This window comes from Palaemon carinicauda, chromosome 25 (genome assembly GCF_036898095.1).
Source record: "Palaemon carinicauda isolate YSFRI2023 chromosome 25, ASM3689809v2, whole genome shotgun sequence".
Classification (NCBI taxonomy): domain Eukaryota; kingdom Metazoa; phylum Arthropoda; class Malacostraca; order Decapoda; family Palaemonidae; genus Palaemon; species Palaemon carinicauda.
This window is the reverse complement of record NC_090749.1, coordinates 100,485,143-100,617,642: the sequence shown is the minus strand read 5'-3', so window position 1 is coordinate 100,617,642 and position 132,500 is coordinate 100,485,143. Positions and strand designations below refer to the sequence as shown.

Below are 132,500 nucleotides of genomic sequence, written 5' to 3'. Positions count from 1 at the left end.
AAAATAAAAGAAAAAAAAAAAAAAAAAAAAATAAAAAAAAAAAAAAAAAAAAAAAAAAAAAAAAATGTATATGTATATATATTTTTCCACTTTTGATTTGAAAAGGATATTTTTTAAAAGGAACATAAGTTGTGTTAAGTTCAATTTCGGTTTATTTTGTGAGGAAAAAGAGACCCAGACAAGTTTTTCAAGACCAGAACTTCAAGGACGCTTGGATGGACGGCCCAGCTTGAGGAATGCAATGCCTAACTCTCCAGCTTGGACGATGCTTGGAATAATCTGGTGGACTGGTGCTGCTGATGGAAGAAATCTGGCTGATTTCAGAATGCTCTGTACCTTGATGGGGTGTACAGGACCTTTGTCAAGTGTACAAATGGTCGGATATCTAGATCTATTCTTTTGGATACCAACCTTCGGGTGGTTCTGGGGGAATAATCTAGAAGACCGGCTCTGCAGAAAGATGAAGCTGGGTTTCTTCTATTATGCAGTCTTGTCGTTATAGGTTGGCCCAGGATAGTTCCGCTAGGGAAGGAAGCTGCGTCTCTGGTGAGGTGCTCATCCGATGGCTGCTGATGGAGGACTGGGAGCAGAGTAAGTTCTGGTTCTGAGGATGCTTGACTTAATTGTTCGGTTTCATGTTTCTTTGATTAAAGGCTTGGCTTCATTGCCTGGTCTAATAAAGCTTGGCTTAAATGTCTGGCTTCATGCTTTTTAAATTTAAGGCTTGGCTTCATTGCCTGGCCCCAAAGAAGCTCGGCTTCATCGCCCGGCTTCCTGCTGCTTGGATTTTTTTTGAAGGCTTGGCTTCATCGCCTGGCCCCAAAGAAGCTCGGCTTCATCGCCCGGCTTCCTGCTGCTTGGACTTGATTTTGAAGGCTTGGCTTCATCGCCTGGCCCCCAAAGAATCTCGGCTTCATCGCCCGGCTTCCTGCTGCTTGGACTTGATTTTGAAGGCTTGGCTTCATCGCCTGGCCCCCAAAGAAGCTCGGCTTCATCGCCCGGCTTCCTGCTGCTTGGACTTGATTTTGAAGGCTTGGCTTCATCACCAGGCCCCCAAAGAAGCTCGGCTTCATCGCCCGGCTTCCTGCTGCTTGGACTTGATTTTGAAGGCTTGGCTTCATCGCCTGGCCCCCAAAGAATCTCGGCTTCATCGCCCGGCTTCCTGCTGCTTGGACTTGATTTTGAAGGCTTGGCTTCATCGCCTGGCCCCCAAAGAATCTCGGCTTCATCGCCCGGCTTCCTGCTGCTTGGACTTGATTTTGAAGGCTTGGCTTCATCGCCTGGCCCCCAAAGAAGCTCGGCTTCATCGCCCGGCTTCCTGCTGCTTGGACTTGATTTTGAAGGCTTGGCTTCATCACCAGGCCCCCAAAGAAGCTCGGCTTCATCGCCCGGCTTCCTGCTGCTTGGACTTGATTTTGAAGGCTTGGCTTCATCGCCTGGCCCCCAAAGAAGCTCGGCTTCATCGCCCGGCTTCCTGCTGCTTGGACTTGATTTTGAAGGCTTGGCTTCATCGCCTGGCCCCCAAAGAAGCTCGGCTTCATCGCCCGGCTTCCTGCTGCTTGGACTTGATTTTGAAGGCTTGGCTTCATCGCCTGGCCCCCAAAGAAGCTCGGCTTCATCGCCCGGCTTCCTGCTGCTTGGACTTGATTTTGAAGGCTTGGCTTCATCGCCTGGCCCCCAAAGAAGCTCGGCTTCATCGCCCGGCTTCCTGCTGCTTGGACTTGATTTTGAAGGCTTGGCTTCATCGCCTGGCCCCCAAAGAAGCTCGGCTTCATCGCCCGGCTTCCTGCTGCTTGGACTTGATTTTGAAGGCTTGGCTTCATCGCCTGGCCCCCAAAGAAGCTCGGCTTCATCGCCCGGCTTCCTGCTGCTTGGACTTGATTTTGAAGGCTTGGCTTCATCGCCTGGCCCCCAAAGAAGCTCGGCTTCATCGCCCGGCTTCCTGCTGCTTGGACTTGATTTTGAAGGCTTGGCTTCATCGCCTGGCCCCCAAAGAAGCTCGGCTTCATCGCCCGGCTTCGTGCTGCTTGGACTTGATTTTGAAGGCTTGGCTTCATCGCCTGGCCCCCAAAGAAGCTCGGCTTCATCGCCCGGCTTCCTGCTGCTTGGACTTTTTTCAAGGCTTGGCTTCATCGCCTGGCCCCCAAAGAAGCTCGGCTTCATCGCCCGGCTTCCTGCTGCTTGGACTTTTTTCAAGGCTTGGCTTCATCGCCTGGCCCCCAAAGAAGCTCGGCTTCATCGCCCGGCTTCGTGCTGCTTGGATTTTTTTCAAGGCTTGGCTTCATCGCCTGGCCCCAAAGAAGCTCGGCTTCATCGCCCGGCTTCCTGCTGCTTGGATTTTTTTCAAGGCTTGGCTTCATCGCCTGGCCCCAAAGAAGCTCGGCTTCATCGCCCGGCTTCGTGCTGCTTGGATTTTATTCAAGGCTTGGCTTCATCGCCTGGCCCCCAAAGAAGCTCGGCTTCATCGCCCGGCTTCCTGCTGCTTGGACTTGATTAAAGGCTTGGCTTCATCGCCTGGCCCCAAAGAAGCTCGGCTTCATCGCCCGGCTTCCTGCTGCTTGGACTTGATTAAAGGCTTGGCTTCATCGCCTGGCCCCAAAGAAGCTCGGCTTCATCGCCCGGCTTCGTGCTGCTTGGATGATTTTGAAGGCTTGGCTTCATCGCCTGGCCCCAAAGAAGCTCGGCTTCATCGCCCGGCTTCCTGCTGCTTGGACTTGATTAAAGGCTTGGCTTCATCGCCTAGCCCCAAAGAAGCTCGGCTTCATCGCCCGGCTTCGTGCTGCTTGGATGATTTTGAAGGCTTGGCTTCATTGCCTGGCCCCCAAAGAAGCTCGGCTTCATCGCCCGGCTTACTGCTGCTTGGACTTTTTTAAAGGCTTGGCTTCATTGCCTGGCCCCAAAAAAGCTCGGCTTCATCGCCCGGCTTCCTGCTGCTTGGACTTGATTAAAGGCTTGGCTTCATCGCCTGGCCCCAAAGAAGCTCGGCTTCATCGCCCGGCTTCCTGCTGCTTGGACTTTATTGAAGGCTTGGCTTCATCGCCTGGCCCCAAAGAAGCTCGGCTTCATCGCCCGGCTTCCTGCTGCTTGGACTTTCTTAAAGGCTTGGCTTCATTGCCTGGCCCCAAAGAAGCTCGGCTTCATCGCCCGGCTTCGTGCTGCTTGGATGATTTTGAAGGCTTGGCTTCATTGCCTGGCCCCCAAAGAAGCTCGGCTTCATCGCCCGGCTTCCTGCTGCTTGGATTTTTTTGAAGGCTTGGCTTCATCGCCTGGCCCCAAGAAGCTCGGCTTCATCGCCCGGCTTCCTGCTGCTTGGATTTTTTTTGAAGGCTTGGCTTCATCGCCTGGCCCCAAAGAAGCTCGGCTTCATCGCCCGGCTTCCTGCTGCTTGGATTTTTTTCAAGGCTTGGCTTCATCGCCTGGCCCCAAAGAAGCTCGGCTTCATCGCCCGGCTTCCTGCTGCTTGGACTTTTTTGAAGGCTTGGCTTCATCGCCTGGCCCCAAAGAAGCTCGGCTTCATCGCCCCGCTTCCTGCTGCTTGGACTTTCTTAAAGGCTTGGCTTCATTGCCTGGCCCCAAAGAAGCTCGGCTTCATCGCCCGGCTTCATTCTGCTTGGATGATTTTGAAGGCTTGGCTTCATTGCCTGGCCCCCAAAGAAGCTCGGCTTCATCGCCCGGCTTCGTGCTGCTTGGATGATTTTGAAGGCTTGGCTTCATCGCCTGGCCCCAAAGAAGCTCGGCTTCATCGCCTGGCCCCAAAGAAGCTCGGCTTCATCGCCCGGCTTCCTGCTGCTTGGATTTTTTTAAAGGCTTGGCTTCATCGCCTGGCCCCAAAGAAGCTCGGCTTCATCGCCCGGCTTCCTGCTGCTTGGATTTTTTTCAATGCTTGGCTTCATCGCCTGGCCCCAAAGAAGCTCGGCTTCATCGCCCGGCTTCGTGCTGCTTGGATGATTTTGAAGGCTTGGCTTCATTGCCTGGCCCCCAAAGAAGCTCGGCTTCATCGCCCGGCTTCCTGCTGCTTGGACTTTTTTGAAGGCTTGGCTTCATCGCCTGGCCCCAAAGAAGCTCGGCTTCATCGCCCGGCTTCCTGCTGCTTGGACTTTCTTAAAGGCTTGGCTTCATTGCCTGGCCCCAAAGAAGCTCGGCTTCATCGCCTGGCTTCGTGCTGCTTGGATGATTTTGAAGGCTTGGCTTCATTGCCTGGCCCCCAAAGAAGCTCGGCTTCATCGCCAGGCTTCGTGCTGCTTGGATGATTTTGAAGGCTTGGCTTCATCGCCTGGCCCCAAAGAAGCTCGGCTTCATCGCCCGGCTTCCTGCTGCTTGGATTTTTTTAAAGGCTTGGCTTCATCGCCTGGCCCCAAAGAAGCTCGGCTTCATCGCCCGGCTTCCTGCGGCTTGGATTTTTTAAAGGCTTGGCTTCATCGCCTGGCCCCAAAGAAGCTCGGCTTCATCGCCCGGCTTCCTGCTGCTTGGATTTTTTTAAAGGCTTGGCTTCATTACCTGGCCCCAAAGAAGCTCGGCTTCATCGCCCGGCTTCCTGCGGCTTGGACTTGATTAAAGGCTTGGCTTCATCGCCTGGCCCCAAAAGAAGCTCGGCTTCATCGCCCGGCTTCCTGCTGCTTGGACTTGATTTTGAAGGCTTGGCTTCATTGCTTGGCCCCCAAAGAAGCTCGGCTTCATCGCCCGGCTTCGTGCTGCTTGGATGATTTTGAAGGCTTGGCTTCATCGCCTGGCCCCCAAAGAAGCTCGGCTTCATCGGCCGTCTTCCTGCTGCTTGGACTTTTTTAAAGGCTTGGCTTCATTGCCTGGCCCAAAGAAGCTCGGCTTCATCGCCTGGCTTCCTGCGGCTTGGACTTGATTAAAGGCTTGGCTTCATCGCCTGGCCCCAAAAGAAGCTCGGCTTCATCGCCCGGCTTCCTGCTGCTTGGATTTTTTTAAAGGCTTGGCTTCATCGCCTGGCCCCAAAGAAGCTCGGCTTCATCGCCCGGCTTCCTGCTGCTTGGACTTGATTAAAGGCTTGGCTTCATCGCCTGGCCCCCAAAGAAGCTCGGCTTCATCGCCCGGCTTCCTGCTGCTTGGATTTTTTTAAAGGCTTGGCTTCATCGCCTAGCCCCAAAGAAGCTCGGCTTCATCGCCCGGCTTCGTGCTGCTTGGACTTGATTAAAGGCTTGGCTTCATCGCCTGGCCCCCAAAGAAGCTCGGCTTCATCGCCCGGCTTCGTGCTGCTTGGACTTTTTTGAAGGCTTGGCTTCATCGCCTGGCCCCAAAGAAGCTCGGCTTCATTGCCCGGCTTCCTGCTGCTTGGATTTTTTTAAAGGCTTGGCTTCATCGCCTGGCCCCAAAGAAGCTCAGCTTCATCGCCCGGCTTCCTGCTGCTTGGACTTGATTAAAGGCTTGGCTTCATCGCCTGGCCCCCAAAGAAGCTCGGCTTCATCGCCCGGCTTCGTGCTGCTTGGACTCTTTTGAAGGCTTGGCTTCATCGCCTGGCCCCAAAGAAGCTCAGCTTCATCGCCCGGCTTCCTGCTGCTTGGACTTGATTAAAGGCTTGGCTTCATCGCCTGGCCCCCAAAGAAGCTCGGCTTCATCGCCCGGCTTCCTGCTGCTTGGACTTTTTTGAAGGCTTGGCTTCATTGCCTGGCCCCAAAGAAGCTCAGCTTCATCGCCCGGCTTCCTGCTGCTTGGACTTGATTAAAGGCTTGGCTTCATCGCCTGGCCCCCAAAGAAGCTCGGCTTCATCGCCCGGCTTCGTGCTGCTTGGACTTTTTTGAAGGCTTGGCTTCATCGCCTGGCCCCAAAGAAGCTCGGCTTCATCGCCCGGCTTCCTACTGCTTGGGTTTTTTTAAAGGCTTGGCTTCATCGCCTGGCCCCAAAGAAGCTCGGCTTCATCGCCCGGCTTCCTGCTGCTTGGACTTGATTAAAGGCTTGGCTTCATCGCCTGGCCCCCAATAAAGCTCGGCTTCATCGCCCGGCTTCGTGCTGCTTGGACTTTTTTGAAGGCTTGGCTTCATCGCCTGGCCCCAAAGAAGCTCGGCTTCCTCGCCCGGCTTCCTGCTGCTTGGACTTGATTTTAAAGGCTTGGCTTCATCGCCTGGCCCCCAAAGAAGCTCGGCTTCATCGCCCGGCTTCCTGCTGCTTGGATTTTTTTGAAGGCTTGGCTTCATCGCCTGGCCCCAAAGAAGCTCGGCTTCATCGCCCGGCTTCCTGCTGCTTGGATTTTTTTGAAGGCTTGGCTTCATCGCCTGGCCCCAAAGAAGCTCGGCTTCATCGCCCGGCTTCCTGCTGCTTGGACTTGATTTTGAAGGCTTGGCTTCATCGCCTGGCCCCCAAAGAAGCTCGGCTTCATCGCCCGGCTTCCTGCTGCTTGGACTTTTTTGAAGGCTTGGCTTCATCGCCTGGCCCCAAAGAAGCTCGGCTTCATCGCCCGGCTTCCTGCTGCTTGGATTTTTTTAAAGGCTTGGCTTCATTGCCTGGCCCCCAAAGAAGCTCGGCTTCATCGCCCGGCTTCCTGCTGCTTGGATTTTTTTAAAGGCTTGGCTTCATCGCCTGTCCCCAAAGAAGCTCGGCTTCATCGCCCGGCTTCCTGCTGCTTGGATTTTTTTAAAGGCTTGGCTTCATTGCCTGGCCCCAAAGAAGCTCGGCTTCATCGCCCGGCTTCCTGCTGCTTGGATGTTTTTAAAGGCTTGGCTTCATCGCCTGTCCCCAAAGAAGCTCGGCTTCATCGCCCGGCTTCCTGCTGCTTGGATTTTTTTAAAGGCTTGGCTTCATTGCCTGGCCCCAAAGAAGCTCGGCTTCATCGCCCGGCTTCCTGCTGCTTGGATTTTATGAAAGGCTTGGCTTCATTGCCTGGCCCCAAAGAAGCTCGGCTTCATCGCCCGGCTTCCTGCTGCTTGGATTTTATGAAAGGCTTGGCTTCATTGTCTGGCCCCAAAGAAGCTCGGCTTCATCGCCCGGCTTCGTGCTGCTTGGATTTTATTCAAGGCTTGGCTTCATTGCCTGGCCCCAAAGAAGCTCGGCTTCATCGCCCGGCTTCGTTCTGCTTGGATTTTGAAGGCTTGGCTTCATTGCCTGGCCTAAAGAAACTTGACTTCATTGTCTGGCTTCCTGCTTTTTGGATCAAAGGCTTGGCTTCATTGCCTGGCCTAAAGAAGCTGGGCTTAATTGCCTGGCTTCATGCTGCTTGGATTAAATGAGGTAGTGGTGAGGAGGGTCGTGGGAACCTTGCTGGCTTCTATCTTTCCCAAAAGTGGAAGTTGGCTGAACCCGCCTGATGAGCCCTTTGGTAAGGGCGAAACCCTTATATGGTGTGTTTTAAAAATATATACTCTATATATATATATATATATATATATATATATATATATATATATATATATATATATATATATATATATATATATATATATATATATATATATATATACCACAATGACATTCAATACCGAATTCTACCTTTGGGAGTGCATATCCTATGGAAATTCACTTATGATAAATGCTTCTGTCTGAACAAGGATTCGAACCTATGCCATGAGCTGAAACAATGTCTGTTGGGATGACTTTACCAATCGTAAAGCTGTCCATTGCATTGTTTCGGCTCAGGCCATAGGTTCGAATCCTTGCTCATCCAGGAGCATTTATCATAAATGAATTTCCATAGGATATACACTGCCAAAGGTAGAATTCGGTATTGAATATCATTGTGGTTGATTATTATTATTATTATTATTATTATTATTATTATTATTATTATTATTATTACTAGCTAAGCTACATCACTAGTTGGTAAAGCAAGATGCTATAAGCCCAGGGGATATTTTTTATATTCGTAATAAAATCATTAGAATAATCTTGTCTTTTCTCTTTCAACAGAAAACCTACAAATGGAAGTTATAAACTGCACTAAATTGAACAAACATGATGATCATATATTGGTCAAGAAATTTCAAAGCTTGTGATTTGGAATTGAAGAAATTAGCATAAATAGTGTCTATGTAAATATTTAATCTGTTATAAAAACAATTCATATTAAATTGATAGATGATAAATAACTTGTTCAAGAAGAAACTGAAACTTTATTATTCTCTAAGTGTTACAGTAATGTGGGTTTGACAATAAACACCAGTTTTGCAGTTTGATATGCAACATTATTATTATTATTATTATTATTATTATTATGATGGTAGGAGACCCTCTTTTAGGCAGGTTGAGTTAAAAGTAATGGCTGCATCGGCAGAGTTTATTTTCTTATCCAATTTTTCTATTTTCCGGATAATTCTCTTCTCTAGAGCGCTGCAATCAGCCAGAAGACTTGAAAAATTCATCAATCAGGGGAATGAAAAAATCGGGAAGACTTTTCAAGTATATTCTCACAAAATACAAGTAAAACTTTTGGTACAAAATAGTAAAAACTACGACGCGTTTCGAGGATAAGTCCTTCCTCTTTTTCAGGTAGAGAGTGAGGTGGATGCTGCAGTCGGGTGGTATTTATACCTAGGATCAGGATTACAAGTGAAAGGGCTGGAATTTTCATTGGTTTTCATTGGTTGATCGGAGCTGATATGGTATGGTGTCTGGTGTACGGCGATCTCGGCCGGGAATACCAGTTTGTGACGTCATCGGGGGACCTGAATTTTGATTGGCTGAGGCGCGCTCTGAGCCAGCCAGGCTGCTCTCCCGCTCAGAAAAGTGTCCCATGTGGCTGAGATCATTTCCTACTTCGGCGTCAAAATTCGGGGTATTTTTGTGGTTGGTAGTGTCTTCATTAGGTCCTCCTTGATGGGGGTTTCTTGATGTATCAATACAGCGAGATAAACCCACCCTTAATACGACCCAAGAGATGTTTTTGTTACCATCAAGCCGTCGTATTGATACATCAAGAAACCCCCATCAAGGAGGACTTAATGAAGACACTACCAACCACGAAAATACCCCGAATTTTGACGCCGAAGTAGGAAATGATCTCAGCCACGTGGGACACTTTTCTGAGCGGGAGAGCAGCCTGGCTGGCTCAGAGCGTGCCTCAGCCAATCAAAATTCAGGTCCCCCGATGACGTCACAAACTGGTATTCCCGGCCGAGATCGTCGTACACCAGACACCATACCATATCAGCTACGATCAACCAATGAAAACCAATGAAAATTCCAGCCCTTTCACTTGTAATCCTGATCTTGGGTATAAATACCACCCGACTGCAGCATTCACCTCACTCTCTACCTGAAGAAGAGGAAGGACTTATCCTCGAAACGCGTCGTAGTTTTTACTATTTTGTACCAAAAGTTTTACTTGTATTTTGTGAGAATATACTTGAAAAGTCTTCCCGATTTTGTCATTCACCTGATTGATGAATTTTTCAAGTCTGCTGGCTGATTGCAGCGCTCTAGAGAAGAGAATTATCCGGAAAATAGAAAAATTGGATAAGAAAATAAACTCTGCCGATGCAGCCATTATTATTATTATGATTATTATTATTATTATTATTATTATTATTATTATTATTATCATTATTATCATTATTATTATGATTATTATAATTATTATTATTATTATCATTATTATTACTATTATTATTATTATTATTATTATTATCATTATTACTCGCTAAGCTACAACACTAGTTGGAAAAGCAGGATGCTATAAGCCCAGGGGCTCCAACAGGGAAAATAGCCCAGTGAGGAAAGTAAAACAGGAAAATAAAATATTTTAAGATGAGTAACAGCATTGGAATAAATATCTCCTCTATAAACTATAAAAACTTTAACAAAACAAGAGGAAGAGAAATACGATAAAGGAGTGTGCTCGAGTATACCCTCAAGCAAGAGAACTCTAACCCAAGACAGTGGAAGACCATGGTACAGAGGTTATAGCACTACCCAGGACTAGAGAATAATGGTTTGATTTTGGAGTGTCCTTCTCCTAGAAGAGCTGCTTACCATGGCTAAAGAGTCTCTTCTACCCTTACCAAGAGGAAAGTGGCCACTGAACAATTACACTGCAATAGTTAACCCCTTGGGTGAAGAAGAATTGTTTGGTATATATATATATATATATATATATATATATATATATATATATATATATATATATATATGTATATATATATATATATATATATATATATATATATTAGTCCACATAATGAAAATTAAAAGACCTCTTCTTGGAGCGTTTATTATTATTATTATTATTATTATTATTATTATTATTATTATTATTATTATTATTATTATTATTATTATTATTATTATTATTATTATTATTTCTTTTTTTTACGATAAACGCTCCAGTGGCGGACGAAACTATAGAGCATTTCTACATATGGTCATCTTTCAATTTTCCTTATGTGGACTACCATATATTAAGTAATCTCCGTGCTAAGGAAGATTACATCTCTCTCTCTCTCTCTCTCTCTCTCTCTCTCTCTCTCTCTCTCTCTCTCTCTCTCTCTCTCTATATATATATATATATACTCGTATATATATATAAATTTAATTATTGCCTTTGCCAAAATTGAAGATTTTGCTTATTTGTGAGAAACTTTACACAAAAACTACTGTACCGATTCTGGCCAAACTTGGGAGTCATGTTGGGTATGACCCAAGGATGAATCTGTAACATTCTGGATAAGATGCATCTAAGTACATATTATGAACAGGAGTCCTTTGAAAATGATCGTATGTTAATTTTTGAGCGAATAAGTTACGCAAAAACTACTGAACCAATTTTAACCAAACTTGGTGGGCATGTGGGGTATGACCCAAGGTTAAATCCATAAGATTTTGAAGAAAATACATTGAAATACAAAGGCGCAATGGAGTCAAGAGCGAAATAAGACTGCTTGGCGAAGGTATGCCGTCTACTGAGTGCCCCTTTGGGTATATCTGAAATGTCTACTGCCGTTATGTAAAAAACATCTTCTGGTACTAACTACATAACTACATACAAGATCATAGCAATGTACATAATCAGACAGAATATTATAAGAATATCAGGATGCTATAAGCCCAAGGGCTCCAACAGGGAAAATAGCCCAGTGAGGAAAAGAAATAGGGAAATAAGTATAATATTTTAAGAACATTGGTATCATAATATTAAATAAATATTTCATAAAGAGGATAAAAAAATAAAAAATAAATAAATAAGAAAGAATAGTGTGCCTAAGTGCACCCTCAAGCTAAAGGACTCTACCCCACCCAAGACAGTGGAAGGCTATGGTACTACCCAAGATTGGAGATCAATGGTTTGATTTTGAAGTGTCCTTCTCCTAGAAGATCTGCTTACCATAGCTAAAGTCTCTTCTACCCTTACCAAGAGGAAAGTAGCCACTGAACAATTACAGTGAGATTAGGCGATGTTATATCCTCCCCTAAACCAGTAGAATTTGGAGTTCCACAGGGATCTATCTTGGGGCCAATACTTTTCCTAATTTATATAAATGATATGGCTACTGCTTTGCGAGACTGCATCTTGGTTCAATTCGCATATGACAGTCAACTCATAATGACTGGAACTATAAATGAACTAAATAACTTGATAGTAAGAGCAGAGAGAATATTAGAAATGGCGAGATGTTATTTTCAAATTAATGGATTAAATATTAATAAGTCTAAAACTAAATGTATATTCATTGGCTCTAAGCAGTTCATATCCTAAATTCCTGAAGACACAAAAATAAATTTCAATGGATTTGCAATTGAGAAAAGCATTAAAGTAAAAAAATCTTGGGGTATATTTTGACCATTATATGCTATTTGACGGTCATATTGATAAAGTTTGTAAGAAGGTAAACGGTACTTTAATATACTTGAATAGAATTAAGGACCGATTTGATAGTGAAATGCGGGGAATGGTCGTTCGGTCTCTTGCCGTGAGCATTCTTGACTACTGTTTAAAGATCTGGGGCTCAACAACTAAGCATACAGAGGCTTCAAAACTTTGCAGCAAAAGTAATTGATGGGAAAGCCAAGAAGTATGATCATGCAACTCCAATTTTAAATAACTTGCAATGGCTGACAATCAAACAAAAGATTGATTTTGATTTATGTGTCGTGATCTTTAAAATTTTACATAATCTAATTCCACCATAGCTTTTTAATCTAATAAGAGTTGGAGATAGACGTAACAGACAAACTAGATTTGATGATGACCTTTTTGTTTCAAGAACCAACACTGATCTAGGAAGCAGAGCATTTGTTGTGCGGGGTCCATCAGTGTGGAACAAACTGCCAAACCAACTATAAGCATTAACTAATATTAATTCTTTTAAACTGAATTTGAAAAAGTATCTATTGTCCAAATAATTTTATAGTAAAACTTTAAAGATATTTTGATTGAGCTCTTTTAAACTTTTACTCCATTTTAGCAGACTATTTATGAATTTTAGATTCTATTTTAAGATAAGTGTTCATAACTTTAGTTTTACAAGTACCTGTGTTTCATAAGCAATTTTGAAATCGAAATGTTATAATCATACTAAAGATAATTTTGATATCATAGAGAGATATGCTGTAACTTTTATAGCAAATATTTTATCAAGGTAAGAATTTTATTGAGCCTCAATTACTATTATAAAAAGATTCATATTTTATATAAAAAATTTTCAATGCTTAAATACTTTTATGATGTCACAATTTCTTTATTGTTCTTAAAGTCGTATAAAGTAAATCTATATTTTTATGTCTTTTAATGATGCAAATTTTTATGAAGGCACATGTCAATATCTAATTTTTAAATGTAAACTACAATGTAATTTGTATTTATTGTAATAGCCAATGTAATTTATTGGAATAAAGCTTATTATTATTATTATTATTATTATTATTATTATTATTATTATTATTATTATTATTATTATACTCTCTCTCTCTCTCTCTCTCTCTCTCTCTCTCTCTCTCTCTCTCTCTCCTCTCTCTCTCTCTCTCTCTCTCTCTCTCTATCGAAGTCTGCCATGAAACGTTTTCTTTGAAAAAACGCCGAATCAAAACATTAGAATTTCACTGTCAGACGTACGACCAAAGTATTAACTTTTAAAATTCTTATTAACATTATATTAGATTCTAAAGATAAGATGAAATGAATACAGCTATGTATAGTTTACATTTTAAACCTATATAGATACAGTCTAAATGTAGTTTTACATAGATATTCGAATACCAAATGTGAATCTGTACGACATTTTTCCCATACCTAAGCAATGTCATTCATCGAAATGTCCACTATGGTTTAATTACTTTATGATGATATCTTACATTAAAGCAATTTTGCTTTTATTTCCAACTAAAGTAAGTTTATATCAACAATGAATCTGTGCTTTATTGTTTATATTTAAATGTATTTTTGAATATAGGGGTGAATGTAGTTAGAAAGAGCGTGATATATCCTATTATCAAATAAACTCATTAGGGGAACAATTTCTGACTGAAATAAGATAATATAAAGCCAGTTTTACAATATACTAATTATAATTCAGTATTAAAAAGCAGGAAAATGCAGCACCTTCTACTCCTCTTCTAGTAGTGTGCCCACAATCACAGTGCTGTGGAGAGAGCAACGAGGAATTTCAGTGTTGTGGAGAGAGCAACGAGGAAATAAAGCGGTGCCAATGTAGTCAGACGAGGTAGTACACAAAGTACCTGAATTTGCTGAATACAATTCAGTATTACCTTGCCAGGAGTGAATGCAGTTGGGAAGAAAGCACAGAGTTGAGACTTTGTCTTAGGGTAGGCTAAAGTTACGGCAGTGTAATGGGGTCTACCCCCCTCTCCCCCGTGGTAGGGAAGGATACAGCTCCTTTGTTAGGTTAGCTGATGTCCTTATTTTTGTTTCCCTTTTTAAAATATCTTTTTTAAATATTAGAGCCTTTTCATATTAGCGGCTAGTTCCCCCCCCCCCCCAGCATGCATTAAAAATGAACACTAACTAACGTGAACTTCCTCACCCCTAACCTAACCTACAAGCCGTGTCCTTACCTACTTACCTTATGTTAGCCCTCCTTTGACACCACCCCCTAACAGTAGTTCCCTATTCTTAGTCGGCTGTCATCATGCATACAGTTGGCCGCTATCATACATACACCCCGAAATATTACTCGCAGTCTGTCCCAACTTACTACAAAGGCTCCTGCCTTAGCCTAATGTAGGCTATGTCCACCTAACCTAACATACAGCTGATACCTACTTCGTATACAGTACAGTATAGCCGTTCAGTACAGAATACATCCTGGCCAATGCCCGTCCTTTGTAGCAAATGTTATAATTGACAGACTCACAAATTGTTGTCATAAAAATCTATTTTCCAAATTGCTGTTAACCTTGACAGTTGTTTGATAGGTCAGAAATAAGATGAATTAACGACCTGTCTGCAAATCTACATTAGACCCCATTATTATTATTATTATTATTATTATTATTATTGTTATTATTATTATTATTACATGCTAAGCTATAGCCCTTGTTGGAAAAGCAGGATGCTATAAGCTCAGGGGCTCCAACAGGGAAAAATAGCGCAGTGAAGAAAGGAAATTAGGAAATAATCTACAAGAAAAGAAATGAACAATGAAAATAATATATTAAGAACAGTAGCAACCTTAGAATAGCTCATTTATATATAAATTATGAGAATAGCCCATAGAGGAAAGGAAATACATTACTGTAAATATACTACAAGAGAAGTAATGAACAATTAGAATAACATTTGTTCCGTACTTGGAATACAAACCTACGCTATTTATTAGGGGTATTACTTTCGGCGAAGCTGAAAGGACGAACCATTAAATTTTAGCGAGGGTTAACTACCCATTTGTTCCATAACTGGAATACAAACCACGCTATTTAATAGGGATATTACTTTTGGCGTAGCTGAAATGACGAGCCATTAATTTTTAACGAGGGTTTACTACCCACACCGCTAGTTAGCAGGGGTAGGGGAGGGTAGCTTGCTACCCCCCTCTCACACACCTGTGCTTGAGCTCACTTTGCTCTCGGCTTGGATGGTGGTCGGACGTGTCCGCTCTCATCCTCGCCGTCATATTGGCACCAATTTAATTGCTTTTGTTCTTTTCTTTTACTAGTTCTGTACATGTGAAGTTGGCCTCTGCGATCATGCGCACCTGCCCGACCGCCCCTGTGGAACATTCATGTCGGTGGTTGAGACTGATCCTCACGCCCTTTGTCCTTCTTGTAAGGGCCAACGGTGTGATAGTAACTACAAGTGTAGTGAGTAGTAGGGAGTGGTCTGCCTCCCAGTGGGAGAGGTTTTCGCGACGGCGGAAGAAGAAGTCCAAACGGGACATTTCTCCTTCAAAGGTTGCTTCAAAAGGGAAAAAAAACCCAAAGGCCTCTTCTTCTGTTACCCAAACCTCCTCCGAAGCTCCCACTCGGTCGGTGTCTTCCGTTTTGGCAAGTTCTGACTCTAATGAGGGCTCTCGACGGGTTTTCCGACCCTGAGATCCCTCCTCAAGAGGGCAAGGACACGGTCTTAGACCGTGTCTTTGGTACTCAAAGACAGAGCTCTCCTACATGCCAGTGCCATCTATCCAGCACTCCAGCGTTTTCTTGCGTGCCGGCACTCTCCTGCGCGCCCGCGTTCTCTAGTACACAAGAGCTTGCCAGCGCCCTCCAGCGCGCTAGCAGTCTTTGTTGCGCCAGCACTATCCAGCTTGCCAACGACCTCCTTCGTGCCATTGTTCTCCTGCGCACCAGCGCTCTCCAGCACGTCCATGCTCTCCAGTGCATCAGCATATGCCAGCTTGCCAGCGCTTGCCAGGCCGACAGCACTCTACTGCGCCCCAGCGCTCTTCCGCTCGGTAGAGCTCTTCACTGCGCTAGCCTTTTCCTGCGAGGCAGCGCTCTTCAGTGCGCTAGCCCTCTCTTGCACACTAGCGCTCTCCACCGCATCAGCATATGCCAGCGCTTGCCAAGGTGCCAGTACTCTATTGCGCACCATCCTTCTCCCACTCGGCAGTGCTGTCCTGCCAGCGCTCTCCTTCCCACCAGTGCTCCCTTGCGCGCTAGCACTTTCCAGCTCTCCTCAGCGCCAGCGTCTCCGGGTAGCTAGTACTCTCCTGTGGGCCAGCGCTGTCCAGGCTGTCAGCGCTCTCCAGTGCCTCAGCACTCCCCAGCGCTTCCACACACCACAGCGCATCATGGTTTGTCACCTCGCCAGCGCGGTACCACTCACCAGCACGTCAGCGCTCTCCAGCCCTTCAGGGCTCTGCAGCGCATCAATGTTCTCCAGAGCATCAGCGCACCCATGATTTCCAGCGCATCAGCGTTTGCCAGCACGAACGCACTCACAAGCACATCAGCGTTTTCCAGCTCACCAGCGCTCTCCTGCGAACCAGCGCTGTCCAGTTTGCCAGTGCTCTCAATCTTGCCAGTGCCCCAGTGCAATCCAGCTCGCCAGTACTCTCCTGCAACGCTAGCTCTCTCCGGCTTGGCAGAGCTCTCCAACTCGCCAGTACTCTCCTTCGCGCCACCACTCGCCAGCTGGCCAGAGCTCTCCTGTGGGCCAGTGCTCTCCAGCTCTCAAGCGTGCTAATACTCTCCAGTGTGCCAGCGCTCTCCAGTGCGTCATCGCTCCCCAGCATGTCCACAATCTCCAGCACCTCAGCGTTTGACAGCTCGCTGGCACATCAGCGTTCTCTAACTCACTATCACTCTCCAACTTACCAGTGCTCTGTAGCTCCCCAGCAATCTCCAGCATTTCAGCGCTCCTCAGCGCTTCCACGCTCTCCAGCATATCAGCGTTTGCCAGCAAGACAGCAATCACCAGAACGTCATCGCTCTCTTTCTCGCCAGCGATTTCCTGCGAGACAACTCTGTCCAGCGCACCAGCACTTTTCTGCGTGGCAGCGGTCTCCAGCTCGCCAATGCTTTCCTGCTCATCAGCGTCTCCGGCTTGCCAGCACTCTTGCACCCCAGGACCAATCGGATCGGCAGTGCTCTCCAATGCATTAGCACTCTACAGCGTGTCAGCAGTCTCCTGTGCATCCACGGTCTCCACCACATCAGTGTTAGCCAGCACCACAACACTCACCAACACGTCAGGGCTCTCCAGCTCGCCTGTGTTCTCCTGTGTGCCAGCGCTCTTCTGCACACCAGTGCCATCTATCTACCGCCCCAGCGCTCTCCAGTACACAAGAGCTTGCCAGCGCCCTCCAGCGCACTAGCGCTCTTTATTGGGCCAGCACTCTCCAGCTTGCCAGCGACCTCCTTCACGCCAGTGTTCTCCTGCGCACCAGCGCTCTCCAGCGCGTCAATGCTCACCAGTGCATCAGCATATGCCAGCTTGCCAGCACTCGCCAGGATGACAGCACTCTACTGCGCCCCAGCGATCTCCCGCTCGGCAGAAGAGCTCTTCAGTGCACTAGCCCTCTCCTTTACGCTAGTGCTGTCCACCGCATCAGCATATGCCAGCGCTCACCAGGGTGCCAGTACTCGCTTGCGCGGCAGCACACTATTGTGCGTCATCCCTATCCCACTCGGCAGTGCTGTCCTGCCTGCCAGCGCTCTCCTTCCCACCAGTGCTCTCTTGCACGCCAGCATTTTCCAGCTCTCCTCAGCACTAGTGTCTCCAGGTAGCCAGCACTCTCCATCGTGTCAGTGCTCCACAGCGCGTCCATGATTCCCAGAGCATCAGCGTATTCCAGCATGCCAGCACGAACGCGCTCACAAGCACATCAGCGCTTTTCAGCTTGCCAGTGCTCTTTTGTGTGCCAGCGCTCTCCTGCAAACCATTGCTGTCCAGCTTGCCAGCACTCTCTTGCCCGCCAGTGCTCTCAATATCGCCAGCGTGTCAGTGCAATCCAGCTCACCAGTACTCTCCTGCAACTCTAGCGCTCTCCAACTCGCCAGTACTCTCCTTCGTGCCAGCACTCACCAGCTGGCCAGTGCTCTCCAGCTCTCAAGCTTGCTAATACTCTCCAGTGTGCCAGCGCTCTCCAGCGCGTCAGCACTCTTCACTGCGTCATCGCTCCCCAGCGCGTCCATGCTCTCCAGCGCCTCAGCGTTTGCCAGCTCGCTGGCACGTCAGCGTTCTCTAAATCACTACAGTGAACCCTCGCTACTTCGCGGTTCGACCATCGCGGATTCACCACTTCGCGGATTTTTTTCATAACCCATGTATATACATATATCGCGGATTTTCCAGAAATATCGAAAATACCGCGATGTGACCGATGGTGCGAGATTGGAGAAAGTAAGGAAAATTGAATCGTGATTGATTTTCAATATAAATGAAACTTTGAGGAGCAACAAAGATATCATTTGTTAGAGAGATAGAGAGAGGTAAGGAATGGGAGGTAGTGAAAAGTAGCCCACAGAGGTAGAGAGAGAGAGAGAGAGAGAGAGAGAGGGGGGGGGTTTAAATGTAATAAACAAAAATATTTGATAGGTTATAACACATTGGTGCTTATGTAATATCAACTGTATACTGTAGACGGTTTGAATAAGTTAAGAAATGGTATAAATGATACTTTGTTAGTGTATTCGTACACACTCAAGAGCGGCAGCTAGATGACAGCTGATCTAATCACAGCCAAAAGTAAAAAAAAAAGAAGTCAACAATACTCGATTTTTAAAACAAACCCGAAATTTAAAAACAAAAGTACACGCTTTCTTAATGTGCAATTAACTATTTAAAGAGTGGCAATTTTCTAGAATAAAATGATATTTCCCAAAAATAGTGGTTTGCTGATGAAATCGGATGCCGTATTTTTAGCTATGATTGAAATGGATGTAGACTCGGCCTAATTATTTCGTTTCGTATTTAATTGACACTAAGAAAACTAATTTTAGTTTCTTCATCTAAATGTAAGTATTGTATAACACGAAGAGAGAGAGAGAGAGAGAGAGAGAGAGAGAGAGAGAGAGAGAGAGAGAGAGAGAATCAGCTGTTGTACTCAAATGGCGTGTTTTTGTTTCGTGAGAATTTCATCGCCACGACTTTTACAACAACATACTGTACTGAACTTTACAGTATTATACAGACTACTGTAATATGATAAAGTAAAATATTTGTAATCTATTTTATATGAAATGGGGCTATTTTTTTTTTTGTTTAAAATTTACATTTACGTATGTAAAACAACTCTCTCTCTCTCTCTCTCTCTCTCTCTCTCTCTCTCTCTCTCTCTCTCTCTCTCTCTCTCGTAGATTGTTTTCCTGCTTTGCTACGTATGTATGATTTTATATAGATACGGTAAATAATATTTGTAATAACATATTTTATTAAAGCTTTTACTGTAATATCATTATTTATCACTTTCATCATGAGCGTTAAATTCCTTAGTTTGTTTACTGAGCGTACTTTATGACGCCGTCGTTTCAGGCGGCGTCATAAAGAAAAATATTTCATTTGAAAGTCCTAAGAAAAATTAAGTAAAACATTAGTAATAACCAAATCAACATACTGTACTGAATAATCAATATAATCGATGCAGATACTAACCTATACACAGATGTGTAAATGCGTTTGTTTCTTCATTATAATCAGAGATAAACGTAAACAAAACATTGGTTGCCATTTTTTATCGTGCTTTTTGGCGTGTTTAGGAAACGCATGATACAAAATCACCCTTAATATTTGTGCCTGTTTTAGTTTAGGGTACGTTAGTACATGCATTAAGTGTTCTGTACATTAAAGGGTATTTTGTTAACAGTACTACGTACAAGGGAAGGTTTTAAAAGTCTGAATATACATGTTAAATAAATAGGTAAATATGGTGTCACTACTTCGCGGATTTTCAGTTATCGCGGCCGGGTCTGGAACCTATCTACCGCGATAAACGAGGGTTCACTGTAGCGCCCTCCAACTTGCCAGTGCTCTCCGGCTCCCCAGCACTCTCCAGCATGTCAGTGCTTCTACGCTCTCCAGCGCATCAGCGTTTACCAGCACGCCAGCGCACCCCAGTACGACAGCAATCACCAGAACGTCAGCGCTCTCTAGCTCGCCAGCGAATTCCTGCGGGCCAGCTTTGCCCAGCCCGCTAGCACTTTTCTGCGTGCCAGCGGTTTCCTACCCACTAGCTCTCTCCAGCTCGCCAGCGCTCTGCAACGCGCCAGTGGTCTCCAGCGCTCTGCAACGTGCCAGTGGTCTCCAGCGCTCTGCAACGTGCCAGTGGTCTCCAGCGCTCTGCAACGTGCCAGTGGTCTCCAGCGCTCCAGCACTTTCCTGCGTGTCAGTGCTTTACAGCGCATCAGCGTTTACCAGCTTGCCAGGACGTCATCGCTCTCCAGTTCGCCAGGGGTCTTCTGCTCGCCAACACTCTCCAGTGCTTCAGCGCTCTCCGTCTCAGCAGGACTCTCTTGCTCTTCAGAGCTTTACGTCTCGGCAGGGCTCTCCTGTGCGCCAGTGCTCTCCAGCTCACCAGCACTCTCGTGCCCGCTAGTGCCCTCTGGTTTGGTAGTGCTCTCTTGCACACGAGCTCTTTCCAGCGCATCAGCACTCTCTAGGGCGTCAGTGCTTCCATGCTGGCCAGCGCATCAGCGTTTGCCAGCTCTCCAGCCTGCCAGTGCTCTCTTGCGCGCCAGCTCTCCCCGTCTCGCCAGCACTCTCCTGAGCCCAGAACCCAGTGGATCGGCAGTGCTCTCCAACCCGTTAGCGCTACCCAGCGCGTCCACGCCCTCCAGTACATCATTGTTATCCAGCTCTCCAACGCATTAGTGCTCTCCAGCGTGTCAGCAGTCCGTAGCACGTACACGCACTCCAGCACATCAGTGTTAGCCAGCTCTCCAGTTCTCGCCAGCACGTCAGGGCCCTCCAGCTCGCCTGTGTTCTCCTGCGCGCTAGTGCCATCTATCCAGCGCTCCCCAGCGCGGAAGCGTTTGTCAGCATACCAGCGCTCGCCAGCACACCAGCGTTATCCTGTTTACTAGTGCTCTCCTGTGCGCCAGCGCTTTCCAGCTCGCTAACGCTCTCCTGCGCGCCAGCACTTTCCAGCGAGTCCACGTTACCCAGAGCATGAGCTGTTGCCAGCTTGCCAGAACACAAGTGCTCGTCAGCACAACAGCACTCGCTAGCATGTTAGCGCAATCTAGCTCACCAGCGCTCTCCAGCTCACCAGCGATCTCCAGGTTTCTAGCGCTCTCGTACACGGCAGCACTATCCAGCTTGCCAGCACTCCAGCTCGGCAGTGCTTTCCAGCTTGCCAGTAATCTCCAATGTGTCAACGCTCCCCAGCATGTCCACACTCAATAGCTTATATGCGTTTTTGAGCTCGACATCATCCACTGTCATGTCAGCGCTCTCCATTTCGCCAGCGCTCTCCAGCTTGCTAGTGCACTCCTGCACGCCAGTGCTCGCCAGCACTCTCTTGTGTTCCGGCGCTCTTCGTCTCGGGAGTGCTAACCTGCGTGCCAGCCCTCTCGTGCGCTCCAGCACTCTTTATTGTGCTAGCACTCTCCAGCACATCAGCATATGCCAGCGCTCGCCAGGACGACAGCACTGTATTGCTTGCCTGCGCTCGCCAGGACGACAGCACTGTATTGCTTGCCTGCGCTCTCCTGTGTGCCAGCATTTTCCAACTCGTCAGCAATCTCTTGCTTGTCACCGCTATCCGGCTCGCTAGCACTTTCTTGAGCCCCCAGCTCTCTACCTCTCGGAAGTGGTCTCCTTCGCGCTAGCGCTTTTCTGTGCGCCAGCCCTCTTCAGCGCGGCTAGCCCTCTCCTGTGCGCCAGTGCTCGTCATTTTACCAGCGCTCTCCAGCGCATCAGCATATGCCAGCGCTCGCTAGGGTGACAGCACTCTCTTGTGCGGCAGCGCTCTCCAGCTCGCCAGCACTCTATTATACGCCATCGCTCTCCCGCTCAGCAGTGCTCTCATGCGCACCAGCGCTCTCCTTTGCACCATTTCACCAGTGCTCTCCTGCGCGCCAGAGCTATTTAGCTCTCCAGCACTCTCCTGCGTGACAGCGCTCTCTTGTGTGCCAGAACCCTTTGGATCTGCAGTGCTCTCCAACGCGTTAGCGCTCCCCATCGCATTCAGGCTCTCCAGCATATCAGTGTTAGCCAGCTCTCTAGTGCTCACCTGTACCACAGCACTTACCAGTACGTCGGCGCTCTCCAGCTTGCTTGCGCTCTCTTATGCGCCAGCGCTCTTTAGCTCTCTCCGGCTCTGCAGCGCTCTCCTGTGCGTCGGTGCTCTCTATCTCGCCAATACTCTCCTGAGCACCTGCTTTCTCCAGCTCAGCAGTACTCTCCTGCTCACTTGCTAGCTTCTATCTAGCACTCTTTTGCTCGCGAGTGCTCTCCAGTGTGCCAGTACTCTCTTGCGCACCAGCGCTCTCCAGTGTGCCAGCGCGTCAGCTCTCTCCAGCACGATAGCACTCACCAGCACGTCGGCGCTCTGTTGCTTGCTAGTGGTTTCCTGTGCGCCAACGATCTCCAGCTTGCCTGCGCTCTCCTGCTTCCCAGCACTCTCCAGCTTGCCATCATTCTCCTGCGCGCCAGCGCTCCGCAGCCCGTCCACACTCTGCAGCGCATCGACGATTGTCACGTCAGCACTCACCAGCGCGTTAGTGCTCCCCAAAGCGTCCATGATTTCCAGCACATCAGCGTTTGCCAGCACGACAGCACTCATCAGCGCATGAGGGTTTTCCAGCTTGCGTTTGCTCTCCAGTTCGCCAGCGCTCTCGATCTCGCCATCGTGCCAGTGCTATGTAGCTCGCCAGTACTCTCTTGCACGCCAGCTCTCTCCAGCTCTCTAGCATGCTAGTACTCTCCTGTGCACCAGCGCCCTCTAGTGTGTCAACACTCTAGTGTGTAATCGCTCTCCATCGCCTCAGCATTTGCTATCTCGCCAGCACGTCAGCGTTCTGTAGCTCACTAGCGCTCTCCAGTTTGCTAGTGCTCTCCAGCATAGGCCACGCTCTCCAGCGCATCAGCGTTTGCCAGCTCGCCAGCACTCATCAGAACGTCAGCACTCTCCAGCTCGCCAGTGCTTGCCAGCGCTCTCCAGCGCGTCAGCACTCTCCAGCGTGTCAGTACTCTTGCGGTGAGGCCTCTAGACTTCATGTGCACGCTGGATCTAAAGGACGCGTACTTCCAGATCCCAATCCATCCGTCTTCCAGGAAGTACTTAAGATTCAGCCTAGATGACAAGACCTACCAGTTCAAGGTGCTGTGTTTCGGTATCCACAGCACCTCAGGTGTTCACCAGAGTGTTCACCCTGATTTCATCTTGGGCCCACAGGAACGGCATCCGTCTCCTTCGTTATCTGGACGACTGGCTGATCCTAGCAGACTCGGAGTCGACCCTTCTTCGACACCGAGACAGGCTTCTGAGTCTTTGCCAGGATCTGGGGATCGTGGTAAACCTCGAGAAGTCCTCTCTGCAGCCATCCCAACGACTGGTTTATCTAGGTATGTTGTTAGACACCAATCTCCAGAAAGCCTTTCCATCAGACGACAGGATATCAAGGTTGAGGAGGGTGGCGGAACCCTTCCTCAGGCGAGAAGAGCTTCCCGCCCAATCGTGGTTGCGTCTCTTAGGTCACCTGTCCTCCCTGGCTCGTCTGGTTCCAAACGGCCGCCTCAGGATGAGATCCCTGCAGTGGCGGCTCAAGTCCCGGTGGAATCAAGGATCCGATTCCCCTGACGTACAGGTCCCGATAGGATCTTTGGAACGGACGGACCTGCGATGGTGGCTGGTCGATGGGAACCTTTGAAAGGGAGTGAATCTTCTCGTCCTCCCCCCGGAATTGACACTGTTTTCAGATGCGTCAAAAGAAGGGTGGGGGCCGCATGTTCTGAACCATAGGACCTCAGGCCTTTGGTCAGAATCAGAAAAGTACCTGCATACCAACCTGCTAGAGTTGAAGGCCGTCTTTCTGGCCCTTCAACAGTTCCCACGGACCCTGGCGGGTCACTCCGTGGTGGTGATGAGCGACAACACCACGGTAGTGGGTTTTATCAACAAGCAGGGAGGTACTTTTTCGCAGCAGCTATCCCATCTTGCAGTAGAGATTCTGAGGTGGACCGAAGTCCACTCGATAACTCTATCAGCTCGCTTCATTCCTGGCAAGAGGAATGTGCTCGTCGACAGTCTGAGCAGGGCTTTGCAGATAGTGAGTACTGAGTGGTCTTTGGATCCTCAGATAGCCAACAAAGTCTTGACTTTGTGGGGTTCCCCGACCGTGGACCTGTTCGCGACAGCGTTGAATTTCAAGCTGCCTCTGTACTGCTCCCCAGTCCCGGACCCCAAGGCTCTCTGGCAAGATGCTTTCCAGCAACGGTGGGACAACATCGACGTGTACGCCTTCCCACCGTTCTGTCTGATGAGAAGGGTGCTCAACAGGACCAGACTATCGGTCAACTGTTCGATGACTCTGATAGCTCCGCTATGGCATCACGCGGAATGGTTCCCAGACCTTCTGGAGCTCCTGACGGAGCTCCCGAGAGAACTTCCCCCACGACGCGAGCTATTCAGACAACCCCACTCCAACATCCCTCACAAGGCCGTGGCCTCGCTTCGGCTTCACGCCTGGAGACTGTCCAGCATCTCCTCACGGAGAGAGGCTTTTCGCAACAGGTTGCGGAGAGAATGTCTCGGCACCTGCGGAAGTCGTCTGAGGGAATCTACCAGGCAAAGTGGAGAGTCTTTTGTGGTTGGTGTCGTGGGAGGGGTATCTCTCCACTCGATGCCACTATTCCAGCAATAGCGGAGTTCCTCGTATATCTGCGGGAGGAAATGCGCCTTTCTGTCTTGGCAGTGAAAGGCTATCGCTCAGCCTTAAGCTTGGCTCTCAGGCTGAAAGGTGTGGACATTTTTTCCTCGCTAGAACTCTCTCTACTCATACGTAGCTATGAGCTTACCTGCCCCCAGTCGGAAGTGAGACCTCCTCCTTGGAACATGGTTCGGGTTCTCAGGGCTCTTAAGAGACTTCCCTTCGAACCATTACGCCAGGCCTCTGATCGCCACCTGTCTTGGAAGACGGCTTTCCTGCTCGCTTTGGCTTCGGCCAAGCGAGTTAGTGAACTTCATGGTCTCTCGTACGACATCGCCCATTCAAGGGGATGGGGGGAGGTAACATTCAGGTTCGTCCCTGAGTTTGTTGCCAAGACTCAGAATCCTGGAGTGCCGGATCCACGGTTCGACTCTTTCAGGATCGCGAGTCTCTGTTCTGTAACAAGCGACCCAGACCAGCTGCTACTATGTCCAGTGAGGTGTCTGAGGTATTACTTGAAGAGAACAGCTGCAGTTCGTCCCCAAGTGCGGGCATTGTTTGTAAGCACAGGCAGGACGAAGAGGAGGGTCACCAAGAATACCATCTCGACTTGGATTCGAAGGGTTATCCACCACTCCTTGAATCCAGACCCTCCTCCGTCACGTCGCCCTAGGGCACATGACGTCAGGGGCGTTGCTACGTCCCTGGCCTTCAAGAGAAACTTCTCTGTGACGCAGGTGCTTCAAGCTGGGGTCTGGAAGCGTCAAACGACCTTCACAGCCCACTACCTGCAGGACGTGACCCACAGGTGCCTCGATACGTTTTCTATCGGCCCTGTGGTGGCTGCACAACAGCTGGTCTAACCTCAGGCTCCTTTATGGACAAGTAGCAGTAGGTTGAGGGCGTTGTTACCCGGTTTTAGTCTGCGTGAACTAAAGAGTATGTCTGACCCTTACTTCTTTCCTCATTCTCCCCTCTCTTGGGGAAGCAGCATCCTGGTCTTCGCATAGCTGACCTCGACCTCTGCAGGTAACCCATGCTTCCTTGTGCTCCTAGTATTAAGTTTAATACTGTCACGTCCCCCATACCCTGACTAGGTGGTATTGGGAACGTCCTGTCCTAGATTCCTATCTAAAGGTCTCAAGGTCAACTTCATAGGACGAGTCACGCTTTCCTCCACACACAACTTATGTAGGCCACTCGTTCCTAGCGAAGCAAAGAACTTGTGAGGTGCAGGGGCTCCTTTTCTCAAGTGCTACTCACTGGGAGGCAGAGCCCCCGGGCAAAGCCAAAGGCCTTAAGGCTGGGGATTTTCCACCCCTCCTACGGGGTAAGTCACCCAATGTAAATAGCGTGGTTTGTATTTCGGTTATGGAACAAATGACAAATTCGGAGATAATTTGTATTTTTCCTAACCATGCAAACTTTAGCTATTTACACATATTTGCCCGCCAGCCCTGGCCCCCAAGTCAAGTCCTACCTCTAATTGAAGTGAAGCAAATCACCGGTGTGTGGGGGGGGGGAGGGGTAGCAAGCTACCCCTTCCCCTACCCCCGCTAACTAGCGCGGGGGTAGTTAACCCTTGTTAAAAACTATTGGCTCGTCATTTCAGCTACGCCAAAAGGTAAACCCAATGTAAATAGCTAAGGTTTGTATGGTTAGGAAAAATACAAATTATCTCCGAATTTGTCATATCATTAGGAAAAATAAGAATTATCTCTGATTTTTCCTGTCATTATTTTTACTTCCTCTCCTAATGTTCATAATGTTCGATTAACTTGAAATAAAGAAACATCCTACCAAAAAAAAAAAGAAAAAAACAGGCAGTTCCTCTTTATTTCAAATACATTACCTAGCAAATCCAAGAGAGGGACGGTAAACTTTAGAAAAGATTAGAAATTCTAAGGTTGTAGTTGGGTCCCCTTGTCCAGTATAAAATCAGGGGATGGTGCCCAGTGCCCAGTTCATTTTTGACTTACCTTTTGCCCAAATCTCTGGGTATTCCACCTTATTGTTTTTGTTTAGTGATAAGGAGGATTGTGGTCGGCATTCGGACACTAGGCAGTCTGCATGTTATGTCTCTCCGTAGTCTGCAGACCACTACAGCTGCTGCACGGGGTGGATCTTTGGACAATCTCTGTGATTCATTCAGGGTATTGCATCCCTTTCACTCAATCTCTCCCTCTATTGACTCAGAGTCCAGTTCCATTGAGCTCCAATATGAAGGGATCTATAAAGGAGCTGGCCCTCCAGGCCAAAATCCAGACTATGTCGGAGAAGGGCGCTCTCCAGGAGGTCGTCGACGTGTCCATAGGATTCTTCAGTCGACTCTTTCTTGTGAAAAAGACGTCTGGAGGGTGGGGGCCTGTCATTGATCTCTCAGCTCTGAACACGTTTGTTCTACAAACTCCGTTCAGCATAAAGACAGTCAGACAAGTGGTAAGACCTCAAGACTTCTCGTGCACACTGGATCTCAAGGATGCATGCTTTCAGATCCCAGTCCATCCACCTTCATGGAAATATCTAAGGATCTTACATGACAACAGGTAATACCAGTTCAAGGTACTGTGCTTTGGTCTTTCAACAGCACCTCATGTCTTTATGAGAGTTTTCGCCCTAGTGTCAACCTGGGCCCACAGGATCAACATCTGCCTCCTAAAATACCTGGACGACTGGCTGATACTAGCAGACTTGATGACAACTGTTGAACATCGAGACAAACCCCTTGCCTTTTGCCAAGATCTGGAGATCGAGGTAAATCTTGAGAAGTCATCCCTGCTACCCTTTCAAAGATTGGTTTACCTGGAAATGATCATCGGCACCAGCCAGCAGAAAGTCTACGTATCAGACTACAGAATCCAGAGGCTGAGGAAAGTGGTAAGCACATTCCTTCAACGAGACGCTTTACCGGTGATTACGTCTTCTAGGTCCCCTGTCATACCTGGTCTATCTAGTTGTGAACAGCCGCCTCTGGATTCGATCTCTTCAGTGGAAGCTAAAATCCAGGTGGGTTTAAGATGATGACTCCCTGGATATGCTGGTCCCCGTGGTACCCGAGCAGCTGAAGGGTAGCAGACGAGAATCTCCGCCAAGGGGTCGACCTTCTCGTTCCTCCCCCACAGTTGATGCTCTTTTCAGATGCGTCAAAAGGAGGTGGTGTCCCACATACTACACCACATGGCCTCCAGGTTCTGGTTAGAGTCCAAAAGTTACCAGCATATAAATCTCGTAGATATGAGGGCAACCTTTCTAGGCATACAGAAGTTCCATCATTTACTGGCGGGTCATTCTGTGGTGTTGATGACTGACAACACTACGGTCATGGCTCAGGTGAACAAGCAAGGCAGTACCTTTAGGCAGCACCTTTGCCATCTAGCAGTGGAGATGCTAAGATGGGCAGAAGACAACTCATTGTTCCTATCAGCCTGCTTCATTCCAGGCTAGAGGAATGTGCTTGCAGACAATCTAAGCAGAGTGACTCAGATGATGGGCTCTGAGTGGTCTTTGAATCATCTAGTAGCCAACAGTCCTAACTTTGTGAGGTTCTCCAACTGTGGATCTGTTCGCGACATCTCTGAACAATAGGCTCCCTCTCTCCTGCTCTCAAGTTCTGGTTCCTCAGGCTTTGTGGAAAAATGCATTCCAGCAACGGTGAGACAACATCGACGTTTACGCCTTTCCCCTGTTCTGTCTGATGAGAAGGGTTCTCAACAAGACCAGATCATCTAAGAACCTGTCAATGACCCTCATAGCTCCGCTATATCATCACGCCAAATGGTTCCTGGACCTTCTTCATATCCTGACGAAGGTTCCGAGAGAGCTCCCTCAACTTCACAATTTACTCAGACAACCACATATGAACATCATTCACAAAGCTGTAGTATCCCTGTGACTCCACGCCTGGAGATTATCCAGCATCTCCTCCCGCAGAGAGGCTTTTTGCAATAGGTTGTGAAAAGGATGTCTGGATACCTTCGAAGGTCGTCCGCTTCAGTCTACCAGGCCAAGTGCACTTTCTTCTGTGGTTGGTATCATGGAAAGGGGTATCTCTCCCCTTGATGCCACTATTCCAGCAATAGTAGAGTTCCTCGTTCACCTTTGGGAAGAAAAACTCCTGTCAGTCTCGGCTGTGAAAGGCTACTTCTCAGTAAGGCTGAAAGTAGTTAATATTTCCTCTTCGTTGGAATTTTCTCTCCTCATACAGAGTTTCAAGCTTATCTGCCCTCAGTCGTAAGTTATACAACCTCCATGGATTGTGGTTCTTGTCTTTTGGTCCCTGAAGTGTGCCCCCTACAAACCATTATGTCAGGCATCAGATACCCACTTGACTCTGAAGACAGTTTTCCTATTTGTATTGGCCTCGGCCAAGAGAGTTAGCGAATTTCACAGTCTTTCATACGCCGTCTCCCATTCAAGGGGATTGGGGAGGTAATGTTTGGCTTCGTCCCTGAGTTTATCGGCTACGCTACTCCCAGATTTAGGCCCTTCTGGATTGGGAGTCTTCATAACGTAACCGATGATCAAGATTAACTGTTACTTTGTCCAGTGATGAGTTTGAGGTACTCTCTCAAGAGAACAGCAGCAGCTCGCCCCCGAGCGTCAGCACGGAGATGGTCAAGAGGAAGATCACCAAAAACACCATCTCTGCTCGGATTCGCAGGGTCACTGACCTGGCCCTGAATCTCGATCCTCCTCCACAGATGAGACAACCCAGTGTTCATGACGTTAAGGGCATCAGCACGTCCCTAGCGTTCAAGAAGAACTACTCCGTGATGCAGGTCTTACAAGCGGGCTTGTGGAAGTGTCTTAAGACCTTCACCCCCACTACCTGTAAGATGTGCCCCACATGAACATGGAGACGTTCTCCATTGGCCCTGTGGTGGCTGCACAACAAGTGGTTTAGGCTAAATACCTTAGGCTCCTTGAGGAACAAGTAGCAGATGGTTAAGGGCAAAGGTTACCCAGGATTTGTCTGGGATGAATGTAAAGAATGACTGGCTCTTTGTCTCTTTCCTTTTCCCCTCTCTTGGGGAACAGCTCCTACGGTCCTCTGCAAGTTTGCCTCATCTGTCTGCAGGTTAAACCATTTCCTTGTGTAACCAAACATAGAAATAATGCTTGTTGCATCCCCATACCCCCTGGCGAGGTGGCATTGGGTAACGTCTATGATTGATTCAAAGAGTCCTATGTTTCTGAGAAATCTTACCTAGACTAGTCACACTGCTAGATTCACACAATCACACAGATTGCTCGGGCAGCTAAACAGGTTTTGCACAGATTTTAGTGAGGTATCAGGGTTTCTCCCTGTTACATGCGGAGCATGTACGGAGAAAAACCCTGGGTCAAACACCAGCCAGTTGGTTTGGACTTCCACCCTCCTAAAGGGTGATTGTTCCCTAATAAAGAGCAAAATGCTTTGTATTTAGTGTCAGAACAAATAACATTTGAAAGTAATTTGCATTTTTTCCAACGATACAAACCTTAAGCTATTTGGCCCACCATTACTTGTACCCTTGTAAGTCCTGCTTGCAATCAAAAGTGACGAGACAACACAGGTGTGTGTGAGCGGGGTAGCAGGCTAACCCTCCACCCCTGCTAACTAGTGGGGAGCTAGTTACACTTAGCTAAAAGTCTTATGGCTAGTCTTCTAGCTTCCCCGAAATTATATCCCTAATAAAGAGCTCAAGATTTGTATCGTTAGGAAAAATACAAATTACTTAAAAATTTGTCATATTTATTTTATGTCCCCTTTCTTCAAACAAGGTGGAGTCGGGCAATATCTAGATTATGTACTTATCTATTTACCTCCCATTGAAGTCTTTTATTCCTTTCAGCACTGATTGCCCAGGCTGTCATCCTACGAGGAAAACGAGGTGTCAGGCTGCCCCTTGAGGAGCTCCCATGAAGCACATGAGGTCATCCTGGGACAGTAGCCAGCCAGTTGGTTTGAGGTCTTCAACCCACCTTAAGGTGAGTCTCCTATGTAAAGAACAGAAGGTTTGTATGCTGCTCTGGAACAAATGACAATGGTTCCGTAACTGGAATACAAACCAACGCTATTTATAGAGGATTTATAGGGGTATTACTTTCGGCGAAGCTAAAAGGACGAGGCATTGGAATTTAACGAGGGTTAACCAACCATACCGTTGGCTAGCAGGGGATGGGGGTTAGTAGCTTCCTCTCTCAACTACACACCTGTGACTGTGCTTTGCTTTGCTTTTGGCTCTGATGAAGAATGGGTGTTACTGCTCTTCTTCCTCACCAATTTGGACAGCCATTACTAATCACTTTTTTGCTTTTTCTTTTCAGTTTGTGTGTGCCTTCCCTGCCAGCCATGCGTACCTGCCCTGGGTCTGAGGACCGCTCCTGCAGAGCATTTATGTCCACTGAGGATACCGATCCCCACCTTTTGTGTCTGGCTTGTAGTGGGCAATGGAGTGACATAGATAAGAAGTGTAGTGAGTGTCGGTAGTGGTCTGCCTCCCAGTGGGAAAGCTTTGGTCGACGGCGGAAGAAGTCTAAACGGGATTCTTCTCCTTTGAAGGTTTCCTCAAACAGAAGAAATACAAAGCTGCTTCTTCCACCCCCATCTTAATGAGAGTGTGCCTTGATGGAGTCATGGAGCTTCAGCACAGCATATTGTTGTGAAAAAATTAACAGTATCGTTAGGAAAAATACAAATTATTATATTTTGATGTTTGCATATTTTTTTTAATGTATTGTTATATTTTTGGTCCTACCCATTGTCTAACGACATTTTTTTATTGCAGCACGCCCTACTCCCTGTTGGGTTGGGGTCGGCATTCGGACACTACGCAGTTCGGGTGCTACCTCTGGCCACAGTCCGTAAACCACTACATAATTTTTGGTGCCCAGACCCGGGACACACCTACCTTTAGGGATGGTATCGTCATCGAGCAAACGCCGAAAGGCTAAGAAGAGCCTGAGCTGGGATTTAGAGAGTCTGGTCAGGATTGTCAGTGACCTGGCAGCTCAGGTCAAGTCCCTGACACTTCAAGTGGCGGCCCTGAAGACCGTTGAGCCGTCCCCGACGTGCCACTGCTTGGCCAAATTACAATGGTCCTGCAATCCCAGTGACTGGAGCAGAGCCACTAATTGGAGGTCTCCAGCCCCCTCCAGGGTTCACACCATTACTCACCCCTGTGCCAGGCTTCTGGGAGTCTCCTACTGCAAGTGGACTGCTGGCTTCCTCGCCTGTTCCGGCAACTGATCCCGTTAGTACACCAGAGACTGCAGCCAGTAGACTAGGGGAGCAGTTCCTGGACAACCCGGCCGAAGCCAGTAGGCCTGAAAAGGCTCCAGTAGCTACGGGTAAGGCAGTTCTTGCCATGACAGGGGCTATTCTCAAACGGAGATGCCAGGCCAAGGAAAAGGCCAGACCAGCAACACCCGAAATGACTATGTCCCAGGAGTCTACGAGTGAAGATTCTGGTAGCGAGACTTCTGATGACTCTTCCAGCTCCTATCTCAGTGTCAGCTCAGAAGACACTGTCTCCACCGACCACGTCCAGTCCCTCCAGGCAGAACGCAGTCTGTCTGATCTGCTTAAGGTCCTCGACTCCAGGAGGAACCCCTAGCCTGGAATCTTCCAGCTGGAAACTGGCCAGAGTTATGCCCGATTCCTGAGGGATTTTGAGGCGTACTGTGCGAGTAAGTGTACCGCAGGAAGCTCTGGCCGGTGGACTGTTGATCTAGGGAAATTTCTGAAGGGAGAAATCCAGGAGGCGTTTTCGGTCATGGGTGGTCCCGAGATCTCATACCTCGCCATGAAGGAACGCCTCCTCGATTGGTGCCAAGAAGCCCGAGAGAAGCGTGATGCTGGTAGAAAAGCCCGGTTCAGCAGTGCCACTTGTGGTGAGGGCGAACTGCTGAAAATATACGCCGTCCGGTTGGCCTCCCTGTACAGGTTGGCCTATCCACGCCGTTGTGCGGACCGGAGGGAGCTTAGGCGGAAGCTCCTCAGAACTGTTCTGAGCAAAGCTGGGAGTTGGCTGGAACAGTCTGTGGCCACCATTAATGTCTCTGCTGGGCGTCAGGCCACTTGGCTGGATGTTTTACACCTGTTGAGTGTTCTCGACGAGGCCTCCCGTCAGCGAAGCCAGAAGGCAGAGGATTTGGCCATCAGTTGTGTGGGACAGTTATATTACGGCACGTATGCCGACAGGGTTGCCATGGCTGCCCCCAGCCGTTCACCTGGACATGACAGAGCGTATTTACGCACTCCTCCTCGACCTGTCCCCAAACCTGCACCTGTGGAAGTGCGCCTGCCACTATCGCGTACCCCGGATAGATCTCAATTCTAGAGGAGGTACTGTGTATGGTGCCGAAAACCAGGGCACTTTATGGATGAGTGTCGCAGCCGCCTCAACCTGTGCCTACATTGTGGCTCGTCCAACCATCACGTCGCACAGTGTGGACGACAGGCGCCGCCTATAAGTAGATCACCGGTTCAGAAGGCGGCCAATGCCCGCAGCCCTGGGAGGGAGACTACCTCTGTCCAGACTCCTTCAAGGTGGGGAGCAGTACCGGTGAGTGCTACTCCGACCCCATTGTCCTATTCTGGATCGACCGGGAGACCCGAAGTGGAGCGAGTCCAGTGCTCCTTCTCGGACTGTGGGGAAGAAGAAGAGGAGCAAGAAGGCAAAGCCCAGGAAGTCAAGAACTGAGGAGTATCATAGGGTATTAAACACCAGGCCTTCGATTTAGCCTCGGAAATCTCGATTTCCAAGGTTACCCCTCAACCCGAAAAGGTCATTGCACCTCCAGTGGCTCTTTCAGGATTGCCCAGTGATAACCTGTCCTCGACACGGTCCAGAGCTTCTCCAACTGACTTCTCCAGGGAGGAAGCAGGAACTGAGGCTGTATTGAAAACCCTTTGTAGGGTTAACCTGGTGCAGTTGGCTCCTGTACCAGTCATGGTTGTCCCAGTGACCATGTCTGAGTTTCCATCAGGAGCGTTGGATGCTCTCATTGACTCCAGAGCTGAGGTCAACCTCCTGTCATCGAAAGTGGTACAGGATTACCAGCTGCAGATGGTACCCAACACCATTGGTCTGAAGGGTTTAGGGCAAACAGGACCTAAGACCTTAGGTACTGTACTGTTGACCCCTATACTGCATGGAATGACATTCGCCCCAGGTGTGTTCCATGTAGTGCCTTCAGGGACTATGGCTGAGCACGTAGTGCTTGGTTACCAGTTCTTGAGAGCAAATGGGGTGATAGTTGACGGAGCCCAAAATCGGCTGAGCGTTGGCAGTACTCCCCAAGAGCCTCTTTGGGAGTATTAGGTCCCGATACATGGAGCCTGTTGTCAGCAAGTGCTTTACGCACTTGAGGTCCACGCAGCCGATTCAATGAGGATTGCCAGTATTGAGCCAGTACTTGTTCCAGTTAGTGTTAACTTTCCTAATAGACTTGACACGTCTTTTAGGTGCCCTGCTTGTCTGACCAACTGTTGGCCGGAAATGTATTATGATGGCGACATCATAACCCCTGGTCTGTAAAGGAAAGTTACAGCAATTCCTGGCATCCTTTAACTGAAAGATGGAAAAGCCTCAGTTTTAATCAAGAGTTCATCTGAAGAAACTGCCAAGATCAAGGGTGATCTCTTGGGGAAGGTGTTCACCATGGTAATGGTGGATGCTCCTCTATCCTGCCTGATAGCACAGAAGTGTGACCTGACTCCTGAACCGAGCGTATTGGAAGAGTTAGACAATCTGTCTATCTCCGATGAACTGGACTCTTCTCAGAAGAACTAGTTTTGTCTTTCGGTCATCAGTACTGGTGATGATGATGTGGGAGAGTGCTCAAGCACACCAATACACATCCACCTGTATGACGAGACGCCCATTTATCAGAGAGTTCGACGGTTTGCCAAGCCCGTCGCTGACGCCATCGAGGAACAGTGCAAGGAGTTGCATGAACTGGGTATCATTGAACCCAGCATCTCTCCTTGGTCTTCACCCATTGTTCCAGTCTGAATAAAGGACAATAGTATAGGGTTGTGTGTGGACTACTGTAGACTGAATAAGGTGACTGTCTCTGATAAGTTCCTGATGCCTAACATGGTCGATTCTGTATTTGGACTTCAAGGTGTCAAATACTTTACAACCCTTGACCTGGTTCGTGGATACTACTAGTTACCGTTGGCAGAGGACAGTAAGGAATACACGGCTTTCTCTACCGCCTTTTGACACTGGCAATTCAGACGCTTATCGTTTGGACTGAACAATGCACCTGCAGTGTTCCAAAGCGAAATGCAGAGTATTCTCCAAGAGTTCCTGTAAGCCAAGGTGGTTGTGTACATTGATGACATCTTGATACTTGGGTCTTCTTTCGAGGAACACCTGAAACTGGTAGAACGAGTTTTGGCTACTCTCCAGAAGCACGGACTCAAGATAAAACTCGGGAAGTGTTCTTGGGTTCAAGCCGAGGTCCAGTATCTTGGTCATCTGGTTGGACGTTCTGGTATGCGTAAGCTACCAGAATACATCCAGAAAGTGGAGGACTTCCCTAAACCGACCACTGTGCGTGAGTTATGGGGATTCCTAGGACTGGTAAACTTCCAACGGAAGTTTATCCCCATGTGCTCACAGATAGCCAAACCATTATCTGCAAAGACTAGAGGACGAAAATCCCAAGGGACTAGGAAACTGAATTGGACTGCAGAAATGGACAGTGCCTTTGTGCGCTTGAAGGAACTGATCAAAGAGGACATTATGTTGTCATACCCTGACTACTCCGCAGATGCTAAACCCTTGGAGTTGTTTGTCGACGCTTCGGGTGAGGGTGCTGGTGCTTGTCTGTGCCAGGAGTCCTTGGAGCATCCTGGGGAGCGTTGGGTGATAGCGTACGACTCCATGACTTTCCTTGACTGCTAGACCCGTTACTCTACCATTGAGCATGAGTTGGCTACTCTGCGATGGGGAGTGGAAACCTTCAGGGCCTTCCTCTATGGTCAGTTCTTTGTGATCCATTCTGATCACCGTCCCCTGATGTACCTTCATGACATGAAGATGGTGGACAGTCGTCTAGCCCAGACACTGGAGGACCTGTCCGAATTTAACTTTATTGTTAATTACTGTCCAGGTGATCAGAATGCCGCAGCTGACTGGTTATCCCGCTGGCCCGCATTAACTGACTGTCTGTTTGCTACTGAACCCAGCATTCCCAAGTTGCCTACTGGACTGGTCTTGTATAAGGAGGTTATTGGTGGTCCAGATTCTCTCATAGAATCCTTGGAGCTAGTCGTGAACTGCTGGACGGAAGGGTCAGGTGTCGCACTCGACTCTCAGCTGAAGGGAGCCAAGCTCCGGGATGCCTTAGTTCAGCAGTTTCTGAAAGACTCCGGTCGACTAGGCTTCAAACTGGACAAGACCAGCAGGAACAGGATCAAGGCAATGCGATTTCCAGGTACAGTCCCAGCTCTGGAGTTGCTCTTGGCAGCATCTAAGCTATTGAACCTGGAAATCTGGGTCCATTGGGGTCCCACTTGTCCCGTAGTCTATCGTGATCCATCCGTGACTGAGCCTCAGTGTGCGCATCTTCAGTGTCTGTCTGGAGTGCATTTTAATCCTCTGATCGAGCTCCGCAATTATGTCCCTCCAACTGATGTGATTCTGGGCCATAAGGCAGAGGTAAAATCTCGTGTTCCTGACACTGAGGGCTTGGTCACAGATGATCAGGGAGCGCCGGAGGATTGTCCTGTAATCCAGTACGTGACAGAAAAGGCACCTCATCAGTCCAGTTGTACACATGTGTCTCAACACTCGGCAGTAGGTATAGTAATGATGCAGGAGACCTTATTTTGTGCTCTTGTTGATACAGGAGCACAGGTTTGTCTTGTAAGCGAGTCTGTACTGAGCCAACTTGGCATAGAGTACCAGATACTGTCAGGAGAACAGTTAGAGGGGTTGACTGGTTCCTGCACCAGTATTCTAGGCTACGTTCAGTTAGAGGGGAAGTGTCCTTCCAGGTGGAGGCTACCGCTGTTTAACTATGCGGTGGTAGCTGACAAAGACATTAACTTTTGTTTTTAATCATTAAACTTACCCGCTGGTTATATAAAAATGGCTTTAGTCCCTGATGTCCGGCAGAAATTCAAAAACTCGCGGCAATCGCAGATAGAGTTGCCAGGTGTACACTAGCGCCCTCACGGGAGATAAGCCGAACCATTCCATACTTCACCAGATCTTCCCTGCCGCATTGCTGGCAACATTGTTTGGAATTCACTCGTGATTAACCTGGATTTTAGCAGTTATCTTGGTGATGTACTCCTAAATATGGCTTGTGGCATTCACTTATTTTGTTTTTGTTTGGTATTTGATCGCTATGTTGTAGCTTAAAAGGTAGGATTAGAAGTTTTTCAATCTACTTTAATCTAACGAAAATTTTATGGCAGTAGGTAAACGCCCCGCCTTTTCTATGACGTCACGGTCATATGACGTAAACTAGAGTATGACTTGCATTTTCTTTCTTTTTCTACAAAGAATGATAAGTGAATACTTTCTCTCTAAGTATTAAGTTTCATAAGATAAAACGATTATGTTATTTAAAGGAATTTTTGTCCTTTTAGTATACTTTCTTTAGATAATCTTCAATCTGTTTTCAAAGATTAACTAAACTAGCGTTCAGTTTTATTACGCTACGCAGTTCTCAGTCAATCGTTACAGTATTACGTTTTTCTTTGTATTGTTATTTATGAAAAGTAAATTCTTCTTAAAAACCAAAGTATTTAAGTTGTATTAGATAAAAAGGAACATGTTATTTTAAAGTAATATTTGTCCTTTTAGTTTTTTTTTTTCTTTAAGCTAATATTTTTGCCAAGATTTAAGAAAATTAACGTTCAGTTAATTTTACACAACGTAGTATTCATGACAATCGATATAGTCTCATGATTTTTTGTAGCGTTGTTTACTTGTTCGTTTTTGGGATTACTAAATTTTTTCGTATATTATATATTGACGTTCCAATTGTAAAATGTGACTAATCATCTTTGATTGGAAACCCTTAAGTAATAAGGGTTGTTTACATATATATATATATATATATATATATATATATATATATATATATATATATATATATATATATATTCTTTATTCCTTTATCTATTCATTTAATATTTAATATTTTATAAAAAATATTTTGTTGCATTTTATATAGGATTCAATACCTATTGCATTCTCATTCAAGCCCTTGACTGAATAGTAAGAATGTCTGCTTTTGGTCTTATTCCAAAGAGTTTAAAAATGCAAGTTTTTTAGTGCTAAATTAGTGCAGTGAATTTATTCAATACTGTGGAGGGTGCTTCTGTTCGGACCTGTTGTTATCCTAGCCTTAGACCTCTTTCAAGCTCCCTGACCCATGGGAGAAGTAATGTCGATCGGGGAAAGGAAGCGAGAGGCATAGTCTGGCGCCGAGCGTCTTGTAAGACCCTAGCAGAAGTCCCCTCGAGCGTTTTCTGTTGACGATTCCCAGAACGCTTGCCCTCGCCGTAGGTAAGGGGTGGTAAAAGTTTTTTCTAACACCGAACGCAGAGTTGTTCCGTAACCGAAATACAAACCACGCTATTTACATTGGGTTTACCTTTCGGCGTAGCTGAAATGACGAGCCAATAGTTTTTAACGAGGGTTAACTACACCCGCGCTAGTTAGCGGGGGTAGGGGAAGGGGTAGCTTGTTACCCCTCCCCGCCCCCACACATCGGTGATTTGCTTCACTTCACTTAGAGGTAGGACTTGACTTGGGGGCCAGGGCTGTCTGTCCATCGTCCTCGTTGACAGCCTTAATCTTTTTTTGCTTTTTCTTCCAGTTTGTGTGTGTGTGTTTTGAAGTTGGCCTCACCCTTATTGTTCACTATGCGCAAGTGCCCTGGTATTGCCGGCCGCCCTTGCGGTACTTTTATGTCTGCGGTGGACACAGATCCTCACACCCTTTGCCCGCAGTGTTGAGGCCGACGGTGTGATAAAGAGAATACGTGTAGTGAGTGCAGGGAGTGGTCTACCTCCCAGTGGGAGAGGTTTGGCCGCTGGCGTAAGAAGAAGTCCAAGAGAGACCGTTCTCCTTCCGGGGTTGCCTTGAAGGAGGAAGGCTCTCGGGACTCTCCTTTCGCCGTCCAAACCTCCTCCGAAGCTCCCCCTTGTTCGGCTCCTAAGGAGAGACTGCCGAGTGGGAGCGCAGGCCCTAGTTCTGTTTCCCGACCTTGGATTGGGGGAGAGGGCGTCGCCTCCCATAGCGGGGTGGTTCCTCCTCCTCCTCCAGGGGAGGTTGTTGCTAATGAATCCTTGTCTAATGATCTTTTTCAGATTTGGGCTTCCCTGGGGCTTAAGGGCCTGCCCTCCAGGGAAGCCCTGATTGACCTTGTCCAGTTAGGGGCTGTTGTTAAGCAGTCGCCGGTGATAGCAGAGGTAGATCCTCTGTCTATCGTCGACGTCGTGGTGACAGAGGCTTCCGACGGGTCGGGTCAATCCTCTGCAGGTACTGTTGTGGATGATGGTGCTGAAGGCTCTCCTCCCCCTTCCGTACATCCTTCGAAGGGGGAAGGGAGTCCCGCGGGCTCTTCTGCTGCCAAGCCTCCCTGTAAGGGGAGTGCTTTGACTGAGACTCCCCTTCGGAGGACTGATGGTCCTGACGATCTTCCTCGTGGCTGCCTTCGCCGTAAGGCTCACCGTCCGCTGCGCCGCAAGGGCCTCCCGTCTCCCTATAGGGGTGCTAAGAGGCGCCTTTTTGAATCTTCGCCTCCTTCCTCCGAGGGGGACTCTCCTCGCCGTAAGCAGCCTGCAGCTCCAGCTTCCTTAGACCTCCCTGGGGATCGGTCTCCTACGCCTTCCAGACCTTCAGATTCTGGTGCAGATGTCCAGCAACCTGACCTCGTCACCCGACAGGCAACGGTCCCTTCGGGGCAAAGGGATTCTTCACTTGCGCGTCAGGGTTCCCCTGCGCGCCCTTCTGCAGTGTTAGCGCACAGGCGCTCTCCCGATCGTCAACGATCTCCTGTTCGCCAGGCCTCTCCTGATGATCGCCCCTCTTCTCGCCAGCGTTCTCCTGAGGACATCCTTCAGCCTGTTGTTCCTGTTGAGTGCCCAGCACGCCAGCGTTCCCCTGCGCGCCCTTCTGCAGTGTTAGCGCACAGGCGCTCTCCTGCTCGTCAGCGCTCTTCTGACCGTCAGCGCGCTTCTGATGACCATCGCCCCACTGCTCGCCAGCGCTCTCCTGAGGACTCCGAACATCCTACGGTTACTGTTGTGCGCCCTGCGCGCCATCAGTCTCCTGAGCGCTCTAGTTTGGCCAAGGACTCTTCTCCTCGCCCTCGCAATCCTGTTCGTCAGCCTGTTCCTGCGCAACATCGCTCGCTGTCTCCAGCGCGTACTTCCAAAATCCCTGTACGCCCACGCACCCACGCGCCTCCTGTTCCTGAGCCCGTTTGTGAGCGTTCGCCTCTGCGCCCCGCGCCGGCAGTTCCCTCACATGATTCCATGCGTCGCCTTCTTGCTCGCCAGCGATCACAGACGCATCAACATTCGCCTGTTCGTCAGCGATCTCTTGCGCGTCAACCCCCCACCGCGTCAGCGATCACCTGAACATCGGCGATCTCCAGACCGCCCGCGTGACCTATCGCCTGCGCGCAAGCGTTCTCCAAAGCGCCGTCGCCCAGAGGATCTGGAGGGACATGGGTCGCCTTCTGTTAGCTCGCCCTCGCGCGGTCGCTCGTCTACGCGCTATCGCTCGCCAACGCGCCACGATGCGCCAGCGCGCCATCGCTCGCCTACGCGCCAGTGTTCACCAGCGCGCCGCCGATCGCCTGCTCGCAATCGCTCTCCCACGCGCTACAGGTCTCCTGAACAACATCGTCAGCGGTCATCTAAGCGATCGCGTTCGCTCACGCGTCAACACACTCCCTCGCCGACGCGCCAATGCGCTCGTTCACCAGCTCGCCCACGCCCTCGTTCGCCTGTGCGCGCTCGCGCCCACTCACCTGCGCGCCCGCGCAACCGCTCGCCTGCGCGCGATCGCCGTTCGCGTCGGATTTTGCAGCCCGCGACAGCAGCAGGGACGCGTGTCGCCAGACTGCAATCAGGATCGCCTCCGCTGGAGCGCAGGACTCTTGTGCAGGATAGGGAAGACACTTCAGAGAGGTCAGTACAACTTTCTTCCCCCCTTCCTTTTCAGGCAGGTCCAGTGGTGTCCACTCCAAGGATCGCCCGATCCCCTTCCCTCCAGCGGGGATTTCGGACTCGTGTCCGTGGAGCAGCAGACTTGGTTTGGTCCTCTGATGCGGGCGTTAGTGAAGGCTATGAAGCCGGCACTTGCCGATCAAGGACACAAGCCAACGGCTGCCTCGCCCCCGCTGAAGAGAAGGAGAGGAGTGGACTTCGTGGTGACTTCCCCCAGGGAGAAGTTGGTTCCTAAGAGGTCTGTCAGGAAGGCTCCATCCCCTTCGCAGGCGCTTTCTCCTTCTCCCGAGGACGAGGCTTTTCCGTCCTCGGGTGAATCCAGTGAGGTGATAGTCTCCCCCTCGGCACCAAGGGGGGAGTCGTCTCTTCATGGAGGAGGATTGTCTCGTGCGGAGGGCGCTTTCCGAACCTCTTTGTTGGGGTTGTGTATCCCTCCCAGGAGGGAACCCAAGGACTCCAAGACAATCCCGAAGTCGTCTTCTAGGATTCGCCAGGAACCAGCTGCGCCCCGGGGGAACGTCCACGCATCTCCCCAGGAAAAGATTCCGGGGACGGGAGACTTAGCTGCCAGTCCGCAAGGAGGAGACCAGCAGGAGTCTGAGTATGCCTTCTGGCAGGTCCTGAGCCTGATGAGGCAACTCAACGGGTTCATGGACCCCGTGATCGCCCCACGAGAAGGCAAGGACACGGTCCTGGACCAGGTGTTCGATATTCAGAAGCCCCCTAAGACCAGTGCGGCTCTGCCCTGGTCTCGGGGGTTGAAGAGTGCCAGAGCCAGGGCCAATGCCCAACTCGTGGCTCTTGCTTCCTCCAGTCGTTCCTCTGCCGGGAATAAACTCATCCCACCTCCTCGTCTCCAGCAGAGGAGGTATTTTGAGATCTTGGGGGAGTCTAGTCTCGCTCTTCCTCTCCATCATTCCGTAGAAGAGCTTGCTAAGGGAGTTCCTCTCGAGAAGCTCTCCGCCCGGCAGGTGACGTTCTCGGCGTCGGAGATCCTGAGCCATGAGAAGGTCGCGAAGTGCGCCATGCAGGCCACTTCGTGGCTGGATATATGGCTAGGGACTCTGGGCATCCTATTGCGCTCCGAGGACTTGTCTAAGGAGACCAATAGGAAGGCCCTGGAGACCTTCTTACTCTCGGGCACCCGCTCCATCGAGTTCCTGGCACATCAGGTTACCACCCTGTGGGCCAACTTGGTATTGAAGCGGCGTGATGCGGTGACCGAGAAGTTCCACCCGAAGGTCCCCGCCGTGGATGTCTGTAGGCTCAGACATGCTTCCCTCCTTGGGGAGAATCTGTTGGAGCCCCAGGATATGGAACGAACGGCTGAGAGATGGAGGAAGTCTAGCCAGGACTCCCTCCTCCATAGGACCCTTACAGCTCGGCCCTATAAGCCTCCAGCTCCGCAGCAACAGCAGCAGCAGCCTCGCAAGACACCAAAGCAGGCACCGGCAGCTAAGAAAGTGGTGTATAAGCCCCAGCCCTTTCCAGCCAAGGTCAAGAGGGGCGGTAAGTCCTCCAGGGGAGGCAAGACTCCTAGAGGGAGCGGCCGCGGCCGCAAACACTAGGAGTGGCAGTCCCCCCGCGTGTCCACCTGTGGGGGGATGCCTTCGACGTTGCATGCACAGGTGGCAGCAACACGGGGCCGATGCTTGGACGATTTCTGTGATCGGCCAAGGCTATCGCGTCCCGTTCATAACATCTCGACCTCCCCTGACAGCGAATCCAGTGTCGTTGAGCTCCTATGCCATGGGATCGGTAAAGGGGCTAGCCCTTCGGGCAGAAGTCGAGACCATGCTCAAAAAGGATGCTCTCCAGGAGGTCGTCGACGGCTCCCCAGGCTTCTTCAGTCGACTCTTTCTTGTAAAGAAGGCGTCTGGAGGCTGGAGACCTGTCATTGACCTCTCGGCTCTGAACGGGTTTGTCAAGCAAACTCGGTTCAGCATGGAGACAGCGGACACGGTCAGACTTGCGGTGAGACCTCTAGACTTCATGTGCACACTGGATCTAAAGGACGCGTACTTCCAGATCCCAATCCATCCGTCTTCCAGGAAGTACTTGAAATTCAGCCTAGACGACAAGACCTACCAGTTCAAGGTGCTGTGTTTCGGTCTCTCCACAGCACCTCAGGTGTTCACCAGAGTGTTCACCCTGATTTCATCTTGGGCGCACAGGAACGGCATCCGTCTCCTTCGTTATCTGGACAACTGGCTGATCCTAGCAGACTCGGAGTCGACCCTTCCTCGGCACCGAGACAGGCTTCTGGGTCTTTGCCAGGATCTGGGGATCGTGGTAAACCTCGAGAAGTCCTCTCTGCAGCCGTCCCAACGACTGGTTTATCTAGGTATGTTGTTAGACATCAATCTCCACAAAGCCTTTCCATCAGACTACAGGATAGTAAGGCTGAGAAGGGTGGTGGAACCCTTCCTCAGGCGAGAAGAGCTTCCCGCCCAATCGTGGTTGCGTCTGTTAGGTCACCTGTCCTCCCTGGCTTGTCTGGTTCCAAACGGCCGCCTCAGGATGAGATCCCTGCAGTGGCGGCTCAAGTCCCGGTGGAATCAAGGATCTGATTCCCCGGACGTACAGGTCCCGATAGGATCTTTGGAACGGACAGACCTGCGGTGGTGGCTGGTCGACGAGAACCTGCGAAAGGGAGTGAATCTTCTCGTCTTCCCCCCGGAATTGACACTGTTTTCGGACGCGTCAAAAGAAGGGTGGGGGGCGCACGTTCTGAACCAGAGGACCTCAGGCCTTTGGTCAGAATCCGAAAAGTACCTGCACATCAACCTGCTGGAATTGAAGGCCGTCTTTCTGGCTCTTCAACAGTTCCAACGGACCCTGGCGGGTCACTCCGTGGTGGTGATGAGCGACAACACCACGGTAGTGGCTTATATCAACAAGCAGGGGGGTACTTTTTCGCAGCAGCTATCCCATCTTGCAGTAGAGATTCTGAGGTGGACCGAAGTCCACTCGATAACACTATTAGCTCGCTTCATTCCTGGCAAGAGGAATGTGCTCGCCGACAGTCTGAGCAGGGCTTCGCAGATAGTAAGTACCGAGTGGTCTTTGGATCCTCAGATAGCCAACAAAGTCTTGACTTTGTGGGGTTCCCTGACCGTGGACCTGTTCGCGACAGCGTTGAATTTCAAGCTGCCTCTGTACTGCTCCCCAGTCCCGGACCCCAAGGCTCTCTGGCAAGATGCTTTCCAGCAACGGTGGGACAACATCGACGTGTACGCCTTCCCACCGTTCTGTCTGATGAGAAGGGTGCTCAACAGGACCAGACTATCGGTCAACTGTTCGATGACTCTGATAGCTCCGCTATGGCATCACGCGGAATGGTTCCCAGACCTTCTGGAGCTCCTGACGGAGCTCCCGAGAGAACTTCCCCCACGACGCGAGCTATTCAGACAACCCCACTCCAACATCCCTCACAAGGCCGTGGCCTCGCTTCGGCTTCATGCCTGGAGACTGTCCAGCGTCTCCTCACGGAGAGAGGCTTTTCGCAACAGGTTGCGGAGAGAATGTCTCGGCACCTGCGAAAGTCCTCTGAGGGAGTCTACCAGGCAAAGTGGAGAGTCTTTGGTGGTTGGTGTCATGGGAGGGGTATCTCTCCACTCGATGCCACTATTCCAGCAATAGCGGAGTTCCTCGTATATCTGCGGGAGGAAATGCGCCTTTCTGTCTCGGCAGTGGAAGGCTATCGCTCAGCCTTAAGCTTGGCTTTCAGGCTGAAAGGTGTGGACATTTCTTCCTCGCTAGAACTCTCTCTACTCATACGTAGCTATGAGCTTACCTGCCCCCAGTCGGAAGTGAGACCTCCTCCTTGGAACATGGTTCGGGTTCTCAGGGCTCTTAAGAGACCTCCCTTCGAACCATTACGCCAGGCCTCTGATCGCCACCTGTCTTGGAAGACGGCTTTCCTGCTCGCTTTGGCTTCGACCAAGCGAGTTAGTGAACTTCATGGTCTCTCGTACGACATCGCCCATTCAAGGGGATGGGGGGGAGGTAACGTTCAGGTTCGTCCCTGAGTTTGTTGCCAAGACTCAGAATCCTGGAGTGCCGGATCCACGGTTCGACTCTTTCAAGATCGTGAGTCTCCGTTCTGTAACAAGCGACCCAGACCAGCTGCTACTATGTCCAGTGAGGTGTCTGGGGTATTACTTGAAGAGAACAGCTGCAGTTCGTCCCCAAGTGCGGGCATTGTTTGTGAGCACAGGCAGTACGAAGAGGAGGGTCACCAGGAAAACCATCTCCGCTTGGATTCGAAGGGTTATCTACCACGCCTTGAATCCAGACCCTCCTCCGTCACGTCGCCCTAGGGCACATGACGTCAGGGGCGTTGCTACGTCCCTGGCCTTCCAGAGAAACTTCTCTGTGACGCAGGTGCTTCAAGCTGGGGTCTGGAAGCGTCAAACGACCTTCACAGCCCACTACCTGCAGGACGTGACCCACAGGACCCTTGATACGTTTTCTATCGGCCCTGTGGTGGCTGCACAACAGCTGGTCTAACCTCAGGCTCCTTAATGGACAAGTAGCAGTAGGTTGAGGGCGTTGTTACACGGTTTTAGTCTGCGTGAATGAAAGAGTGTGTCTGACCCTTACTTCTTTCTTCATTCGCCCCTCTCTTGGGGAAGCAGCATCCTGGTCTTCGCATAGCTGACCTCGACCTCTGCAGGTAACCCATGCTTCCTTGTGCTCCTAGTATTAAGTTTAATACTGTCGCGTCCCCCATACCCTGACGAGGTGGTATTTGGAACGTCCTATCCTAGATTCCTATTTAAAGGTCTCAAGGTCAACTTCATAGGACGAGTCACGCTTTCCTCCACACACAACTTATGTAGGCCACACGTTCCTAGCGAAGCAAGGAACTTGTGAGGTGCAGGGGCTTCTTTTCTCAAATGCTACTCACTGGGAGGCGGAGCTCCCGGGCAAAGCCAAAGTCAGTAAGGCTGGGGACTTTCCACCCTTCCTAATGGGTAAGTCACCCAATGTAAATAGCATGGTTTGTATTTCGGTTACGGAACAAATGACAAATTCGGAGATAATTTGTATTTTTCCTAACCATACAAACCTTAGCTATTTACACATATTTGCCCGACAGCCCTGGCCCCCAAGTCAAGTCCTACCTCTAAGTGAAGTGAAGCAAATCACCGATGTGTGGGGGCGGGGAGGGGTAGCAAGCTACCCCTTCCCCTACCCCTGCTAACTACCGCGGGGGTAGTTAACCCTCGTTAAAAACTATTGGCTCGTCATTTCAGCTACGCCGAAAGGTAAATCCAATGTAAATAGCTAAGGTTTGTATGGTTAGGAAAAATACAAATTACCTCTGAATTTGTCATCTTTAGACATCAAGCGTCCAGCAAGGCTAGTTACTAACGCTGCTGTAAGAGTTTGACCCCATGTTTGTAACTTAGTGTAACTTCCTGGTTTCTCTTGTTCGATGATCTACCGTTCTAGACGCGATCGGCATAGTTCCGAGTATCTGAATCGCGAGCGTTTTTAATCGTGAGCGTCATTTTTCTGAAAGTCACATGGCGCCGAGCGTCAAGCTGTTGCGTGGAGTCAAGCTTCCAGCAGTTGGACTTGACGTCGATTGCTAAGCATTTAAACATGACGTCGAGCGTCAAGCAGTTGGACGTGACGCCGCGTGTCAAGCTTAGCTCCGAGCATCTGAATCGTGAACGGCATTGTTCCGAGAGTCACGTGACGCTGAACGCCAAGTAGTTGCATGGCGTCTAGCTTCCACCAGTTGATCTTGACTTCGAATGTTAGGCAGTTAGACTTTATGCCGAGTGTAGTGCAGTTCCTTGGCATCAAGCTTCCATCAGTTGGTCTTGATGTCGAGTGTCTAGCAGTTGGAGGTGACACTGAGTGTCAGACAGTTACATGGCGTCAAGAGTCCAGCAGTTTGACTGGACTTCTACTGTTGAGATCGCGAACGTCTTAGTTCCGATCGTAATGACCGTGAGCATCTAGCGTTGGAACATTGTTACGCCAGGCGCTATATTAAAAGATACAGAAATAAATATTAAGTGGAAAGATATTATTTTCTCTGACCAAGGCCCGCTTGAACTTGCTCTTGGTGTCTTGCAGAGCGAGAATTAAACCTCTAAAAGCATTGAGGCCAGAATTCAGGACCTTAAGGAGTTGACTCCTAGAAAACATGACATCTCTCCGTCGGTTAGAGACTTGTAGGAGGAAGGGATTAACGATCTCTTTTCTCCTATTTATCTTATAGTGGAATTATCTTAGGAGAAGTTACTAAGATACTTCTCACTTCAGTTGACTTTAAGAAACTCATGAGAGTTTTTTCTGAAGAGTTTACAATTTATTTTGTACCGGCTGCTCCTCGTCCTGCCTTCAAAGTTTTTTGCTGGGGAAGGCGTCGAAGGAGTCTGTTTTCTAAGATGGTGCTGGTAGGGCAGTGCAATAGCCCATCCTCAATGCAGCATAAAGAGCCTAACTGCAGATGTTGGGGCAGCAGCACGTTCAGCTGCAGCAGCAGGAAGTGCATTACTGCTTTTGTGAGAGAAGCCAGTGTTCCCTTTTTTGCTGTGTGCTTGTGGGCTTAGGTCTTTGGGGTCTTGAGTCTGATCCTCCGTCAAAACCCTGAACAACAATGAAGTTCAACCAGCTTTGTGAGAGGAGTCATTGTACATAGAAAAATTCTCTATCATCTAATGGAGCTTGAGGATGATGGGAGACTGGATGCAATGAGGAATTAAAACCTATGAAGCCAACTTCCTTATCAATGAAGCAGGATAACTTTGCTCCACCCCCCTTTTTTCTTCCTCTCTTCTCCCTCAAGAGTTGGTCAAAGACACAGGTTTTGGTGTATAAATCAGCAAGAAAGTTTCTGCATACTTTTTCTCTAAACCGCACAGACAACAGTAGAAGCCAGACTTAACTACTTCTAGCGAGCTGGGAGAGGAGAGGAGCAGACCTTTGGTCCGTGCTTTCACTAAAGGATGGATGCGAAATCTTTTTCCTAGTGAAACCTTCTTAGTTACTCCGTTAGACCTCTCTGCCTATTACAGAGAGGAGCCTAAGAGACAGGCTATGCAACATCAAGTGTCTCTCTTTTTGGAGAGGGAGGCTATTGCCCGGTCCTGGATGTCACTGCTCTCAACGCCTTCTTTCAGAAGACAAAGTTCTCCATGGAGACATCGAAATCAGTCCTTTCAGCAGTAGGAAAGGTCCACTGGATGGTCTCTTTAGATCTCCAGGATGCTTACTTCTACATCCTCATCCATCCAAACTTCAAGCAATACCGGAAGGTTCGTGTATAGGAGGAAGTTTTCCAGTTTTGGGCTCTTTGTTTCGGTGTAAGCACCACCCCTCAAATAGAGGGTGTGTCTGTTAGGACCTGTTGGTTTTCTATTCCTTAGACCTCTACCAAGGAATGTCGATTTCAAACTTCTTCCAGCTTCCTTTTCCCTGGGAGAAGAAATGTCGAACGACAAAGGAAACGGGAGGCTTTAGCTCCCGAGCAGACGCCTACTCGAGCATACCTATTGACGGCTCCCAGGACTCTCACCTTCATCATAGGAAAGGTGAGGTGAAAGTTTTTTCGTCGTCTCAAGATGACGCAGCACCCAGATGAGGCTGGCATCAACTTCCAGACCTCTGAAGAGGAAGGTGGACACGGTCAATCAGCGTCCTATCATGACACCGCAAGCTTCTGGTTGTAGTCTTTGGAGCAGACCTGAGCGTTTTTCCTTTCTACCGAAGAAAACTCTCCTACCAAACATCCTTTTAGGATGTCGGCAACTGTCAAATATCGTCCAACTCGCCCAGTTGCAGGATAGTTGTCTGAGCCTAGCATGGCATCGGTTCATGCTCCTTCTCCACCGTCAAACTGGTTATTGTCTTTTGGACGCTCTGCGTGTTTTTAAATGGTGTAGAAAGAGAGCTTGTGGTAGACGTGACGTCTCCGGTACCACAACAGTTTGCCTCTATTTTTATTACACTGCTAGATTGCAACAGAAGCTCTCTTCGCTCATGCTAGTTTATCGGCCTGCGAACATCAAGAGAGTAGCAGGCCTGGACCCTGAGTGTCGGATAACTGCACACCTGGACACCAAGCGTAGTGAGGCTTCTAGTCGAGATGTTCTTGATGACGAACGTCTTTACAACTCCCTAGTTAAATGTCGTATTTTAACCATTTTTAACCCAAGGAGTCAAGCAAACAGACATGACGTCGCACGTCCACCTAATAGGACGTCGAGCTTCCAGCGGAACAGGACGTCCTGCAGGACGTGACGTCGAGCGTCCAGTAAGACGTGACGTCGAGCGTCCAGTAAGACGTGACGTCGAGCGTCTATCGAGACGCAACGTTAACCATCTAGCACAATGCGACCCCGAGCGTCAAACAGCTCGTGACATGGACTTGTACACGTTCCCACCATTCAAAGTGCTGTTCAAGGTGTTACAAAAGTTCGTGTCTCACGAGGAAACCAGGTTGACTTTAGTGGCTCCTTTCTGGCCGTCAAGAGGTTGGTTCACAGAGGTACTGGAATGGATGGTGGGCGTTCCAAGAAGCCTGTCATTGAGAATAGATCTTCTCATAAAACCTCACTTGGCAAGAGACCATCTAAACCTTCAAGCTCTACGTCTGACTGCCTTCAGACTATCGGAAAACTCGCAAGATCTAGAGGATTTTCAAAGGAGGCAGCTAAGGCTATCGCTAGAACAAGGAGGACTTCTACCATCAAGGTTTACCAGTCCAAGTGGGAGGTTTTTTAGAGAGTGCTGTAGAGCTAAATCAGTTTCTTCATCCAGTACCTCTGTAACACAAATTGCCGATTTCTTCTTAGACCTTAGAAGAAAGCACAACGTTTCCTCCTCGACCATCAAGGGGTACAGTAGTATGCTGGCAGCTGTCTTCGGACACAGGTTTTTAGATCTCTCAAATAATAAAGACTTTCAAGATCTTCTCAGATCTTTTGAGACTTCTAAGAAGCGTCAACAAGGATCACCAGCCTGGAATTTAGATGTTGTTTTAAAATTCCTCATGAGTGACAGATTCGAGCCTTTACACTCGGCTTCTTTTAAAGATCTGACTTTGAAGACTCTTTTCTTAGTAAGTCTGACAACAGCTAAGAGAGTCAGTGAATTTCACGCTTTTAGCAAGATTATTGGCTTCAGAAACGGAAAAGCAATATGCTCCTTGCAACTTGGATTCCTGGCCAAAAACGAACGTCCTTCTCATCCATGACCTAAATCTTTTGAGATTGCTAACCTCTCTGATATGGTTGGTGAAGAGTTGGAGAAAGTTCTGTGTCCTGTTAGAGCACTGAAGTTCTATCTGGACAGAGCTAAAGATTTAAGAGGCAATTCAGAAGCTCTTTGGTGCACAGTCAGGGAGCCTGCGCTACCTATGTCTAAAAACGCCCTATCATTTTTTATTATGATTATTATTATTATTATTATTACTTCCTAAGCTACTTCCTAAGACTGTTAATTAGAGAGGCTCACTCACACTGTGGTGAGGCAGACCTTAAGCTGCTAAAAGTAAAGACTCATGAAGTTAGAGCTGTGGCAACTTTTGTAGCTTTTAAACAAATAGTTTTCTGCAAAGCATCATGAATACAACCTTTTGGAGGAGTATTCGCCTCGCATTACTTGAAACCTGTCCAGACTCTTTATGAGGACTGCTACACTTTGGGACCATTTGTAGCAACGAGTTTAGTATTAGGTGAAGGATCTACCACTACGTTCCCCTAATCCCTAGTACCCTTTTTCTTCTCTTGGAACTTTTATATATTTTTATGGTTGTATGTGGAGATTGGCCGACAGTCTTCCGCAATCTTTGATTTAATCAGGTGGTCATTTTGTTCCTTGAGAGCGCCCTGAACAAGGGTATTAGTTGAGGTCCTGTCAGCATAGAGGTTATTACCCGTTTGACAGCTCCTAGAGATCTTCAGCCCCCTGGGTGGACTGCTGGATCTCTTAAGGATAGCAGACATAATGAGGTAGAGAATCATTGAAGTCAGCTTCCTTAACAGTTACGAACCCTTAAGCTTGTTTTAATTAACTCTTAAGTAATATTCCAACAATGTTGCTGTCTCTAACCCTCCACCAAGGGTGTCAATCAGCCATTTTTATATATCCAGCGGGTAAGTTTAATGTTTAGAAATGATATTTTCATAATAAAATAATTTTTGAACATACCCGCTGGTTATATAACTTATAATCCCACCCTCCTCCCCTCTAGAGACCTATGGGATGGAAGATCTGGTGAAGTATGGAATGGTTCGGCCTATCTCCCGTGAGGGCGCTAGTATACACCTGGAAACTCTATCTGCGATTGCTGCGAGTTTTTGAATTTCTGCCGGACGTCAGGGACTAAAGCCCTATTTATATAACCAGCGGGTAAGTATGTTCAAAAATTTATTTTATGAAAATATCATTTTGTTCTTGGTAGAAATCTACTGGACGCAGCCTACCTGACATTGGATTCACCCCGAGAACAGTTGGTGTATGACCATACTACTGTTCTTCAGTTGTCTCCCAAGGTACTCTCAGTCTCCTCCCTGCATACAGAGACCACTGTTATGAAGGTAACTGACCCTGACCCTGATCGGGGAGTGTTCTCCGGAAATGCTCTTCTGTCTTTTAGTCAGGTGTCAAAGATCCATGGAGATCATCGACAGATTCAATCTGTCATTGAGATGATCTACTCTGGGGTTCCTGCATCTCGAGTTCCACACTTCTCTCTGCCCTATAGGAGATGTTGGTCTGACCTGGAGGTACACCAGGGTTTGCTAGTGAAGCGGAACCCAGACGGCTCAGTAGTCCCAGTAGTCACCTTTAATGTCCTGATTGACCTAGTTGCCGAGACACACCTCCAGAATGCTCACTGGGGGATCGGAAAAATGATTTCAATGCTCCATCGACTCGTCTGACACAGATCTTTGATTAATGTAATCAGAGATATGTGCCGGACGTGTTGGGAATGTCAGACTTGTAAGGTCTCAAGGGAGGTGGTTGCCCCGCCAACCTTGAAAATAGTGACCTCTTTTACCTTTGAATTGGTTGCTATGGATCTTGTGAGTCCCCCAACAACCAGTACTGGTTTTATTGGGTGTCTGATGGTAGTCGACCATTATTCCAAGTGGGTGACAGCACTACTCATAAGGAATAAGAAAAGCAGTACGATATGCCAGGCGCTTGAAGACCGAGTATTTCCTGTTATTCCTCGTGTTCCAGTCCGGATATTGACTGATAACGGCCTTGAGTTTATTTCCTAGGAATTTACTGAGTTGTTGGAGCAGTACAATGTTGTACATGTGAAAATAACTCCGTATAAACCCTCTAGTAACGGTGTCGTGGAACGGGTGAATCGTACCATTGGTGAGTTACTGAGGGTGATTTCTGGGGAATTTCAGAAATGGGACCAGTACTTATCCCGAGCAGTTCTTAGCTACAACCATTCTCACCACTCTGAGATTGGCTGTACTCCAGTTGAGAACATACTGAAGGGCGCTCATGATGTTGATAGTACCCCGTTGCTGTCAGTAGAAACGAGACCCATGGGCTGAAGGACATCCTCGGTACAAACCGTTTAAAGAGGGTTCTCTGGTGCTTAAGAAGGTGCACCTGTTGGGACACCTTGTGACGAACAAGCTCATCCCTAGGTCTGAGGGGGTATTCCGTGTTACTAAGGTACACGAGAATAAGGTCACTTATGAGCTGCAGAGACTGCCTGAAGGTAAACTGATAAGAGCTCACCATATCCAGTTAAAGGCCTGGTTTGAACCTCCAGTTTATCTTAGGAGGCACTTTCTCTGGTATCCTGTTCCTGTAACAGAAACTCGGAATAGTCATGGACTCGTGGAGGATAGTCCAACTTCCTCTGAAGTCTCTGAGAGTTCTGGTTCTAGTAGTGATGGCGACTCCTATGGGGTGGCTGCGGTAGTGGCGTCCTACCTTTTGTCTCGAGATTGTAACAAGTCCCGACGACAGAGGAAAAGTCACCATCCTACTAGAGCTATTACTCAGCCTAAGCCCATTCTTAAGCCAGCTAGAACGTACAAGAGAAAAAAAAGCACTGGATGCTTGGTTATGTCCTTCAGAAAATTGTGATGAGACTCCTGTATTAAAGCCTGAATCGTTTCGAGATCGTTTGGTCCTCCAACTGTGGGAGAGCAGCCCCACTGAAATGTGTGAAACCCCAATTTTTGTCTCCCGAGTCGGTGGTTCACTGTCCTGTTCCTGAATTTCCAACGCCCCAGTTCTTAGCTTCTTCTTTCTGAGAGGAAGCTGTCGTTCATCCTCCAGGGAGATGGGAATTCTGGGAAGTTTCCAATATTCCATTATTGGAACTACTTTCTGTTGGTTCCAAGAGTTCCAGTCCAGATTGGTCAAGACCTGCTACTTTATAAAGCCTTGTTTCTGAATCGGCAGTGTTCATCCTGATTATGACGTTCTCGGCTTTTTGCCACTCGATTGTGACGACCCACTGTCGCCTGAAGATCCCACCTCTAGTGGATTTAGTCCCCCATGGACTAGGTCAAAAGGTCCTGTTCTTGACCTACCTTTAGTTCAGCCTCGCTTCCTGGAGTCGAGACCTCGTCTCACTGACCAGATGAATACTATAGAGAGGGAACCATCCTCCATTCCTGAGTCACCTCAGAATTCAAACCCTTCCCTACATTCTGATGGTAGATTAAAACACCGGTCAGAGCTCGAGGCTGAAGTGGCACAGTCAGGTGTATCTCCTGTGACATCGGAGTGTCCAGCAGAGGAAGTTTTACGAGGTCCTTGACGAGCGTCTCCTGGCTCTTCCTCTTCACCATTCCTTAGAGAAAATTACTAAGGGGATCTCTCTAGAGAGACTCACTGGGCTTCAAGTTTCCTTCTCAGCTTTGGAGATTCTAAACAAAGAGAAAGTGGCAAAGTATGCAATGCAGGCTTCTTCGTGGCCTGATCTATGGTTGGGATCAGTGAGAAACCGGGTGCGGACCGAGGTTTTTTCCAAAAAAGGCTCCAGGAAGGTGATGAAGACTTTCCTCCTGTCAGGTACTCGGACTATTGAATTCATTGCCCACCAAGTAGTGAACATGTGGGTGAACACCATCTTGAGGGGGGCGGCTGTCTAATGCGTTTTTTTAAGGACATGACTTTGAAATTCATACCTCTTAATAAGGTGACTTAGTACATCTCAAAACTGCATAGGATTTTTGCCTCTGACCTTCGGTTTTGCGACACCAGGACGATTTATCCTGAAAATGAGTTTGTTCCAACACAGAGTACCTACCTAGAACTACATTCTTAGGAGTTACTGGTAACTCTTTCCCAACCGACTAGAATTTTGTGTAGTTTACCCTATTCCCATTTTCTATGGGGTGACCTCAGGCGGAGTAATATGCGCCCTGAGGTGACCCGGGGTCGGAGAGCGTGCTAGCTCAGGTCGTGCTCCTCAGTAAGTTTCTGGTCGCGACGTGATTCACATCTCGCTGCGCTCTCTCTTACCCATTGCGACCCTTTGTGTCCCCGACCCTTCGTGTCCACCACGTGGTCCCCGTGTCCTTATTCTTACCCTTCCTCTGTGTCCCTGTGTCTCTTGGTGTGTTAGTGTTTCGTTATGGAACATCCCCGCCGTTGCCCTGGGCCTTTGGCCGGTAAGTCTTGTGGGGCTTTCCTTTCGAAGCCCGAGGTTGACCCCCACTCGCTGTGTTCGTCATGTAGGGGCAAGGTATGCTCCCCTACCACCACGTGCTCGGAGTGCGAGTCCTGGGGCGATATCCAGTGGGTCCTTTATGGAACAAAGAAGAAGGCGGCGGCCAAGAAGTCGCCCAAGAAAGCTAACGTGTCTTCTTTTTTGGTGTCTCCAGATGCCTCGTCGGAACATGGCTCCCTTCCATCTTCCCCTACCCAGAGTAGGGGACGAGGTAAGCCCGTTGCGGGGAAGCGGCCCATTGCCCTTCCCCAGGAGTCTGAATTGTCTGTGGGGGAAGTTTCTGGTGTGATACAGGCATGTGAGGGGCCTGAGGGAGGTGCGGGAGTGTGTGTGGGAGACGAGGTCCTGGTTCCCGCAGGGCCTGTCTCTACTGAAGACCCCATGTGGGGGAAGTCGGGTACTACCTCTTCCCCAGCGTCTTGGGTATGTGTTTCAGGTGCTTTGGCCGCCGGGGGGAGGGACGCCGAGAAAGGTAGTTCGTCTAATTCTGACCCCGCCGTTTGGGATCCCCCTAGGTAGCCCTTCAGGTCACCCTTCAGGCTAGAGGAGGAGTTTAATCATTGGTTCGCCCCTAAGAAGGTGCCTCGGTCTCCCCTGGCGCCCCCTCTTAATGAGAGAATGCCTTGATGAAGTCATTAAGCTTCAGCACGGCATTTAATTCCCGTGCTGAAACTTGGTGACGGGCAAGAGGGCTCTCGAACTTGGGGAAATTGCTCCCCCAGTTCGAATCTAAATTTCTCTCTTTTACCTTTTTCTTTTTCTCAATACTACTTCGACCTTATCCTAATTTCACAAACTTTCTTTAGTCTTGCTTTCCAAACTCTATGAGAAAAATTTCCATCATTATATGTGTGTATATATTATGTACATATATATTTATTTATTTTTTTTTTTTCTTTTCTCCTATGGCTTGGATGTTTTCACATCCATTGTAGCCCCGGCGGGGATGTTCATACATCCTTTATTGCTGCCTGCTTTGATGAGTGGGAGGAGGTATCACGGTTGGGGGGTGTTTGCATTCAAAGCTATATATGAGAGTATTGGATGATTTCAGCCATCCCGAAGATGGTTTGGACCTTTTTGGCGGAACTATTCTCAAGTGTTGGGTCTTCGGAATCCAGGGGGATCCAATGCTTGGGGTAGGACTCTCGGCTTTTGGCCGGAAGCCCGTCATTATAGATATGGGGAGGATGATTCCATAACTTCTTGGTCTCAGTCCTAACAGGCGGGTTCAGCTTACACCTGTGCCTCTATATCTGTTTTGATGCTATCCTTCGGGTAGGGTATGGAGTGGACCATCTGGGAAGTATACTCTCATTGTGCCGATAGTAGAGAGTGCAAATTTCCTTTCCGACGCGTGATGGCCTAACATTCTCGAGCAGGTACATCAAACTAACTCTTTTCCCTCTCTTTACTATAATGGATTCTTTAAGGAACGAACCCCCATCCCCTGGATACGCTGACTCTCCCCCGGCACTGTTGACGACCTCTGCTAATGTGATAAGGGATAGCTCTGTTGATGACCTCGGAACGGGAAAGGACCATTCTACTGATATTTCTAAATCGAGTAATTTGGGTAACACGAGGAAACTTCGAATCCTCCATGTTACACAAATTTCAATAGAAACAAATTATGATGATCTATGTAAAGCATTTGAATGCTATGGATGCATAAAAGAAATAAGGATGAAACTTGAAGCTGAAACTTGGGATTCATGGATATCTTATAGTAGTTATGACGAAGCATTTAGTGCAATAAGTAATTTGAATAATATTAAAATTAATAACTTGAATGTCGCGGCTGCTCTCTGCGATAAGGTACCAAAAGATTTAGATGTGTACAGGCCTGCCGATTGGTTGGAAAAAGGCGCAGATTTAGTCATGCCCTCCCAGAGAAATCCAAAACCACCGATGTGGCTTATAGCTGAATCTAAGGGAGTTACAGGGAATTATTTTAAAATATGCAAATTGATTCAGAAAAAAGTAGGAACTATTGCACCAGGCGATATATCTCGTTTCGGAAAAAATAGTTTCCTTATCCATGCCAAATCCAGTACACAGTCGGTAATATTGTCCAATATGAAAATAAATAATGATGACATTAAGTTAGATGTCAAACCCCACCTAAATTTTAGCTACGGAAGGGGCGTAGTTTTTAACAGAGACCTATATGATTTTACAGAGGAGGAGATACTGGCCATGTGTCCATTGAATGTTTGGAAAGTTCATAAAGTCCCAGGTACATCAATGATAATCCTTACGTTCCAGGATGCTGATGTACCTTTTCATATTATTATCGAGAACGAAAGGATTAAAGTAAGACCCTTCAAGCAGAAGCCATTGCAATGCTTTAATTGTTTTAAATTTGGGCACCCGTCCAAAGTTTGCAAAAATGAGAAGATGTGTGGTATTTGCTCCAAATCTTACCATGGAGAGTGTGCACTTGGAGCCAGGTGTTTAAATTGCAGCTCGAATCACAAATCCACAGACAAGATCTGCGAGCTATATAAGTTGGAGGAAGCTGCCCTCAACAAATCAAACTTCGAACACATAAGTGTGACCCATGCCAAAAGACTATTAAATAAATCAAATACATATGCTAAGGCATTAAAATCAAACCAACCTAGCACTGCCAATAGCTCAAAAAAAAGTATACTATCTGAAAAAATGTCAAATAAAGAGGTAACCTTATCACCTCCTGAGGCTTTACCACGGTGTATTAACACTAGGTCATTGCCCATTGCTGTACAGCCTTCAGCCGCCATTACAAAAAGTAATACAAACCTCTCTCAGGCCATGTCCTTGCCTGATCTGATGGTGGTTCCACTTAAGACTAACTTACCTGATGCACCTGTTGTGGGAAAGGTGCAAAAACCTCGAATCCCACCATCTATTAATCGCAAAAGAGAGAGACCTCCATCTCTCTCTCCACCCTCCATTAGAAACGTTAAGGTTATGACATCAAATAAATTTGATGTTTTGTCTGTTGATGTTTCTAATGAACCAGAAGATGGACTGAATAAATCAGAAATTCAAGTTGAGGTCCACCATCCACCTCAACAAATAGATAAAAAGAATACAAAGAAAATCACCAACGTTAAACCCAACATAACAAGACCACCTCTGAAGAAACCTACTGGTAATAATGTTACATTAAAAACTTCTAATGGGAAGACCTCATCCAAGATGTCTTCCAGAAATAATCCATAGTTTTCTCCTCCATTTTGCAATGGAACTGTCAGGGTTTGAGGGCGAAATATGAAGAACTTAAGCTCCTAATTCATGAGCATTCCCCCATAATTGTATGTCTACAGGAAAGTATGCTTGATTCTAACACTCCTAGTCCTCGAGAGTATGTTAGCTATAGAACACCATATAATCAACAAGCAGGGAGCCATGGCGGAAGTCTCATGTACATTCGTCGAGATGTTCCCCAAATACCCATGTCTATACGTACAACCCTGCAGGCAGTTGTTGTACAAATTGATATAGGGAGAAAATATACAATATGCTCTCTGTACTTACCTCCAAATGATAATATTTTATATGATGATTTAGCAGAGGTCATTCAACAACTCCCTCAACCTTTTCTCTTACTGGGAGATATGAATGGTAGACATCCTTTATGGGGTGATATCCTAGCAAACACAAGGGGCAATATTATCTCATCAATTGTGGAGAATGAGGATGTGGGACTCCTTAATACAGGAGAGCCCACACACTTCCATGTTCAGACAGGTACTTTGTCATGAATTGACCTTTCAATTGCAAGCTCTAACTGCCTTCTTGATTTTGATTGGAGGACATTAGATGATTGGCATACTAGTGATCATGCACCAATCATTATAAACACCAACAAAGGTCCGCCTTTGCAAAGATCGCCACGTTGGAATCTAGACAAGGCAGACTGGGTTAAATTTTGTGAGCTAAGTGAAATCGAAGGGAGAGCAGAACAGTTTGAAAGTGTTGATGATGCCATAGACCTACTGAATGGAACTCTTCATACAGCAGGAGTCAATTCAATTCCCAAAACAACAGGGTTATTCAAACGACGACCAGTCCCGTGGTGGTCTTCAGAACTAACTGCACTCCACAGAGCCACAAGAAGATCTCTAACACGATTGCGTAGACGCAGAACTGATGAGAATTTAATAATGTACAAGAAATGTAGAGCACAGTTCCGTCGTGCCATGAAAGAAGCAAGGCGCCAGTCATGGATGTCTTTTGTTTCCTCTATTAACAGTAGAACACCACCATCTTCTGTGTGGAGGAAAGTAAAAAAGATAGCTGGCAAATTCACCCCCAACCCACCACCAGTGTTGAAGGTGAATGGCCAGTATGTAACTGAAGCAAATGAAGTTAGCAATGCCCTGGCTAATCATTTTTCAAATGTATCCAGCAAGTGTGAAGGAGCCCCTGGTCACCAGTATAGGAGCACTGAAGAAAAGAAAATTTTAAATTTTGCAACAAGAAGGGAAGAGTCGTATAATTCTCCTTTCACTGAAAGAGAATTTGATTCCGCACTTGCTCATTGCAACGATACAGCCCCTGGACCCGATGGAATTCCATATGCAATGATTAAACATGTACATTTTAATACAAAGCTATTTATTTTAAGCATTATTAATAGAATATGGCATGATCATAGCTACCCAAGTGTTTGGGAACTAGCCATTATTTTAGCCTTTTTAAAACCCGGTAAAGACAAGTTTTTAGCAGCAAACTATCGTCCTATTGCATTGACATCTTGTTTATGTAAAATCATGGAGAAGATGGTCAATGCAAGGCTGATATGGTACCTTGAAAAGAAAGGTATTTTATCACCGATTCAATGTGGATTCCGAAAAATGCACTCAACGACTGATGTGTTGATACGACTTGAGTCATCTATTTGTGAAGCCTTTGCTTCCAAACAGCACCATGTTACAGTATTTTTTGACCTTGAAAAGGCATATGATACCACATGGAGATATGGTATTCTTAAAACCATTCATGAATTGGGATTGAGAGGAGAGCTGCCACTATTTATTCAGGCATTTCTTTCACGTAGAGTTTTTCAAGTGAGAGTGGGGGAAACTCTATCAGAGAGTAAGTGCCAGGAAGAAGGAGTTCCTCAGGGTAGTGTGCTGAGTGTAACCCTTTTTGCACTAGCAATTAATGGGATATCCTCAGCCATTCCCCAGGATGTTCTCTCAACACTATTTGTGGATGATCTCTCAATATCATTTGCTGGCACTAGAATGGCAATGGTTGAGAGAAAAATCCAACTCTCTATTGATAAAATTATCCAGTGGGCTGACATGAATGGATTTAAGTTCTCGACAAGTAAAACTACCATTGTCCATTTTTGTCGTATCCGGGGAGTACATCCAGACCCGGATATATACATTAAAGGTCAACGGATACCATGTGTATCGGAAACCAAATTTTTAGGTTTGATATTTGACTGTAGACTTACATGGGTTTCTCACCTAAAAGCGCTGAAAGCTAAATGTGTTGAAGCTCTGAATATCTTAAAAGTATTGTCCCATACATCATGGGGGGCAGACCGCAATACTATTTTAAAATTATACAAGGCCTTGATTTTTTCCAAAATTAGTTATGGTTGTGAGGTATATTCTTCAGCCACCCCAAGCCGGTTAAAAATATTAGACTCGATACATCATGCAGGTATTAGATTATCTACTGGAGCTTTTAAAACCTCGCCTATCCCAAGTCTCCTTGTTGATGCTGGAGAGTTACCTCTAGACCTTTACCGAATGTCTTCCATTCTTCGGTATTGGTTTAGATTGCAAAGACTCCCTAGCTCTCTAGCCTTTCAGACTGCAAGCCTTGTAAGACACGCATCATACTTTGAGTTGCACCCAAAATCTCCTCAACCTTATGGCTTTCGGGTGAAACGATTTTTAAATAGTCTGGATATAATTAGAAATAAGGTACTTCCATTCAAGGTATCATCAACGCCTCCATGGAAATTACCTGACATATCTTTTTGTAAATACTTTATTGGAGTTAAGAAGAATATGACTGACTTAGAATCCAGGTCTCTTTTTATGGAACATGTCGAAGAACATAGGGGATCGACTTTTATATATACTGATGGCTCCAAATCTGATGCTGGCGTTGGATTTGGAGTACATAGTAATGATTTTAATTGTAGAGGTGCACTTCCTCTAACAGCTTCCATATTTACTGCCGAACTGTATGGCATATTAACCGCTATTGAGAAAATAGCTTTGGAAAAGGAGGGTAATTTTACAATTTTTAGTGATGCAAGGAGTGTTCTTCAAGCTTTAGAAGTTTTTAATTCTAGTAACCCTCTAGTTTTAAAGATTTTAGAATGGCTTTTTATTATTGGACGGAAAGGTATAACTGTTCGATTTTGTTGGGTTCCAGCACATGTAGGTGTGTCTGGGAATGAGAAGGCAGATTTACTGGCGAAGAATGCGGCATCCGTGTTGCTACCAAGGAGGTATCCCATTCCATGTAACGATCTCCTACCTTACATCAAGAAATTGGTTTGTGATAAATGGCAACAGCACTGGGACAGTCAAGACGGCAATAAAATGAGGGAAGTAACAAATATCATATCACCTTGGAGGTATAACATGATTCCCCGAAAAGAGTGCGTCTCCGTATTGGTCACACACGGTTGACACACGAGTTTCTGCTGAAGGGCCAACACCAACCGTATTGCGAGGACTGCTTAGTACCTTTAACAGTGAGGCATTTGTTGACCGAATGCCCTAATTTTACTAACTTGAGAAATAGATATCTGTTTGAGGCTCGAGGTGAGGATGGCAGGTTTATCCTTGCCAAGATTCTTGGACATGATGTGTCTTACTATGCGAGCGGAATTTTTAGATTTATTTCAGAAGCAGGTCTTCTGAAAACTATTTAACTATTTTAATGACTTCTTAATTTTTATGGTTTTAATCGAATTCTCTTTTAATTTTCATATACAGTAAATGGTATCGGCGTCAATGACCTTAGATGTCAGGATGCCAGAAAACTTTCAATCAATCAATCAATCAATCCCCTGGCGCCCTCGTCAACGCTCCCACCCGTCTTTCTTCAGCCCGCGGCACTGGAAATTCGACATGGAGTTCCCCCTGCTGAGTTGGACGTCTCAGGCGATTCGGTTGATTCCCTCTCCTCCTCCTCGTCATCCTCGTCTTTGGATTCATCGTCATCGGAGGACGAAACCAAGTCCACTAAGAGGAAGCGGGAGAGGTCCCAGAAAAAGAAGAAATCCCGCTCCCGTTCCAGACAAAATAAGATTGAGTCCAGACCATCCAAGAAGAAGGCTAAAAGGAGTAAGTCGAAAGATTGGGTGAACATCACGGTGCCCCGGAGCGAGCTGTTTAAGGTCACCACAGCCGCGGCCGCTTCCGGTTGGCTCCCTAGAGCCTCATCTTCACCGTCTCGCCCCTCCTTCTCCGCCTACGGACCAGAACCCCGTCAAGGGAGGTCTATCCAAGCACCCATGACGCGCCTAAGTCCACGAAGGCCTCCGCTACATCTACTCTACGGAGGGAGGCACTCCACCAGATGGAAGGCGTGGCTCCAGCCGCGGGCACCTTGGCTGACTTCATTAAGCACCAAGGGCGCCCGACGGCCCGGGATAACCCCACGGACACGAGAAACCCCGCAGGGCAAGGTAATCCCATGACGGATACCTTTGCCCCTGCGGGTCCGCCCGTGACACGGGCAGGCCCGTCCAACGTTACCCCCCCCCACAGTCACCGAAGATACTCGTGCGGAGGGACTGGTGACGGAGGCCCTGGTGGGAGGAGGAGAGTGCTCATCGGATGACATCTCCTCCTATCGAAAAGTGTTGGCCCTCATAAGACGGCACCATCGGCTTGATGAACCGAAGCCCGCCACAGAACAGGCCTGGCTCTCCGGACTCAGCAGGCTGGTGGAGAGTCCAGTGCAACAGAAGCCCTCCTTAGCTCTACCCTTAGCTCCTGACGTCAAGCTGGGTATGGAGCATATAGGCAAATTCTTGGCCGGCCTAGCAGACGCCCCTAGGAGTCAAAGTTCCTCGAAGCTGCTCCCGGGGCTAAGGACGCAGAAGAGATTCTACGTGCCAGAAGGTCGTCGTGAGGGGCCCCGCGCAGTGGAGACAGCCCTTACCACGTTAAACCAGGGTGCTGCTGAAGACAGAGCGTCCACGGCCCTGGTGTGTTTTTCCCCTTCGGAGACCTCCATGATGGAGGACATGGCCCAAGACTTGGTTTACGTGTCCTCCTGGTTAGACTGGTGGGCCTGCACGTTGGTAGGCTTTCAGTCTTCACATGATCTGTCCCTCCCAGAGAACCAAGCCTTATTGAAAGAGCTGATTAGCTCAAGGGGCAAAGCTCTAAAGTTTTTATCGTACCAATTTCTCTCCCAGGCCACCAATTGGGTCCTGAGGAAAAGGGATACAGTCCTCAGCAAGTTAGTGAGGAAACTCCCTGACCGGGAGGCGAGAAAGTTGAGGAATACCTCGCTCTGGGACGAGTCAATCTTCCCCCTCAAGATAGTGGAAGAGACGACGGAGAGGGTGAGGAAAATGAAAGACGTGGGAGAACATAGACCTCCCCCCATGAGACGTTCACCACACAGGAGACCCTCCGTGGACGTCCCTCACCCTTCCCGTTCATCCCCTGCCCAACCTAGAAGAGAGGCTTCTTCAGATCCTTGGCTGCAAGCAACACAGCCCCCCCGTAGAGGTATCACGACACCTCAGTCAAACTTTAGACCGTCCTTCGGAAACTCAAGGAGAGATCGGTCCAGCCGCTCCTCCAGAAGGAGATAGGAGGCGAGGCCCCCTACTCCTACAGGAGCCTCAAGTAGGGGGATGCCTCAAACACTTTTGGCAAGCATGGCGGGATTACGGTGCGGATCCCTGGACAGTGACAATCCTGAGGGAAGGTTACAGACTACCTTTCCTAGCAGAACCTCCCCCTCTCATTCCAACCCTTCAGGCCGAGTGGTTGATACCCAAGGACCCCTTGAAACGGGCGGCGTTGCAAGAGCAGGTGTCGTCCATGATCTCCAAGGGAGCGTTGGAACCAGTCGAAGATCGCGGCCCGGGGTTCTACAGCAGGCTCTTCCTGGTGGAGAAGGCGACAGTGGGGTGGAGGCCAGTAATAGACCTGTCGGCCCTCAACAAGTTTATGGCGAAAACCGAGTTCAAGATGGACACTGCGAGGCCAGTGTTGGCCGCCTTGAGGGAAGGGGACTTCATGATATCCCTGGATCTCAAGGACACCTACTTCCAAATCCCCGTTCACCCCTCCAGCAGGAAGTTCCTCAGGGTAAAGTGGGATACCCGAGTCCTGCAATTCAAAACCCTTTGCTTCGGACTGTCGACGGCCCCTCAGGTGTTTACAAGAGTTTTCACGACGGTCTTCGTATGGGCACACGAGAAGGGCATCCTTCTGATCCGATACCTAGACGATTGGTTGCTTCTTTCAGCCTCAAGGGAAGAACTGAAGGAGCAGGGCGCGAAGTTGCTCCGTCTCTGCAAGGAGTTGGGTATCACAATCAACTTAGAAAAGTCCCAATTGAGTCCCACCACCAGGATGACCTACTTAGGGATGGTCCTGGACATCTGACTAGTGAGAGGTTGGAAAACCTGGAGCGAGTTCTGCAACCCTTCCTGATGGACCAATCCAGGAGGGCCAAGGATTGGCAGAGGTTGCTGGGCCACCTAGTGTCGTTGGAAAAGTTAGTGCCACAAGGGAGACTCATACTCCAGGCAGTGCAATGGAACCTGAAGGAACACTGGACCCAAGGAAGAAATCCCCACAAGGTGGTTCCGGTCTCCCCAGAAGCGAAGGTGGTCTTGCAGTGGTGGCACGACAGGACGAACACCGAGAAGGGGATGCCCTTCGCACCGGACCCTCCGGAAGTACTATTGTTTACGGATGCATCGAAGGAAGGTTGGGGAGCTCACCTACTCGACAAGTCGACAAAAAGAAAATGGTCGCGCGAGGAAGCAACGCGGCACATAAACATTCTAGAGATGATGGCTGTGCTGAGGGCGAGTCAGGAATTCGTTCACCTCCTCCGGGGGAACACAGTGGCGTTAATGTGCGACAACGCCACGGTAGTAGCCTACGTAAAGAAGAAAGGGGGTCTAAAGTCGAAGGAGCTATGCGCTTTATCGACAGAACTACTGGAATGGGCTGCAGAAGAAGGGATCAAATTCACAGCAAGGTTCATCCCAGGAAAGAAGAACGTCCTGGTAGACGGCCTCAGCAGAGTAGGCCAGGTGATAGGGTCAGAGTGGACTCTACACCCGGGAATAGCTCGGTCAGTCATACTGAAGTGGGGTTCTCCAGCAGTGGACCTTTTTGCCACACGTCTGAACGCCCAGCTCCCCGTGTTCTGTTCTCCAGTCCCAGATCCGTCAGCGGCGTTAGAGGATGCCTTCCAACACCCTTGGGACGGCATCGATGTGTACACCTCCCCCCTTCGGGATGATAAGGCAAGTCCTCAACAGAGTAAGACCAACAGCCAACCTCCGGATGACTTTGGTCGCGCCTTGGTGGCTGGAGAGGGAGTGGTTCGCAGACCTAAAAGAACTGGCCCTTCTTCCTCCTTGGCCGCTCCCGGACAGGCCAGACCTTCTCCGTCAGCCCCACTTCCAAAGGTTTCACGAAAACCCTCGGTCCCTCCGCCTTCACGCGTGGAGGTTATCGAGCGGCTACTGAAGAAAGATGGATACTCATCGAGGACCGCGGCGAGGATGTCGGGTTACTTAAGGCGTTCCTCAATCGCAGTCTACCAGGCAAAATGGGCCGTCTTCTCAAAATGGTGCACTTCCCGGAATATCAAACCCTTGGGGGCTTCGATCCACGACATAGCGGACTTCTTGGTGTACCTCAGAGAAGATGTGGGCTCTTCCATTCCAGCCATAAAAGCAGTACGGGCAGCATTAGGTCAAGTCTTCCTCCTAAAGGGCATTGATTTGGGAGCCTCCCGACACATCTCGATGCTCATCAGGAGTTTTGAGCAGTCATGCCCCCCACAGGAGGTGAGGGTACCGCAGTGGGACCTAGCCAGAGTACTCAAAGCCCTATCAGAACCGCCCTTCGAGCCCCTCAAGGACATCCTGGATAAGGAACTCACCCTCAAAACAGTCTTCCTCTTGGCCCTGGCTTCGGCAAAGAGAGTTAGTGAGTTACACGGACTATCGTACGAGGTGTCACACTCAAAAGGGTGGCATGAGGCTTCGTTTAAGTTCGTTCCTAACTTTGTGGCCAAAACACAGAACCCGGCTTGTTGGGATCCTCGGTTCGAGGGCTTTTCGGTCCCAGCGATCCCTTGGTCAGACAATCCTAAAAACTTGCTCTAATGCCCGGTCAGAGCAGTAAGGAAATACCTTGAAAGGACATCCAGGCTCCGACCTGAGATCAAGAGTTTATTTGTTTTGACCGGACGGGTGAAGAAACTAGTCTCCAAGAATTCAATCTCCTTCTGGCTACGCCAAGTGATCAAGAGAGCTTACGATGCTTCAGGAACCCCTCTCTCAGGCAAGCCAAGGCCTCATGATATTAGGGGTCTTAGCACCTCCCTAGCGTTTGAAAAGAACGTGGCCGTGGGCCAAATCCGGAAAGCGGGTACCTGGTCCAGACAGTCCATGTTCATGGAGCATTACCTGAAGGACTGTTCTAGGAAATCCTTGGATGGGTTCGCCCTTGGCCCGGTCATTTCGGCCCTTCAAAAGATTTAAGGTCATGGCCCCGGGGAACCCGGGGGCGGTAAGTCAAGAGACACATGTTCATCCCTTACCTTTCCCCTTATCATCCTTCCCCTGGCCCTTAATCCCCTACGTGGAAGTGACTCAAAAGGCCCTGGCGGCCAAGATACACGTCTTCAGCAAGGAATATGTCTCAGAAGTGTTTGTACAGAGGTAAGCCACTGAGATACTAAGATAGTTTTTTGGGTAGTTTCCCCTATTTTCATTCACTTTTCTAGTAGTGGTCGTCGAACCCTATCCAGGTTCCTTTTTTCCCCTCGTGCTTCCAACCTTCTGTCCCTAGTCCCTGCAGGACACTCCCACCTCCTAAAGTTTGTCTCCTAAGAAAGTAGTTCTAGGTAAGTACTCTGTGTTGGAACAAATCCCAAATTTTTAAGTAATTTGTATTTTTCCTAACATACTTACCTAGAACTACTTTCAGGTTATGGCCCACCCATCCTTCCCCGAGGGCCCTGCAGGGCTGAGGAGAACCTTTCCAACGAAACTTACTGAGGAGCACGACCTGAGCTAGCACGCTCTCCGACCCCGGGTCGCCTCAGGGCGCGTATCACTCCGTCTGAGGTCACCCCATAGAAAATGGGAATAGGGTAAACTACACAAAATTCTGGTCGGTTGGGAAAGAGTTACCAGTAACTCCTAAGAAAGTAGTTCTATTTAAGTATGTTAGGAAAAATACAATTACTTGAAAATTTGTGATGTTTTTCAAATTCTGTCTCCTCCCTTGATAATTGATATTAAGACCTGGGATTACTACCATATACAGACCTGATGTAGACCTCCAATTAAGAGTTTTTTTAAAGTAATTTTTTTGCTAGATATGAATTTTTTCATTATGGTAAAAAAATAAATCCTAAAAATCGGGGGAAAAAATTGAGAAAAAAATATGAAACAAAAATTGGGAAAAAGGACTTCATTTTTTTTTTAATATCTTTCTAAGTTATATACCAAATTTCAATGCTATATCTTTAAAACTAATGGAAAATATAGAATTTGAAGATAAATAAGTATAGTTTTGAGATACGGGCATTCAAAGTTTATTTTTTTTTTTATTTTTACAAAGACAATATTGTATTAATAATCATGATTATTATGAAAGTTGTGTTCCTTTTTGGATATTGATAAACCAAAACAAAGTTATTTATTATAATTTAACCATAAATGAAGATCCCTTTGCTCAATATGTTGCATCTTTAGGCGAGACGGTCTCTCCTTCATCATCTCTCTCCCTCACTAACTGTGCTTATTTCACAGATATTACCCACTTCTGAACTCTTATTAGAGTGAATTTTCTTCTTCCTTATGGTAATGAGATGTTGAAATTGTCTTTCCCTCTTAGACATGATGACATAGGAGGGAATGTCAGAGGTCAAACTCAAACGTGTACTCCATGAGGTTTGTGCTACAACTGAGAGAGCTGAAGGGTGTAATTATTTGTAATACATTGTCTTGCGACTCATGGAATCTATACAGATGGTATTGCTCACAATTTTTTTAATATCAAAATGTAATCATTTTGTTTTTCTTCCTATACCACCATATATTGGCATTCCAGCCAGCCCCTTAAGGCGTAGAGGTGCAATAGTCGAGAGATTTCATCTCCAAGTCCCACACTGCGAGATAGCAAAACTCTGGAATTCCTCTCTGGAGGGTTCCTCTTTGTTCGAGTTGGGGGATGTTCAGCGAGCTGCGAAGAGATGGAGGAAGTCCTACTGGGACTCCCTCCTTCATAGGGACTTGACATCCTGCACCTACAGACTACCTTCTTTCCCGCAGACTAAACAACAGAAACCAACGACGAACAGGACTGCGGCAACAGACAACAAGATGTCTAAAAAGCCCTTTCCTGCCAAGTCAAGAAAGGCTCCAAGTCGTTCTGTGCAGGGAAGTATCCTAGAGGAATCTTTCATGGCTGCAAATGCTAGGCAATTCCCCTGCTTGTCCACCACTGGGAGAATGCCTGCATCGCTACTGGAAGAGCTGGATGCAGCTCGAGGCTGAATCCTGAACTGTCTGCATGATTCAGTATGGGTATCGCGTCCCGTTCACTCAATCTCTCTCTCCACTGATCAAGACTCCAGTGTCAACGAGCTCCTATGTGAAGGGATCTGCAAAGGAGCTGGCTCTTCGGGCCAAAGTCCAAACCATGTTGAAGAAGGGCGCTCTCAAAAAGGTCCTCAACGACTCTCCAGGCTTCTTCATTTGACTCTTTCATGTGAAAAAGACGCCTTGAGGCTAGAGACCAGACATTGACCTTTCAGCTCTGAACAAGTTTGTCAAACAAACCTCGTTCGGCATGGAGACAGTTTAGTGGTTTGCGAACTGTGGTCAGATGTAGCACGCAGACTGCCTAGTGTCTGAATGCCAACCACACTCCAACATTCACTAAACAAAAAGATAAAATGATGGAATACCCATAAATCTGGGCAAAAGGTAAACAATCAAGAGAACTGGGCACTGGGCACTGGGCACTACCCCTCTATTTTTTATACTAGGCAAGGGGACCCAGCTAGAACCTCAAATTTCCCTATTATCTTTTCTTGGGTTCCCCGTCTCTCTTTGCAGTGCTATGCATGGAGTTTAAATAAGAAGAGCCATATGCTTTCTAGGTAGCAGGTTTCCTCATTATATATCAAGTTATTTGAACATTAAAAATATTAGGAGAGAAAAAATGTAACAAAGAAAATCAAACTTCAGGCTGGAACGAGGAATATCTTAGGTGTGGAAGTGCATTGAAATAGGATTAACAACAAAAAAAATATTCAAATAATTGAGAGAGAAAAACAAATTTCATATTTGTGAAAATACAGGTCAACAAAACCAGGAGAGATAAATCTCTTTATACAGAACCTCTTTGGAATCAATCCTCTAAATATTTAATCTACATACACAAGTATAAATAAAGACCAACATAAGTGTAAATATTTGGGCTAAATTCAAATGTAATTTGGCAGGTCACTTCAGTTAGGATCAAAGAGATTGTAAAACAATATTACCTATCTTTACATTCTCATTTTAACATCAGAAAGAGGCCCCTCCTCTAGATTGCATAGTCACACGAAAAAAAAAAAATAATTTATTATAAGTCAGACAAGGGGTAAGACCACAGGACTTCATGTGCACCCTAGATCTAATGAATGCATACTTCCAGATCCCAATCCATCCGTCTTCAAAGAATTATCTCAAAATCACACTAGACAACAAGTACTGTAATACCAGTTCAAGGTAATGTGCTTTGGTCTTTCCACACCACCTCATGTTTTCACGAGAGTGTTCGTCGTAGTGTCATTTTGGGCTCACAGAATCGGCATTCGTCTCCTATGCTATCTGGAAGTGTGGCTGAGTGTAGCAGAATCGGTGGCGCCCTTTCTTCAGCACAGTTACAAACTTCTGGGACTTTGCCAAGATCTGGGAATCTTGGTTAACCTCAAGAAGTCATCTCTGCTTCCCTCTTAACAACTGGTATACTTAGGAATGATAATAGACACCAAGCTTCACAAAGCCTTCCCATCACACGAGAGGGTAGTGAAGCTGAGGAAGGTTGCAAGACCTTTCCTCAGACAAGATCTCCCACCCAAAAGGTGGTTATGTCTCCTCGGGCACCTATCATCCGTGGCCCGTCTAGTTCTCAACGCCTGCCTAAGAGGATACGATCTCTCCAATAATGGCTAAAGTCCAACTGGAATCAGGCCTTCGATTCCCCGGACATTGCGATCTCATGGGACCAGAAGAACGGACGGACTTCGAGTGGTGGGTTGCAGACGAAAATCTACTAAAGGGTGTCGACCTTCTTGTCCCTCCCCCAGGACTTGATGCTCTTCTCAGATACATCAAAAGGGGTGGGCCCCACATGCTGCACCACTCGACCTCCGGCTTGTGGTCAGAGTTTGAAAAGTACAGTACCAGCACATAAATCTCTTAGAGATGAAGGCTGCCTTTCTGGCCCTTCAACAGGTCCAGCAGTTCCTGGCGGGCCATTCAGGGGTGGTAATGAGTGACAACACCACAATAGTAGCTTACATCATCAAGCAAGGTGGTACTTTTTTGCAGCCCCTATCCCATCTGACAGTAAAAATAGTGAGATGGGCACAATTCAACTCGGTGACCCTATTAGCTCCTTTCATTCCCAGCAAAAGTAATGTGCTTGCGGACAACCTGAGCAGAGTTACTCAGATGGTGGGCTGTGAGTGGTCTTTGAATCATCTAGTAGCCAACGAAGTCCTGACTTTATGGGGTTCCCTGACGGTGGATCTGTTTACAATGGCCTTGAACTTCAGGCTCCCATTGTACTGCTCCCCAGTCCCTGACCCCAAGGCTCTCTGGCAAGATACATTCCAACAACGGGGAAACAACATCAACATTTACGCCTTTCCCCATTCTGTCTGATGATGAGGGCACTCAACAAGACCGGAACATCGGTCAATCTCTCAATGACCCTCATAGCTCCGCTATGGCATCACGCAGAATGGTTCCCTGAACTTCTGCAACTCCTAACGGAGCTATTGAGAGAGCTCCCTCCGCGAAACGATCTACTCAGACAACCGCATGCCAACATATTCCACAAGCTGTAGCTTCTTGACAACTTCGTGCCTAGAGACTATCCAGCACCTCCTCTCTCAGAGAGGACTTTTGCAACAAGTTAGGAAAAGGATGGCTGGACACCTGAGAGTATCTTCAACTTCAGTCTACCAGGCAAAGTGGAATATCTTCTGTTGTTGGTGTCATGGAATGGGTATCTCTTTCCTCAATGCCACTATCCCAGCAATAGCAGAGTTTCTTGTGTATTTGCGTGAGAAAACGCTCCTCTCAGTTTCGGAAGTAAAAGGTTTGCATCATTAGGAAAACTACTAATGACTTCCAAATTTGTCAGCTTTTATACATAAACTATAAAGAGAGACTTATGTCAGCCTCTTCAAGATGAAAACATTCCCTGCAAGTTTAAACTTTGGAAGTTCAACATACTCAACTAATTGATTAGGAAGGTCATTCCACAACTGGGTCACAGCTGGAATAAAACTTCTATAGTACTATTTTAGCACTGAACTAGTAGCTAGATTGACCACCAGTCTAGAATAATAGCATACTTGGCATCACCCTGAGGCAGAGAAGAAATATATGCCAGTCACATTGCGTAGGTAATTAAGTAATAATATGATGAGAGGCGGTGGATTAGACAATTTTTACATCGTAAGAGGAATTATTGTTCAAGTTAATTTTCACAACAAAAATGAGCATAAATCTTCTTCAAAGCGAGTGAAATTGAACACTTAATCTTGGGATTACATAACAGAAGAAATACAAGTTTCTCGCTGACTTGCAAATTACTGGAATAATCATAATGGTAATTAACTTGTGAATAATAGACACACACGGGGAGAACGGTTGCAGAGCAAGTTACTGTTAATCTGCTTCCATCAGTAGAATGGTAATTTATCTTAAGTCTCAATTCTGACTTAACTAAATTCTACAGTCTTAATTTCTATCCAAGTCAAGCAAAAGGGAGGGGCACACACATAATACTTGTCTCTCGTTAGAAGTCTACTGCGATCACAACCTAGTGGAGTGTAATGGTTGCCCAGAGACGAAGGGGGCACGCGTCCGTTTCCTGCGCCTGACTCCCCTAACTCTACTTCCAAGGGGGAGTTTCTATGGCACCTGTCTCTATGGGGGTCAGGTGCTTCCGCTAGGCGATGGGTGGTATCCTTCTGCTACGTGATAGCTGCGATCTATGTCGGCCAGATCTAGGTTGCCCCACCTCAAAGCCCCCCAGCTTTTGTCCAACTTCCCTCATGCTTTGACCTGGGAAGTAAAAGAATGACAACAGTTTACAGTCCACATTAATGGTGCAACTCTTTCTTCAGGCCCGGTGGCTTGTGACATAATTTAGGTTAAATTGATTTACACAGTACCCATTTAACTCTATAGATATATTTTGTCCTGTGACATGCCAACCTCGTTCTTTCGGGATTGAAAGGGGTTGTGCATGTGGCACTCCAGTGGGTTAACTGGGTATTAAAGAGGAGAGATTCAGTAGCGGCACACTTTTCGAGCCAGGTAGAGATGTCTCGATCACGAACATCTTCACTCCCTCTCGGGCTGATGGTATCGAGAAAACTGTTGACAGGGGAGAAAGAAGTGTTGCAACTCTGCCAAGCAGTGAATATCAATAGCGGTGTCCCTTCTAGATCAACTCTCCCAAGCTTCCTCCTCTCAGCTCAGTAAACCAGCGCCAAAGAAACTGCCGGTGAAGCCCAGACCGCCATCTGCATCTCCAGGGTCCTCCGCCTCGAGGAGGGATGGGGACTGTGCTCCATACTTTTGCCCTTCAACCTGGTTGTGCCTGGAAGGGTGGTAGAGGAAGCAGAGGTTGACAGGATTGGCAAATGCCTTTTCCAGTTGCAGCCAGTATTGGAATACCCATTAAGACATAAATGTGATTGGTAGTAGAAGTCTTTCAGACCAAACACGGCCTTCCTGTCATCTGTTCTTGTCCTTCTCTCATACACACTACGACGACGTTCCTGACATGTCCTCAGAATTGCCAAAACCCAGCAATCCAAGACCCGAGGTTCAAATCATGCTCTATCTCCTCCCTCAAAGATGCAACTAGCAAACGCAATGACCTAATTTTCTGTGGTGCTAAGATGCTGCAGCAAGAGAGCCCAACAAAGCTTTAGACCAGAGCACAGAGTGTCTGACCATTCTCATCTTCCTTCTCCTTTGTGGCAAAGTAGTTGCTTCGTTATGTGCTAGACCAGATGCTCGATGCAAGCGAGCCTCGCTGCCAAACAACTTCCACCTTAGGAAAGTCTACAGTAACAAGAACAAGTACGGGCTCAATGCTGGCAATCCTTATTGAATTGGCCGAGTGGATTTCAAGTGCATAAAGCACTTGCTGACAACAGGCTCCACGTGTCGTGACATAATACTCCCAAAGAGGCTCTTGGGGAGTACTGCCAACCGCAGCGTAGGAACAGGTCGAGGCGTCTGCGACACTCATCCACCAGGTGACCTGGTTTCTTGTACCAAGTACACAAGTACAGTATCTCCTTTAGAGCAGAGGAGATCTATCCGGAGTGTGAGGTGGTGGGGAGCGCATTTCCACAGAGGCAGGTATGGGGACAGGTCTAGGAAGAGTGTGTGGATACACTCGGTCAGGTGCAGGTGAACGGTTGAGGCCAGCCATGGCAACCCTGTTGCCATATGAGCTGTGCTATGACTGTCCCACAATACTAATGGCCAAGTCCTCTGCCTTCTGTCTTCGCTGTAGGGATGCCTCTTTGAGTATACTTTAAAAGTGTAGGACATCCTGCCAAGTATCTTGACGGCCAGCGGAGACATTGATAGTGGCCAGAGACTGCTCTAGCCAAGTCACAGCTTTGCTTGGAACTGTTCTGAGGAGCTTTCGCCTTGGCTCTCTCTGGTCCAAGCTATGCCGATGATATGCAGATCTGTACAAAGACGCCAACCATACTGCATAAATCTTCAGCAGTTCGCCCTCTTCACAGGTGGCACTGTTGAAATGGGTCTTCCTTCCTGCATCATGCCTCTCCTGGGCTTCTTAGCACCAGTCGAGGAGACGTTCCTTCATGTGGCGGTATAAGATCTCGGGTCTCCCTATTGAGAAAGTCTCCTTGATTTCCCCTTTCATGAACCTTCCTAGCTCAGCGGTCCACCAGCCAGAGCTTCCTGTGGTATACCAACTGGCGCAGTAGGCTTAAAATCCTTCAAGAATCAGGCAAAACTCTAGGCAGTTTCTAGCTGGAAGGTCCCAGGCTTGGGGCCCTTTCTGGATTCGAGGGTCTTGAGCAGGTCAGACAGACGGCAATCTGACTGGAAGGGACAGACATGTTCAGTAGAGACAGTGTCGGCTGAACTGAGACTGGAACAGGAGTTGAAGCTGTCCCCAGAGGTCATACTACCAGAATCTTTGCTGGTTGACTCTTGGGACACGGTCAATGTAGCAGGTATGGCTGATCTGGCGGTGTCCTTCGCCTGGCGTCTGCGCTTTGGGATGGCCCCTCTCTTGGCATGAACTAACTCAGCCGTAGCTACTGGAGCCTTTTCTGGTCTGCTGGACATCACGTGGTCACCCAAGAACTGCTCCTCTAGTCTACTGGCTGAAGTCTTTGGCGGACTAAAAGGGTTAGTTGCTGGAACAGGCGAGAAGGCAAGAGGTCCACTCCGAGCTGGAGACTCCCAGAAGCCAGTTATAGGTGGGAGTAGCGGAAAAAACCCTGGAGTGGGCTGGAGACCTCCAATTACTGGCCCTGCTCCAGTTACAGGAATGGGCAGACCATTGATGTTTGGCCAAACCGGGGACACTGAAGGAGCACTGGTGGTCACTGGTTGTGACCCCATTGGCAACGTGGCATGTTGGTGACGGCTCAACACTCTTTAACGCCGCCACCTGAAGTGTCAGTGACTTCACCTGAGTTGCCAGGTCACTGAAAATCGAGACGAAGCCTTCCACATCCTGACTAAGGCTCCTCTTGGCTTTTTGACCCTTGGTCGATGTATCCCGGGTCTGGGCACCAAAATTTTGTAGTGGTCGGTGGACTGTGGTTAGATGTAGCACACAGGCTACCTAGTATCCGAATGCAGGCCACACTCCTATGTCCACCACACAAAAAAGAAAACAAATGGTGGAATGCCCAGAGATCTGGGCAAAAGTAAGCAATCAAGAATGAACTGAGCACTTGATTTTATACTGGGCAAGGGGACCCAGCTAGAACCTCAAATTTCCCCATTATCTTTTCTTAGGTTCCACGTCTCTCTCCGCAGCGCTATGCATGGAATCCTAAATAAGAGGAGCAGTATACTTTCTAGGTAAGATATATTTTTATTCAAAGGTAATTGAATATTAGGAGAGGATAAAAATTAATAATACAAGGGAAGGGGAAAAAAACTTCAGGCTGGAACATGGGACATCTCACTTAAGCAAGCGTATTGAAAGAGGAATAAATACAAAAATTATTACAAAATTAAAGAAGAAAAAAAGATACAATGATATGAAAATGCCGGTACACAAAACTAGAAGGAGAGACATAAATATCTCCATACAGAACCTCTTAGGAATCAATCCTGTAAATATTTAGTTTAAATATATTATATAAGAATAATTAAAGACCAACCTAACAGCGTATATATTTGGGCTAAATTCAAATGTAATTTGAATTATTTCTTTAGTTAGGATCTAAGGTATTATTAGACAAGGTTACACATCTGACCTGTCTCTACATTCTCGCCTTCACATCAGAAAGACAAAAACATTATGTAATATATTAAGAAAAGGCTTCATTATCTTCAGTGCTACACTCAGAAGGGATGGCTAAATATCATATTCAGTATAGTAACCTCCTAAAGCCATGCTACAGACATCTATATATTATAGTACATTAACGAACGCCACAGTGTGTACGGTGCTGTTGTCCAATGATCTCGCCAAGCAACACCACCGCTGCAATAAATATCCAGACACAAAAGTTATCAGCAGCCAACCTTGGCAATTATAATCAAGACAAAGTTCCAAACTGGTGGCATAAGAAAACTACAAGCTTAATGCAGAACGCCACAACATTACGGTTAACAACCTATGCAGTGAGTCAACAGGGTCTGGACATAAATCTCCGACTACCTTCTGATAATGGAGAGACAAATGCATTTTTTTTCCCTTTTTTACCCAAGTGTCCACTGCCCTAATATCCTAAGAACCCCCACTGTGAGTCATTACTTGCCCTCACCTGGAACTCTCAAATTTCTTTACTTGACTCCCTACTGCGTGTAGGGTATTATCGCTGTTATCTGTTAAGAGGAAGTATAACAGATTAAGTCATTTTTAGGGGGTGCTTGAGGCTTAACTAACTACTGTAGAAAATAAGTAAAATTGACAATTTTAAAAGGTATTTATCCTAACATACAAACAATTAGTTTTCAATATTAAACTTACCCGATGATCATATAGCTGTCAGCTCTGCTGCCCGACAGAAAAAACCTACGGGCGGAATACGCCAGCGATCGCTATACAGGTGGGGGTGTACATCAAAAGCGCCATCTGTCGAGTAGGTACTCAAGTACTCTATGTCAACACAGAACCAATTTTCTCTCTGTCGTGCCACCGGCAAGACCTACTGAATACGCTCTTGTTTTCTGGATTGAATTTCACGTTATTTGGTGAAGTATTCATCTCTAGTTATTAGCTATCGCTGTGCAGAAGTTATCTTCAATACTTCCTTGCATTCTTTTTTGGATTTGGATTATTTGTTGACGACTTGGATAGATTTTGAATTCCCCCCTTTGACTAATTCAAGATGTCTGACCCTTCTCAAGTCCCCAAGTACAGGAAATGTAGCGCTAGGGACTGTTCAAGGCGTCTTCCCAAGGCCTCTATCGATCCGCACACCGTTTGTTCCAATTGTAGGGGTAAAGCCTGTCAATTGGAAGATCGATGTGAGGATTGCGATGGGCTTTCGGAATTCGGGTTTCAAGAATACCTGAAATATGCACGTAGGCTAGAGAAGGATAGGCTCAGGAGGAGTTCGTCTCGCTCTATTGATTTTTCCTCTCCCCATGCCCCTCAACCTATTCCTTCCCCTGTAGTGGTTGCACCCGACCCCCCTGCTAGCTCTCATCAACCTTCAATGGCGGATATGATGCGTGCCATTCAGGCTCTAGGTGAGAGAGTCGAGTCATTGGCTAATGACCGCAATCAACTCATGGCTGATGTCAGAGAGTTGAAAGGTAAAAGTGCAGTGGGAAGTGAAGTGAGTGTCAGTGCAGTGAAAAGTGTCAGTTACGCATGAGGGTGCGTCTGTTCGTGCCTGTCGTCCTCCCAGTCCGGGACCTCTTGCAAGCTCCCAAGCCCAGGGGAGAAGCAATGTCGTACGACCAAAGGGTTCGACAGGCTTTAATCAGCGTACAGACGTACCCTCCGTGGTTTCGGACGTATCTTACCGAGATCGTCCCACCCACAAGAAGACGAGTGAGCCCATTTTGTCCTCGTCTGCGGAAGAGGTTTCTAGACAGAAACGATGGACCAAGGTCTCACGGCCTCTTAAGCGTAAGGTCCCTTCCGAGCTAGTCCAACGGCCCAGGTGTAGCCACTGGGTCAGTTCGGACTCGCTGCAGTCCTCCGACGACTGCACACCTCCCAAGAGAGGCAAAGAGGTACCGCAACAGGCAGTAACTCCATCGGTTGCCGCACCCGCTGTTTTAGACCCTCAGTCTCAACGGACAGTAGCTCCGTCTGTTGCCGCTTTTGTAGACCCTAAGTGGTCTTTACTGCAGTCTATGCAGACTCAGTTAGCTGCGGTTATGCAGGAGTTTCGTGCGGAGAAGGTTGACACTGCTCCCGTTAGCCTACAACCTGCCACGGTTGTGCGCCCAGCTCACGCTGAGGCTGCCTGCTCCCACACTCCGGCTGCGGAGATGGTTCACGCTGCACCCGTTAACCTACAACCTGCCACGGTTGTGCGCACAGCAGACGCTGAGGCTGCCTGCTCCCACACTCCGGCTGTGAGAGCTCCTCCACCCATGCGCAGTCGACCCTGCCAGACGCATGCTGACTCCCACAGACGCACGGAGCACTCCGTTGCCGTGCGTGAGCTACCACAACAACAGGAGGGTGGAGTTAGGCTGCCGTGTTTTGACGCGGTGCGTCAGCCTCCGCAACCCACGGTGGTCTCCGCTATCCTTCCACAGTCGGGTGTAGACTCTTTGCGCACCCACTCAGCTTTGGTTATCGCCAGTTCTCAGACTGACCAACAGTGGCATGATGTTGGGTCCAGTGCAGCCACGCATGCACCCGTGCTGCCGGACTCAGCCGTCCAGCCCACTCCGTTGTCTCTTCCTCCTCAACATTCAGACGATGGTATCTCTGATGATGACGAAGCTGCACATCTTGACGACCAACACTCCGACATCGAAGAACCCAAGACCACGCCTCCCTCCTTAGACTTTAGGAAAGTGCTTGCGCTCTTTAAGGATTTGTACCCAGACCAGTTTGTGTCTGCAGCACCACGCTCACCTCCCTCTGAGTTCGCTTTAGGCATGCAGTCAGCAGCTCCTGCCTTTACGAAGCTCGTACTCGCTCGCTCGTCCAAGAGAGCTTTAAGGGTACTGGGAGAGTGGTTGCAGTCTAAGAAGCAGTTGGGAAAGACTTCCTTCATGTTTCCCCCGGTCAAGCTTGCTTCCAGATCTAGCGTCTGGTATGCCACGGGAGAAGTTCTCGGCTTGGGAGTTCCTGCCTCTGCCCAGGGCGACTTCTCAAGTCTAGTAGACTCTCCCCGCAGGCTGGCTATGAGACGCTCCAAGATTTGCTGGACCCCTTCGGACATGGACCATCTTATGAAGGGAGTTTTCCGTGCTTTCGAGGTCTTTAACTTCCTGGACTGGTGTTTGGGAGCATTGAGCAGGAAGACCTCCCCTTCGGATAAGGAAACTTCCATGCTCATCATGTCCTGCATGGACAAAGCCATTCGGGATGGGTCTAGTGAGCTTGCGGCTTCTTTCGTGTCTGGGGTACTCAAGAAGCGAGATCACCTTTGCTCCTTCTTATCAGCTGGAGTCACCCCATGTCAAAAGTCGGAGCTGATGTTCTCTCCACTCTCTAAGTGTCTCTTCCCTGAAGAGTTGATCAAGGAGATTGCTGCCTCCTTGATCCAGAAAGACACCCATGACCTGGTGGCGTCTTCCGCACGCAAAGTCACACCTTTGCCCTCCGTACCTAGACCTAGGATGGACACGCCAGCTTCAAGGTTCATCCCGCCCTTTCGTGGCAGAGCCTCCAGCAGAGGAGGTGCTCGTGCCGGAAGTCAACGTGGGAGCAAAAAGAAGGGTTCCAAGTCCTCTAGAGGCAGAGTCTGACTGCCATCCTCTTCAGACAGCAGTGGGAGCCAGGCTCAAGAACTACTGGCAGGCCTGGGAGAACAGGGGCGCAGACGTACAGTCTGTGAAGTTACTCAGAGAGAGGTACAAGATTCCATTCTTACGCAAGCCCCCTCTAGCAACGACTCCCATCAACCTCTCTCCCAGGTACAGAGAGGAGGAAAAGAGGCTAGCTTTACAGCAAGAGGTGTCTCTCTTACTACAAAAGGGAGCGGTAGTCATAGTACGGGACCATCAATCCCCGGGCTTCTACAACCGCCTCTTCTTAGTGCCGAAGAAGACAGGAGGGTGGAGACCTGTGCTAGACGTCAGTTCTCTGAATGTCTTTGTCACAAAGCAGACGTTCACCATGGAGACGACAAAGTCGGCTCTAACATCGGTCAGGAAGGAAGACTGGATGGTCTCGTTAGACCTAAAGGACGCGTACTTTCACGTCCCCATCCACCCAGATTCCCAACCTTTTCTAAGGTTCGTTTTCGGGAAGGTCGTCTACCAGTTCCAAGCCCTGTGCTTTGGCCTAAGCACGGCACCTCTAGTTTTTACCAAACTGATGAGGAATATTGCCAAATTCCTACACTTAGCAAACATCAGAGCCTCCCTCTATTTGGACGACTGGCTTTTAAGAGCTGCGTCAAGTCGTCGCTGTCTGGAGAATCTACAGTGGACTCTAGATCTGACCAAGGAATTGGGTCTCCTGGTCAATATAGAAAAGTCCCAACTCGTCCCATCCCAAACTATAGTTTACCTAGGCATGGAGATTCAGAGTCAAGCTTTTCGGGCTTTTCCGTCGGCCCCCAGAATCAACCAAGCCCAAGAATGCATCCAGTCCATGCTGAAGAAGGACCGGTGTTCTGTCAGACAGTGGATGAGTCTGATAGGGACGCTTTCATCACTGGACCAGTTCATCGCGTTAGGGAGACTTCACCTTCGCCCCCTTCAATTTCACTTAACTGCTCACTGGAGAAAGGACAAGACGCTAGAAGCGGTCTCAGTTCCTGTTTCCGAGAAGATGAAGTCGTCACTGACTTGGTGGAAGAACAACATTCTCCTCAGGGAAGGTCTGCCACTGGCTGTTCAGACCCCCGACCACCTTCTCTTCTCGGACGCATCGGACACGGGCTGGGGTGCGACGTTGGACGGTCGGGAATGCTCGGGCACGTGGAATGCGGTTCAAAGCGAGTTACACATCAACTGCAAGGAGCTACTGGCAGTTCATCTGGCCTTGAGAAGCTTCAAGTCCCTCCTTCTAGGCAAGGTGGTGGAGGTGAACTCCGACAACACCACAGCACTGGCGTACATCTCCAAGCAAGGAGGGACTCATTCGATGAAGTTGTACGAGATCGCAAGGGACCTCCTCACCTGGTCAAGAGATCGAAACATATCCCTTGTAACGAGGTTCATTCAAGGCGACATGAATGTCATGGCAGACCGCCTTCACAAGAATGTATGCAACAAACTATGGGCATTGTGGGGCCAACCCACCATAGATCTGTTTGCAACCTCGATGACCAAGAGGCTCCCAAATTATTGCTCACCGATTCCGGACCCAGCAGCTGTTCACATAGATGCCTTTCTTCTGGATTGGTCCCATCTAGACCTTTATGCGTTCCCCCCGTTCAAGATTGTCAACAGAGTACTGCAGAAGTTCGCCTCTCACGAAGGGACAAGGTTGACGTTGGTTGCTCCCCTCTGGCCCGCGAGAGAATGGTTCACCGAGGTACTGCAATGGCTAGTAGACGTTCCCAGAACACTTCCTCTAAGAGTGGACCTTCTGCGTCAGCCGCATGTAAAGAAGGTACAACCAAGCCTCCACGCTCTTCGTCTGACTGCCTTCAGACTATCGAAAGACTCTCGAGAGCTAGAGGCTTTTCGAAGGAGGCAGCCAGAGCGATTGCTAGAGCTAGGAGGACATCCACTCTCAAAGTCTACCAGTCGAAGTGGGAAGTCTTCCGAAGTTGGTGCAAGTCCAAATCAGTATCCTCAACCAGTACCTCTGTAACTCAGATAGCTGACTTCCTGTTATACCTAAGGAAGGAAAGATCCCTTTCAGCTCCCACGATCAAGGGTTACAGAAGCATGTTAGCAGCAGTCTTCCGTCACAGAGGCTTAGATCTGTCCAACAACAAGGATCTACAAGACCTCCTTAAGTCTTTTGAGACCACGAAGGAGCGTCGGTTGGCCACACCAGGTTGGAACTTAGACGTGGTACTAAGATTCCTTATGTCAGCAAGGTTCGAGCCACTTCAATCAGCCTCTTTTAAAGATCTCACTTTGAAAACTCTTTTTCTCGTCTGCTTAGCAACAGCTAAAAGAGTCAGTGAAATACACGCCTTCAGCAGGAACATTGGTTTTACATCTGAAACGGCTACATGTTCCTTACAGCCTGGTTTTTTAGCCAAAAACGAACTTCCTTCTCGTCCTTGGCCGAAATCGTTCGAAATTCCAAGCCTTGCTAATTTGGTTGGAAATGAACAAGAAAGAGTACTGTGCCCAGTAAGAGCTCTTAAGTACTATTTGAAACGGACTAAGCCATTACGTGGACAATCAGAAGCTTTATGGTGTGCCATTAAGAAACCTTCTTTACCAATGTCTAAGAATGCAGTTTCTTATTATATCAGACTTTTAATTCGAGAAGCTCATTCCCATCTGAATGAGGAGGACCATGCTTTGCTGAAGGTAAGGACACATGAAGTTAGAGCTGTCGCAACTTCAGTGGCCTTCAAACAAAACAGATCTCTGCAGAGTGTAATGGATGCAACCTATTGGAGAAGCAAGTCAGTGTTTGCATCATTTTACCTTAAAGATGTCCAGTCTCTTTACGAGAACTGCTACACCCTGGGACCATTCGTAGCAGCGAGTGCAGTAGTGGGTGAGGGCTCAGCCACTACATTCCCATAATCCCATAACCTTTTTTAATCTTTCTCTTGAAATGCTTTTTATTGTTGTTTTTTGGGTTGTCCGGAAGGCTAAGAAGCCTTTCGCATCCTGGTTGATTTGGCGGGTGGTCAAATTCTTTCTTGAGAAGCGCCTAGATTAGAGGTTGTGATGAGGTCCTTTAGTATGGGTTGCAGCCCTTCATACTTCAGCTCCTAGGAGTCGCTCAGCATCCTGTGAGGATCGCGAGGCTCAGTAAGGAAGACGTACTTAAAAAGGCAGAGTAATTGTTCAAGTCGACTTCCTTACCAGGTACTTATTAATTTTATGTTTGTTATTTTGAATAAATGCTAAAATGAAATACGGAATACTTAGCTCTTAAGGTTAACATATATGCTGGTCTCTACCCACCCCCCTGGGTGTGAATCAGCTATATGATCATCGGGTAAGTTTAATATTGAAAAATGTTATTTTCATTAGTAAAATAAATTTTTGAATATACTTACCCGATGATCATAAATTAAAGGACCCACCCTTCCTCCCCAATAGAGACCCAGTGAACCGAGGAGAAAATTGGTTCTGTGTTGACATAGAGTACTTGAGTACCTACTTGACAGATGGCGCTGTTGATGTACACCCCCACCTGTATAGCGATCGCTGGCGTATTCCGCCCGTAGGTTTTTTCTGTCGGGCAGCAGAGCTGACAGCTATATGATCATCGGGTAAGTATATTCAAAAATTTATTTTACTAATGAAAATAACATATTTTTTCACACAAACCCTTATTCATCGCAGTGTGAGCAGGGTAACCCATACTACTCAAATCCCCCCGCCCCACTAACTAGCAGTGGGGTAGATATGCCTCTCTAAAAGTCTTATGGGTAATTTCCAGCTTTGCCTAAAGTATATTCCCTAGAAAAGAGATCAAGGTTTGTATTGTTAGGAAAAATACAAATTACTTCCCCTATACTTTAACAATGAGAAAGTCCAGCTTTCGCAGCATCCGAATGTAAAAACAACTGTTTTGATTAATGTAGTGGGTGTTTGAGCCCAATGGTGGTGTTTTTGCTCTGCATGCCTCTGGGATCTTGTTAGCTCCTCAGTCCCATTTTGGTTGGCTTCGGATAACTAACTTTTGCTGTTCTCTGATTTCACTAAAGTGATCATTGTAGACCAAGAGCGGCCAAAGATGCGGCTTTTTTCCTGAAATTGAGGAAAGGACGTACAATAATTTCACGAGCGTACATCATGTGGATCTTCACACGACCTGTAAGTACAGTTCTCAGGACTCCCTGTGTCCTGAATGCTGGACTTGGGCTACCAAACAATGGTTCGAGTACAGCATGGTTAAAGGAAACCGAAGACTGCAATAAAAAAACAAGCATTCTGGTTCATCGGAATTTGATACCTTGTCTTCGGTTTCACACATTTCACGCACGTTGTCAAAGCGAACACAAGAAGATATCCAAGGAATGGAAGATCCTTTGTCGAAGGTTAATGACAATTTGGCAAAGGAGTTGTGGTCTTCCTTTGTATGGAGTAAAATTCCATCATTAGAGAACTTTTAGAAGTTGCAAAAATATGCTCTTCTGAATTACAAAGAGTTGGCAAGTCTCCTGGCTCCCCCTCTTTCTCCATGTCCTCCTTCAACTCTTCCATCAGTCCCAGGTCCAAGTTTCTCTTCCCCAGAGGCTCCCCTTATTCCCCTACTACAAGATGGAATATAATTGGACATGTTGCATCAGTGGATAGGACAGTGAGTTACTACAAAGACGTCATGATCGTGCTCCTTCCCTGGACAGGGAGGAGCAAGAAGTCAAAGAAGAGAGATCGCCAAAAGATCGGAATTGGCCTCTGATTGGGACCCAAAGACCCTTTCGTCTGATGTAATCCTAGTACTCACGAAGGTCTCTCGCTGTAACAATCGTCAATATGAAGAAGAGTGCCACGTGACGTATTCAAGTTAACTCGCCCAGATTACAGTTACCAAAAGATCGTTGTAGTGGTTTGCGGACTGTGGCCAGAGGTAGCACCCGAACTGCCTAGTGTCCGAATGCCGACCACACCCCAACGTTCACTACACAAAAAATATACAACGGTGGAATACCCCAAAATCTAGGTAAAAGGCAAACAATCAAGGATGATCTGGGCACTGGGCACCCAGCAGGACCCTAACTTCCTTCTTATCTTCCCTTGCCTTGAGCTTGCTGAATATAAGTCAAATATCAGAACATTAGGTGAAAGGAAACAAATACAGCAATACTGAATATATAATGGGTGGCTGAGAAGGGAACACAATGGTGTAAGGAACTGGAATGAAAACAAGAAAAATATTTATTTGTAAATGAAACAAAAAAACATCTATATCAGTCCAGGTATGTTCCTAACGCTATGCTACAAACATTTACATGTTTTAGTACATGATAAATGCAACTGTGTGTATTGCCTGGGTGGTCCAACTGTCCAATAAAGGAGAACTCCACAACACTATGGGTTTTTTGTCATCTGTAATGACCAGTAATAAACCTGGACACTTAATATCTAATGAACCATCTAGATAGAAAATATACAACTGTGAAAATACTGTACTGCAATAATTTTCCCTAAAGCAATACTGTCCTTATCAATATCCTGTCTAATATTAGGCTGCAAAGTTACTTAAAAATTCTTAGCTTCTGAATAGTATGGCCGCATACGATGCTGCGCAGGTCTCTGTGGGCTTATGATAGCAATGTCTAGAAAATCTCCAATTGTAACCCCACACTGTGATAAGGTTTTGTTGTCATCGAAACTTTTCTGACCAACAACAATAGTGCCTACGACAAAGTAAAATACTTCCAATTCACAGGCAAGATAATATGAATACAGAGCAGCATCACAGACCACTAACAACGGTAACAGGCCAGAAGTAACATTCCTCTTTCCTATGTACTTAGAAAAATAGCCTAAACTTCTCTCCCTAGTGGGGGTAGGGGACTGATGTCAGTACCTGTTAAAAGAACATTTTTTTGGGGGGCGGGCCACAGAGGGATACACAAAATAGTAATGTGTCTCATAATTATATGAAGAAATAGAATATTTTCCCACACACACAAACCATTTAGCTTTCTTTGACACAAACCCTTATATATTGCATCGTCGTCAATACATGGATGATCCTTTTAAAATTTGTGATTTTTTGCTGCAGGTATAACTTTTAGCAGTCCTGGCCACTTGCTCTGAGGGTAGAGTTTTATAAGAAGAATAGAAAGAAAACTAAGAGAGGTTCGTCAGCTTTTGATGTGATAACGTCCGAGCTTATGCCAAAATGATTCTTTAGTAGGTCCTTTCTCTTTCCTTTGTGACCTATTGTGTCTCCTTTGGATTCCTCTAGGACTGGGTTCTCGGGAGGAATTCGTTAAAGGGGTGGGAGATGGTGAGATAAAACCCAGGCTTGTGCTGGGAGCATGTTTCATGAAAAATTCAAGAATCACCTTTTCCAGCGAAGGTAATTCTGTACTCCTTTAAATTTCTTTTGAAGTCTTCATTCTGCTGTACTGACTGACACCTGGGAGCACTTACCCTATGGAAGTTTTGGCCTTCCATGAGCATCACTGATGTTCCCTCTGTGGAGGCGACAGAGGACGTGACATCCGCCGACGTGATTTTGTCTGCTGTTGAGAAGAATTGCTGTTGCCATCTCCCAAGATCTCAACTTTGAAGACTGATAACGAGAAGAAGCGTACGCGTCTCTCTTCCATTTTTATCTCTTTGTTTTCTTCTTGAACCCTTCAACCTCATCCTCCACTGTGGACCCTTTTGATGCCATGTCTTCTATCCCAAAGAAGTAGTTTTCAAAGTTCAATAAGACCGTTCTGTCGCAGTCTCGTGAGATTCCAATCGATCACTCCGCACGTACAGTACGAGCGAGAGAGACGATGCTGTTCCGAGAACAAACCCGCCTTATTAAATTTCAACGGCTCTTCCGGCTTCATCGGAATCATTCTGTACCTCTATTTAGAGACTCAGGTTTGTATGGTAAGAAAAATATGATTACTTTTGAAATTTGTGTCATACAGAATTAGAATGGTAATTGTTCCTTAACGAGTGCAAACCTATGCTATTTATAGGGGTATTACTTTTGAAGAATCTGAAAGGACGAGCGGTTAAAATTTAGCGAGGGTTAACCACCCATCCCGCTAGTTAGCGGGAGTTAGGGGTGTAGCTAGCTACCCCTCTCATTCACACACCTGTGACTGTGCTTCACTTTACTTTTGGCTTGGAAGGTGAGCGGTTGTTGCCGCTTTTTCCTCCTCGCCTATTTTGGACTGCCATTAATATTTGTCTTTCTGGGCTCGAACCTGTGCCGCCCAGTGAATAAGCTCCATTTAGCACTTATTCTTAGGTAATTTACTGCTAAATATACCAGAGAAAAAAATGTAAAGGAGTGCTAGGTTAACTAGCTCGCTCACCTATTGGTGTCGGTATAAAATTGGGCGTATATTCCAGAGGTCCCGCACTATTTAGATTAATCCACGACAGAGAACCCCAATAGAGGAGAGCCGTTCAACCTCACTCGGTACTACTAACAATGCATCCGCTCAGAACCCAACTCCTTTTAGCACAACGAGTAAAGTAACCCGCATTTTTGCTTGTGCTCTCGATTTTTGGTTATTTTCCATTTAATTATGGCTTCTTCGTCGGTTTCCCAGGAGACACCGTCTAAGTTAAGTACCAAGCTGGGTTTTACTGTGTTTTGAGCAACCTAGATCGTTTAATATTTATATTATAGGAGTTTATTCTCTTCGTTCATACCGATCTTGCTTGATTTCACTACAGTTGGTACTCCTGTTTTTGAGAGCTTTTAATTTTCTCTTGCGGTGTTACTATGTGTATTATTTTTATTATCAAATATTATTTGTTATTGTGAATATTCATTATTTAGCGTTTAGAATCCTCGTGGTTCAATTTTTGGGCCGATATCATTTACGTATCGTTATGGCTGCCGACCTTCGTGCTAAGGCGGCAATGTTATTTTTAGCCATCAGGTGTGTCTTTTGTGATTTAATTATTATGTTGCATGCCTTGCCCAAAAATTTTCTGTGTGTTTATTCATATAATTTAACGCTATTATTATTATTATAATGAATATTTGTGCCATTACTCCGTTTGATCTGTCTGGTTGGGGATCGTCAGTTGGTAGCCCTGCTGCCTCGTATCACGTGATCCTCCCCCACGCTCCCCCTCTAGCTAGGTGGGAGGCTAGGCTTCTCCCCCCTCCACTAAGGGACCGTTGCCTTCCCGGGTGGCCCGGTGGGTTCGTCTCTGTCTAGTCTGGTTGGCCACCGGTCAACAGAGTTGGATCCCGGTGCACCCTATTTTATATTCACTTTTCATTCTGGCTTATGTTATACGAAACCCTCCGGGTTCGATTGGCAGTTCTTAGCTACAGTTCCGCCCCCTATTATTTTATAACATTTCCTATGATGATTATATATGACAGATCACTACCCCGGAGTCCCTAAAGGAATTGGTATTGGATATACCTTTATTTCCCGGCCCGGGGTCTACCCCGCCCCGGGAAATTAGACACCATGTGTCTTAATTCCTTGTTATTGCATCCTTTTTTTATGCTCCCGGCTTGACCGGAATGGATGGCTAATACTTTAGTTTCAAGTTAGACTTATGTTTAGGCCCGGGACCTCCGGTCCCGCCCCTATGTAAGAATATTACAATTAAGCTCTAACCTTGTGTTAGACATATGTTTAGGCCCGGGACCTCCGGTCCCGCCCCTATGTAAGAATATTACAGTTAAGCTCTAACCTTGTGTTAGACATATGTTAGGCCCGGGTCCTCCGGACCCGCCCCTACTTAAAGAATAGTACAGTTAAGCTCTAATCTTGTGTTAGACCTATGTTAGGCCCGGGTCCTCCGGACCCGCCCCTACTTAAAGAATAGTACAGTTAAGCTCTAATCTTGTGTTAGACCTATGTTAGGCCCGGGTCCTCCAGACCCGCCCCTACTTAAGAGAATTACAGTTTCTCATATACTATTCTTTTTATAGATGGTGCATTGTCTGACGCCGGCCTGTGCAGCTGTTCTGCACCAGCCTTGTGGCCACTCCGTCTGCCGATCTCACGCCCCTTGTGGGGTTCAACTGGAAGACGTTGTGGTATGGCACCCGGATAACTGTGTGATTTGCTTCGACCTCATCACTACCCTTGGATCTGACTCGGTGAGTCCCGTTGGCTATATTGCCTTCTTATTTTATTTACTATTAGTAAGATATCTATGGTCTTGAAGGACCATTGGGAGTCTCCCTTTTATAATTCCCACTATTATTTCAGGCATCCCCGGAGCAAAAGTCGGCGGCTCGGGCCACACTGAAGGTGTGGGTTGGTGGGTTTGCCCGGAATGTGAAGTCTAAGCGGCCGTACGTCCTATCTGAGGACTACTGCACCATGGTTTACCCCAACGCCAAGTCTTCATCTGCTGTGGCTAGGCATGTGGCAGCTCCCATCATTGCCCACATTGATGCCACTATAACGGGTCTCATCGACCCAGAGCAAGATCCATCGGACGCCCCCGGAGGTCTGGAGGACAATGTTGCCTCCATGAACCTGGACGTCGAACCAATGTTGCTAGACGAGCCGGATACAGGTAGGGTGGTAAGTGAGGCAGGTGTGTCCGGCGCTGAGATTCCTATCCTCAGCCCCGCTCTTTCTTCTTCTTCTGATCGCTCTTCTTTTCTTGGATTGTCTGGGGACCGTGATTCGTCTCAACGTTCATACCCGGTTCCCCCTAAGGATAAGTCTACTTCAAGGACCTTACCTAAAGCTCGCAAGCCTCATAAGTCTTCTCATGGCTCTAAGCATTGTTCGAACCCGTCTTCAAAGACCTCTGGTTCCTCCTCTAAGTCTCACGACCCGGGAGTTCCTTCCGCCCCTCCTGCTGCTAGCCCGGGCCTTTCCGAATCAGCCATGCTTCGCATCGTGTCGGAGATGCAGGCAAAGTTGGTTTCGGAGATGCAGTCGAGGATGGACACGATGTTCTCTAACTTCGGTCAGAGAATTGGGGCTTTAGAGCAAGGAGCTCCGGAGAGAGTCCAAAGCTCTCTCATCCCGGATGCCTCTAAGCTCCCGCCGTTTGCCAAGAACAACCCCTGGCGGATGGCTCTTCATTCCCCGTTCTCAGACGGAATGTTGACTCTGGAGGGCCTTGGCACTCGTCCTCTAGAGGACTTTGAATTCTTTCCTCCGGGTCTGGCATTTCCATTTCATGGTTATGCCAGACTTACCGAGGAAGCTTTAGTCCGATTAGACAAGGTCCCCAAAGAGACGGTCATCTTCCCGAAGGAGCAAGCCCAATCTGTTTGGGCCAGATTTTTGAATGACATCGGCTGCACTAACACCATGCTGACGCCTTATAAAAGCTCCTTTACGATGTTCTTAATGGACAAGAACCCCTTGACTCCATGCGTCAATAAGGTGGCAGAGCTTGCCTTTCAATATGCTCTGGAGGAGAAGCCCTTGCCTCCCATCCGAGAGGTGGATCCAATCTCCCTCCTTCTTCCCTCAGGTATTGAGTGTTGGGACAACGTCCATACCACCTTTACCTCCGGCAAGCTTGCAGCAGACTGTGCCTCAGTCTTGTTTAGTGAGAAGCTTCCCCGTCTCCCGGAATCCCTCATTAAACAGGAATATGATTCCCGCCTACGTGTGGGCCGTACTCTAAACCTGGCCACATCCACGGAGTCGATAGCCTTGACTTACGATACGGAGAGTATTTTTAAGTCTCTCAACAAGGCTACATTACAGTCTTTATATTATGACTTGTATGACTTCGCTACTGCTAAACGCAGATGTCGCAAGCATGTTCTAGCTGAGGCGACGATTAGGCATGAACCTAATAAACTCATCCGGTCCTCCTGTTGGGGTTCAAATCTCTTCCCCGAGGATCTCGTAGAGGAAGTCTTGGCGGAGGCCACTAGGGTTAATCAGAGCCTTAAAGCCCGTTGGGGTTTGACCCCTAAACGCAAGTATGACCCCGCAAATTATCAAGCCCGGGGTAGGAAGAAGCTTAGACCATATACCTCCACCCAGTTCAGGCAACAACAGAGTGCTTCATCCAACTTCCGGCTGCCTCTTCCTCCATCTTCTGTTGTCCCTGCACAGCCTTCCACCTTTCGGGCTCCTTCGGATGACTATGTCACCGTTCTGCTACCTAAGAGCCAGCTTTCTGGTGCCTCCGCCACTTCCCCTGCCTTTAACCAGTCCTACGAGGCTCATAGCTCTTCCCAGAGTTATGGTAGAGGTAGAGGCTACCACCGTGGCTCTAACCAGAACAAAGGCAGGGGAAGAGCCTTTCGCAGAGGAAAGAACTTCCGAGGCGGACGTGGAGGCAACTCCTCAAACCAATACTGAGGTGCAGCAGGTAGGGGGGAGGCTCTATGCCTTCCGCAACAAATGGAGGTTCAGTCCCTGGGCGTTCAGTATCATCTCCAAGGGACTGGGGTGGAGTTGGATTCAAGGACCTCCTCCTCCGAACAAATTTCGTCAACATTCCACTCCGGACCTGGTCGAATTTGTCCAGGATCTTTTACAAAAGAACGCCATACAAGAAAAGAAACATCTGAAGTTTCAAGGTCGGCTGTTCAGTGTCCCGAAGAAGGATTCAGACAAGAGAAGAGTGATTCTAGACCTATCCCTTCTCAACTTGTCCATTCAATGCGACAAGTTTCGAATGCTTACCGTCTCGCAGGTGCGGACCTTACTTCCCCGTGGGGCCGTCACCACCTCTATCGATCTTACAGACGCCTACTATCACGTCCCGATAGCGAGACACTTCCGTCCGTACCTAGGCTTTCGCTTAGGGGACAAAAGTTACTCCTTCAAGGTGATGCCTTTCGGGCTCAACATTGCCCCAAGGATCTTCACAAAGCTAGCAGAAGTCGCTGTTCAGGAACTCAGGAATCAAGGGATTCAAGTAGTAGCCTATCTGGACGACTGGCTCATTTGGTCAGACACCTCCCAAAATTGCCTAAAAGCCACTCACAAAGCCATCCATTATCTTCAATCTCTAGGCTTCCAGATCAACTTCAAGAAGTCCCGTCTTCTTCCAAAATCGAAGTTCCAATGGCTCGGCCTGCAATGGGATCTTATATCTCATACTCTGTGTCTTCCCAGACCCAAGAGGTTAGAGATTGCAAGGAACACCAAACGCTTTCTCAAAGACAAAGTAAGTTCCAGACGACTCCAAGAGAAGATTCTGGGGTCCCTTCAGTTTGCCTCAGTGACGGATCTTCTTCTGAAGGCAAAATTGAAAGATATCAATCGTGTCTGGCGTTCGAGGGCGAACCGGAAGCTCCGGGACAGGAAAGTCCGCCTTCCTCCCATTCTACGGGAAAGACTTCTTCCTTGGACAAGAGCAAACAGTCTGTCAAAGTCAGTTCCCCTTCGATTTCCGCCTCCGGAATTAATCATTCACACAGACGCATCCTTATCAGGTTGGGGCGGCTATTCTCAGCTCAAGAAAGTTCAAGGTCTTTGGACTCCCTTGTTCCGCCATTTTCACATCAATGTGCTAGAGGCCATGGCAGTTCTTCTAACCCTGAAACGTCTCGCTCTTCCCAAGAAACAACACCTTCGTCTGGTCCTCGACAGCGAAGTGGTGGTCCGCTGCCTCAACAGAGGCGGGTCAAAGTCAGGGCCTCTGAACCATGTTCTAGTAGCCATATTCTCCCTAGCAGCCTCGAACCGTTGGCATCTTTCAGCTGTCCACCTGGCGGGAGTCCGGAATGTAGTGGCAGGCGCCCTGTCCCGGACCTCCCCTCTAGAATCGGAATGGTCACTCGATCTAAAGTCATTTCGGTGGATTCTCTCTCAGGTTCCCGGTCTCCAAGTGGACCTCTTCGCCACGGAATCCAACCACAAATTGAGAGTATATGTGGCTCCCAATCTAGACCCTCAGGCTTACGCCACAGACGCCATGTCACAGAATTGGGACAACTGGGAAAAGATTTATCTCTTTCCCCCGGTGAATCTTTTGCTGAAAGTTCTAGACAAACTGAGATCCTTCAAGGGACAAGTAGCCTTGGTCGCACCCAACTGGCCCAAGAGCAACTGGTATCCTCTCCTGCGGGAGTTGAGACTATACCCTCACCCGATACCCAATCCGGTTCTGTCTCAGATAGTACAAACACGCGTTGTGTACGCTTTCTCAAACATTCAGAGCGCCCTAACTTTATGGACTTTATGAAGTTTGCGGCTATGCATGGTGCCAATATTGATCCTCAAAACACCTTGTTCCTAGAATCGGATAAACGGGATTCCACCATCCGCCAGTATGACTCTGCAGTTAAAAAGTTGGCAAAATTTTTAATAGACTCAGACGTGAACTGTATGAACTTGAACCTTACAGTCACTTTCTTTAGATCTTTATTAGAATCAGGCCTGGCAGCCAATACTATCACCACTATTAAATCGGCTCTGAAAAAGATCTTCCTAGTGGGTTTTAACATAGACTTAACCGACTCTTTGTTAGCTCCAATTCCGAAAGCTTGTGCCAGACTGAAACCGGTTACTCGTCCTACCCCGGTGACCTGGTTCCTTAATGACGTACTCAAATTGGCTTCTGATACCATTAACAGTTCTTGTGATTACATGCCCCTTCTCAGGAAAACACTTTTCCTAGTGAGCTTGGCTTCCGGGGCAAGAATTTCTGAATTGGCAGCCTTGTCGAGAGACCCGGGTCATATTGACTTTCTGCCTTCAGGAGAGGTCCTTCTTTCTCCTAACAAATTCTTTTTGGCTAAGAATGAAGACCCTCAAAACAGATGGACCTCCTGGAAAATTGTTCCCCTCACGCAAGATCCGTCGCTGTGCCCTGTCACTACTCTTAGGTCTTATTTATCCCGGACCTCCTCTAACTCCTCGGGGCCTCTATTCGTTAGAGAACAAGGCGGTACCATTACTATTAAAGGGATCAGGCAACAAATTTTGTATTTTATTAAACAAGCTAACCCTGACTCTTTTCCTCTTGCACATGATATCAGGGCGGTTGCCACCTCGGTGAACTTCTTTCACCACATGAATTTTACAGACCTTTCCAGGTATACAGGTTGGAAATCACCGTCAGTGTTCAAGAAACACTACCTTAAACATTTGGAAGCCCTAAAATTTTCTACAGTAGCCGCAGGGAGCGTAGTTACTCCCGAGTAACTCACAGGTTAATGCCTTGACTCTTTATCTCTCCCTCTTACCTGCCTCATTTATACCCTATTGTATTCGTTGGTCTCGTACCTGAATACTGTTATTATATTTGTAAATTTTATGCTCCTGAGTATCTGTATATATTATCACTCACGGCATTATTATACCTACCTTATTGGATTTATGTTCATATTTAAGATACCGTTATAATTGTTTTTTGGTACTCATCTCTGATTAAAGCATCCTGTATTTCTCTTACGCTTATGTTTTTTTCCTTTATTTTGCAAGTTTGGTGACATTTTTCTCTTGTATAGATTCACTGGGCGGCACAGGTTCGAGCCCAGAAAAGGGATTTTGACGTAGGAAAAATCTATTTCTGGGCGAAGGACCTGTGCCGCCCAGTGAACCCTCCCAGCTCCTCTCCCTTGGAGTCCCCAAACTTTGGGTGCTAAGGAGTTGGGTTCTGAGCGGATGCATTGTTAGTAGTACCGAGTGAGGTTGAACGGCTCTCCTCTATTGGGGTTCTCTGTCGTGGATTAATCTAAATAGTGCGGGACCTCTGGAATATACGCCCAATTTTATACCGACACCAATAGGTGAGCGAGCTAGTTAACCTAGCACTCCTTTACATTTTTTCTCTGGTATATTTAGCAGTAAATTACCTAAGAATAAGTGCTAAATGGAGCTTATTCACTGGGCGGCACAGGTCCTTCGCCCAGAAATAGATTTTTCCTACGTCAAAATCCCTTTTTTAACTTATGTTTTTCTCTTCTATATATGTGGAAACATTCTTAATGTGTATACACTAGAACCTTGCAATAACGGACTAATAACAGGGAAGGGGTGTCCAGTACTGCCGTTGATTATGCTCACTTTCCAGGATGCTGATGTACCTATGCATATTATTATTGAAAATTAGAGTATTAAAGTTTGCCCTTTCAAGCAGAAGCCACTGCAATCCTTGAATTATTTTAAATTTGGACACCCATCTAAAGTTTGTAAAAATGAAAACATTTATAGCACTTGTTCCAAATCTTACCATGGAGAGTGCACCCTAAAAGCCATGTGTTTAAAATACTGCAATTGTAATAATAACTCCAGTGGTAGGAACGATGAGCTGTATAAGTTGGAAGAAGCTGCCCTCAACAAATCCAGTTTGGAACATATAAGTGTGGGACATGCAAAAAGACTGCTGTATAAATCAACTGGCTATGCAAAGGCCTTAAAATCAAAAGGAAATTTACCACAGGAAACATCAAACCCACCTAGTACTGCCAGTAGTTAAAAAAAAAAGAAATACGTCATCTAATAATAAAGTGGTGCATGATGAGGTAAGCATATTGCCTTCTGAGGCTTTGCCACGGTGTGTAAAGACTGGGGCATTGCCCATCTCTGTACAACATTTGCCCCCTCCCCCCTTACCAACATTAGTACTAACCTCTCTCATGCTATGTCCTTGCCTGATTTGATAGAGGTTCCCCTTGAAACCAAGATATTAGGTGCACCTGTAGTGGGGAAGCTGCGTACACGCAGCAAATTCCACCCAGACAACGAACCTCACTGAGAAAGTTGACAATCTTGCTTTAACTGACAAAGTTAAAGGAAAGAAATGTGTGTGTAATTAAATCAACAAATACAACGACTAAAATTACCGAAAGAAAAAACTGAGGTCGAACAGACAATTAAAGATATTCCAATACTTAACCCTAGGTCAACTTCAAGTGGAAATGTTGTTGTAAACTTTACTAACAAAATGATCAGAGAAGAGGCTGAAAACAAAATTCAGACATTGGAAAATTAAAACCAAAAACAATGATATGCAATGTGTACAGTGATGAAGGTGAAGTAATAAATGCCTTGATTCAAAGAAATCAATACCTAGACCAATTCCAAAACATAGAAGAGAAGATAAGTGTGGTACAGTGAACCCTCGTTTATCGCGGTAGATAGGTTCCAGACCCGGCCGCGATAGGTGAAAATCCGCGAAGTAGTGACACCATATGTACCTATTTAACATGTATATTTTTGCATTGATTATATTGATTATTCAGTACAGTATGTTGATTTTGTTATTACCAATGTTTTACTTAATTTTTCTTAGGACTTCCAAATGAAATTTTTTCTTTATGACGCCGCCTGAAACGACGGCGTCATAAAGTACGCTCAGTAAACAACCACGCTCAGTAAACAAAGAAGGCATTTAACGTGCATGATGAAAGTGATAAATAATGATATTTACATTAAAAGCTTTTAGAAAATATGTTATTACAAATAATATTTACCGTATCTATATAAAATCATACAGTACATACTGTACGTAGCAAAGCAGGAAAACAATTTACGAGAGAGAGAGAGAGAGAGAGAGAGAGAGAGAGAGAGAGAGAGAGAGAGAGAGAGAGATTGTTTTACGTACCTAAATATAGATTTTAAACAAAAAAATATGATAGGTTACAACATGTATACTCTTCAGACTTTTAAAACCTTCCCTTTAACTTAATGCATACAGTACTAAACTAAAACAGGCACAAATATTAAAATGTTAGAATATTAAAGTAAAAAATAAAGATTGTTACTGTACTCACCACGAAAGAAGTTGAAGAAAAACTTGACTGATGATGGCGATGAATTTGCTGCACAGTAGAAATGATGATGATGAAGCTGATGATGTCTTCTACTGTGCAGCCAATGATAGTAGTATTTTACGTCTCTTCAGACGGAGGTGTCTTTTCCTGGGACACCTCTTCAACTTCTTCCTGGGAAACTTCTTCAATTTCTTCCGAAGGCGTAATAGCAGGAGGAACTGGCTCTTTTTTGCGAGGCTGGAAGAACATTATGATCGGAAGTTGCTGCCGCTGCTGCTTTTTTCGCTCTAAGAGCATCCTGTAGGGAGTCATGATGTCATCGACCTTGTTGGAGAATTGCATAGACCGAACCATATCCTCGTCCCACTCTTGCAACATTTCTTTCAACTCCTTCGCATGGTAGAAGGCCTTGGCAAGCCGTTCTAATGTTAAGCCGGTTTTTTCGACATTTTCTTGGGTCTCTTCCTGCGTTTCATACTCTTCTTCACTTGCCGATTTCGTCAGGTCTTCTAGGTCTGCGTCAGTTAGCGGCTGGGAATGGCAGTCCAACAACTCGTCGACGTCTTCAGTCATCATGTCGCCAAACCTGTCACCTCCAATTATGGCAGCCAACTGCACAGATTTCCGTATTGTAGAGTGTTGAATCTCAGCAGGTGTAAATCCCTCGTCGTCGTAAACAATCTGGGGCCACAACTTCTTCCAGCTCGCATTCACGGTTGCAGGTTTCATCTCTTGCATTGCCTTCTGAATATTCTTCAGGCACGTGGCTATGGTGTACTGCCGCCAGTACGCCTTCAAGTTAAAATCTTCATCCTCATCATCTTGGGCAGCATCCACACACGCAACGAGGTCCGCCAAGGTATTCTTCGTGTAGAGGGCCTTGAACGCCCTGATAACCCCCTGGTCCATCGGTTGAATTAATGACGTGGTGTTGGGTGGCAGGAACTCAACCTGAATGCCCTCATTCGACAGATCAGTTGCGTGTCCACCAGCGTTATCCATAAGAAGGATCTTGAATGGCAAGCCCTTCTCTACGAGATATTTGCTGACTTGCGGGATGAAACACTGTTGGAACCAGTTGGAGGTCAACTTCTTCGTAATCCATGCTTTTGGATTATGCATCCAGTACACGGGAAGGAGATTCTTGTTTTTATTTTTCAAAGCGCGAGGATTTTTCGTCTTATAAATAAGCCCTGGCTTTAGCAAAAATCCAGCAGCATTGCCACACATCACGAGGGTAACGCGATCCTTGAATGCTTTAAAGCCAGAGGCTTTGGCTTCTTCTTTGAACAGGAAAGTTCACGTCGGCATTCTCTTCCAAAACAAGCCGGTCTCATCCATATTAAAGACTTGTTCCGGCTTGTATCCACCTTCGGCGATAATATTCTTAAATGTCTGGTTCACGTAAGTTTCAGCAGCGGCAGTATCAGCGGAAGCAGCCTCGCCATGCAGGGAAACGCTTTTCAGGGCGAAGCGTTTCTGAAACTTCGCGAACCATCCTTTGCTGGCGGAAAAACGTTGTTTCTGACGCTGGGAATCAGTGGATGTTCCTGGTTGAGGTTCATCCACATCATCTTCTTCAGCATGGTCGCCATCGTTGTCTTGAGGTTCCTTTGCCGCAAAATTCTCATACAAGCTCAAAGCCTTGGTTCGGATGGTGTTCGTATCCAAGGCTATGTTCTTCTTCCGGCAGTCGGCAATCCACACAGCTAAAGCACCTTCCATGCGTACGATCGTTTTATTACGCGTGGTAACGACTCGCTTCGCTGATCTGCTAAAGGTGATTGCAGGCGTCTTTCTAATGTTCGCCTCGTCCTTCTTGATATAGCGAACGGTGGATTCATTGATTCCAAAATGGCGGGCTGCGGACGCAAAACTTCTACCGTCTTTTAACATATCGAGAATCGTCACCTTCTCAGTAATCGTCATCATCCTTCGGTGGCGTTTAGGCTCACTACCAGCCTTAGTAGAAGCAGAACGCTTGGGAGGCATTGTACAGTAGGTTTTAACAGAAAGTTCAACAAAAAGTTCAACTTAAAACAGTCACGCACAGCACAGATTAAAGTTCACAATAACTTAACAACGTCTACACAGCGATACGGCGGGAGAGAAAGTGGCCGCGAAAAGATGCTGGAAGTTGGAGATGCGTGCAAAACACCAATCACAGGCTAGATAACAAAACTTGAGTTCTGATTCGTCATCTATCAGCGCTTGAACCAATCACAACCCGTCTTATATGCTACGTAGGTTACCAATTCCAAAGTACAAGATACCCTGCGTACAGTATACTGTACAGTAATAATAATAATAATAATAATAATAATAATAATAAGGATGATAATAATAGTAATAATAATAATAACAATAATAATTTTAATAACAACAACAACAATAATAAACGGATTTTGAGCGAAGCGAAAAATCTATTTTTGGGTAAGATGGCCATGTCGTCCTGATGGAAGTTCCTTAAAGGCAGCTTCCTAGGGTATATTACAACTACGGCGATATTCCCAGAGAATTTACCTTAAGGTACCCAGAATTCTAACTCCTGGAGCGAGTATCCCTAAAAAAGACCTTAGGGATATCGTAAATATCAGTGGACGTATTCTTGACACGCCTCATAGCAATCTATACCCCGAATAGAGTTAACACTTCGTAGGGGTCAAATGGCAAGAAAACGAAAACGAGAAAGAAAAGGGGAGAGCCGTTCGTAAGGCCCTCTCTTCTCCCGTTTCGTAAGCGTGCCCTGCGCCGATTCTGGCGCCATCTGCATTCCTTGTAGCGAAACACGAGGTGCTACAGATACTGTATGTAGGGAGGGGTCCTACGGCCCTTTCATAGAAAGGGAAGGGCGGGTCCATCAGGACGACATGGCCATCTTACCCAAAAATAGATTTTTCGCTTCGCTCAAAATCCGTTTTTTGGGCTCAAGCCATGTCGTCCTGATGGAAGTATACCAGAGCATTACTGTATCTGTGGATTCTCAAAATGTGCCGTACTCCTCAGAAGTATTTCCCCCAGTCGACGCGACCTAGAGACCTAAGATGTTACCGTCATACATCTTTTCAACTAATCATAAACCATGATAGAGCTTCCTGCCCCCAACAGGGAAGAGTCTTACTAGACTCTGGGAAAGTCTCGAAGAGTACATATATCTAAGTATGAACCCCAGGCAAGCGAGTATAGTGGTCTCACCCCATACTGGGTAAAGCGAAGTTCGAAAAGAATCACTGTGTCAATATGAAATATCGACCAGTCCTCCGCTCAAAACACGTACTGGACAAAGGTTCATATCCGCTTAGGAGGAAACTCGTAAATCCGCCACCAACCCTTTATGGGATGGAGTCCTCCAGCTAAGGGGAAGCATAAACCAATGCAATATTAGCTTGCATAAGGGAACATTCTATTAGAATTATCCCCGGGTAAATATACATAGAATGAATGCTCACAGGTGAAGGAGACGCAAGGTTCTCAAGAACCAGTTTATTGACAGACAATAAACAAACAGGTTAACCACACTCATATATATATATATATATATCTATATATAAGAGGAGGATAACTAAAACTTTAAGCATAAGTATGATAGTAAACAGCAACTTGTTTGTCTGAAAGAAAAAACATTGGAGCCACTTTTAAGATACCAAAGTATCAAGTCAAAAGTCTGTTTTACTAATCAGTCACATTAGCGTTAGAAACGCTCGGCACGCATGTTTGCACTTATGCTGGGTTCACCTTTGAAAGTGGAACAGTCAACGTGGGTCACCCAGTACCCTCACATAGTTTGTAGTACAACATGTGACTACATACTCACCCTGGAATTAATTGTCCCAATTAAGCTACTGTTCCTCGCAGAGTTAAACAGCAGGGTTAACGACGCAACCCACTGCCACCACAGAACCTCTTAGTTGCTGCACTTGCTTCGCATAGTGACGAAAGAACACTGGAAGACTTCCAGCCAGTGTACGAACGAAGATGTCCAAAATCCCTACAACTAAAGAAGTTTAAGGATGAAGCAACTTTCCTCGGATCATGACCTGTGGGTGAACAGTCAAGATCCGCTCTGCGAATAAGATATGTGATTTTCGCCCTGAGTTGATTTCAGTAATAGATTTTGATCCTGACGTTTCTCCCCTGGCCAGATGGCCATCCTTGAAGTCTGAAGTTCTACGAAGATAGACCTTTAGGCATTCTACTGGACATAGAGATGCATCTTCTTTCAGAGGGCAGATTCTTCAGGGACCCCACCTGATGGTGGGTAACTCGTTCTTGGTGAGAAACGTAGGATCCGGATATAGGTTCAGTTCACCCATCCAGGAACTGAACACGACCTTCCTCTCTCGAGAGGGGTATGATCTCACTAACCCTGGCCCCGGACGCGAGTGCAAAAAGGAGGATAACTTATGGGTCAAATCCTTTAACGCACACTCCTTATTGTTCAACAGTGAAGCAACATGAAGAACTTTTCTAAAGACCATGAATTGGGCTTTGGAGGTGCTAAAGGTCTGAGCCTAGCGCAGGCTTTCGGAACTTTTATAAAAGATCTCGTTAGCGAGGTCGACCTGGAAGGCATATAGAATGGGTCTTGTGAAAGCAGGCCTACATGATAAAATCGTGTTAGTTACCGATCCATAACCAAGGAGATGGATGAAGAAAGACAAGCAGAAGTCCGTCGTGATCTCCTGCGGAATCTTCGTCTGACAAGGGCTACCCATTCTCTCCAAGATGACTCATATTGCCTTATAAAAGGTTTGCACTTATAATCCTCTAGGAAGTCCATGCTGGCTTTCGAAATCCCGAAACACTTTCTCACCTGTTAAGGAAAGAAATCATGAGCTGCTGGGTCCGGGTTTTCTGTGATGAAGCGCAGACAATTGACTTCTGGACTCACTGGGTCAGAACTGGATCTGGTAGCGGTCGAAACTCCAATCGTAGTTCCAATGCCAGAGGGAACCCCACACTGTTCGGTCATTTGTGGGCCGCTACTGCCGCTACTCCCTTAAATGATCTCAGTTTGTTGAGGACCCTCAACAGAAGGTTGTAAGGAGGGAACAGATAAATCCTGAACCATCTGCTCCAGTCGAGGGACATCGCGTCCACTGCTTCCGCCAAGGGGTCCTCGTACGGGGACACATACAGGGGCAACTTCTTGTTGTCTTTCGTCGCAAAGAGGTCTAGCCGCAGTTCTGGGACTTGACTCAGAATGAAGGAGAATGGTCCTGCGTCTAGGGACCATTCCGACTCTATCGGTGTGAACCTGGATAGAGCGTCCGCTGTCACATTGCGGACTCCTTAAAGGTGAACTGCTGACAGGTACTATTTCTTCTTCCCCCAAATCGGAAGATGGCCAACATCACCTGGTTGAGAGGTGGCGACCTTGATCCTTGTCGATTCAAGCATCTCACAACTCCCCCGCTGTCCAGCACCAACCTAATGTGGATCGAGCGATGCGGGGAGACTTTCTTTAAGGAAAGAAGGACTGTCATAGTCTCTCGAAAATGACTGTGAGGGGTCTTGAATAGACTGGACCAAGACCTTTGGGCCTTTTTCTGATGAGAGTGAACTCCCTATCCCTCCTTCGAGGCGTCAGAGTGACTCGTCACCGACGGGGGAGGTGGATGAAGAAGAACCGACTTCCTAAGGAGTCTGGTTTGGGACCAAGGCCTGAGAAGAGTATTTCGACGAAGCGGAACTGGTCTTCTCAGATCTCTTCGCGCATCTGATGCATAACTACTCCAATCTCCGGTTGCATCCTTTAGCTGTGCTCTTAGCACCGGGTCTGTCACCGAAGTAAACTGGAGAGACCCCAGTACACTCTCCAGTTCGCATCTGATATCCATACGGAATCTCGAAGTCTCTTGACAGAACCAGCTATCTCCTTTCTTTTCTCCGCCATGACGGAGAAAACGGTGTGACATTAGGTCCCAGTGGATTCACACCCACCGGAACTTAGAGATGGAGGAAGTTGAGACTTTTCCTGTTGATCTTGAAGCCTAGATAATCTAGGAAATGGATCACATACAGGGAAGCTTGCAAGCATTCTGTCCTGGGTGCTGCCCACCCCAGCCAAAATCCAGGTAGGCTACCACCTGAATTCCCTTTAGGCGTAATTGACTGAGAACTACGTTCGCAAGCATCGTGAAAATCCTTGGGGCTATTTTAAGCCCGAGAGGCATGGCTTTGAAGATGTATAGTCTTCGTTGTAGCCTTAACCTTAGGTAGGAGGGGAATCGACAATAGATTGGAACGTGCCGATAGGCGTCTGACAAAACTATGGAGGCGGTAAATGCCCTCTTGGGCAGTAAGGTCCTTATGTGTTGTATTGTTAGCATCTTGAACCTGTAGTTCGCTATGAACCTGTTAAGTGGCGACAAGTCCAGAATGACTCCGAGTTTTCCGAGTCTTTCTTGGGAACACAAAACAGCCTCCCTTGGAATTAGATGGACTTTACCCTTCGGATCACTTTTCCTCTAACAGTTCATGAATGAACTCCTCCAGAACGGGGGTGGAGTATCGGAAAAACGCCGAAGGTATGGGGATGGAGTGCTGTACCAGCTCCAGCCCAGTCCCTTCTTGAGTAGGCTGTGGACCCAGGGATCGAAGGTCCACCGATCCCAAAAGCGTTGGAGACTCCCTTCTACCAATATCATCTCGCTCGGACTGTTGTCCTGAGGTCTTGCCTCTCTGACCTCGACCACCCATGAAACCCCTTCTCCTTGAGGGGCACCTAGACGAAATTCTGGCTGCTCCTCTAGGCTTGTTCGACAGGCAGTTGACTGACCTTCGAACGATGGGTTGAATGCCGGAGACTGTGTCGACACGAATTGGGGAACCCACTGAAGTGTGGTCGGGGTTTTTGCCACCATCTGGGGCACTGAGGGCATCAGCAAATGCCGTTGCTGCTGATGTCTACTTGGCTTAGCTGGCCGAGAAAGTATCCTAATCCTTTTAGTCTTCCTCCAAGGTTGGGGACCCCATCCGGGGAAGAATTTCTCTTGGTAGACAGGCCCCACTCCTGGAGAAGATTTCTATCGTCCGTGGCGGCCCTATCAACCTTTTTGACCGACTCACTAGGGAAAAGGTCTTTGTCCCAACTGTTGGAGGAGATTAGTTTCCTTGGCTCGTGCCTCATCGTAGCCCGGGCGAACACGAATTCCCTACAGGTTCTCTTCGCCCTGACGGAGCTGTAGAGATCCTTCGTCACAGTGGCCAGATGAGTCTTGATCACAACCATGAACGTTTCATGGACCTTGGGATCACTTGTCATCGTCTCAAACGTGGACTGAAGAGACAAAGAGGCAGCCAGTCTTTCTTTTGTCTAGAGTTCTCTCCGCAAAAGAAAGCCAGACAGCTTAGAGAGGATCTCGCCGAACCGGCATCCGGCAAAATCCGCCTCCCACATCTGGACTGAGAAGGTAAGATGGACGTCCTTCCAGTCCTTGTTTTGCTTACTAAATCTTCCTTTCTAAAGGCCAGCAACAAGGGTTTACACTCCACCAGGGAGGGGAAAGGCTTGCCAGCCTCGACTGTTTTCAAAACCGCCGCAAACCCTTTCAGCGAAAAAAGGGGGAAGGCTGTGGCAGGAGAGGACACAAAGGAAGGGAGCCTCTTACTCAAATACAGCTACCTTTGAGTTCATGAAGCCCCTCTCTTTCATCGAAGAAGAAAGCAAGGCATGAGCCTAGCATGGTCTATCACTACGACCTCCTTCGGCTCAGTCTCTTCCTTTGAAGCTGGTACCTCCTTCCACTGGACCTAGCAGTCCGGATGTGCCCCTGCAGTTACAATGCAGCTGCCTTCCCATTCTTCTCCCTCTGCCTTTGTTGGATCAAGCCAACAATGGAGGGAGGGCCTGCTCTACTGCGAGAGCAGATGATGTTGAGGGAGCAGGTTCAAGGACCTGAACCGGAGCAGCCGACCTCTCTCGGCCTCTTCCGCTACCTTGTCCGGAGCTCGAACTTCATCCTGGCCTTCTGCCAGGAGGTCTTCCTCCAGACGTTCGGACACGTCTGGCATCCTGTCGTCCAACTGGATGCTAAGCAAGGCGACCGTGACTTCAGCATCCACGGGATCTGAATTAAGGGGACCTCCTCTTGAGGTTGGGGAATCACTGTAACAGTTGATGCCCTAGGAAAAGAAAGCCCTCATCTTCTCATTTGGAAGATAAGGTCCAGAGGTAATCTTCTGAAAGCCCCTCACCCAGGTACGAAGCTTCTCCCTAGCTATATCCCTTGAATCCACCGTTGTAGGGGAGACGAAAACGGATTTTGAGCGAAGCGAAAAGAAAAAACCTCAATAGATAGGTTAGTGCATATGAAACATACCTGGGGAACCCAATACCGGAGAACATCCGTGGAGACAGCGCATGCCACACGCCTCCTTCAGAACCATGTCCGCAGAAGCCCTACTGCGGACGTTGCAGAAATACATCCGCACTACGGATGGTCCTCCTGTAAAGAGAAAAAATTTCCATGAGTATCAAGTGAACTACGTATCACTGGATATGCACAGTAGCATAACAAAACGGAAAGACACATCCTTGTATTTCCCGCACACCCAATTGTTGTAGCCTTCCAAATCATAAAATCGTATAGTTAATCTATGCCAGATTAACCAATGGAAAATTTCCAAAGGAAGAAGGTGTAGCAATGATTTTAAAATACCGGATAGTAGACAAGAAAGAACTCACTTTCTTATCTGTAAGGCCAACAACAACGGGTCGTGCAAGACCACAAAGAATAAGGAAAAGACACATACTTGTGAATCCCCCACAATCACCTGTGGAAGCCCACCAGCCATTAAAATCAAATGGTTAGTCTTTGCTAGAATAACCAAAGATCATATTTCCCGAGGGAAATTAGGTGTAGCTCACACCTAAGGTAAGATTTTACCATTCTGGCTAAAGATGAAAAGAGTTCTCTTTTCATCCCTGTAAGGCAACACCAAGTGACTGCACAAGGCAACACAAGTAAGTTAGAAAAGACAGTGTTGTAACCTACTATATCATGTTCTCCCTTGGTGGAAGACACTAAACAGGGAAGAACTGATACAGTACATGAGGGTGGTGTGCCGGCCGGCTCTTGCCGGTCAGCACCCCCACCCCTTTTTCCAAAGGTAGGTCTCAAGTATGCAACTTAGGATCACCCAGACGGGGGAGAACTCCAGTTCCTATGCCTGAACCGGTCGGTAGTGGTTGCCGGTCCATAGCTACCCGGTTGGCACCCAGCTGCCGGCCATCACTCTTAGTAGCCGGCCAACCGAGTGATGTAGCAGGCCGGTCCGGCAGCGGTGAGTAAACCCTGCCGGCTGGCATCCACCCCAGGTAGCGCCCGGCTGCCGGCCGCCACTCAAAGCGGCCGGCAGGTGAGCAAGGAGACCGGCCAGCAAAGGCATAAGACCACCGCCGACCGACAGCAAGAGAACTAGCGAACACCCCCCTACCGACGGCCGGCCACTAGGCCGGCAGACGGCAAGGACAACACAAGAGAAGACAACAGAATGGGTGCCGGGCTAAGAGGCTATGTACCTCCGCGCCCGACACCCGAAAGAGTGCCGAGAGGAAGGGGAGACACTAAGTCAAGCTTCCTAACCACTGCTTACTGAAACTACAGACGGCAGCGGTTGAAGGACCAAGGAAGGACCGGGCAGCACTCAAAGGATAGGGCCTCTGCCGGTCGGCACTCTCTGCCGGCCGACAGGGGACCACGTCAGCTCCCCACCCCAACCTATGCTAGGTACGGATGTGAGACGACTGACACAAAGGAAACGGAAAAATAGAAGGGAAGGACAGAGGGTCCTGTCCAACCTTGCCTTGGTTAAGGATCATTCCAAACTAAGAAAGCTCATCTCAGCCAGAGAGATCCAGGGAGGGAGGCCGGCACTACTGGCTGCCTCCCTAAAACCAAGGCAAGGAAGGAATTGCTATTCCGGAAAGGGAACATCTCCCGAACCCGGAACAGCAAAGAGGACAAGTCTGAGGGGTCACCGAGCGAAGGGATCATAATTACCGAAACCTTCCAAGGTGAATCAAGGAGGATAAACCTCCTATGCCCGTGTCAGGCAGCAAGGGAGACTCTGCCCCACGCTAGACCAACACGGACTCAGACTAATACACTGCTGTACTGTCCCCCTCTGAACCAATTCAGTTGGAGCAGGAAGGTACAGTACTACTCCAGCATAGTTATATTTGAAAATTAATTCAAACAAACCACTAGAGTTAAGCCTAAGGCTTAAACAGAGGGAAAGGGTTTGCCCCTTCCCCGAAGAGAAGGAAGCAAACGGGGAAACAGATAATATTATCAATACCTAAGACAACCTAGCCTAGGCACTAAGAGAATCGATTACCTAAATCACCGAAACTCACTCCAATACTATCTTGGAAATTACTCGAAAAGGGCTGTATGTATAACGTTGCCTAACGCTTTAAGCAATAAAAATCACACTTGGAAGACTAATTATCATGCAGGAAGTACAAGGACCAATAACTAGGCTACGAAGACTAGTGTTGGTCAGCCTAGGCAAAACTTTCGCCAGGCGCACTACTAACGCATCATAACAGAATTCCTAATAAAGCTAAGCAGCTAAATATTAAAGCGCAGGGGGCTGGGAACGTCGCTCTTGCTAACCAATAAATCCTATTCTAGCGAGCGACAGCGTCCAAGACGCCTCCAGCAGGCAACAGCTCTTGTATCAAAGATAACTCTTTAAATACTTTAATTTTAAACAAGAGCCTACATTTATACATAAAAGAAATAGTACTCAACTTATCCGAAGCAGAAGAAGTTGGAGAAAGCATAATATGAGAGTAAATCCAAGATTTGGTAGAAACACAGGAAAAAAAACACCGAGTTGTAAAGCTACGCAAAAAGGAATGCAGATGGCGCCAGAATCGGCGCAGGGCACGCTTACGAAACGGGAGAAGAGAGGGCCTTACGAACGGCTCTCCCCTTTTCTTTCTCGTTTTCGTTTTCTTGCCATTTGACCCCTACGAAGTGTTAACTCTATTCGGGGTATAGATTGCTATGAGGCGTGTCAAGAATACGTCCACTGATATTTACGATATCCCTAAGGTCTTTTTTAGGGATACTCGCTCCAGGAGTTAGAATTCTGGGTACCTTAAGGTAAATTCTCTGGGAATATCGCCGTAGTTGTAATATACCCTAGGAAGCTGCCTTTAAGGAACTTCCATCAGGACGACATGGCTTGAGCCCAAAAATAATAATAACAATAATAATAATACAGTGATGCCTCAGGATACGAAAGTAATCCGTTCAGGATACGGTTTCGTATCCTGATTTTTTCGTATCCTGAGTCGCGTTTTACATGTAATTAGCCTAATCCGTTCCAAGCCTTACAAAAAGTCACCTTTTCTTTCATAAACACGCTAAACTGTAGTAATAAACATGCAATGCAGCCATTTCTATCATTCAATAATTAACCCAACCATTAAAAACAGCCTAATCCATTCCAGAAACCACCATGAGATTATTCAATAATGTAGTTATAGCCTAGTTATCCCCTCCAAGCCCTAAGAAAACGGTCCATTTTCTTTACTACTGTATAAAAGTCACGGTACTGTATGTAAAGCATTTGGATTAGTGAAAGTGTATTGTTACCTGTACACCTAAATTAAGGGTTGATACCCTGAAAAAAAAGGTACTGTACTCTCGGCAACGAGTTGGGATCTCATAAGCTTTTCGTATCCTGAAATTTTTTTCGTATACTGGGGCATGAAAATTTTTGTATCGCTTTTCGTATCCTGAATTTTTCGTAAGCAGAAACTTTCGTATCCAGAGGTATCACTGTACAGCTTTACGTACACTATTTTACGCTTTTGTTGTAGGATGTGTCTCTCTCTCTCTCTCTCTCTCTCTCTCTCTCTCTCTCTCGTACGCTTATTCGAAATGTGATTTTTGCAACAAAGAATATTATTGGATGCAGTACTACGTACGTATACATACAAAAGATTCATGCAAAAGAAGCACATCCATTACATTTGTAGTACAGTAGTAGCCAACAGCAGCCTTACACCATTCTAATATGGTATGACTGCATCTGATTTGCGTTTCATGTTCGATTTAATTTTACTACGTACTGTATACAGTACTGAATTATTGTATGATCACATTCTCTTTTCGTGTTTTATTTCTTTCTGTGCTTAATTATATGTCATATGTAATGCAATGAACAATCAGTAAGAGCAGATATTACTAATTACAGTATTAATGGAATTACAGGTAACGAAATATCATATTTGGGGTCTTCAGATATCGCGGTATTTTCGAAATTTCCGAAAAATCTGCGATATGTGTATATATATGGGTTATGAAAAAAATCCGCGAAGTGGTGAATCCGCGATGGTCGAACCGCGAAGTAGCGAGGGTTCACTGTACTGAAGAAAAATGCTACAGGTGATCCTGAAGTTCTAAAGGCTATTCACAATAATCAGCACAAAGTTATGTTGCAATGGGGTACTTATGACATTTCTGATAGATGGCACGCGATCACCTGCCACCACTGTCGGAGGTATGGACATCTTGAAAAAGATTACAAGTTTAAAACTGATGATAAAATCTGCGGGAAATGTTCAGGAAAACATTCCACCAAGGAATGTAACTCGCAGATCCCAAAGTGTAATGCACGAACTCAAACAAACCAAATGACCATACAGTAAATTCAAGAGATTGCAAAGCTTTTGAGTTGGAATTGAAAAGACTAGTAGAAAATACTGATCTTGGATACTATGGATGTCATAAACTGTGGCTACTTCAATGAAACTATCCAAATTTGAGAATGGATAAACGGGAAATACTTTAACATACCAGCATTGTCTAAAACATGGTTAAATAACTTTGACAAGGCTAAGATCACTGAAATGACATCCCCCCCCCCACACACACACACACAGCTACTTTCACATTCCGAGAGAGGGTAGGTCTTGGGTGGGGTGGGGTGTTGGACTCTTTATTCATAAAGGTTACTCAAATATCAAAATGTTAAAAAGAACTAGTGTAACAGTCTTTGAATATATAGAGATAAACTTTTCGCAAAAAAAGGAGAAAAATATCCTTTGTAACAGTCTACAAACCTCTGAGAACAAATACTAGTATCTTTGAAGAATTCAGTGAACTCATTAAGATGATTATCATGGAGGAAAATGAATTGGTTATTTGTGGAGACTTTCATCTTTGGATGGATGACGCATCGAATCTTGACGGTCTGGTATTTAGTGAGTTATTAGAATCATATCGATTAGTGAATAATATCGACGGTACAACTACTTTAACTGGGCATACGTTGGACCTAGTTTTGAGTGATGGAAAGAATAACATTGTATCTGATATGAATGTTGGAGAGAAATGTATTATCTGCCCAGTGCACAAACTTATTACATTTAGTCCATCTTTACAGAAACATACAGTAGTAAAGAAAATAAACTTTAGACATAAATCAAATATTTCTCCTACTGTATTTATTGAAGAAGTTGCAAAGAAAATAAACGATGCTATCGACATTCCCTGTGATCATGATGACCAACGTCTGTTAGGAGCTAAGTGTGCTAACTGTCTTATGACCACTTATGATAAAGTGAGTAAAAGTGAATATGCTACCATGTGCCTACTATAACTCTTAAAGACCAATCTCCTTGTTTTGATGGAGAGACTTTAGTGAAAAAGAGAGAAAAAAGATGTAAAGAAAGAAAGTGGAATCGGTTAAAAACTGAAATTACATGGATAGAGTACAAAACTGCTATGTATCAGTGCAACTGCCTACTAAGAAGGTAAAACAGTGATTGCTATAAGAGAAAGATCCGCGAAGCAGCAACAGACGTAAATAAGTTATATCGTCTCCTAAGTGGTATCATGGGAAATGTAATTAAGAAAAAGCTACCTGATGGATACAGTGACCAGGAACTAGTAAATAATCTTTTAGTATTCTTTAAAAAGAAAATTAAAAATATAACCAGGTCATTGGTAAATATTCAACATCAGATTAATGATATACACAGATACGCAGATAAAATTAATGAGATTACCAGGAATTAAGCCCTACAGACCTATTTCGAATCTATTTGTTTCAAAAGTGCTAGAATACGTAATTCTTGAACAAATAGTCAGTCACTTAGATTTAATAGAGGATTTTTTCCAGACAACCAATCTGCTTACAGAAAACTATACTCTATGGAGACAGCCATCTGCTCCCTTGTAAATGATGTGTTGGAAATGATGGATGAAAGTAAATGTGGTATTTTAATATTACTCTATTTTAGTGCTGCTTTTGATACAGTTGTGCATGAACTGCTACTAAATGATCTACGGTTCATTGGCTTTGAAGATCAAGCTTTCAAATACCTAAAAGATTACTTGGTTGGTAGAAATGACTGGATGCAAATTGGAAACTCTTATTCATCATATGAACCTTTAAACAGAGATGTACCCCAGGGGAGTCTACTTAGCCCAATCTTATTCTGCATCTATGCTATCGGTCTATTGAAAATACTGTACTGTACTACAAAGGTGTGAAGTTCAAACTATTTGCAGATGACACAATTTTACTTCTCCATAGATTATTTAATGAAACTCTAAACTGAATCCTTGAAGGTGTTAGATAATGGATGACAATTAAACAACTAAAATGAAATGAGAACAAAACTGAGTTAATGATGGTGGGAAAGAGAAACACTGAGAAGTGTGGGAGATAATGACTCATTGCCGATATCTAATAAAGTTCGTGATCTAGGTGTATTCCTTGACTGCATCTTGTCTCTCAATACCCAAATAAATAATGTAGTAAAAACTGCTGGTTATCATCAAAGAGATATTGCTTTCATAAAAAAGTACCTGGGTGAATGTTCCGTAAAGAAACGTGATAAACTGTGTGATTGCTAGAATTGACTACTGTAACTCCATCGACTACAATCTACCAAAAGTGCAACGTAAAAAATTACAAAACATAATATACAGAGGAGCAAGACTGAAAAAAGGTTTTCCACCTAGAGAAAAGATCACCCTTATACTAATTGATCTACATTAGCTGCCTATTAAAATGAGAATTAAATTTAGAATATGCACCATAACCTCACCAAGTTATCAGAACCGGTCATCCAAAATATCTAAGAGAATTGCTACATATTGTGTAGCCAACAAATCGTCCTGATACGAGAATAGTTACAGATGGTTTCAAACTAGTAGAACCTAGATAAATGCCTGCTGTAGGCTATAGAGCCTTTTAATATGTGGCCCCGTGACCATACAATAGGCTCCCGCGAGACATCCGAATAATTGGAGATATTAAGGCTTTCAAGAGGAAACTGAAGACTTTCTTATTTGGCTAGTGTATTAACAGTGATGATCTAACAGTAAGCGAACAATGCCCATTGTGAGATGTTAAATGCTCCTGAATGAACATCATAAAATGACTATGGGGGTCTGGTAGAAATTAGGGTTCCCCTGCTGTACAGGACCAGATAAGCAGCCCTTAAAGCAAGTAAAGTAAAGTAAAAACTTGGTTAGCTCACCAGCTATTAATCGCAAAAGAGGGAGAGACCTCCATCTCTCTCGCCCCCTTCCACAAGAAACATTAAAGTTATGACATCGAATAAATTTGATGTTTTTGTCTGTTGATGTTCCTGATCAAATGGAAGACAACTTAAATCAGAAATTCAAGTTGAGGTCCATCATCCCACTCAACAGTTAGATTGATTGATTGAAAGTTTTCTGGCATCCTGACATCTAAGGTCATTGACACCGATCAACAATTGGATGAAAAGGATCTAAAGAAAAAGGCAAATGTCAAACCCAATATATCAAGACCCTCTCGAAAGAAACATCTGGGAAACAGTGTTGGATCAGAAATTGCTTATGGGAAGACTTCATCCAAGGTGTCTTCCAAAAAATAAACTATGGGAAACCTCTGGGAAACAGTGTTAGATCAGAAATTGTTAATGGGAAGACTTCATCCAATGAAATTGCTAATGGGAAGACTTCATCCAAGGTGTCTTCCAAAAAATAAACCACAGTTTTTTCTTCCATTTTGCAATGGAATTGTCAGGGTTTAAGGGCCAAATGTGAAGAACTTAAGCTCCTCATTCACAAGCAATCCCTTATAATTCTATGTCTACAGGAGTTCAAGCTCGATACTAATACTGCTTGTCCTCGAGAGTATGTTAGCTACAGGACACCATGTGATCAACGAGCAGTGAGCCATGGCGGAAGTCTTACGTATGTTCGTCAAGATGTTCTCCAAATACATTTGTCTTCGTACATCTCTGCCGGCAGCAGTTGTTCAAATGAATATAGGGAGAAAATATACAATTTGCTCTATTCACTTGCATAGAATGATAACATTTTGTATGATAATTTAATAGAGGTGATTCAACAGCTCCCTCAACCTTTTCTTTTACTCGGAGATTTGAATGGTAGGCTCCTTTATGGGGCGACGTTTTAGCAAACACTGTAAAAAAAATGTGTAGTTAGGGAAAATACAAATTATACTATAGTCTATTTTTTATTTGTTTTTATATTCTGTAAATATTGTGAGCTCTTTATGCCTTGTTTCATGACCCCCTTACTTTGTTTTTACAGAGTAATGGCACCCTGCACCCAGCAAGGATCAGCTTTTAGAGCTCAGTCTTTCAGATTTCGAAATACTAAGAATCCTGCCAATGGCAGGACCCACTGTCAAGGCCCTTAGTTTCATCTGCCGACGTAACCAGATGACTGACTCGTCTTTTAGACTGCAGTTGTGGGTTACGTATGATATGAAGTCTATTGTGTGATCAGTCTTATCACTGACAGTTGAGTTCCCGTCACGCTTTCTGCCTCTTATCAGGTATTGGTTTATAAAGACTGTAAATACTGTAGTGTGTAACATGGGCAGCTCATAAGTAAATGCAGTGGTTAATTCTCATATTGTTATTAAGTGTATGAAGAAACCATATTCATCACATTAAGCCATTTGACTAATGGCTGTCAACCTATAGTATTAAGGACAACTTTTTTGGAGATTAGAGCTACGGGACCTGAAATGACCCCTTTTGATAAGGTATTGGTGATGGTACATTGGATGCAAGGGTTGATGGGAGAAGTACAAGAGGAAGGCCAAGGTTTGGGTGGATGGATGGAGTGAAGGAAGCTCTGGGTGATAGGAGGATAGATGTGAGAGAGGCAAGAGAGCGTGCTAGAAATAGGAATGAATGGCAAGCGATTGTGACACAGTTCCAGTAGGCCCTGCTGCTTCCTCCGGTGCCTTAGATGAGCGCGGAGGTAGCAGCAGTAGGGGATTCAGCATTATGAAGCTTCATCTGTGGTGGATAATGGGGTAGGGTGGGCTGTGGCACCCTAGCAGTACCAGCCAAACTTGGTTGAGTCCCTTGTCAGGCTGGGAGGAACGTAGAGAGTAGAGGTCCCCTTTTTGTTTTGTTTCATTTGTTGATGTCGGCTACCCCCCAAAATTGGGGGAAGTGCCTTGGTATATGTGTGTATATACAATGGACAATTTAACTAAATAAGCCCTGTGTTTGGGTATACTTTATCAGTAGGTAGTCAGAGATTTATGTCCAGACCCTGCTGACTTACCGTGTAGATAGTGAACCGCAATGTTGCAGGGTTCTCCTTAGCCTGAAGCTTTTTTATGTACCCTGACTGTAAAGGCTCTGTCTTGATATGATTGGATATAAAGGTTTACATCATAAACCTGGATGGATAGTATTTTATTTAAAAAAAAAGGATTATACTATTTTTGTATCTTTGATCTTAATTTGGGGCCTTACTGAATAACCGGTTCTTGGGGACTTACTATTTTTATGGGGTTGTTCAACTTGTGAACATTTCTTGTTTTCTCAAATCTTTAATATTTTTAGTCTAGTTAGTGTAGGACTTGAAGTGAAGAGGGACACTAGTTTTTTTTTCCCTTACAATATAAATTTTGATATTGAAATGGTAGTTTCACATTCAAGTATTTTTGTCATCCTAATTAATTTTCATTTTAGTAATAATTTTTTTTTCTTAATCTTTTTCAATACATATCCTCCCAGATGGTGTTCATGTTCCAGCCTTTCATTATTGCTTTTAATGTCAATTTTTCCTCCCCTAATGTTTGTAATGTTCAATTAACTTCAAATGAAGAAAAATCTTACCCGGAAAGAATATTGCTTGGTTTATTTAGCACTTGGTACGACGTATCAATAATAAGAGAGATGATATAACTCTAGAATGATGTAGGCAATTCTGAGGTTCTAGCTGGGTTCCCTTTCCCAGTACAAAATCAACGGGCGGTGCCCAGTACCCATTTCTTCTTAACTGTTTACCTTTCACCCAGCTCTCTGGACATTCCACCGTATTTGCTTTGTGTAGTGAAGGTATGTCTGGGCGCAGTCCGCAAACTACTACACCACGAGGGCAATATTATATCATCAATGAAGATGAGGAACTCCTTAATAGAGGAGAGTCCACACACTTTCATGTTCAGATAGGTCCCCTCTTATGCATTGACCTTTCAGTTGCAGGCTCCATCTGCCTTCTTGATTTTGAATGGAGAACGTTAGATGATTGTCATACCAGTGACCATGCTCCAATCATTATAAATACAAACAATAATCCACCATTACAGAGGTCACCATGATGGAACCTTGACAAGGCGGATTGGAATAGATTTCAGGAGCTAAATGAAATTGAAGGGAATGCAGAACAGTTTGAAAGTGTTGATGATGCCATAGACTTAATGAAGGGAATTACATACATGAGGAGTCAATTCAATTCCCAAAACCACATGTTTATTTAAAAGGCAACCAGTCCCTTCGGGGTCATTAGAACTAACTGTCCATCACAGAGCCACAAGAAGATCTGTAACTTGATTGTGCATATGCCGTACTGTTCTCTGATCATTATAAAAGTTAAATAGCTTTCAGAAGGCCAACTTCTGAAATAAATCTAAAAATGCGGCTATAAATGTTGCTATGATTAGGGCATCAGGTCAACAAATGCCTCACTGTTAAGGATACCAAACAGTTGTTGCAATTTGGTTGGTGTTGGCCATTTTGCTGACACTCGTGTGTCAACCGAGTGTGACCAATGCGAAGACGACAAAGAGCAGTCCCCAATTTTCGGGGCATCATGTTATATCTTCAAGGGGATATAACACTGGTTATTTCACTCCTTATTTTCAACTATATTATCCCAATGTTGTTGCCAATTATTATAAACCCAATTCTTAATGCTAGGTAGAAAATAATTACTGGGAATGGGATACCCTTTTGGTAGCAACTCAACTGCTGCGTTCTTTACCAGTAAATCTGCCATTTCATTTCCAGACACACCTATGTGAGCCGCAACCCAACAAAATCGAACTGATATACCCCTCAGTCCAATAATAAAAAGCTATTCTAAAATCTTTAAAACTAAAGGGTTACTAGATTTGATAACTTCTAAGGCTTGTAGGATACTTCTAGTATCTTTAAAAATGGTAAAACTGCCCTCGACTTTAACAGTATTTTCTCGGAAGCAGTTAGTATGCCATATAGTTTGCAATAAGTATAGAGGATACCAGAGGAAGTGCACCTCTACACTTAAAAGCACTACTACATACTCCAAATCCGATGCCAGCATCAGATTTCTAGCCATCAGTACAGTATATATAAAAGTCAATTCCCTGTTCTTCAACATGTTCCATAAAGAGTACCCTGGCTTCTAAGTCAGTTATGGTCTTTTTTATACCAATAAAATATTTACAAAAATATATCTCCAGTAATTTCCATGGAGAGGTTGGTGATATCCTACATGGGAGCACTTTATTTCTACCTATATCGAGACTATCTACTAATTTTTTCACCCAGTAACCATAAAGTCGAGGAGATTTTGGGTGCAACTCAAAATATCTACAATGCCTTACAAGGTTTGCAGTCTGGCAGGCTAAAGAATTAGGTCTTTGTAACCTAAACCAATACCGAACAATAGAAGACTTCCGGTGAAGGTCTAAAGGTAATTTTCCAGCATCAACAAAGGGGCTTGGAATAGGCAAAGTTCTAAAGGCTCCTGTGGACAATCTGATACCAGCATGGTGTATTGAATCGGAATATTTTAATCGGATTGGGGTGGCTGAGGAGTATATTTCACAACCATAACTAATTTTTGAAAAAATCTAAAGCCTTGTATAATTCTAAACGTTTTGCGGTCTGTTCCCCATGATGTATGGGAAATTTTTTTTTTAAAGATCCAGAGCCACAAGACATTTTACATTTAAGACTTTAAAGTGGGGAACACATGTAAGCCTACAGTGAAACATCAACCCTAGAAATCTAGCTTCACTTACACATGGGATCCATTGACCTTTAATGTACAGTACAGATCCGGATCTGGATGTACTCCACAAATACAACAGAAATGGACAACAACAGTTTTTCTTGTTAAAAACTTAAATCCATCCATATCAGCCCACTGGATAATTTTGTCAATTGAAGGTTGTAATTTTCTCTCAACCGTTGCCAGTCTAGCTCCAGCAAATGATATTGAGAGATCATCCACAAATAATGTTGAGAGAATAACTTTGGGAGTGATGGAGGATATCCCATTAATGGCTGACGCAAACAGGGTTACACTTAGCACACTACCCTGGGGAACTCCTTCTTCCTGACATTTCCTCTCGGATAGAGCTACCCCTGCACTCACTTGAAAATATCTAAGTGAAATAAATGATTGAATGAACAATGGTAGCTATCCTCATAATCCTAAATTGTGAATGGTTTTAAGTATACCATATCTCCATGCAGTATCATATCCCTTTTCAAGGTAAAATAAAACTTACATGGTGCAGATTGGAAGCAAAGGCTTCACAAACAGAGAATTCAAGTCGTATCAACACATTAGTCGTTGAGTGCATTTTTTCTAAATCCACACTGGATAAAGTTCTTTTCAAGGTACCACATCCGTCTTGCATTGACCATCTTCTCCATGATTTTACATAAACAAGATGTCAATTCAATTGGTCGATAGTTTGCTGCTGAAAAGTTATCCTTACCAGGTTTTAAAAAAGCCAAAATATTAACTGGTTCCCAAACACTTGGATAACTATGATTAAGCCATATTCTGTTAATAATGCAAAAAATAAATAACTTGGTATTAACAGGTACATGTTTAATCATTGCATATGGAATTCCATCGGGTCCAGGGGCTGTATCATTACACATAGCAAGTGCGGAATCAAATTCTTTTCCAGTTAAAGAACTGTTTGAGTTTTCACTTCCTGTTGCAAAATTTAAAATTTTCTTTTCGTCAATGCTCCTAAACAGGTGACTAGGAGCTGCTACACACTTGCATGATACATTTGAGAAATGATCAGCCAGGGCATTGCTAACCTCAGCTGCTCCAGTCACATACTGATCATTTACTTTCAACACTGAAGGTGGGTTGGGGATGAATTTGCCTGCTATCTTTTTTACTTTCCTCCACACAGAAGATGGTGGTGTTCTACTGTTAATGGAGGAAACAAAAGATACTCAAGATTGGCACCTAGCTTTTTTTTCATGGTACGGAACAATGCTTTATATTTCTTATATATAATTAAATTGTTCTCTGTATGGTGTCTGTGTAAGTGAGTTAAAGACCTTCTTGGCTCTGTGCAGGACAATTAGTTCTGAAGACCACCAAGGGACTGGTCGTCCTTTGAATAATCTTGTGTTTTTGGGAATCGAATTGATTCCTGCTGTATGGAGAGTTCCACTCAGTAGGTCTATGGGATCATCAATACTTTCAAACTGTTCTGCACTCCCCTTGATTTCACTTATAGCTCGCGAAGTTTAACCCAGTCCGCTTTGTCAAGATTCCATCGTGGGGATCTTTGTAAAGGTGGACCATTGTTGGTGTTAATAGTGATTGGTGCATGATCCTAGTCTGCTAATCATCTAATCTCCTCTAATCAAATTCAAGAAGGCAGTTAGAGCTTGCAATTGAAAGGTCAATGCATGACAAGGTACCTGTCTGAACATGGAAGTGCATGGGCTCTCCTGTATTAAGGAGTCTGACATCTTTGTTTTCCACAATTGATGATATAATATTGTCCCTGCTGATTGCTAAAACATCACCCCACAAAGGATGTCCACCACTAAAATCTCCTAGTAAAAGAAAAGGTTGAGGGAGTTGTTGAATGACCTCTACTAAATTATCATACGATGTTATCATTTGGAGGTAAGTACAGAGAGTAAATTGTATATTTTCTCCCTATATCAATCTGTAAAGCCACTGGCTACAGAGGTGTACGGATAGATAAAGGTTTTTTGGGGAACATCCCGACAAACGTACATGAGACTTCCGCCATGGCTCCCTGCTTGTTCCCTGCTTGTTGATTATATGGTGTTTTATAACTAACATACTGTCCAGGACAAGGAGTGTTAACATCAAGCTTGCTTTCTTGTAGACACACAATTGTGGGGGAATCCTAATTAATTAGAAGCTGAGGTTCTTCATATTTGGCCTTTAAAGCCTGACAAATCAATTGCAAAATGGGGGAGAAAACTGCAGAATTTTTGGAAGACATCAAAGACATCTTGGATGAAGTAGGTTGGCCAGGGCATCAGCCACCCGTTGAGTTACTACCGCCAGAGAGTTATGTGGTCATTTGACTGGCCAGACAGTACTGCATTGGATCCTCCTCTCTAATTACCGTTCACTTTTCCTTATCCTACATATACACCGAATAGTCTGGCCTATTCTTTACAGATTCTCCTGTCCTCATTCACCTGACAATATTGAGATTACCAAGCAATTCTTCTTCACCCAATGGGTTAACTACTGCACTGTAATCGTCCAGTGGCTACTTTCCTCTTGGTAAGGGTAGAAGAGACTCTTCAGTTATGGTAAGCAGCTCTTGTAGGAGAAGGACACTACAAAATCAAACCCTTGTTCTCTAGTCTTGGGCAGTGCCATAGTCTCTGCACCATGATCTTCCACTGTCTTGGGTTGGAGTTCTCTTGCGTGAGGATGCACTTGGGCACACTATTCTACCTAATTTCTCTTCCTCTGGTTTTGTTCAAGTTTTTATAGTTTATATAGGAAATATTTATTTTAATATTGTTTCTGTTCTTAAAATATTTCATTTTCCTTATTTCTTTCCTCACTGGGCGATTTTCCCTGTTGGAGCCCTTGGGCTTATGGCATCTTGCTTTTCCAACTAGGGTTGTAGCTTAGCAAGTAATAATAGTAATAGTAATAATAGTTCCTAATGAAGAACAAAAGATGTGGCAGCCTTTGCATAACAACGGACCAGGCTCTCTGCGTGCATAGAAAAAGGGAACCTCCTTATAGGTGCTCATAAGCCACGGCTGCCATTCTGCAAAACCTCACTGGGGTTCGAGTCCCGCTCAAAGATCAATAGTTTCTTGTAGTGTCTGCAACCGCACCGTCCATGTAAGCTAAGGGTGGGGTGTTTTGGGGAGGCTGTAGGTTCACTTGCTGAGACATTAGCAGCCATATAAAAGAAGTTTTAAAAGTAATTTCGATTTTTCCTGTACTACACAGTATTCTAGATGTTTTATTCCAGCTGTGACCAAGTTGTAGAATGATCTTCCTAATCGGGTACAGTAGTTGAATCGTTGGAACTTCAAAAGTTCAAACTTGCAGCGAAGGTTTTTAGGTTGAACAGGCTGACATAACTCTTTTATATAGTTTACATATGAAGGATCTGTTTTAATGCTGTTACTGATCTTAAGATATTTCATTTATTTGCTTATCAATTCTCTTGTAGATTATTTCCTTTCCACAGTGGGCTATTTTTCCCTGGTGGAGCCCTTGGGCTTATAGAATCTTGCTTTTCCATTTTGGGTTGTAGCTTACCTAGTAACAACAACGACAACAACAACAACAACAACAACAACAACAACAACAACAACAACAACAACAACAACAACCATGATTACTACTGTAAAATGCTTAACAGCTGTTACAGCTTTGTCGAAGTCAGGAAAATAAAAGACGTTTTAAAAGTAATTTCTATTTTTCCCAAGTACAAAAGATCCTCATCTTACAATCATTCGTAGATACAGACGCAAATCCAACTGAAAATAACAAAGATAAGATAAAGAAATACTGTCATAAAACAATATTATATCATTTAATATAGTAAGCAAAACAAGATTTGCAATAAACTTATCATTTTAATTCGTATTTGTTGACTTTTGAAGGTTATGCCTACCCTAGGCTAACATTTAACAAAATTTAACTTACAAACATTTTTTATAACCTATTGAACTTGTATGTTAAGAACCTTCTGTACTTAGGAAAGTTACTTATTACTTTTAAAATGGTATTTTATTTTTTCATTACTTAATAGAAATGAAATTATAAGAGAGATTACTCAGGTACCATATGTGGATGAGATCATGGTGAGGGGCAGATGGAGATGGTTATGGCTTGCTCTTCGCACTCCTCAAGAGAGATTAGTTTACAAAACGTTCAGCTGGGCTCCACAAGGCACTAGAAGAGCTGGAAGACCCAGGCCTACAGTGGCTGAGGACTATGAAGCGTGAAATTGGAGACAGTGTTTGGAGAAGTATTGAATTAAAAGCTCAAGATAGAGACGACTGGCCAAATCTAACCAAGGTCCTTTGCGTCTAGGCGTAGATGATGGTGAAAATACAGATATGTTTTGGCAGCAAACAGTCTGACATTTTATGTTTTTCAGATTTTAATGTTTTCACAAAACAGGCTTAATATATAGAATTTAAATATGTATTTTTCATATGTTTTGAATTTCTAACTTATTTTTTATAGATAAGATTTGATATATATATTTTATCTGAATAAATTTGTGAAACGGTAAATTTTCATTCATTTGATAATAATAATAATAATAATAATAATAATGATAATAATATTGATAATAATAATAATGATAATAATAATAATAATAATAATGATAATAATAATAATAATGATAATAATAATAATAATGATAATAATGATTAATAATAATAATCCAAGAAGGCTTACAGCTTGACTTGTAAATGAGTGATATGAGTGAGGGGACCTCAAAAGACTCTTGACTTAGTAAAGAAAAAGATTCCCTTGAAAGTATGAACAAAACTGAGGCGCTAATTGTCTCCCTCCGATTTCAGAGACCGACTTGAGCAGGTCAGCCTACGGCACCGCAACAAGAAGTCCAAAGCTGTGAGCGTTGCGCCGCTGAGCAAGCTTGGCCACCCCTCGTCCTCGGAAAGAGTGACCTCCATGTCTCCTGCCGTGCAGAGACTGCTGAGCTCTAAGCTGGGATCAGGTACGGCACGGACAAAGCCTTACGGCAGTCCTACACGCCCTCGCCTCTGATGAGAAGGGGCTCGAGTATCCCGCGGGCCGTGACGCCCAACTACGCCCTCACTTCCTACGCCGTCAGTTTGTTGTCGATCACGCCCAAGAGACGAGAGGCCAGGAAGGAGTGGAAAGGTCTTCCCGTTGCTGGCGACAGAGAGGCGCCTGCTAGTTTGACGGACAACCTCCTGGACTTGCCGAAGAGACCCGGTGTTCCTAGCAGAGGAGGCGAGAAAATGTGCCACAGACTTCTTCTGACGAGGCATACTGTATTATAATAATTGTAGATATTTCACTGTAAAGTAATTGTATTTTTTTCCGCCCCGTAAATAACGGCACATCGTTCGATACTTATGTAGGTTGGCATCATTGTTATCTGTTTGCCTATTTCTATGCAGTTACTCTTGACTTTAGTTATATATATTTTATGTCATACTTCATCCATTTATTCCTGAACAGGAACAAAAAGAAATCCTTTAACAAAAACATTTTTGTTTCTTGAGAAATCCATCAGATTAACTCTTGACCCTTTTTAACTTTATACATTAACCAACTCACAGCTCCAAGGAGTAAGCTTAACAAGTGCTCTGTAAGTACTTAAAGGACATATGTCATTGACAAAGAGTTGTTGTATGCAAACATGTATAGACAGCAAATTAAACATTTGTTCTTGAACCTAATACAGACATTCGACCTTTGATAGGGTTATGACCTCAGCGAAGCTGGAACAACTGTCTGAGCTTTTAACGTGGAAGTAACAGTAGTTGGAACAGTATTTGATTTCTGCCGTCTGATGGTACACAGACGTATTTCTCAATGTTTAAATGTTGTGGCTGTTATAATGAATAAATGTTCTTTCAGACAGTCATGTTTGAGGGTTATCAAGGGAGGAAACCAAGGCTATACAGTATTTCCTAATAACTGTAATTGTGTGACTGTTTTGTTTGCTACTTTCTGTTATCCAGCTTCCTTGTTCTTGTCGGGTGGCATGTCTGTTGCTGTTCTTTCCATTGTTTGGTAGCTGTACCATGATGGCAACAATGGGATCCTGAGGGAATTAGTTTTCTTTGGACGTCGCTGGAGCTGCGTCGGAAGAAGAGTTCCTTGTCTTTCGATCCTGGAAGGCACTAAGGACATTTAGTATCACCTGGTTGTACTGTTGTGATCTCTTTCACCCGGAGAGCATCGTCATTGACCTGCATGACTCTGGAGAAGGCGAACATCGAGTTTTCTCGTGTCCCCCGACTCGTCTTGCCTATAACTTCTGAAGATAAACTAGCAGAACATTATTTAAGAAGTTGGGGAAGTCTGGTGGACATTTCACTTCCTGCTGGAGATAGTGCAGTAACACGAACCTACCTTCTTCATTGAGTACCGATAGGTGTACCATAGCGGGATAGAACATCAGCACACGCAACACTGTAAGGTGTCTGGGTAATTGGTATGGGTTTTTTTCAAACGTTTTACAATGCTTTGTCTTGTGTCAAGAAGTGTTTTATAGTGGGAATAAATATTGGTTCTCACAACTCTCGTAGGATCTTAACACACGCGCTGCTGATCATGTTGGAAGACCCTCCGTCTTCCTGAATGATCTGCCTCTCTCTAACAGGAGAGAGATGCGGTGAGTGTGGAAGATGTATCGCTATTGCTGTATCTCCTTCGCCAGTTGTAGAGTTTCAGAGACGACGACTGAAACTCAGGACGGATTAGGATGAGTCTCTCAAGACATGGGCTGATTCCTCATCATGGTTTCTTGAGAGGAACAATGCTGTGCCGAAACCCGACCCTCCTAAGGTGAATGTGCATTGGTGCAAAGTACAGGGACTTACACTCCTGCTATCAGTGTTAGGTTTCATGCAAGAGTGAGACTATGCTGGTTAGGATATTGGCAGTCCTTTTAACGGACTTAAGTTTGTTTACAAAATTATTTTTAAATATTTGTAGTCTTTCAGCCATTAACAATCAATTGATCTGTAAACACAGTTATACATAATTGAAGAAAATTTTCATTTAATTAATATTGGAGTTGAATAATTAAGGTTTTGTAATGCTTCCATTTCCTCCATATTCAGGACTCCATTTATTATTAAGTTTTTCTATTCATACAAAGTGTCGTTCGTATCTTTCTTTTGCAGTAAACTTGGCAGCAGCCTAAAAAATACAGTCCCATTCAATGGCAACATTGGCTTAAAAACCTTCGTACTTTAATAGGATTATGCTTGTGGCGAAGCTGGATACGGCTGTTTTAAGTCGAAACGAGGTAGCTGTAGTTACTGCTTGGTGGCAGGGAAGGCACGCTCACCAACAGAGCTTCAGGTTAGAGTACCAGAGAATGTCTTGGCACTCCAGCTTTCAGGAAATGTCAGACAACTTTCAGGATATTAACCACAGATTCTTGGACACCTTTCCTTTTGGTCAAATGGTAGTTGCTGAATGGATTGCGTAGTAAACCTAGTTCGCTTAACGGGAAAGAAGCATCACCTTCAACAGTTTTCCCAACCTCGGTGTAAATTACCCCGGTGGGGTAATTGCCCCATATTCTTTGGTAAATAGATGTTCTGTCTAAGATTAAGTACCTTGATCAAGCTGATTTTCATATACCTAATGATGGAAAATTTTTATTTTTCCAGGATCATTAAATGAATTCAACCAATAGCAGGCTATGTGACCCATGTAGTTCATCATGTGTCCGTGAAAAGAAAGCATCCAATACTATATTACTTGGTATATATATTCAATGGGGTAATTGATAAGTGCGAGATTGCTTTTTGGGTTAATCGTTTCAAAAAGGTTAGGAAACGCTCTCCTGCAAGATCGAGGCCTTGACGTGAGTCTAGAACGAAAGGTAAGATTAACTGGCTTCTTCTTTCTTCCCTTGCCCTTCGGGTGCAGCATTCACGTTTGATTCACGATCGAGCAACATTTTTTAAAGGCAAGGGGAGGATGGATAGAATATATGTAAATCCAATTCTTATAAATGACAATATATTCAGACATCATATCATCTAAGATAGGCATAGGCCACTGTTCACCAAGTGTGGGCCACCTTTTACTTTATCAAAGTGAGTGAGGGCTGTATGGTTATACACATATTCGAGAAATATTACTTGCCCAATATTTACTGATTTTTTAGTTTTGCAATTCATCCTTGCTTTATTTGCCTTACTATGAATGTTTACTTAAAACTGACACTGTTTGATTATTTCCTGATGATAATAATGAGTATTACTGGTATAGATAGATATAGTTTAATATATTTTAGTAACCTAGAGTCTTGGGGGACTGGCCACACTGGGGCCGTAGGTAGCCCATGCCTGCTCTAGATGGATACGAGTTCTTTCATAACTGTCAAGCTGTCTTCTGGTTGGGACCTAACCTAACACCTGTGATATCTTTATCTTCAGGTTGTTGGTAGGTTCACACATATACCAAGACACTTCCCCCAATTTTGGGGTTGGGGGTTAGCCGACATCAAACAAATGAAAAGGGGACCTTTCCTCTCTACGTTCCTCCCAGCCTGGCAACGGACTCAACCGATTAGGCTGGTACTGCTAGGGTGCCACAGCCCACCCTCCCCCGTTATTCACCACAGATGAAGCTTCATAATGCTGAATCCCCTACTGCTGCTACCTCCGCGGTCATTCAAGGCGACTGGAGGAAGCAGCAGGGCCTACCGGAACTGCGTCACAATCGCTTGCCATTCATTCCTATTTCTAGCAGGTTCACAGGAGTCATTACGTCTACTCCTTTACAGGATCAGGTACTTTGACAAATGCTGGGGAAGTGAACCAGCCTTTTTTGGTTAAAGGGACATCCTCTTTTCCTTAGGATGAGTCTCCTATCAAAGAGCGATGGTTTGTACTTGTGTAGGAACAAATCTCAAATTTTTTAAAAAGTACAGTAATTTGTATTTTTCCTTACTATACAAACCATCGCTTCATAGTCCTCAGCCATGTAGGCCTGAGTCTTCCACTTCCAACTCTTCTAGTGCCTTGTGGAGCCCAGTTGAAAGTTTGGTGAACTAACCAAAGCTAAAGATAGAGACGCCTGGCGAAATCTAACCAAGGCCCTTTGCGTCAGTAGGCATGGAAGATGATGATGATGAGGATAATGCAAACCCAAGTCTTTTCATGTTACAATGCTAACCCGCTAAGGTTCATAACCAGGTGCATTGCCTACTGTTGGGTTGGAGGGGCTCACCCTCAGCATGCACAGACGGGTGTAGGACGGCACCTCGTTGTTCCGGGGGATGTTGATGAAGGAGAGGTCTAATTGGAGAGGGACCTAGGGTCGTGGTTCATTCACGCCACGGTTTTCTATACCGACACTCAAAGAGTGAGTGAGCTAGGTTTATTCCTGGAATTCCATGCATCTCTTTTTCTGTGTTTTATTCAGCAGTAATTATGCCTTAGAAATGGTGCTGGAGGAGTATTTCACGGGGCGACACAGGTTCCTCGCCCAGAAATAGATTTTTACTACGTCAAAATCCCTTATATTTTACAGTATTTTAATATGAACTTTTGATACAATATAATGATTAACGATATCAGTTGAATTGTTTAAATCTGAATGTTTGTAAGCCGCAGACCTTCTGTATACTATACGTCTCTTAAATATTCTTCCAGTGATGAAAATTGACAATAAAAAGAAATACAGATTTGGAACTTTTACACCCTTGCAATTATAAGTATTAGCTTTGTTAATATGTATATATTTGAAGTCATATGGACTAGAATAAGGATTGTAATCGGATTCTGTGTTTGTTAATAAATTATTTTCTATTTGCAGTGTTGTATATTGACAAAGAAACTTATGAATGAAAATATTTATTTATTTTATTACCCACTAATAGTTTAACCTTTTCAATTACAAAGTCGTTTTTTTTTTTTAGGTAAGTAAACTCTAATGAAGTTTTCTGAAGTTTTGTAGGTAAGTGAATCTCAATGAAGTTGGATTTCATTGTCTCCATGAGCTGCCCCTGATGTTCATATTGCTTTGTTTTCGAGCCAACTTATTTCAGCGTTATCCTTAACTTTAAAATTTTCTTTTTTTTTTTTTTTCAATTTACAAGGCTTACGTCTCTCTAGGCCGCCTGTTCTCTGTCTGGTGTATAATAGCAGCAGCTAGCCGCAGTGGGGTGAGGCCGAACACGCTTCTTTTTCTTCTTTTTTTCAACTGATATGATTGCCCATTTCAGATTTAGATAAAGTGTCCATTTAAAATAGATTTTTTTAATGTCCTCTCCTTTCAATTTACAAGACTTTCGTCTCTCTAGTTTTGCCTGTGCTTCATCTGATGTATAATGGCAGCTGGAAACGCAGTGTGGCGAGGCCAGACTTACTTCTCTTTATCCGTTTTGTCAACTGTAATATAATTGCCCATTCCAGATTTAAACAAAGAATCCATTTAGAATAGATATTTGTAATATCCTCTCCTGGATTTGTTAGTAATTATTGTGTGGATTGTTCAAACAATGTATTGTGCCAGGGACAATATTGCGATTTGAATAATCGTCTTGGAAAAATGTGAAATTGTTTCTATTCCCTGATGGAAAAGTATCAAATGGTAGCATGACAGATTGGTAGTTGCAAATGTAAATGAAAATTAGCTTTTAATTTCAGGGGAAAATCCAGAGAAGATTTGGCTGGTTGATTATAATGGATATGAGGTTAGGAATGTCACTCCAATTACTAATGAACTCTTCTGTTAATAAACGTTTGAGTTGCGAGCTAAAAAAGCTCTTTGACTTCATTGGGTTCTTTTATGCAATCAAAGAAGAAGAGTGTTTGGGCCCTAATGCTCGGTTTCAGTTCCTCTGCCAACTCCTTAAAATTTTGATTGTTGGTTCTCGTGCACTTCGAAAAGGATTCAGTTGTACAGAGCACGAAGGAGTGGAGATCCTCTTGAAGCCCCTCCCACTCTGATACTACAACTCCTTCATCTTCCGCCGATTCCCACTCCACTGCAAACCAATCAGCTCCTGTGGACCTTGGGTGTCCAAGATAGAAGTCCTGGCAGGTAGTCTGTATCCTAGTATCCTTCTGCTCACTAAGGTAAGCAACTAATTACCTTCGCCAAAGAAATTTCAAGGTTATGTTTTACCCTCTGTTTGTGTGTTTGTTTGTTTGTGAACAGCTTCTTACCCACAATTTCAATGGTAGAGTAATGAAACTTGCAAGGATTTAACTTATGTAAAAAGCTGGAAATGATTAAATTTTGGAAGATCAAGATAGAAAATCAAGCAAAATGTCCAATTCACATGATCAGCCATAAGTTTGGACATCGTTGTCACAGAAACTTCAAACTTGGTTCATATTTGAACGAATGGAAATCCACGCTAATTAATACATCTTAAGGTCAAGGTCGAGAAGTAAGCTGCTGCGGCGGAGGTCTGCGCTCTGCTGAGTCCCTGCCTCAACCACTCCACGAGTCCTAGTTCAAAGTAGCCATGCCTGTCGGGTGGGAGGAGTTACCCGCTGTTCGGCAGTTAGTTAAACTCTTTTAAGAATTTTAACGGCTTTGTTGAAGTCATAAAGGTAGAGGGTTAAAAAAAATGCAAATTAATTCAAATATTTGTTATATTTAAAAGGAAAGTTTTAGAAAAATACTTTTGGATATATTAAGATAGAAAAGCATAATGATTTTTATTTCCAAGTCACTTTTTTATGCAGAAACAAAAGACAAAATAGTAACACTAACAATACATTACGTGTTTGTATGTGTGGGACTGCCCGTGGAATGCTATCGTCAACGAGAAGGTAAAATACAAAACAATTTCAGGATGATAATACACCAATTGAGTGTAATTCCACCTAGCACCACGATCATTAAAGAAAGACACACCATAGTAATGACATGTGTAATCTTCCTTAGCACGAAGATACAGTAACTTAATATGCGGTAGTCTACATAAGGGAAATTGAAAGATGTGTATATGTAGAAATGCTCTACAGTTTCGTCCGCCACTGCACCTCTTCTTGACGCTCCAAGAAGAGGTTCAGTGACGGACGAAACTGTACAGCATTTATACATATACACATCTTTCAATTTCCCTTATGTAGACCATCGCATACCATAGTAATGTTGTCCCTTGTCTTACACAGAAGGTCCTCAACATAAAAGCACTCGACTTACGAAAGTTTGGAGATACAAACACAAATCCAACAAAAAATTGTAAAAATAAGATAAATACTGTAATAAAACGGATTTTGAGGGAAGTGAAAAATCGATTTTTGGGTGAGATAGCCATGACGTCCTGATGGAAGGTTCATTTAGTAGCTTCCTAAGGGAATGTATGACTACAGTGGATATTCCCAGAGAATTAAACTAAAGGTTTCACAGAATTCTAACTTCTGGCACGAGTACCCTCAAGGTTGTCCTTTAGGATATCACATAATAACAGGGGACGCATTCTTGACACGCCACATAGCTATCTGCACCCCACATAGCGTTTACGCTTCAAGGGGGAAATTAGTGGCAAGATATGGGAGGAGCCGTTACAAAGTTCTCCTCCTCCGTTACTGTTATGGGTACTCGGATGACGTCATATGCGTCGGCCATCTTGCTGACGTCCTCACCGCCTGCCAACTCCATTAATTTCGTAGTAGCGTCTTTAACCAGGTGTTTTTCCCAGTTGTTTCGTTATTTACTGCAGCCATATCGCAATCTTCAGCTTCTTCTGTCTCTGGAAAGTTGAGTATTTACTTCTTATACTGTATAAATTAGCTCTGGCTGTAAAGTAACATTTTTCTATCGAAATATACCGTGTTTTGTGGCGGAGCTATTGCCATACCGTGTTTTGTGGCGGAGCTATTGCCAAACCGGAGGCGTCGCCGACGCTGTCGTTCACGTCGCATGCTTTTTACAATATTGTATCATTTGATACAGTAAGCAAAATTACCTTTTTAAAAACCTATCTATTTCAGAGGAAACCTGACTATTTGTTGATTTTTTTTATCTGGAAATCATAGGCATTGGATTCAGGTTAGGCCTACCATAGGCAAAAATTGAACAAATTTTGACTTACAAACAATTTGATTTAAAAATAGCTTCTTGGAACCTATTAAGTTTGTAATTAAAGAACCTTCTATACAGCATAAGAGATCAGCAGAAAGTTAGTAGTAAGTGGCTGAACGTTACCAAAATTAATTTGAATTCATCAGTGGATTCTACTCCGTGCTTCCACTATACTTTAGATAATCTTGGCATTGCCTTAGACTTAAAGTTTGGTACAGATTCTTTTCAGAACATCACGCCCAATGCTGCAAACAAAAGAAAATTTCTGCGATGCTTCTCGTATCCACAGAGAAGATGGTAGGCTATTAGTGTCTCATGCTTCAGATATATTGTTTTATTATTACTGAGCATTTGTGTCCTTCGATGTCTCACAGAAGTCCCTGCTGCTTCCTCCAGTCACCTTGGATGACCGCGGAGGTAGCAGCAGTAAGGGATTCAGTGTTATGAAGCTTCATCTCTGGTGGATAATGGGGGAGGGTGGGCTCTGGCACCCTAGCAGTACCAGCCAAACTCGGTTGAGTCCCTTGTCAGGCTGGGAGGAACGTAGAGAGTAAATGTCCCCTTTTTTTCATTTGTTTGATGTCGGCTACCCCCAAAAATTGTGGGAAGGGCCTTGGTATATGTATGTATTTGTGTCCTCGTCTGGATGATCTCATCTTCCAGGACTTTTTACGTTTTATAGCTCGAAGTGGAGCTTTCCTCTTTACAGTAATGTTAATTAGGTTTTAGATTATAGTCGAAGTGTATCCTGTTTGATCATCTTGGACAAGCACTATTTTGAAAGATGAGAGCGTTCAAAATTGTACGCTGTAGGGGTTTGTCTGGGATCATTTTGGGCACTCCTGAGTGATGTGCGCAATGGCGAGCCATGTTTGTTTGGCACTGGGTGAGGCGCACGTGAAGTGACCCATTGCTCTAAGCTTCTAACCGGCTGAGCGAGCATACTAGGCTACCTCAGACTCAGGAGAGGAGGGGTTTAGTAAGGACAGATGCCCCGTATCAATGGATAATGAGACATCGGAACATGGTTTTTTTTTTCACTTTATTACAAAAAGGTTCGTGAATACACTGTGTACAGCCGATACTCTCAGGTGAGTACCTTGTATACTGATCACTCAAATTGTACTGACTAACCCTCCGCAAGCAAGATGCAATCTTGCTCTCTCAACATACTGAATTGTTAGCTTTTGTGGAATTCTCCACTGTGATGGAAATATACTGTCACATTATGATTCTAGGGGGACACGTATAACAGAGTTCAGTGATTGCGCCCTCCAATTCAACTCACTATATAAAACACATATTTTGCTTATAATAATTAGGACACAGGTCAATTACCCTATGCGGGAGGTCAGAAGAATTGGCATGCTAGTGCGCTGTGGTGCTGTACATATGTGCAATCCAAAGAGCTGGTGCACTCAGATGAAAGGCATTTTCTTGTCAACAGAGGGATCTCTTGGTGGGGGATGTGCCAGAGTGATGGTACGTTGGAGACCTGTTAACACTAAGCGTGTCTACTCCAATGGGGTGAGCGAACTCACTTGTTAAGCGTGCTGATGTCTTGTAACGTTAAGCTTGCTGTTCGCAAGCTTGGTACCATAGCGTCTGTACCACGGTCTCCCACTGTCTTGGGTTAGAGATCTCTTGCTTTAGGGTACATTTGAGCACACACTTCTATCTTATTTCTCTTCCTCTTGTTATTTTGAAGTTTCTATAGTTTACGTATGAAAGATTTATTTCAATGTTGTTATTGTTCTTAAACTTCGCTTGTCATTTATTTCCTTATTTCCTTTCCTCACAGGGCTATTTTCCTTGTTTGAGGCCTTGAAATTCTAACATCCTGCTTCTCCAACTAGAATTGTAGCTTAGCAAATGATAATAATAATAATAATAATGATAAAAATAACAATAGTAATAACCTTGCCATTGCATGTTTCATTTTTGTTTAATTTTTGTAATATTGTTGGCCACAACTGTTTGTATATAAGTTTTTTATCTGTTAGTACCTAACAGCCCACTTTCCACATTGGTGATCTCGGAGAGATAAAGCTTTGCGGTTTCCAAGCAGAATCTCTCGAACAGGTCAAGATCAACATCAAGTCCTGAAGAAATTGTGCACAAAATTACGTAAATCATTCCTATAAAGTCTGTGTCCATTCCAAGAATTTCAGAAGTAATTTCATAGTCCTAAAAAACTATTTCCAGCAATAAGGTCGCATTCTTTTAATTGTGAACGAAGTTGTTTATAAAGACTTAGACCAGTTATTTCATCAAACCCCACTTTAAAGGTACAGTATAGACAAGGTTATCCTAAAGAATTTTTTATTCATCTTGGCGGAATTTGCTAGCTAATAAAATCCTTAAGAGAGTGTGTTCTAACAAGTCCTGGAAGTTGATCTCTGCCGAGAAGTCATACATGTTCCATTCACTAATGGGAGAGCATTCTACTTTTGGGTACAGATATATTCTAGGGTTTTTAACATAAGTGTTGGTAAGATGACTTAGAAGGGGAACGGAGAAATAATAAAACCAGAGCTTCATCAGGGAAATGAATCACAGCTGATTCTAAGTTTAGTGAACTAATCTCTCTTTGGGAGTGTGAAGAGCATGTCCAGACCATCTCCATCTACCCCTCGCCATGATCTCATCCACATATGGCACTTGAGTAACCTGTCTTATAGTTTCATTTTTAATCCTGTCCTGCCATTCAACTCCCAATATTCTTTTGAGGGCTTTGTTCTCAAGTCTACAAAATCTGTTGGATATTGTTTCATTGTCATACCATGACTCCATAAGGCACCAGAAGGGTTGGAAGACCAAGTCCTACATGGCTGAGGGCTATGAAGTGGGAAGTAGGAAGTGATGACTGGAGAAGTATTGATTTAAAAGCTCAAGATAGAGACGACTGGGGAAATCTAATCGTGGCCATTTTGCGTCAATATGCGTAGGAGGAAATGATGATGAGGATAAGGATTATAAATTGTTTATTTGTACAGTACTTGAAATGTTGCCAAGTGTTTAAGCACACTTAGAATGACCTTCTCTTTTCAAAACATTAGGAAGTGCAAAGTAAAGTCTAGAAGGGGACAAAGATGTAAGTTCAGCCTTTTTTTTCTGCATCTTAGAAGAGCAATCCTCTTGAAGTTGGTGAACTGTTATTTTGTTATTTTAGAGCAGGAGTTATATGAATCTAATTACACACTTGTTAGGAAATAAAAGGACAGCCATATTAGATGTAGTTTTGGGTGTAGAATCCAAAAAAAAATGGCATTTTTTAGATATTTTTAAATTTTAGTGTTCTGTTGATGGAAGAAGTACAAGAGGAAGTCCAAGGTTTGGGTGGATAGATGTAGGGAAGAAAGCTCTGGGTGATA

At 45.7% G+C, this 132,500-nt stretch overlaps 1 long non-coding RNA gene across 3 annotated transcripts; it reads left to right on the top strand.

The window, feature by feature from the left end:
* Window positions 1–13,541: 13,541 nt before the first annotated feature.
* On the top strand, window positions 13,542–125,923 carry LOC137618738 (uncharacterized). 3 transcript variants are annotated; one of them, XR_011039833.1, is made up of 4 exons: window positions 13,542–13,710; window positions 30,489–30,624; window positions 112,402–112,648; window positions 120,921–125,923. It is a non-coding gene; the product is annotated as an uncharacterized lncRNA (long non-coding RNA). The 3 variants fall into 3 exon arrangements; XR_011039835.1 differs by lacking the exon at window positions 120,921–125,923 and adding an exon at window positions 120,165–120,495; XR_011039834.1 differs by lacking the exon at window positions 112,402–112,648 and having other exon boundaries at window positions 13,546–13,710.
* Window positions 125,924–132,500: the final 6,577 nt, after the last annotated feature.